The sequence below is a fragment of the Aotus nancymaae genome, unplaced genomic scaffold, assembly GCF_030222135.1.
Source record: "Aotus nancymaae isolate 86718 unplaced genomic scaffold, 86718_ANA_hifiasm-v0.15.2.pri h1tg000036l, whole genome shotgun sequence".
Classification (NCBI taxonomy): domain Eukaryota; kingdom Metazoa; phylum Chordata; class Mammalia; order Primates; family Aotidae; genus Aotus; species Aotus nancymaae.
In genome coordinates this window covers 5,805,057-5,926,952 of record NW_026988450.1, presented here as the reverse complement: position 1 = coordinate 5,926,952, position 121,896 = coordinate 5,805,057, and the positions used below count along the sequence as shown (strand labels likewise).

The 121,896-nt window shown below is 38.7% G+C and overlaps 1 protein-coding gene across 2 annotated transcripts; it reads left to right on the top strand.

Annotated features, from left to right (window-relative positions):
- Window positions 1-3,092: 3,092 nt before the first annotated feature.
- ATP6V1H (ATPase H+ transporting V1 subunit H) lies at window positions 3,093-102,670 on the top strand. Of its 2 annotated transcripts, XM_064384181.1 has the most exons (14): window positions 3,093-3,357; window positions 4,647-4,792; window positions 8,240-8,342; window positions 11,940-12,029; window positions 22,818-22,931; window positions 25,254-25,358; window positions 28,528-28,581; window positions 37,824-37,921; window positions 43,489-43,681; window positions 60,064-60,242; window positions 62,505-62,630; window positions 73,447-73,548; window positions 79,129-79,242; window positions 102,328-102,670. In XM_064384181.1, exons 2-14 carry the CDS (start codon window positions 4,680-4,682, stop codon window positions 102,386-102,388), a joined length of 1,452 nt encoding a protein of 483 aa, XP_064240251.1. In that variant the 5' UTR covers window positions 3,093-3,357; window positions 4,647-4,679; the 3' UTR covers window positions 102,389-102,670. The 2 variants fall into 2 exon arrangements, with proteins under 2 accessions (XP_064240251.1, XP_064240252.1); XM_064384182.1 differs by lacking the exon at window positions 28,528-28,581.
- Window positions 102,671-121,896: the final 19,226 nt, after the last annotated feature.

The window sequence follows — 121,896 nt, the reverse complement described above, 5'->3', positions numbered from 1 at the left end:
ATTAACTTACCTGGGAAATCTGAAGCTTGGCTGCCATAAGAATTCAGGACACTGGTATGGAGTGTAAGTGAAAATCTGTATAATTGATGATAGATGTGCTTTGGCAATACCAAAGCAATTAGAGCACTTTGTGAAGGGGTCATGACATCACTATTTAGTGCTACCGTTAGGCCCAACTAGGCCAGCTTCTTGCAAATGCCTATTGTTCCCAAGGGGACTGCATGAAAGAATGGAAAACCATTCTTCCTTGAAACTAGTAATTTATTCAGTGAGCTATACAAACTTCTCAAAGTCCTTGTGTAACTGAAGGTAGGCTGGTAGCATAATCCTCACTTGGGGGTGGTAAGTTTTCATGACAAATATTTCAGAATAGGATTTTCTTTGACTAGAACTCTTCTATTTCTGTGGGCAAATATAAGTTCAATTTATATTTGGAAAGAAAAGATTGGAAATGTTGAGGTTTACAGCAGTCCATATATTTCAGACTGAAGAAATTCCCTTGAGGAAATAGATTATTACTATTATTTTCTCCTGTCCATATAGATTTATCTAATTTCCCTTATGTCATTTCTCAATAACAAATCTGAAGCTTGCTTTTAAAGAAATTACAAAGTAGCTCAAGGCTACCTTGCCTATGCTATAATGCAACAGGCCCTAACCCTTTGGTACCAGGGACCAATTTCCCAGAAGACAATTTTTCCACAGACAGGGTAGGGGGTGATGGGGCTGATTTCAGGATGAAACTGTTCCACCTCAGATCATCAGGCATTAGATTCTCATAAAGAGTGTGCAACCTGGCTCCCCTGCATGTGCAGTTCACGACAGGGTTCATGCTCCCATGAGAATCTAATGCCCCTGCTGATCTGACAGGAGGCAGGAGGTAGAGCTCAGGTGTTAATGCACGCTTGTCCACTGCTCACCTCCTGTTGTGCAGCCTGGTTCCTAACAGGCCATGGACCCCACCCCAAGGTTTGGGGATCCCTGATAAGATACATTATTGGGCAGTTAACTTCACTGCTATGGTTTTGATGTTTGTGTCTCCTCAAAATTCCTGTGTTGAAATCCTAACTCCCAAGGTGATGGTATTAGAAGGTGGGACCTTTGGGAGACGATCAGGTCATGAGGGTGGAGCTCTCATAATGAAATTAACGTCCTTATGAAAGAGACCCCAGAGAGCTCTCTCACTTTCTCTCCACCATGTGAAGCTACAATGAGAAGTCAGCCGTCTGCAACCTGGGAGAATCCTCCACCAGAACCTGAGCATGCTAGCATGCCAGTTCTGGACTTCCAGCCTCCAGAACTGTGAGAAAATGAATTTCTGTTGTTAATAAGCCACCCAGTCTATGGTACTTGGTTACAGGAGCCTGAATGGACCAAGAAAAGTCTCCAATAGAAGTGTTAAAGAAATAATGTTAAGAGAGATAATACCAGGAGTACCTGCCTCTCCTTTCTCCCTATGCCAGACAAATTGGTAATGCTGTGATGCTCAGAGAACGCCAGCCCAGGTGACCTGTGAAGCAGCCCCCTATCTGCTCACTGCACAGTGCCTGGTTTTGTTCCATATCTTTGTGCCTCCCGGAAAATGGGGGAAGCGGGGAGCCTTCCAAAAGCTCATGAGACTTGCTGTATTGCCAGTCTGTGGCTGAGGTGACACAGAAAGGAAATGCAAAGATCAGGTCTCCTTGCCAGCTTTGCTTAGTTACACAGAAAACACGCTCTGTTTCAGCTTGTAGGAGTTTATTAGTACATGATGAGTGTCTGTTTCTCCTTTATCAAAGTGTTCCCCCTTAGATTTGCTTTCCAAACAACACTCAGACTTTCACTTCTGGCTAAGATAGAATGAGTGACCTAGTACGATCTTCGACGCTGTTATTATATATCTTTATTCGTAATCAATGCATGATTTTGATTATTCTGACTTTAATTTTACTGAAAATTAACATTTTTAGTAAAAATGTGGTTATAGTTATAAATCCCTTTCAATTTTTTTTTCTTTTTTTGAGACAGTCTCACTCTGTTGCCCAGACTTGGAGTGCAGTGGTGCGATCTCAGCTTACTGCAACCTCTAACTCCCGGGTTCGATTCTTCTGCCTCAGCCGCCGGAGTAGCTGAGACTACAGGCACACACCACCATACACGGCTAATTTTTGTATTTTTAGTAGAGATGGAATTTCACTATGTTGGCCAGGCTGGTCTTGAACTCCTGACCTCGTGATCTGCCCGCCTTGGATTCCCAAAGTGCTGGGATGAGGTGTGAGCCACCAGCCCCGGTCCTTTTCAGTGCTTTTTAAGGAAAGCATACTGTCATATATACCTCACCTTCAGGGCAGTACATTCTGATTTTAAGGCAAAGACAGTTGCTGAGGCCTGGATTACGGGAAAATTTGGGCTCCAGATGGGACTGTCGGATAAAATATAGGACGTCCAGTAAATGTGAGTTTTAGATAAACAATGAATAACTTTTTAGTATAAAAGTAAATACTGCAATGGGATTTATTATTTGCTAAATATGCAACCCTAGGTCAAAAGAACTTTTCTGACCCACTTCTCAGCCTTAGTTTTCTATTTGAAATCGGAATAAGAAGGCCTGCTTCATGGAGTTGTTAAATTCAAACGAAAATTAATTTGAAAGCGCTAAATCAAATTTTTTTCTTTATTTTAAAGTTTTTTTTACCCACGGATACCCACCCTAAATACCTATGGTGAGAGACCCATGATCCAATAGGCAGGAATACCTGTGACCAGCAGGAAGCTACAGAATAAATCAAACTTTTCAAAAGAATGACGGTTAAAATAAGAGAGTTTTGGCCTCGCTAGCTGCTTCTGGGTGGGGGGGTCTTCGGCCTCCCCTAGGCGAGGCGCTGGGTCTGGGGGCTGGGGGGGTCCTCGCGTGCCTGCCGCGCTCGCCGCCTCCCACCTGCCCTAGCTGGCTGAGGCCCGAGCCTTGCGTTGCTCCCGGGCCCAAGTTATGGACTCTGGGGCTCCAGCTGCCCGCACGGAACAAGGCCCGTCACAGCGCCCGCCCCTCCTCCGGCTGTTTTGGATTCTCCCGGCTTCCGGCTTCCGCCTTCCGCAGCGGTCACGTGCCTCCGATCACGTGACCGACTCCTCTGTCATCCTACTGCGGTCGCGCTGTTTTCCTTCTACCTGTGCTGCCCTCAACGACTCCTTGGTGCGGGACCCGCTTCACTTTTCCCTCCCGGAGTCTCTCACCGCTGCTTAGACCTCCGGAACTGACAGGAGACGCCGACTTGGCTCCGACTAGGCGCCCCAGCCCGGCTGTGGCCCCGGCGCCCCGGACCGCCGCACCCTCCCTGCCAGCCTTGGGCGCATTGTGGGGTCCCGAGGGTTCGCAAGGTACAGCCACCCTCGGGTTTTTTGTCTCAGGCTCCAGACCCGGTCAGGCGCCCCTGCAGTTTCTCCAGCTTGCTTGCTGCGTGCTGGTGTCTCCCCGCTCGGGCCCCTCCTGCTCTCCTTCGGCCCCCGGTTGTTAGATTGCTTTTCTTCCAGGCCTCAACCAGGTTTACGAAATTCTGGAGGCTTTCTCGCAGGGGGAAGAAACTTGAGGGAGGGTAGGAGAGTGGAGGGAGAGGGGTAAACTTCCCAGGACTGGGCCGTGGCCCTGGCGTGCTGGGGGTGCGAGTTGTTCAGGGACCTGGGTAACTGTCCAGAGACACCTTGAACTCCCCCCGGACTGGCTGCTGGGGCTGAGCCTCCTTGGCTGCAGAGTTCCAGCCGGGCCCGGTTGAAGCCCGTTTTTTCCTTGTCTCGGTTTTTCTGCGCGGCCTCGTTTGTTTAGACAGCAAATCTTCAGATACAGAGATTAAGTTCCAAATTGACTAAGATCACTGGGAACCCGGAGTAGAATTTTTGGTAGGATTTTAGCTTCTTTGTGGCCATGGCCATAAATTTATATTTTGCAGATGGCAACCTGTATTTTGTGTTGTGATAAAATCAGTCGTTTGTATCTGGAAGTTTAGGAGTGAGAATTACCGTAGAATTTCATTATTGTATGTTCTTGTTGTCCGACCAGACCGCCATTGTTGGCTTACCTAAATTGTAATAGGTACTTGTTCTAAAAATTTCTTTCCGAATTGATTTTGCAAATACTATGAATTTTGTTTGCAAAGGAAAGCACTGTCTTCTAAGAAATTATGTTCCCACTTTGTATATTTTGAGTAATTTTAGGAAGGACTTAACAATTTTTAATGTGCCACTTCAAAATGATGCTTAGTAAATGTTTAAAAGGTAGCTAGCCTTATCTGTACTATACATATTGTTTATGAGAAGAGAAAAGTTAACCACAGTTGTATAAATTTACAGTGTTTTCCCATATTTATACCTATTCTATTTAATCATGATTTCTGATTTCAGTATATTAAGTGATTGCTTTAAAAATCTTATGGCAGTGTTAGCGCCAGTAATGAAAAAATGTTGTCTAGAAAAGCAAAAGCCTGAAGAACTCTTTTATGGAGCAGTGGACAAAATTAGAAATATAATGTTACTTTCAGACTTAGGACATTTAATATTTGAGTTGAATGCCTGGGGAGATTAATGTGATCATGATATTAGTAGTTGTAAAAGAAACACCTAGTATTGTTTTTTTTTTTTTTTTTTTTTTTTTTAACCTCTCATCTAAATTGAAGATCTGTTAAAAGACATTCAAGGTTACAGTTTAGATGACCAAAATGGATATCCGAGGTGCCGTGGATGCTGCTGTCCCAACCAACATTATTGCTGCCAAGGCTGCAGAAGTTCGTGCAAACAAAGTGAACTGGCAGTCTTATCTTCAGTAAGTACCGATTTGCTGTGAATCATGGACAGTCATATGCTTTTGCCTCAGACTTTTTCATGGTCATGCTTCTATGAGAGAAATACTGGGAAAATATTGATAAATGTGGAAAAAACACTTCCTCCTCAGAATAATTAGCTGTCTTAGGGAGTTAAGTGTAGTGAGGTGGAAACAGCTTGGTGCTCTAGTGAGAAAACAGAGCTGCTCGTAGTACTTTTGACCTTCCCTGGCTGGCTGGAAGTACTTTTTGAATGAGCAGGAAACATAGGAGGAATGTTTTTGGGCTCCGGAGGGAGGAGGGGATGAGGGGAAAAACCTGCTAGACTGGTCTAATGTGCCCTGGCAATCAGCATGGGGGCAGATGGCCTTTCTAAAGTAGTGCTTACAACGAATAAGAAGCATAGATGTTTGAGTTGAGGGGCTTGGGTTTGAGTTTTGGTTCTTGCTATTAGTTTGGTGATCTTAAGCAAATCATTTAACTTCTCTGAGGTTCAATAAAGTAAAATGTGAAATGGGGAGACATACCCCACAGGCTTGTTGCTGAAATAATGTATTTTAAAGTATTCGCACAGTAGAATACAAGCATTAGTATGTTGAATACAATAAATTTTAGTTCTCCCTTCTTCCTTGTGTGTATTCATATTTAATGTGCTGGTGTTTTAGTATTCTATATTTGTCTGTAAAGTGAGCATTCGTGTATTCTTGACCATATTTTATTGACTTCATATTTATTTTGGTATATTTATAACTGAGTAATTAAAGAATTCAGTTGATTTGCATATGCATTTTGAAAAACAAATTGAGGAATCTGTAGTTTTATATTAGTGTTAATTTTATATTAGTATTAATAGTTTGTGGTGTTGTAGGAGGAATATATAGTATACAAAAACAGTCCTTTCATTTCTGTTAATTTAATCACTCATCAAACATTTATCGATTGCTTACCAAGTTTGAGGCATTTTTCCAGGCTTTGAGGCTACAAAAATTCCATATAGAGTACTATCCCTAAAGCAACTCATACTCTAGTAGGGAAGTCACATGTATTAATAGATTGTTTTAATTCAGTATGCTAACTGTGACAATTAGAATTAGAAGGATGCACATGGTGTGGCAGGTGCACATAAAAAAGACAACTAATTCTACCCTCCGGAAGTTTTCCTGAAGGGGCTGGTCCCTGAACTGAGTGTTCGAGAATGAGGGGTATTTAGCCATGTGGCAAGTAGGAGCAGCTTTGGGAATAGAACAGATAGCATGAGCAAAGTCAGGGAAGCAAAGTCAGCACTCTGGGTGGGAGCTGTACATGTTTTGGAGGCAGGCAGTGCAGAGAGCTGAGGCTAGGGAGGCAGCCAGGGGCTGATCCTGAAGATGCTGTGTGTGGGTGTGTGGTTGGAAGGAGTTTGGACTTGATCCTATCAGTCAGTGCTTTTCAAGCTGATTTTTAAGCTGTGAAACCAATGGTTGATGTGAAGTCAGCATGTAAAACAGATGAAAATGATAGAATGGAGGTGGGAGTGTGTGTCTTAGAGTCCTCTTCTTGAGACCATTCGCCATTTTCCAAGGAGCCGTAGGTGTAATGAATCTTGTAGCTGGGAGTTAGAAGACTAAATCTGTCTCTTGACTGAATGGCTCTACCAGCAGCATAAAAGGTGAGTTTGTGGATGATGAGCCTAGAGGTAGAGAGAGGCTATAGCAGTAATTAAGGTATTGGAATAGACAGAATTGGATACATTTGAGAAAGTTCTTAATGATTGATTTGGTGTGTGAGGGTCAAAGAGAAGTCTTGGATGACTTCTGGATTCCTACTTTAAGGAACTGGGTTATTGTGGGGCCACTGACTGAAGTACAGGAGGAGGGGAGGCTTGCTGATATTTTTTGTTTGTTGGCGTCTATGTAATTGTTTAAATCCCCTGTGAAATTAGGATTCTGAGCTCTGTTTCCTAATTTCTTTCGTCCAGAGTGCATTTAGACTAGAGGACAGGTAGTTTCATGTTTATAAAGCCTGGATCTGTTTATAGCCTACATAGAATAATATTGTTGATCATAAAGCATGGGCGGTCTGGCCAGAGCTCCCCCTAACATTAGTGTTTGGAGTGTTTTTAGTTACATGGAATTTTTAAAATTGCTTTATTTCTGTTCTTCGTTACCCATGGCCTATGATATATGTTATTTTCCTGTTTTCCTGTATATGTCTGTCCTTTGTTCTGCTGTCCATCTCACAAATTTCTTTTATAAAACCCTTCCACTCTGTAGGTGTGTGGGCAAGTGTTCACCAAATGTTAACTATGTGCCTGTTGAGCCTGTTCATGTGTGGGCACTAGTGAGTGTGAAATGTGTCTCTCATAAAAGAGCTTACAGATTGTTGGAGGCTGGATACAACGTGAAGAATCAGTGAATCTTCTATCACATTCTATACTGAGATAATAAGACCTGTGGAAGAGCTCCCTAGTGTCGAGAGCTCAGTATGTTTTTGTCCCTCACAAATTAACATGTTATTAGGAAAATATGGTATTTGAAACATGCATTTATATTTGATTAAGCTTTTTCTTAATAACTAGACAGTACATAAATGAATGGGTAGGGTCTGTATTTAGAGATTAGGATGGGGTTTGTTGTGGGATGTTGGAGTCCCTGAGGAGTGGAGAAGTTGGGAAAGTTGAGCTGTGTGTCTTCTACCTCCTGAGATAGTTTTACCATTTTCAAAGTCAGCATCCTCACCACTGGGGAAGATGACAGTGGTGATGATACTGACTTTGAAAATGGTAAGACTATCTCTGGAGGTAAAAGACAGTGGAGATGATTGAGTGAGAGGGAAGGTGGGAGTCTTGACTGAATCTCTCACAGGAAGTAGTTTGGAAATCAAAAGCAAAATTTCAATGATCGAGTGCTGGGGAGGACCTTGAAGGGTGAAGAGCCAGTGATGAAGCGACCCCTGCAAGATAAGGAGGAAAATAACAGAGTGTGGGGTCAGGATGGGCAGTTGTTCTCCAGAGAGGAGGAAAATCAGCTTTTCCCTCCCTTTTTTTGGTCTGCATGGAAAGAATATTCTAGAGAAAAATGGCCATAGAAATTCATATAAAGTGGCTTTGGATTTGATAAATTAGAAAGTCATGTGAATTGTTTGGCTTGAAAAGGGGACTAAGGGTGGGACTCTGGGTAGTGCTGAGAGGTGACATTTTGCTGAATGCTTCCTATTTGCCAGGTGCTACTCACCACCTTATGTGAATTTAATTACATCCTCAATACAGCCCCTTAGAGGCAATGTGATAATTGTTCGAATTTTGCAGATAAATTAGATCAGGTTGAATTCAGGTCTGTCTGATGCCAGGTCCCTTGCATCAGCCCTTGTGGTTTGCTGCCAAGGAGAGAAGAGAAAGACTGAAAATTCCTCTGTCACTTGCTTACATATTCATCTCTTACTGAACAAAACATCTTATTCTTACTTTCTAGGGGACAGATGATTTCTGCTGAAGATTGTGAGTTTATTCAGAGGTTTGAAATGAAACGAAGTCCTGAAGAGAAGCAAGAGATGCTTCAAACTGAAGGCAGCCAGGTGATCGATAGACATTGTATAATGAACACTCGCCTGTTTCATCCAAAAGTTTAGAAAAATCTTAGTGATTATAAGTGACTTTCAGTTTTCTTGTTAATTTGGAAAAATGTTATATTGAATATGTTTACCTTCATCCTTTGCTGCATTTCTAAATATCTTAGAATATGCTCCTAGAAGACAAATTTCTGGGAAAGAAATTACTGTTTCAGAGTATATTATGTTTTAAAAGTTGCTTAACTTTTTTTAAGATAATTTTTCCACTTGATATTCTTACTAGTAATGTTTGAAATACCTAATATAATTGAAAATATTTGAATTTGCCAAGTTAAAAGGGACATCTTATCACTTTGATGACATGGGATTACATTATTTTCCTGTTGATTCAATAAGTATTTATATCTTCTTTGAAAAATTTTTTTGGGGGCATTCTATTTTTTTTAATCTATAGGGTTTTATTACCTTTTGATATACAGTCTTTTTATATACAAAATCTATTACTGTTTGCCACATTTATAGCAAACTTTACTATTTATCTTTGAAGTGTTGTGGAGTTTTTTCATATGTGGTTTAAAATGTTTAGTTACATATATTGATATTTTACCTTCTTTTGTGATACATTTATTGTAGAAAAATAAAATACTATTAAGCAAAAGAGAAAAGTTAATCGACCTAATATTTCTCTGTTCAAGATGACTTGTTTACCCTTAGTGTATACCTCTCTAAATATTTTTCTGTGCATATAACTTACACACTTATTTCTACAAATGTGAACTTTTTACAAAAGGGGTGATATGTGTATAGCTTTGTTTTCTTCGTTTAACTGTATATTCTTCCCTCCCCTACTATGTTTTTTTTTCTGTGGTGTTTAAAATAATTAATATTATTTTAAAGATATTTCTGTAGTGTTTAAAATAATTAATTATTAGTTTCCATTTATGGAAAGTTCCATTGTGTGATTTTCCATTTAATGGATGAACCATAATGATCTAAACTAATTCTATACTGTTGCATACTTTGGCTACTTCCATTTTTTTCTGTTTTGAGATGAACATTTAGTAATCTCCTCATAATAAATTTTAGGAATGCAATTATCTGGCCTGTAATCCCATCACTTTGGGAGGCTGAGGAGGGCAGATCACTTGAGGTCAGGAGTTTGAGACCAGCCTGGCCAACATGGTGAAACCCCATCTCTGCTAAAAATACAAAAAACAAAAAAATGAAGTGTAATTACTGATTAAACTATTTGAGCATGTGAGAGTTTTTGATATAACGAGAATGCCCTCTTGTTAGATTGTTTGTTAGATTGTACCAGTTTGCAGATCCTGCCAGCAGTATGTGAGAGGGCCCATGCTCCCCTGCTCCAGCACCCACTCTGGGTCTAGCCATTCATCTTTTGATCATTTTGATAGGTGAAAGATAGTATCTTTTTTTTTTTTTTTAAAGACAGGGTTTCACCATGTTGGTCAGACTGGTCTTGAACTCCCGACCTCAGGTGATCTGCCCGCCTTGGCCTCCAAAGTGCTTGGATTACAGGCGTGAGCCACCATGCCCGGCCGAAAGATAGTATCTTAACATAATAGTGTTATGCATTGTCAGATGGTTTTTGGCACCTTTTGTACCCATATCAATTGCTTCTATACTGTCATGCGTTGTCTACATAAACATGTTTTGGTAGGTGTCGGACTGTGTATGCAACGGTGGTCCTATAAGATTATACTACCATGTTTTTACTGTATATTTTCTATGTTTATGTTTAGACACACAAATACTTAGCATTGTGTTACAGTTGCCTGCAGTATTCGGTACAGTTACAGACTGTGCAGGTGTGTAGCCTAGGAGCCGTAGGCCGTACCATAAAGCCTAGGTATGTAGTAGGCGCTACCATCTGGGTTTAAGTACACTCTAGGATGCTCACACAACAAGAAAATTGCCTAATGGTGAATTTCTCAGAACTATCCCAATTGTTAAGTGACACATGGCTGTATGTTTTTTATTTACTTGTCTGTGGAAGTGTTTTTAATCTTATTGATTAGTCAGATTCCTTTATGTTTTAAGTATACCAGCTTTGTGCATGCCATATTTTCCCAGATCGTTTGTTGAATTTTTAACTTGGTTTCTGGGGCTCTTTGGCATATTGAAGTTGAAGTTGTGTGATGAAATCCAGTTCTTTCCTTTCTTTGTGATGTCTGCTGTTGGTGTCATCCTTTGAAAAAACTTCCCCACCCCAGCTGCATGTACAATGGAGCATGTAGCTCATTCACTATTCGTTCAGTACAGGCATACTGAGTCCCTGCCATGTGCCTGGTGACACTGGGGATGTGTGTTAATAAGACTTTTCCCTTAAGTTAGGAGTAAAAACAGCCCTTTCTTTTTTTTTTCCATTTTTTTTTTTAAAACCTGTTTCTTATTAAGTGTGCAAAAACAGTTCTTTCTTAATTGCAGTGTTTGGTGTGATGGGCCTTTTATGGGGCAGATGCCAGGAAACTTTTTATCTAAACAAAATGGCAGTGTATCTGCAAAGAGTTCTGACAGAAATACCATGGGTAGCTTGTATCTTTGTTTTTTTTTTTTTTTTCTTTTGCTTAAAGAGGTTAAAGTGTTACCACTTTAATGTTTTGATTAAAAAACCCAATTATTTGTTACTGTTAACTTTTTGCATTCAGTATGGTGAGTGGACTGTCCATCCATGGAAGATGTGATTCATAGATAAGCATAAGTTCTAGGATGAATATGATTTTGATAAGGTCTCCATTTTTTTATAGCATGGCTTTTATCACATGCTCTTGGTTACATTGGGGATTTATTGAATGAATGGATACTGAGTGAAATACACTTCACTTTATACATCCTTAGGGTGGGGAAGTTTTTCAAAGTATGACTCCAAACCTATTACTGAATGATGTTGCATACTTAAAACCATGTTTTTTGAGGGTGATTTAAGGGATTTTTGTAGAGTGTTTTGATTTGCACCCTATTTGATTTATATGCTGAGTTTAAACCTGCCCCATAATAAGGTCCAATTCTGCTACCTATCAGAGGGGCATGGTTGGCTGAGGGAGCCCCATGTACAAATTGGTCTGATTCTCACAACAGTCCTGGGGAAGTTGCTAGGTAATATATTGTTAGCCCAGTTTGTTGAATTATGGAGAGGTTGTCATATAGCTGATATGCTGTAGAATGGAGGCAGGGCAGGGCCTTCTGATTCCAATCTCCAGGACTCTTGTTGCTCTAGTGTTTTGTTCCCTTTAAGTACAACAAATAAAATACTCAAAACTGATTTTAATTTTGCTGCCTATATAACTTCATGCTGTCATGGGTAATCAAGAGTTATTAGTGGCTAGGTATATCTATTTAAAAATAGTAAACATTCTGAAAATTTTCACTAGAAATGATTACAAGCTGATGCAAGTCATAGTAAGATCCTCCTTAACTTCATCATAATATTTGTAAAAGGTATACGTTTTCCGTAAGTAAAATTTATTGGTTAATAGTATTTGTATTCTAATTTATGGAAGGAGAAACAATGTTTCACTGAAGTTCCATTAAAATGTTGTGTTTGCAAATAAAAACAATAACGTTAATTTCATTTTTTTTTAGTGTGCTAAAACATTTATAAATCTGATGACTCATATCTCCAAAGAACAGACCGTTCAGTATATACTCACGATGGTGGATGATATGCTGCAGGTAGGTGTATCCTTTACTTAACACATTTGGTGACTTCATCTTTTTGTGTACCTCACAGTAGCAACATTTTTGGTGAGATTTCACTTATAACACTGGTACTGTTCTAGAGTGTGATAATATATTTTTCTCATTTATGTGGGTTGTAATTTGCTAATAGAGCTAAAGACAGAGACACCCACACACAGGCTATTTTTGTTTTTCAGAATACCAAGTAATCAATATGTATATTTTCCCGAGATACCTGAGAGTGTTTTGTTGAACGCCAGCAAAGCTTGATGAATCACCTGAGGCTTTCTGGATACGCTGTGTACTTACAGCTGCTATGGCTCCTTCTTGTTCAGTCAACACGTTTCAGTGCTCATATGTTCTAGGCCAGTGCCAGACCCTGGAGGTTCGGTGCTTTCGTTCCTTTTGGGAACAGCTTTGCTTATCATCAGAAACTTTTCCAGTTTTGTACAGTTCCTATTTTATGCTTTACCGTCCCTGAACCCAGTTATAGAGGACTCCTTTATTTATATTTACATATTTTACACTAGAATATAATCTAGGCTTAGATTGTTGGTATGTAGAGCAGTTCTTTTTTTTTTTTTTTAAGATGGAGTTTTGCTCTTGTTACCCAGGCTGGAGTGCAATGGCGCGATCTCGGCTCACCGCAACCTCCGCCTCCTGGGTTCAGGCAATTCTCCTGCCTCAGCCTCCTGAGTAGCTGGGATTACAGGCACGCGCCACCATGCCCAGCTAATTTTTTGTATTTTTAGTAGAGACGGGGTTTCACCATGTTGACCAGGATGGTCTCGATATCTTGACCTCGTGATCCACCTGCCTCGGCCTCCCAAAGTGCTGGGATTACAGGCGTGAACCACCGCGCCCAGCCCCAGAGCCGTTCTTATGAGTTAGGTCTTCCAGCTGCTGAGTGTCTCAAGAGACTTGAAGGAAAGAGTCAGTCTGGGTGTTTAGGGAGGGTGATTCTGTTAACTTACAAGGAAGAAAAAATTTACTGATGGCCTACTTTTCACCAAGCACTGTACTATTATTGGGAATACAAAGGTTGGGCAGAATGGTGCTATCTCCTAGGGGTCATCATGTCCTTTACAGGAATCTAGTGATTTTATAACGTGAGGAAGGATCAATATCAGGCCTGTCTGAGAATGACCTTGGTCTCTCTGAGCACTTTTTCATTTAAAACAGTAAGGTTTAGAAAAAAGTGAATGTTATTATCTGCTGTGGTTATGTTGGTTACTGTATGGGACTGCACCTAGAATGAGGGAGTTGTGAGTCGGCATGCGGACCTTGGTTGCTCATATCCCCAGTGACTGTTCACGTGTTTCTCTCTGTAAATTAACACCATGACATGCTGGTAGCTCCCATTACATGTCAGCTGAGCACCACGGGGTTCTTGTCTCTCTTTTCCATATGTGTTCCTCTTCTGTAACAGTGAGATTGTGAGTTACTCTTACCCTCAGTGTGTTTACTTGTTTGTTCTACACTATAATACACAGCAAATAGTTTCAGAGTTGTGGACTCATGCAACTCAATCACTGAGGAAAGCAGTGTGGTGAGTCTTCAAAGAGCTAAAAACAGGACTACTGTTTGACCCACCAATCCCATTGCTGGGTAGATACCCAAAGGAATATAAATCGTGCAGCCATAAAGACACATGCACATGTATGTTCATTGCAACGCTGTTCACATTAGCAAAGACATGGAGTCAGTCTAAATGTTCATCAGTGGCAGACTGGATAAAGATAACATACGTATACTCCAGGGAATACTATGCAGCCGTAAAACAGAACAAGATCATATCCTTTGCAGGAACATGGATGGAGCTGGAGGTCATTATCCTTGGTAAACTAACACAGGAACTGAAAACCAAATACCCCGTGATCTCAATTGTAAGTGGGAGCTAAATGATGAGAACACATGGACACAAAGCGGGGAACAACAGACACTGGGTCTACTTGAGGGTGGGGGATGGGAGGAGGGAAAGGATTAGAAAAAAATAACTATTGGGTACTAGGCTTAGTACCTGGATTATGAAATAATCTGTACAACATACCCCGTGACATGAGTTTACCTATATAACGCACTGGCACATGTACCCCTGAACCTAAAATAAGAGTTGAAAGAAACATGTACACATAAAAAGCAAGCCTTTTAGCTAGAGTTCAGTATTTGTTTTTAGTTTTTTGTTTTAAACTGAGGGTATGTAGTCAGAGTGTTGTGTTCGAGTTTCTGAGTGGTTATGTTATTTTTCATGAAATACTGTAAGAGTCATTTGTTTCTGTTGTATTCTATTTTAGTTTTTCCCTCATCCTTGTGTATTTTATTATTATTATTATTATTATTTTTATTTATTTTTTTGAGATAGGGTCTTGCTCTGTCGCCCAGGCTGGAATGCAGTGGTGCCATCTCAGCTCACTGCCACCTCTGCCTCCAGGGTTCAAGCAATTCTACTGCCTCAGCCTCTTGAGTAGCTGGGTTACATGCACCTGCCACCACACCTGTCTCATTTTTGTATTTTTTTTTAGTTGAGATGGGGTTTCACCATGTTTGCAAAGGTGGTCTTGAACTCCTGACCTAAAGTGATCTGCCCGCCTCAGCCTCCCAAAGTGCTGGTATTACAGATATGAGCCACTGTGCTCAGCCCAATATAATTTTTTTTTCTGTGAACATAGATAGGCAGACATGTATATTTTCTTATTTCCCCCTCTTATTTCTACAAAACACTTACTAGATACAGTCTCTTATTTTTTGCTTGTTTCACTTAACCAAATATGTCAGAGATCATTACTTGTCAGTTCATAGAGATCTCACCTCCCTGTTCTGTTTTTGACAGCTACATGATACCCCATTAGTGGATGTACCATAGTTTACTCAGCCTCTGATATAATAATGGATGTTGTGGTTGGGTAGAAATCATGAAGCAAAGAATAACCTTGTGCAAATGTATTTTTGTGTTGTTGGGTATGTATTTCATGGTAAATTCTTAAAAATGGGATTGCTGAGTAAGAGGGAACTCCATATGTAGTTTGTTAAGATATTGCCAGATGTTTTATTTTGCATTCTCATCAGCAGTGTGTGAGTGCCTGGTTCCCTGTAACCTTCTCAACAGAGGATATTGTCAAGCTGTTATATTTTTGCCTTTCAGAATGGTATCCAAGGTTGAACATCTTCAGATGATCTTAAAGGTTGCTTTTACATTTTTTCCCTAAATTGTTTGTTCATGTATTTGCCCATTTTATTTTTAAGAGTTCCTTATATATTGGGCATTGTTGAGAAATGCTGAGTGTATGATAAATTATTTTTTTTTGCTGAGAACGATGGCAAGGAAAACCTGGCTGGCCTCCTGCCAAGTGGAAAGCTGCTTGGGGCATTCTGACGTAGCAAAACAGTGTATGTCTATCATACACCAGTTAAAACAAGTCTTTAAGCACGGGGTATGTGACCCTGCCCCTGTGGCTCCTTCGTGGAGAATACTTTTGTTTGTCTGTGATTAGCGGTAAGCAGGCACCAGCTGCCTACCTAGTTTATCTCGGTTCTATGAGAAAACACAGAACACCTGTTTGTTAATAATAATCACCTGTTCAGAGAGAATAACTACATGGGTCAGCGTCTGCTCGAGGCCCTCAGCCTGGAATGCCGTCAGCACCTTGAGGCTCTGAGCTGGAAAGGCTGTTGGCCCCCCTATAGTCCCACTTTGATGTTCTATCTGGGTGTCTGCTTCTTAATGCCTTCAGTGCCGCCTGGGTGGGGGGTCTCTACAGCCGAGCTGGTCTCGGTAGGGCATATATCTCTGTTATAAAGTGCAAATATTTTTTCCCTGTTTGTTATTTACCTTTTGTCTTATAACATTTTTCACAGGGTAAAACAATTTTATTTTTATTTTTTATGTGGTCTAATTTATCAGAATTTTTTTTTAAATCTAGATTTTGAGGAATAGAAAACTTTTCCTTATACCTGAGTTTATAGTGGAATTCACCAAGGTTTTTTTGTAATACTTGTATAGTTTCATGTTTAGTTAGACGTTTGGCCTGCTTAGAGTTGGTTCTTTTCCATGGTGTAAGGCATATGTCTAATTTTATTTCCAAATGGCCATTCAGTTGTCCTAGCACCATTTATTAAAATGTCAGTCTTTGCCATAGTGTTGGAGATGCTGCCTTTAACATTAAACCTCCCTGTATAACTGGGTTTATTTCTGTACCTTTTATACTTTGCTTCTGGAATGCCTGTGTATTCATGTTCCAGCACCACCCAGTTTTAATTAGAGGATCTTATGGTTAGTTTCCTTCACAGTTTTTTTTGCCCCCAGTATTACTTAGGTATTCTTGATTGTTGGTTTTTTTCTTGTATGAAATGAAGTGTCAGCTTTTATATGATCTATGAAAAAGTTTGTTGGTATTATTACCAAGTTGTGTTAAATCTGTAAGTTACTATTAAAAAAAAAATCAAAGCAAGGCCTGGCACTGGCTCAAGCTTGTACACCTAGCACCTTCGGAGGCTGAGGTGGGAGGATTGCTTGAAGGCAGGAGTTTGAAACCGGCCTGGGCAACATAGTGAGACACTGTCTCTATTTAAAAAACTAGTAATAAATTTATAAGTTAACTTAGGGAGAAATGATGTCATTTGTCAGCAATGGTGGATGCCTCTCCCCTTGTACTGAATTTTTCTGTCCAAGGACAAGGTATGCCTTTCTTTTTGTTAGGTGTATGTCTGTCTTTATGTTAGGTATATGTGTTGTAATTTTCACATAATGGTTTTGTAACATTTCTTGTTAAGTTTATGCCTTAGTATTTTATCTTACTATTACTGTTAAAAATAGCATTTCTTTTCCATTTTATCTCTGAACTTTTGTTAATGTATGTTAAAGTCATCTCTGTATATTTTCTGTTTTGGTACCTTAGTGAATTCTTTTATTTGAATTACTTTTGTGATTGAATTTTCCTGTAATTTATAAAGGTACATTCTGCAAAAATAGATTATTTTACTTGTTTTTCAGTTCTTATGGGTCATAAAACAGGTGATTTTGCTTCTTTTTAAATTCTTGTGGGTTATAAGAACTTGTCAGTTCTTATTTTTTGAGTGCTATTATTAAGAATAGGTGTTGAATTTTGTTAGAGGCTATTTTTCTCTGGGCATCTACATAGATAATTGAATGACTTTTTTTCCCTCTCCTTAGGTATATAAATATAGTGAATTATAGTAATGGATTTTTATATACCTAAGGATTTCCCTCTCCTTAGGTATATAAATATACTTAAGGTATATAAATATAGTGAATTATAGTAATGAATTTTCTAATACTGAACCAACCTTGCATTTGAGGTTAAATCCCACTTGGTTATATGTCTTTATTTTCTTGATACGATATCGAATTCTCTTTTCTGTTATTTAGAATTTTTGCCTCAGTGTTCATTTGTGTTATTGGTTTATAATTTCATTTTTTTTTTTTTTTTTGCTTTCTTGATTTGGTTTAGGTATTAGCATTATACTTGCTTTATAAAAAGAATTTGGAGATTTTACTTTGTTTGCTTGTGCTTTGCAATAATTTATGTAGCATTAGGACTACAAAGGCCAAGTTTTGGTAAAATCCTCTTGTGAATACATCTGAACCTATTGTTTTTTGGTTTGTAATTCTTTGATAGCTTTCTCTATGTCTTCTGCAGGAGTTGGTCATTTGAAGCTTTCTATCTCAAATGGTGATAATTTGGTAATCTGTATTTTCTTTGGAAATTATTATATTGAAGCTTTTATTTTCATAGAAGACTGTATGTAATCTAAATGTTATGCTTCAAAATTTTTTTCTCTATTTCCATATTATGTCCCTCACGTCATTTCTTATTTTGTATATTTGTGCTTTCTGCTTTTTTTTCTTGATTAACTAGTGTTTCTCCCACATTTTGTTAATTTTTTTCAGTCAGGATTTTCATAATTGATCTATGTAGTTTTTCTTTTCTCTACCTTAATTTCTGCTTTTGGCTTTATCATATTCCTCCCATACTCTTTTTTGTTGTTTACCTTGTTTTTCTAGCATTTTGAACTGGGAATTTAATTTCCATTCTTTTATTAAGAAGAAATAAATATTGGGTGGGCACGGTGGCTCATGCTTGCAATTCCAGCATTTTGGGAGACCCAGGTGGGTGGATCGTGAGTGCAAGAGTTTGATACCAGCCTGGCCAACATGGTGAAAATACAAATACAGTGTACTAAAAATACAAAATTAGCTGGGTATGGTGATGCACACTTGTAATCCCAAGTACTTGGGAGGCTGAGGCAGGTGAATCACTTGAACCCGGGAATCACTTGAATTGCAAAGGAGGTTGCAGTGAGCTCAGATTGCATCATTACACTCCAGCCTGGCCAAAAAAAAAAAAGAAATAAGTATTTAAAGATATACATTTTCCTTTGATTACTGCTTAAAGTATATCTCTTCAGATCTGACGTGTAGTGATTTAGGATTTTCTTAATTCAGTTTCTATGTTCTCTTTCACAGAGGGTTAATATTTATATTTTAATTTTCAGGTAGAAATGCATTAAAACATTTTGTTATTGATTTCAAGCTTTATCATGTTTTAAAAACATTTCTACTTTATGGAATTTACTGATTTTTTTTTTTTAATTAGTATATGTTCATTTTTGTAAATGTACCAGTGTACTTGAGAAGATGTATTCTTATGGGGTGTAAGTTTGATTTATAAGATCTACTTTATTGATTATGTTAATAATTAGGATACAGGTTTTTTAAACCTTTTTGTCTAGTTCTTTTGTGGTCTTTTTTTTTTGTACTATGAGTGGTATGTTAAAAGTCTCCCCCTTATAAATGCATTTTTTTTTTTTTTTTACTATTTTTTTCTAATATATTTTGTAGTTTTCACTTTATAAAGGTGGATGCTGTATTTGGTGCATATATATACACATTAGTGTTATATCTACAGTAAATTGTGGCATTTATCATTAAAAAGTATCCCACTTAATATATTTTGGCTTAAATTCTACTTTGATACTAGTATAGCAACTCATCCTTCTTATTTCTACTTGTCTGCGTATCTTTCCCTGTCCCTTTTTTAGGTGAATCATTTTGTTTTAGGTAAGTCTTTTGTATACAGTATAGATTTGAGTCTTGCTTTGCAACTTGAAAGCCCTTTTTTTTTTAAATTAAGCCATTCACATTTATGAATATTACTAAGAAATTTGGTCTCAACTGTTACACTGTTGCAATTACTGTATGCATTACTTTTTTATTCTCCATTATGTGTTTTGTTTGCATTTTTATTAAACTTTTTGGTATTTAGGAAGTTTTCTGTTCTATTGGTTATCTTTGTATTTATATCCCTTTAATGCCATTAATCCCGTTTTATTCCTTAATTATTTGGTTTGTCATTTTTAATAGTATTTTTTTGATTTGCAACAATGAACTTGAATTCTACTTTTCCTCTCTAATTTTTTAGTGGCTATTTTTTACTTTGTCAGAACATACAACATTTACATATTATCATTCTACACTTGTTCCCACCTTTGTTTTGTTATATTAAATTTTTACCACTGGTTGTTTTGCTGAAGTTTTCCCAGGGATCTCTTGATTAAGCTTGGCTGATATAGGATCTCTGCTTCACAGTTCTTTGACTTTTGAGTCTGTTCTCTGTTGAACACCCTATAATTTAATTTTAATTTTTGAGACCGTTTTGCTCTTTTCTTTCATTTCTTTCCTGAATTCAATCAGCTGTTTTTAAATTTTCCTTTATTAGGGACAAATTTTCAGTTGTGGTTTTGAATTTCTGAGTCAAGGTGGTATTTTATCTTTCCAGGTGTTGCTTGAGGATATTTAATTCAGTTTGCATTGTTATATTACAGTTTTGTTTTGTGGTTGTATTTTTGGGAGAAGAATTTCATCACCTGAGATCTTTTGATTTGCATCGTTTGGTTTCTTTTTTATGGTAGTTTTGTATCTGCGTGGGGTTCTTTCATCTATTCATGTCATGGATTTGGGTGGTGTACAAAATTTGTCATTTAGGAGTACCATTTTTTTTCTCTTTTTTTTCTTTGAGACAGGATCTCACTTTGTTGCACAGGTTGGAGTGCAGTGGTGCGATCTCAGCTCACTGCAGCCTCCACCTCCCAAGTTCAAGCTGTTCTCGTGCCTCAGCCTCCAGAGTAGTAGCTGGAATTATAGGCGTGTGCTACCGCACCCAGCTAATTTTTGTATTTATAGTAGACATGGGATTTCGCCATGGTGGCCAGTCTAGTCTTGAACTACTGGCCTCAAGAAATCTGCCTGCCAGGCTTGGCCTTCCAGAGTTCTGGGATTCAGGTGTGAGCCATTGCACCCGAGATGGAGTCTCGTTCCATTGTGTAGGCTGGAGTGCAGTGGCATGATCTTGGCTCATTGCAACCTCCACCTTCCGGGTTCAAACGAGTCTCCCGCCTGCCTCCTGAATAGCTGGGACTACAGGCATGTGCCACCACGCCTGGCTAACTTTGTTTTATTTTTAGTAGAGACAGGGTTTCGCCATGTTGGTCAGGCCGATCTAGAACTCCTGACCTCAAATGATCTACCTGACTCGGCCTCCTAAAGTACTGTAATTACAGGTGTGAGCTACTGTGCCTGACTTCTTTTTTTTTTTTCCCCTTGTGATATGCAGTTTGTGTTATTCTCTCTCTCTCCCCCCCCACCCTTCCTTGCTTGCTTTTTTTCCTTTTTAATTGAGATGGAGTTTCACTCTTGTCCAGGCTGGAATGTAATGGCATGATCTTGGCTCACGCAACCTCTGCCTCCTGGACTCAAGGGATCCTCCTGCCTCAGCCTCCTAAGTAGCTGGGATTACAGGTGTGTGCAACCACACCTGGCTAATTTTTATATTTTTAGTAGAGACAACGTTTCACCACATTGGCCAGGCTGATCTTGAACTCCTGACCTCAGGTGATTCGCCTGGCTCGGCCTCCCAAGTGGTAGGATTACAGGCATGAGCCACTGTGCCTGGCCTTTTTTTTTCCCTTTTCCTTTTCTCTTTTCTTTCTTTCTTTTTTCTTTTTTTGAGACAAGATCTCACTCTGTCTCCCAGGCTGGAGTGCAGTGGCGCCATCATAGCTCACTGTAACCTCAAACTCTTGGGCTCAAACAGTCCTCCCACGTCAGCCTCTTGAGTAGCTGGAAATACAGGCACTCACCACCACACCTGACTAATTTTTGAAATTTTTTATTTGTGGAGATAAGGCTCTCACTATATGCCAAGGCTGGCAGTTTCTTTAATAGATGACTTTCTTTTGGTGGGAGGTAGATTGTGTGTACTTGGAGTTTTTTTTTTTTTTTTGGTCTCATTTTGTCTTACAGAACCCTAATTTTCTCTTTTGTTTCTTGTTCTTTTTGCCACCCAATCTTTTAAAGATGCTGCTGCTGCTGCTTCTCCCCGCTCCCCCTTCCTTTCTCCCTCCCTCCCTTTCTCCCTCCCTCCCTTTCTCCCTCCCTCCCTTTCTCCCTCCCTCCCCTTCTCCCTCCCTCCCCTTCTCCCTCCCTCCCCTTCTCCCTCCCTCCCTTTCTCCCCTCCTCCCCTTATCACTTCTGAACAAAATGTTTTTGAACAGAATTGCTTACATTTCCTCACATCTGAGTTTTTAGCACATGATTTTGAGGATTAAATTCTTTTCTATGCCTGGATATCAACAGCAGTTGCTAAGTGTACCTGATTGGAAGGATTTCTTTATCCTTATTCTCTTAAAGCTTTGTAACCTGGGTGCCTCTACCAATGAAGCAATGATGGCTCACCTGAATTTTGGGTTCCTTGATAAAATCATTGTTACAACTATTTCAGTTGTTACTGTAAACAATAATGGCTCATTAACTGAGGAGGCAGTAGGCTATTCCTCGAATAGGTAATTATTAGTGTAGACCAATATTAATCAGTAAAATCCACTAAATTTAAAAGTAATTAAATGTTAATCTGAAAACAGGAATTTTTGTTTAGGCAGTTATTTGTGCTTTTAAAAAAGTATTACTACTCACACACCACTACTAAACAAATTACTCATGCAACCTAATACCACCTGTTCCCCAGTAACCTATGGAAATGAAAAAAAACCAGAAAAAAAAGTATTACTGCTGATATGGTGGTGTATTAAAAATATTTTTTAAAAAGTATTGCTATTTAACAGCTATTAGTCATTTAATGAACCAGAAAGTGGATCTCAGCCAGTGATATGTAGAGAAAATTTAGGTGAGAGGTGAAGTTTTCATGATTGGAACTAAGAATTCCCTCCTATGTCCACCAGCAGCATATGCTGTTTTCTACTGTGTTTATCCCAAATTTTCTACCATGATATGCTAAGAAGTAACCTTGAACATTTGCGATTCATTTAATTCCATTTGCCTTGCCTGTTTGTTAGTAGTTTAAGGTGCATTTTTTTTGGTGCTCTTCTTGCTTCCTTCCTGGTTTTGATTTCCCTCGTGGTAGTCAGGTGCTCACACTAGGGGTGTCGGTGGTGGGTGCAGACCTGCTACATTGGGAGTAGCAGGTCAGAAATGCAGGCCGAGAAGTGTGACTTATAGTCTTATACTTTGTGATTTAAAATAATCATAATCATTAAAGGTGATTTTATTAGTAAAATATTGGTCCGTACCACCATCCCTACCCCCTGCCTGTAATAATAATGACAGAGAGACAAATCACACATACACACACACATTGAAAAAAGAACACAGACTGATGGGAGGTTGAGAAGTGGTGCATAATCGTTACATTCTTTAGCAAAATGTGTTCTGATTGGTGATATCATTTCTTTTTTTTTTTTTTTTTTTAGGAAAATCATCAACGTGTTAGCATTTTCTTTGACTATGCAAGACGTAGCAAGAACACTGCGTGGCCCTACTTTCTGCCAATGTTGAATCGACAGGATCCCTTTACTGTTCATATGGTAAATTTTGAATTCATTGGATTCTTTTCTTTTTAATTTTTTTAAAGAGGGGGCTCTTAGTGTGTTGCCCAGGATGTTCTCAAACTTTTGTGCTCAAGCAATCCACTTGCCTCAGCCTCCCAAAGTGTTGGGATTACAGGTATGAGTCACTGCACCCAGCTAGATTTTTCTTTTTAAATGCAAGAAGAAAGGGATTTCTTTTAAAATTTTTATTTTATTTTATTTTTTAAGTGCCAGATAAAATTGTGATCACATTCTCATTTAGGTAAGAAAGAAACCTGGGCCTTTTATGACTTAGTAACCTGTCTGTTCCCATAGGAGTAAGTACTATGACATTAGCTTTTCAATATTGTGCAGTAGAGACAGGACATTGGTAGTTGGAGGGAGATAGGGTTGCTCTGACACAGTTAAGGTTTTGTAGACTCTAAGGAATGCATCAAAGCCGGTAGAGAATTCTCACGTGTAAATAGCTCTACAGTGTTTGTAGCGGGATTAACCATATTTTACTACATAAATTTTACTTTGAAGCAGCTACTGTGTTTCATTTTTATTTTAAGTAATTACTTGATTGCTTTTCAGTATCTTAAATACACTCCTGTTTTAAACTTAGGCTATGTTTGGAAGTCCTAGTACTGCAGAATCTTTCATGGAGTCTGAAAGCAGGGTTGAGAGAATAAACCTTTGTACAAACAAGCCTCTATTCCCACTGGGGAGTGGGCTGTGGGGATGGGGATGGCAGGAGCTGGTTGGGGGCATGTGGTAGCTCCAGAGGCTCTTGTTTCAGTAGATGTTTTTAAAGTTTTCAAATCAAGGGCCACTGGCGGTGAAACATTTTTGAGCATGTGTGTTGTCTCCCTCCCTCTTCCACATGTATATGTGTTCATACAGTATATTGTATTCATATAGCATATTTGTATGTTGTGTACATTATGAAATACCTAAAAAGAAATTAAGGAGGACTGATGAAATAAACTGTATTTTAAAGAATACTTTTTATTCTTTAATATATTTCAGTAATGTATTTCCCTCTTTAAAATTGTAGAGACTTACCTTCACTGTTTGGTTTAAATGTCCTCCTAATGCTGTAACAAAACTGACAAATACATTAAACAGATACACACTTAGGGAAAGGTTCATTATTACTGTGCAGCCAAATCTATGTTAACTTCTTGATGATTTCATTTACTTTTGGCCAATCTTACACATTCTGAGCGGCAGACTCCCACTGGTTTACCATGTGCTGATAAAGAGCTTATGCTAGGAGTAAATGTCAGATCTCTTGTTTCTTGGTCTCGTGCATGCACTGCTGGTAATATTGTCACCTTGGCCTCCTAACAGTAATTCTTTTAAGTCAGTTGCCTATTTTGTGACAGTAAGATGAGTTTAAACTAGATAATGTATCTATAAATTCATCTAGCTGGGCCTGTGAAAACCCCAGCATGTCACAACTCAATGAGTGACTAAAGGCACCCCGGTTAGTCCCTATGTTTCCCTAGAATTCTAAATACACCAGAACGCTTAAGTGTCTGACATTCTGACCTTGGAAGTGCACCAGTCAGTCTGGTTTGCTGTATTCAAATGTAAGAACAACATGAGTCTACTAGCACAGGAAATTATTTTGAGGTTAGCTAGGGTAGGCTTTCATTTTCTACTGGGATGAATTATTGCTGAATGATTTGGAGTTTTAAGACAGTGATTTGCTCTTAGTACTGATAGAGTATTTATTAAATTGCTTTGTGTGTGGAGAAGTAGTACTTTATATTGCCTATTTAATTAAAAAAAAAATAATGGTTATATAGCATGAAGAAAATGGAGAAATCTTTGAGGAGAAAGGATGTTTATGTTGGGAGAGGTAACTAATACCTAGGATGTATATTATCCCAAGAAATGGATTTTTAAGTATTAGAACTCCCAGGGGGCTTGAATGAGTGTGGGAGAGGTTGGCCATTTGTTGTAGAGTTTGCTTAGAATTCTGGCAAGTGGTTTGGTGACAGTCTGCTTCTAAGAAACATTTCTGTGTTCTTTTTTTTTGGTGGTCATATAATGAATTCCAATTTTACTTTTGAAACTCAAAATAATACAGGGAGTGTCAAGACGTTCCTAAGACCCAGCTAATTTTGGTTCACTTTGATGGAAATATTTAAAAATATATTTTAAATGTTTGTTTCAAAATATATTTTTGAAAATGAAATATAAACTTTTTAGAGGAGTTGAGTGTTAAGAAATTGTGTAGGAAAATGGTTACAAATCCTTTTTTTAAGGTATATAATGTGATTTTTAGAATTAATGTTGCATTCAAATGTGTTTCTTATTTGTTTTCAGGCAGCAAGAATTATTGCCAAGTTAGCAGCTTGGGGAAAAGAACTGATGGAAGGCAGTGACTTAAATTACTATTTCAATTGGATAAAAACTCAGCTGAGTTCACAGGTAAAAGAATTTTTTTTTAAAGTATCTTTGAAAAGAATGGAACATCCATGTTCTTTTAAGCTTTTTATAGTAAATATGTTGAATTACAAAAATGTTTTATTAAAATAACGCCATTTTGAACTTGACAAGTAAGCCAAACTACTCTTAGATATGGTAGTGTGCTTTGCTTTTTCTTTCTTTGACTGGCTTCATTTCAATCCTTTCTGTCTTTTCTGCCACTTGGGGTTTCTTATTCATGCCTTTCAGGGGTCAGGGAGTACCTTTCTTCTAGGTGGCTGCCAAGATGACAGAGGCTGGAGAATTGAAAGGACCCACACAGCTCCAAAGAGCACGCGCGTGTGAGGCTTCGATAAAGGAAAAGAAATGGTGCAGCAGGAGAGAGCGTGCCTCGGGCCGAGAGACTTCCAGGCGCAGCTCCCTCGGCTGCCCCAGGATTGTGAACCACCAAGATTTGTGTGAGAAATCTTGGTTTTGGGAGAGCTCTCTGAAAGTTTCGAGTGAGATCTTTTATGCCCTTTTGATCACATAATCAGGCTAATCTGTCTAACCGAGTATACTAATAAACAAACTGGTCCTGGGTGCCATCAGGGGCATTTCAAACTGCAAACAGTATGCTCTGGATCATTGTTAGCGAATCTGTTTGTCCTTGTCTGGCTGAGTCCCTCCCATGATTCCAGCTGTCCCTGGGCGAGCCTGGAGCTGCCCAGTCCAGCTGTGAAAGGATGCTGTCACACACACTGGCTTGTTCTCACAATTTCACAGTTTCAGGGTGGGATTGGTTAGGCCTAATGAACAACGTGGAGGCTGCCTACTGGTCATCTCAGTTGCTTGTAGGCCTTTCTAGCTCTATGTCTCTATGGAGGAAAATAGCTTGCAGGTGTAGTGACTGGAAAAATGACAAGTTTTCAGTTTTGTCTTCATGTTTCCTCAGAACAGGGCAAAAGACAGGATACGAGTGATGGCTCTGTGGAGTGTTAGCTTCAGGCTTACAGGGATGAAGTGTAGGTATGAAGAGGTCTGATTGGATTGATACTCAGAAGAGGAGAGAACTGAAGGTGGACAGGGAGGAGGATTCTGGAGATGAAAAGGTAGAAGGGAATGAGATTTTGATGTGAGGGTGACCCGTCAGAGGCATGGGACCAGGAGGAACAATATTATTAGCTTGTTAGGTTACAAATAAATATCTATTTGAAATTTTTTGAAAGTTGTCGTTTAGATTTCAGGTGACTTTATTATTTTAATAGATTTTATTTGAGGCGTAAGAAAGACACCGTATTGTGCTTAGGTTACTTTTTGTCTCTTTGTTGCCTGCCTTTTTTGGGGCACCTAATTGCCATTTATATATTTGGATAGAGATACTTTAGAGTTTGTTGAACAAAATTCTTTTTATGTTAATAGCATCAGTTTTAACTGGTTTGGGGCTTGGTTTTTAGAAAGTGTTTTTATAAGAGCCACCAATTTGCAGATTTCATTGAGTTTGTGAGGTATTTAAAAAAACAAGATATTTAAAGCATGTAAGAAACAAGCTTGTGAAAGTGAGATTTAAAATTTCTAAATGTAGCATATCATTTGGGATCAGAATGTTTAGCTATATAGGATATACCTCTCCTTTTTTTCCTACTTTGAAATAATCTCCCCCCTTAAATAGACTTCATTCCAGGCCTGGTGCAATGGCTTAATGCTTGTAATCCCAGCACTTTGGGAGGCCAAGGCAGGCCAATTGTTTGAGCCCAGGAGTTTGAGACCGGCCTGTGCAACATGGCAAAACCCTGTCTTTACAAAAAGTAGAAAAATTAGTTGGGTGTGGTGGTGCACATCTATAGTTCCAGCTACTCGGGAGGCCGAGGCAGGAGGATCACCTGAGCCTGGGGAGGTTGAGGCTGCTCGCACCACTGTACTCCAGCCTGAGTGATAGAGTGAGACTCTTGTCTCAAAAACAAAAACAAAACTTCATTCTGCTGTAATGTTAGCTTTCAGGTATAGTCAGTGTCTAGAATAGTTTTCATTAGAATTGAGTTTTTATAGATCAATGCTCTTCAAGTATATTCTGAATCTCTTTTGTGCACTCTTTTTATCATAGAGTCTTTGGCTTTAAGTTGTGGACTTTAACTTGTGCAACGCCTCTGCTTTGTGGGTCCTTCTGCTGCGGGGGACCTCGTCTGGGTACCCAGGTGCAGCCTGGCCTTGCTTCCTAGTCTGGTTACCGCTTCTGCTTGGCCCTCATTGCACTGTCCCTCTTGCTGCGGACGGGTACTTCTTCATAGCCTTCTATCATGATTAAAATCCAGACTCTTCGTTTTAGACAGTAACAGTCATTTCTGATACTGCTTGCCACTTTGCTCAGTTGTCATGCGATAGTGCTACATCTGGAGTGTCCCTTTTTTCTCTATCACAAGTGTTTTTCTCTCTCACAGAAAGTACCACAATTTCATAGTTTTAATAGGAATAAACTTTCAAAAGTCCAAGTTAGTTGCAAGGTTAGATGTTTTGTTCTTTGGCCTTTGAAGCATTTTTGGGTAGTTTGGAGTGTTGCATTTGGGTTATGGGGACTCATGCCTGTACTTCCTAGATAGTAGTTATTGAATAAAACAAAATAAAAATTTCCTTTCAGAAATTCATTATTGCTTTTCTCTTGCACTTTCTGCCTCTGACTTTCTGCCTTAAATTTTCTTTGGTCGTTTCTATATGACATTTCAGATTTTGATTGTCATTATAATTTGTTAGCTTTGCTGTGAATAGCCAAGTCTCATATTGTACCTTCCTGACATCAGGCACCTATTTTTGAAAGCCTTGCTACAGAATATAGTGTGGATAGTTCAGTTTAAGGCAGTCATCTTATTGGAAAAACAATTCGGTAAATAAATCCTAAGATTTAGAAATTCGCACTAGCTTCACCCATGAAATTTACCTTGAGCTGAGTAGTCAGTTTATTATTGTTCCATTTTTAGCTATTTACTGGTTAATGTATTGTCTCTAGAAGAGTGTAACGAACTTTAGAACATTTTATGTCATCCCCTTGCTTTTTATTGAGTAGGATTAGGAATAAAATTATAGGGGAAAAATTATTACATAGAATTAGGAGAAAATGTGCTTAGCTCCCTTTTGTAAGCCGATAAATTAGGATAAAGTTAAAACAAAACTAAATAATGAGTTATTTATTTTGTAATAGAAACTGCGTGGTAGCGGTGTTGCTGTTGAAACAGGAACAGTCTCTTCAAATGATGTAAGTATATTCCTTCTTAATTCACTGGCCTCCTAAACATTCCAAAAATATTTTGAGTTATAGAACTTAAAATTTTGAAGGTGTTTACTAGTCCCCAACTATCAATCCGTGGTCACCTCCAGCCAGGCGATTGTATTATAAACTACATATAAATATTGGTGGTCTGTGGGGATCATCTTTTTTCTGGTAGTCATTAAGACTTGTTTTTCCCCGTTGCTCTGTTTTCCAGGCCACTTTGTTTCAGACCTGAGAATCAAAGCAAAAATCTGAATTCAGAAGCGCAACTGGAGCAAATAATCATAAAGTTTTTCTCTTTAAACTTCAGTTACCTGATTAAACTGTCTGATATCTGCCTAATCAACAGGTGAACAAAATGTCGGACATTTAAAAGAAATTCAGTTACCTTTTTTTTTTTTTTTTGAGACAGAGTCTTGCTCTGTCCCCCAGGCTGGAGTGCAGTGGAACAATCTCAGCTCACTGCAACCTCTGCTTCCTGGGTTCAAGTGATTCTCCTGTCTCCCGAGTAGCTGGGATTACAAGCATGCGACACCATGCTTGGCTGATTTTTGTATTTTCAGTAGAGATGGAGTTTCATCACTTTGGCCAGGCTGGTCTCAAGAACTCCTGACTTCAAGTGATCTGCCTGCCTTGGCCTCCCAAAGTGCTGGGGTTACAGGTGTGAGCCACTGCACCCAGCCAAGAAATTCAGTTACTTGATGGCACTAAAACTGGCTGCTGCACTGTGAAGCTGAAGGCTTTGTGTGGCACCACACGGTGGCCAAACCCCTTGCCCGACTTTTTTTCTTTTTTGACCAATCTCCACATTTTTGTAGAGCCAAAAGGTTAAAGGTTAAAACTAGTTATGGCTCCCCAAGTTCCTTTCTTGGCTAAAGTTATCATTCCCATTTCGGAATGACTTAACTTTGCTGTGCTCTAGGAATAGCTCAGGAATTGGAAGTAAGATTGGACAAATAACGATGTTCATGATGAGAGTCATTTGAGAGAAAGATAGGGAAAAAGGAGACAGAAACAGAAGTACATCTAGCTTAACTTGTTGGAAATATTGCTAGGAAATTAGGACGCATCTTTAAAGGGTAGTTTCTGTAACCTGCCTGCAGTAGACCTAAATGATCTCTGTAGGAGCCATTTAATATCCATATTGGTTACTGATACTTCCATTATCTGAATGAATGCTACGGGTATGTGTGTTCTAAGATCATAGATGGCAGCAGAATCCATTTTGAAACTGGGCTTCTCTTGGAGCATGTGTTGAAGTGTTTGATGATGACTCATATGTTAGGTCAGAAAATGGCTATTAGCCTTCTGAAATGGAATCAGAATAAGATATAGAACTAGTTGTGTGATCTTGGGGCCTGGTAGGGTTAGAAAATGGTGGGTTGGCGAAATGGTGAGTAGGAAATCTCGTTTCTCAGTCAGAAGCAGATGTTTACATTGACAATCTTTATTTTGCTTAAATTGAAAATCTTTATTTCATGTGACTTGAATTTCTACCAGTTTGAAAAATTATTTATCTTATTTATTTTAGACTTAAACTTATTTAAGTTATTAGAGCTTAAATAAGGAGATATAAACTCTGCTGACATGACATTATTATTTTGCTATTTTCTGTGCAATGCATTAGAAAAACAAAATTAATTGAATTGGTGATGTGTTGGTCTAAAGTGATTTATCTGGTAGATTCTTATACATCCCAAGTGGAATTCACATCAGGAGTGATTGTGAGTGAGGAAAAGATGGCCTTTGGTTTCTTACCTTCTTCCCGTTAGTGCCTCTCAACCCTGAACATATTTTTGGACTCTTCCTGAAGCTCTTACTTTTTTAGATGACTGTCAACTTATAGAGTGTCGGCCCTTCCTTTCATACGTGTATTTCCAAAGGGGAATCTTAATCTAGCAGCCAATATTTATTGAGCACTTACTATGTCCTGAACACTTACTCATTTTACATTCTCATCTCCTTGAATATTTACACTCCCTGTTCAATGTAGGTCATATCATTAGCCACATTTTATGAATGAGTAGTAAGACCGAATAGAAAAACATACCAACATTCCTGAGGTCACACAACTAATGAGTGGCAGAGACTCTGAAGAAGTGAATTGCTTCGAGAATTACTCGTGAGGTAGCTGAGCTGGAATTGGATCTTTAGGCATTCCTCAAGTCACATGGCTTACTCAGACTTTTTAAGGTATCAATATCATATTTTTAAATCCTTTTAGGTTTTCAGAGTGGAAAAAAGCTGTTTGGTAAACTGCATTACAAATTATTGCCACTTGATGTCAGTATAAAACAAGTTTTATACTGCAAAATGTTAAATAAACAGACTTTGGCAGTCTTACCTTTTTAAAATGGCCTCAGAAGCATCATCTTAAGTTATGAGTGGATCATCAAAAACTTTTTTTTTTTTTTTTGAGATGGAGTCTCACTCTGTCATCCAGGTTGGAGTGCAGTGACATGATCTCAGCTTACTGCAACTTCCACTTCCCAGGCTCAAGCAATCCTCCTGCCTCAGCCCAATACCCCCACCAATAGCTGGGACTACAAGCACATGTCACCATGCCCCACTAATTTTTTTTTGTATTTTGGTAGAGACAAGGTCTCACTGTGTTGTCCAGGCTGGTCTCGAGCTCCTGAGCTCAGGCAATCCACCTGCCTTGGCCTTGCCACCGTGCCCAGTGAAACGTTTTTACACAGAAGTGGAATTTCCTTAAAGTGCGTTATGTTGTCTTCTAATTGTGGAAGTAGACATCAGATTATATGTACTTTAGAGTTCTTTACTGATCCTTTAATGTGAATTGTAAGCCTTTTCTTCTGAGGAAGGCGCTAGAGGGAGGAAGTGGATTGTTACACTTATGCCCTGATGAAAGAATACTGTGACTCCTTCACAAACTTTGGAAGGTTTAGAAAGAACCTGGGGATTTGTTTGTTTCTCTGTTTTCCTTTTTCTTCTGCCTAGCTTCATTTGTACAGTATGCATGTGCAGGAGAAGGATACACGAGAGAGCCCACATGTGTCTGTGTCCTGTTCTCTGTGATTTTTGTTGTGGAATCAATCTGGCATGAGTAGTTGCTAGATGAATGCTGTGTCACTGCTAGTGACTTAGGTTGCCAGGCCCTCCTTGTTTGTTTCATCTTGCCTCTTGATTTAACGGAGCAGTCGTGTCCAGTAGAACTTTCTGCGATGGGAGAAAGGTCACTATAGCCGCACTGTCCAGGCAGCCCCTAACCATATGTGGTTCTGGAGCCCTTGGAAGTGTGAGTGAGGAAGTAAACTTTCAATTTTATTTAGTCTTAAAAATAGCTTTATTGAAATATATTTCACATGCCATAAAATGCATCCTCTTCTAGTTCAGTGGTTTTTAATATATTTACAGAATTGTGCAACCATTACCACAGTCTAACTTCCTAACATTTAAACATGTTAGAAAAACAAACCAGCCAACCCTGTACACATTAACAGTCTTGCCCATTCCTGTTCTTGCCTCCAAGCCCTGGCAACCACTAACCTACTTTCTGTCTCGGGATTTGCCTCTTTTGGACATTCCATAGAAATGATATCATACATGGGCTTCTGTGACTGGTTTCTTTCACTTAGCATAATGTTTTCAAGATTCATCTGTGTTTTAGCATGCAGTAACAGTATTTTAGATCGAGAGGAAAAAGGACTTAGTTTTTTTTTTTTTTTTTTTTTTTTAAGTAGAGATGGGAGTTTCGCCATGTTGGCCAGGCTGGTCTCGAACTCCCGATCTCAAGTAATTTTCCCACCTCGGCCTCCCAAAGTGCTGGGATTACAGGTGTGAGCCACTGCGCCCGGCCCAGGACTTAGTTGTTTTTTTTTTTTTGTCTTTTGACCAGATTGCTTATCTTATTTTCTATGGCAGTTCTAATATTCTTGTTAATGGAGGCTAGTTTCACTGCTTTGACTTTGTTTTTAATTTAATGCTGTGCTGTCGTAATACTTGTCACCCCTTCAGAAGAGGTAGAGGACTTCCTTCCTTTAGTTCTTTACTGCTTTGACTATAAGTCCATCAAAAGTGCTGAGTAAGTAGCAGAAATCAGTGGGCCACATCAGTAATTCATGTAGTACAGGCCTGTTCTTAAATTGTAGTCTGCTCTAGCTGGTGAGTTGTGAAGTTTGTGGGGACCTAGAGTAACTCACAGACAATTACAGATAGTCCCTGACCTATGATGGTCCAACTTTTTTCACCTTTACAGTTGTGCGAAAACCATGTACATTTGGTAGGAATAGTGCATCAAGTATCCATACAACCATTATGTTTTTTGCTTTCAGCACAGTATTCAGTAAATTACACGAGCTGTTCAACACTTTATTATAAAATGGGCTTTGTATTGAATTTTGGAAGGATTGCCTGGAGATATATTCTGAAATGCAAAAGAAAATTAACTGGTAAAATATTTAGTTATGACTTCCTTTTACATGTCGTTTTCAAAGTATAGCACTGATAACAAAAATAAGCTAACCTAATACGATGTATTTATTATGTTCTCAGAAGTTGCATACAAAGCAATAATTTATAAAGTAAATCACTGTTTTTTTAGTTAGGCTCACAATTTTTTTCTATAATAAAGATTCCCACTAGTCATGTAATTGAGCACATCAGATTGAAAGTCATACTTTGAAGATTTATAAATTTGTAAACCAGTAGTGAAAAATTTTTTTTTTTTTTTTTTTTTTTTTTTTTTTTGGTAAAACCGTAACTTAATTTAGATATGACTGTTGACTGGAGGATCTCTTTTAATTGCCAACTTCTAGAGAATTGTTGGGGTATATATGTATTTTTGTTCCTGAGTATTGATGATAATAGTACTTTACAATTGTTTAGTGTTTTATAGAAATTGATTTCAGTTTCGTAGCAGTTTTTGCTTTCCTTTTCCCAGTTTGGTAGAGCTGATATTATTTTTCTTTTTCTTTGCTAACAAGAAAACAGTTTTCAGGAAGTTAAGTGATTTGCCCAACATTGTGTGACAAAACTTCTGATTCCTGTTCCAGTGTTCATTCTGTCCTCCTCCTCTCTATTCCTCTTTTCCTTTCTTTTCTCTATTTCTTCTTTTATTATGTCATAACTTATATAAAGGAAAATGCACCAATGTTAAATGTTCAGTGGGATAAATTTATGCCTCATAATTCCTCCTACTGCCTTTACCTCAACTCGCACAAAGGTTGTTATTATGACATCTATTACCATAGAGTCGTGTTGTCTGATCTTCAACTCCATGTAATGGAATCATATACAGTATAAACTCTTAGGTGTTTGAACTCTCTTGCTTGACATCATGTCTCTGAAATTCATTCATTGCCTTTAGCAGTAATTCTTTTTCATTGCAGTGTAGTATTTCATTATATGAATATTACTCATTCTCTTATGAGTATTTGGGTTGCTTCTAGTGTTTTGACTCTTGTGAATAATCTTGCTGTGAACATTCTTGTACATATCTTTTGGCAGATGTATACCTTTATGTCTGTAGCACCTAATTTTAGAATAGAATCGCTGATTAATGGGGTGTATGTAAATTTAATTTTAGTGGGTCTTGCCAGTTTTTTCAGTTTGTTTGCCGTTCAACAAAGTATGAAAGTTCCATTTGTTTCAGTTCTTTATTGACACTTGATATTGTCTTGTATTTTTTTAAGTGTCTGTATAGAAGCAAAACTCACACATACACACATGCATACAATCACCTTTTAGTTTTAAGAGAAAGAGAGTGGTTTAATAGTCATGAAACATTAGTTACTTTTAGAACTTTGGTCAGCATCTTTTCATTTCACGTAAAACTGCTTTCTAGGCCGTGTTTTAGTCAATGATATGTTTGAAAAGTTTATTTCCGTGCTTCACTGATACCAGCGTACTGTGCATTTTCACCATGTCTCTGTGGAACAGATGCCTTTTACTGCAAGCAGACTTGTTTTTTCAATTGCTGACACTTTCAGAATTTAGATGAATACTGTTTTTATCCTTTGTCACTTAGTTTGTACTTACATCCTAGCATTATGAAGATGAATATTGAAAATTTGTCTGTAAACATTTTTATAACATTAGTTTTACTTTGTACACACAGTGTCATTGATATTTTTATGTTTCTTTTATTGCCTACTTATTTTGCAGTTCCTCAGTTACTGAATTTGTAATTCTGTAGTGTATGGATCTCTGAGACACATTCACCAAGAAGATGAATGCTGTAGTTGCTGTTTTCCCTGTGTTGTGACTTTCACTGTAACACAGTAAGAGTTTGCATTTTCAGCAACATTGGATAATTTTTCTAAATCATATTCTCTTTAATGTGTTGAGAAGTGAACATAGTGTTTTTCTCTCGACCATCAAGGTTTGCTGCATAGAAAGTGCATGTTGTGGCAAGTTCTTAGCCCAGAATGCTTGGCACAGTACAAAGAGTACCACCTCAAGCAGGAGGAGAGTTGACTTCTAGTGCCAATCTAAGATTAACTCACTATTTTCTGTTTTTTGAGACACGGTCTCACTCTGTCGCCCAGGCTGGAGTTCAGTAGCACTGTCTCTACTCACTGCAACCTCCGCCTCCTGGGTTCAAGTGATTCTCCTGCCTCAGCCTCTTGAGTAACTGGGACTACAGGTGTATGCCACCACGCCCAGCTATTTTTTGTATTTTTAGTAGAGACAGGGTTTTGCCATGTTGGCCAGGCTGGTCTCAAACTCCTGACCTCAAGTGATCTGGCCGCATCAGCCTCCCAAAGTGCTGGGGTTACAAGTGTGAGCCACTGTGCCAGGTCAACTCAGTATTTTCATTTCAGCAAATTATATCACCTGTTTATGTCTTGGGTTCCTCTTCTGAAAAAATGGGTATCATAATAATGAGTTGTTGGTGTCATAAAAGTGGACATTTTTATTTCCTCTTTAACTTCAGTTTAAGTGAAAAACAAGAAAGTGATGCAGTCTACTTTGTGTAATTGAAGGCAATAATTTAATCATTTACCAGTTACGTTTCTGTCTATACTGTGAAAGTAATCTCTGGAATGGTATGGCTACTGCCTGATTGTGTGCAATGGGAGAGAGTATGTCAGCTTTAGGACCAGCACCTTTTATATGCTCATTTGTAACGGGAATACTGAAGCTAAAATAACAACCAAGAATCCATCCTTATGGTGTGTTAATGTATTTCAACATAGCATGGTGAGTAGCCACAGAAAAGAAAGACTTACCCTGAAACAAAGAATTTTTGTGATGAGAGGAAACTGATGGTAAACGGGAGAGAAGAGGGTGCTCAAGGTTGCCTTTTTATTCATTCGTCTCGAAATCTTGCTTGGTCCTCTCTCTAAACAGGAAAGATGGGATTCATCTTCTTTAGAGAAAGTTTCTACCTGATAATTGGAAAAAAAAGTATTGTTTTCATTATGAAATACTGTTTTAGAGCTGAAAATGCACTATTTCATTGTCATTAATTTTTGCTAATGTTTTGAGTTTTCAGGCGAATTGTATTACTAGATACATTGTGTTTTTGTGGAACTAAATTAACTGCTTTTTAGGTACAACCAAAGATAACCTTTTCTTGATAACGTTTGACTATTCCATCAGATGTACTTATATTGTTGTGTTTTTGTGTTAGAGTGCCTGGAATTTCTCTGAAGTTTTAGGCTTTTATGAACAGTATTTAAATTAGAACAAAGTTTAGTAGCATCATGTGTGTTAGGTTCTGTGAATTTATATAACACTCATGATTTTTTCCTTAAGTTTTTTTGTATGTGTGAAATTAGCATGTTCATCTTAAAGGCTGTTCTCTGAAATTTCTTTTCTTTTCTCTACTTTTATTTATTTTTTTGAGATAGGGTCTCAGTTTGATGTCCAGGCTGGAGTGCAGTGGCATGATCTTGGCTCACTGCAACCTCTGCCTCCCAGGTTCAAGTGATTCTCCTGCCTCAGTCTCCTGAGTAGTTGGGATTACAGGTGCCTGCCACCATGCCCAGATAATTTTTGTATTTTTAGTAGAGGCGGGATTTTACCACGTTGGCCAGGCTGGTTTTGAACTCCTGACCTCAAGTGATCTGCCTTCCCCGGCCTCCTGAGGATTAAAGTGCTGGGATTACGGGTGTGAGCCATCATACTCAGCCTCCTTTCTCTATTTCTTAAAGTTATAGGGCTTACTGTACATATTTAAGGAAAAGTCCTGATCAGATGCTCCTACTAGCTTTGGTAAAATGAAGGGGCTTGCAACTCTCTGGGATTATTGTTACTATTTAAGTTTCAGGTTTAAGCACAATTTCTAAGGGACAGTGTTATTGAACTGATGGTTTTAAAAATCATTGTCTTTTTCAAGTGTTTAATTAGACTTTTTATATGTCATGGATTTTTTATAAAGTTTTAATTTATTGAGTTCCTATGTATGTCTAGCTGTGTTGTGAAATGAATTATTTATTTATTTACTTTTTTTTGAGATGGAGTCTCTTTTGCGCAGGCTGGAATGCAGTCATGTGATCTCGGCTCACTGCAACCTCTGCCTTCTGGATTCAAGCAATTCTTATGCCTCAGCCTCCCAAGTAGCTGGGATTACAGGCCCGTGCCACCATGTCCAGCTAATTTTTTGTAATTTTAGTAGAGATGAGTTTCGCCATGTTGCCCAGGCTGGCTTCGAACTCCTGAGCTCAGGTAGTCCACCTGCCTCAGCCTCCCAAAGTGCTCGGATTACAGGCTTGAACCACTGTGTCCAGCCTGAATTATTTTCCTTAAATCTAACAGTATTCAGGGTGCTTGGCAGTGTTCTCATAAGGATGAAGAAATTGCATATTGAGAAAGTTCAGTAACTTGTCTGAGGTCATTCACATACAGGCCTATCTTGAATTACTTACTTTTCTTTTTGTTAATTTTATTGCTCTTTGGTAGGTCTGTAATTATGTGGAACAGTATTCTCTATACATAGTATCTTTATTCAGGGGTATGTGAAACGTTGTAAGGCAATATGCTTATCAAACTATATCAAATATAAAGTATTTCATTCCTGATTTTCCCGACTGTGTGTTAAGTAGTCCTGACTTGTGTAGATTTAATTCAGGAGACAAAATCGTGTTTATTTCTAAGAGGTAGAGATAAAAGCAAACATGAGAATTAACTTTTGAAAAGAGGTTAGGGAATTTTGGATGCTCGGATACTAATTCCAGTAGGTAATCAGACTTTTCATTTAGAAATGAAAAGTGACTTTAAATGTTTTCCGATTTAAAAACCGTGCACTTCTTCTTGTGCAGAGTTCGCAGTATGTACAGTGCGTGGCTGGGTGTTTGCAGCTGATGCTCCGAGTCAATGAGTACCGCTTTGCTTGGGTGGAAGCAGATGGGGTAAATTGGTGAGTGCCCTTTACTTTTAATGTAAAATAACATTTATAAGCATCTCTCCTTGACATTTTCAAAGAAATATGAAATAATCTAAAAGAGGTATTTTATTTTTTTCATATCTGTTTAACAATTGGCTATGCTAGCCTTCTTGGAAGTGAGTAACTATCGAACCCCTTCCCTTGATCTGTGCTTTTATAAGAGGTTAAGGCCTCTTAAGAACCTAATGCTTAACAGGACAGAATCCAGGTATTCAGAATATAAAAAAATTTTAAAAATATTTTGTGGTGAATGTAGGCAAAAATCAACAAGAAAAGTTCGTACCCAGGAAAGAGTGAATATAAACCTATCTTTCTAATGCCATACAATTTAGCCCAATCTTTGTGGGATCCTAATTTGCAGGTATAGAAACTTTGAGGAGCTGCCTGTTCAGGCTTATGCAGACAAGCAACTGAAAACCTAAACAATGGAAATCTTGTTTTACCATCAGAAAATCAATTTATTTATTCATAATGAGAGCTCTGACTGTTCTTAAATCAAATATTCTTTTCAGTTAGCAAGGCATTGTTTCTCTGTTAGAAAATCTACAGAGAAAGTTAGGTTATCAACAGTAAGTTACTTGGTGGATGAGGATTTCATTGGACTCTTACCTGTATCTCCAGTGTAGGATATACTTGTGGAACGGACCCAAATATTCTAGATCTTCTCAGTCAATATTTGTATGCAATTTCTTAGAATGAGTTACTTCTGCAAATAGGCTTTCTTAGGAATTATATTTGCATTGTCACAACTATTCAATATCCATCAATTTAGCAAGTTGCTAGTTATTTTTCTATTGCTCTATAAAATTTCAACTCGTTCTTATTTATTTAATCCTCAGTTAGGAAAAATAGCCATCACAGTTTGCCATCTGAGTCCAAAAGACCCTTTCAAGTATATTTTTAGTCATTTTGTGAAAAGTTAACTGAACTAAGAATAAAAGAGTGAAAAACAACAATTAGAAATTTCAATAAAAATTAAAATATAGCAAACCTTTTTGTAAACAGTACATTTTGATACACAAATATCATGAAAGATGACAGAAAATCATCACATGTCCTTGAGCGAAATGGTCTAGGTTCTTGCCACAAAATACTGTCTGGAAGTCTTTCATGTTCAGTGGCTAACTAGGTGAGAGTACTTTATTTCTTTTTCGTCCTTAGAAATATATTCCTCACTTATCAGTTCTTGAGTTTGAAAAAATTCACTTATGATATAGCTATCTAGAGACTTACAGTTTTTCACTTATTTGACCGATTTCACCATTATTGTTAGAGAATAGAGCCAGTCTATCTGTTTGTTTTCATCTTCTGAATAACCTGATAAATGTGAAACACTTTCCTCTGTTGGTCATTATTATGGGCAGAAAATAAAAAATTCTGAATTCTCAGCTGTGTTCACACTGTCAGGAGATTAATTAGAAGGACTCACGGACTTAGGATGTAGTTGTATTCACAGATAAGATTTATTACAGAGATGCAGTGAGGATGAACAGCTGTGTCATACGGGACAAAGACACAGGTCGAGTGTGGAGGAATCCATGCGCAGGCTCCCTTATGCTCTCTTTCTCCCAGAGGGGTCACACAGAGTGCATCTTCTCCCAGCATCGAAAGTGCAGCAACATTTGTGTGAGATTTCTGTTCAGGAAACCCATCAGAGACTCAGATCCTAAGATATTATTAGAGGTTAGTTAGGCAGACAGGCTCTACCTAAGACACACCAAAATTTCAAACTCCTGAAACAAAGTAGGTGTCTTAATTGATTTGGGCTGCTGTAACAAAATGCTGGGTGGCTTATAAACAATGGAAACTTAGTTCTTAGATTTCTGGAGGTTAGGAAGTCCAAGATCAAGGCACTAGCAGATTTGGTGTCTGGTGAGGGCCTGTTTCCTCATTCATAGATGGTCATCTTTTCACTGTAAACTCAGATAGCAGAGGGGACGGGGTCTTTCTCAGGACCCTTTTATAAGGGTACTAATCTTATTCATGAGTGCTCTGCCCCCCTGACCTAATCACCTCCCAAAGGCCCCACCACCTAATACCATCACCTTGGGGTTAGTCTTTCAACATACGAATTTTGGAGGGACACAGACATTTAGACCATAGCAGTAGGAATTCAGCATAAACCACGTGTTTGTACAAGTGGTTTAGTTTGATCAGTGTAGGAAACTGTTTACCAGCCAAATTCCCAGTAGCCAGTCAAGGGCCAACCTTGGTAAGCAGGTCTTTCTGAGGCTGGCAACCTCAGGACTTTGCTGTTAACTCTTTTCTGTACAGAAACCTAAAGGTAATGACAAAAATGGTGTTACCAGTCTTTTTACCTTTGTAAAAGATAATGCCGTATTTTGGGCAGTGCAATAGAAAGGGTAATTATTTATTTCACTATTATATCATCTTCCTAGGTCAGTCACTAACTTTTATTAGTTTAGTTTTTCATTTCTTAGTATAATTGGTTATAATCAATGAATAATGATAAAGTAATATATAGGATGATAAAATAGCCTAAGACAACTAAAATTTTGTGGTTTATAAAAGAGCCCAGTAGAATTGTTTGGCAGGATTAAAATTCATTTTATCTTACAATTAGGGTTATTGTATGATAAAATGAATTTTAATCCTGCCAAACAAAAATTAGATTTTTTTTTCCCTCTATGGAGGACCTGTAAGAAAGAATGAAAGTCATGAATTAGCAATCTCTACGAATAGTTATACTGCTTATAAAACAAACTCAAATACCAAAATTTGGTCCCTTTGAACTCTCGTGGTATGCTGAGGTATAACAAATGCTGCTCTTCTAATGACTAGTACATAGTATTTTAGAGAACATTCAGCAATGTTAACTATTCAGCAGCAACAAGATCAGGTATAGATAAGACCTAGGCTATTTCATGTTCAACCAATGTATTTTGATATGCTAATGACTGCTAATAAGATTAGCAGTAATCAGATAAAACTTTAGGTAGAGAAATGGGCATTAATAAAGGTATAATATCTTAATTTGCTGAAAGTATAGCAATTTCAGAAAGTCATTTAATCTTTTCATTCTTTCAGAAATAAAACATGTACTTTCTACTTTTCGAGTTTCTGCTTAGCATTGAATTTGTGTGTGTGTGTGTGTTTCACATTGCAAATAGGAATAACGTGAGGAGAAAAAATTTCAAGTATAGCCCATTTGAAGAGAGGAAGATAACGGAGGTCTTAAAAAAAACCCAGTACATTTTAATCTATATAATTTGCTAACTTTTTTCTTGTTAAAAAGCCTATTATCTACATAATACAACACTATTTCTGAGTATTTATATACCTATATAAGATAAAAAATTCACATTGCATTGTGCTATATAGTGTAGCTTCACAAGAAAGTCTGCAGGTTAACATTGACTTCTTAAATATGGGAGCTGTAAGTGGGCCTTTGCTGGGGGTAATTGCCTCTACTGCCCAAAGTAATTTATAGATTCAGTGCTATTCCCATTAAATTACGATTGACATTCTTTTAACAATTTGATATGAAGAGTTACTAACCAGGTATACATTTGCTAACTGATTTATTTTTGTATTGTTTTGGACATGTTTTTGTATTATTCTGTTCTTTTGATAGAGATGGGGTTTTACCATGTTGTCCAGGCTAGTCTTGAATTCCTGGCCAAGAGATGAGCCCACCCTGGTCTCCCAAAGTGCTAGGATTAGCGGCTTGAGCCACCATACCCAGCCACTGATTTTGTTTAAAATGAAACAACTACAACAAAAAATGACTCTCGAGTGTCAGAAAGGTAGCAAGTGCAGATACCACCCATAAGGCGGGGTAGGGAGGTAAAGAGGGTGGGCAACAGTAAGAGATTGGAATCATTAAAATTTGCATGCTTGGAGGAGGGGTGAGTACAGTTGAAATTTAGACATTTGAGAAGGAGGTTTGCCCAGCTGATGTTGGTGTCTCTGAACTCCTAGGAAGAGCCTCATGGATCTGGAAACCAGGACTCTGGGGAGGGGAAGCCAGTTGGCTAGTGCTGGTGTCTGAGGAAATGTGATGAGGCTTGTTCTGCTAGAACTGGAAAAACTACAAACTGAATTTGGCAGCTGCCATGGAAAAGAACTGGTGCTGCCGGGTTAAAGGAGTGTTCCTGGGGTAATGCTCTCAGGAACAGGAAGGCGACAGGAGGAAAGTCCCTTCTTCCTTCCTTCCTTGAAGTCAGCCTCTAGCTCCTGTTCTTGGCGTAGCCTAACAGGGAGCCAGCTGGTAGAACATAAATAGAGTTTTCAGGGTCTCAGCCACAGCATCACAAAGCCAAGTGGAGAAGGCCTGGCTTCATAACTGGAATAGAGAGCAAGGGAAACCAGGGACTAGGGTGTTTACAGTATAAAATGACATGATTTTACGGCAGCTTATATACTGATACCAATATTAATTAAAAAGCAAGTTTTGTCTAAGAACCAAAAATAGAGGAGACAAGACAGAAGCCATGCGTGAGAAAATTAAAAACAATTAGTGAATGGAGCTATATACAAATCATATAAATGGAGAAATGACACAGATAAAAGCCTTTCAGTAAGTTACAGTAGGTTTAGATTGTAAAAATCAGGCTTAGAATTTTAAACATTTATAATATTAGAGTGGCTTTAGATTTACAGAAAAACAAAGTGCAGAGAGTTCCCATTATATCTTCCCCCTCTTTCCCACAAATTTCCCTTATCATTAACATCTTGCATAGTGTGGTCTGTTTGTTCCAATCGATGAACCAATGCTAATAGGTTTTTATTAATAAGTTCCATAGCTTACATTAGGGCTCACTCTTTGTGTTGTACATTCTGTGGTCTTTGAGCTCTTAACCCCTCTGGTCTTTTTATTTTTCTTTTTAAATGGTAGGCTCTGCTCCAATATGAAGGTCATTTTTTAATGGTCTTATTTGATGATTTCTGGACTGCATTGTTTGAATGTAGGCATTACCCACAGCAATTTCCATAGCTTTTCTTCTGTTGTATTATCTCTCTTGGTGTAACCTACTTCATTTCCATGTCATTTTCCTAGTTTCCTTACTGGTAAAGTAAGAGATAAAACTAGAAGCTTCCCAAGGTTTTTCCTGACCTACAAATTCAGTAACTCACTGTGTCAAATTTGAACCCATCACAGGTTTTCACTAAACTCATCCCTTCTTTTCTCTATTTCCTTTATATTTTAAAGCTATCGGTGGTCTTACTGGTTTCCTAGACTCCAAATCTCCATGTAACATTTGGCTCTGTTTGTCTGATTCTTCTTACCATTCCCGTTGCCATATTGCAAGTGTTTGTTCCCTTTCTTGTTGCCATACCGCAAGAGCTCCTGCTTCCTGAGGTCCTGTGACTTTTGGAGAGAGGGTTAAGTGGAGCTGAACTGGAAGCGGTTCTCTGTGAGTAGCAGTCTAGCTGCTTGTTACTGCTGGCAGAAAAGAACAGGACATAATTCAGAGAGACTTGTTCCATTAGTGCAAAAAGAATAATTACTTATTTCTTCTTTCTTCTGCTGTCATATTAAATGTTTTCTAAATGTGTGTGTATGTTTTTTTTTCCAGCATAATGGGAGTGTTGAGTAACAAGTGTGGCTTTCAGCTCCAGTATCAAATGATTTTTTCAATATGGCTCCTGGCATTCAGTCCTCAAATGTGTGAACACCTGCGGCGCTATAATATCATTCCAGTTCTGTCTGATATCCTTCAAGAATCTGTCAAAGAGAAAGTAACAAGAATCATTCTTGCAGCATTTCGTGTAAGTGTTTTATGTTGGTTTGTGTGTGTGTGAGGCATTTTTCACCATGCAGTACATTTTAAGTTTTTAGCAAGTGGGAAAAAGTTACTACTTTTTCTTCATGTGGTCATGAAACCATAGCGTCTTGATAAACATAAAGAATCACTAATTTGTATTTGTGGTGTGGGCAGTGGGATCGGTGAGGGGAAACCATCTAAGTGAATGAAATGTGTGAGTATGCTTGTAGGAAATGCAGTTGGATTATGTTCAGAATCAAGAAGTCCTTTTCTGCTGCGGTACATTCCAAGAGACTGTTTTGGAAGGAGTTTCCCTGTTACGGAGCATGTATTTTAGTGTGGAGCTGTGCTTCAGATTCTGGATCTATTGACTGCAGTACAATTTTGAGGCAACTATAAAGATCTATAATTATTTAAACAGTAAAGTTATCCTATTAGAATATTAGATTTGTTAGATTTAAGTCAACTTCCTCCTTTGAACAGATGAGGAAGTTGAGGACAAGAGAAACCCTTGCTAGAACTGAAATCCTAGGTTGCCAAGCGGTTTTAATACTCGATATTGCTAATTGGTTATCAAGAGCCAGTGTATGTGCTGTGCCAGTTGTCTACTGATAATTTTGTTGGTCGCTTTAGATGGGCTTCTGTGGATGGCTGGGTTGAAGTAATGTGTCTAAGAATGCTATTCAAGGTTAATTATAGTGGATATGTCTCATGGAGTGCTTACCCTCTGCCACACATTGTTCTAAGCATTTAACTCATTTAATGCTCACCAGAGCCCTATAACATAACAGTTATTGTTGTTACTGTTAGTATACAGGTGTCATTGCTATACATTGGGACTACTGAGGCATGGAGGTCACATTGCTGATAGATAGCAGACATGCAAATCCAGGATGTTGACTGTACAATCTGTGCTTTTAACCATTTTTGTTCTTATACTTTAAAAAAACAAGTGAAAAATAAAAAGTGATACAGGTGTATTGCAGAATGTAAATAATGTAGTTATCACATTTGCCAAATGTAGTTACTGGCATCTTTCAGATGTTTCCAAGCACAGAGATAAATCAATAGATGTGTAATTTTGTTTTGTATTTAAAAATAAAAATGATGTATTAAACTGTTGTATAACTTTATTCTTAATATGTAGGAATATGTTTTCATTTATGTATATGTGGATATTCAGTATTTTTAATGGCTGTTTCCACTGTGTTGGTGTAAAGCTATTTATTTAACCAGTGCTCTATTGATGGCCTTGTGGTGGTGTTTCTGGTTTCTTTTACGTATGTTTGCCCACTTTGATGAATATTTCTTTTGGATTGAGTTCTAGAGATGGAACTGCTGAGTCAAAAGAATGTGTTTTTACACTTTTTTTTTTTTTTTTTTTTTTTTTTTTAAGACAGAGTCTTGCTCTGTTGCCCAGGCTGGAGTACAATCTCAACTTACTGCAACCTCCATCTCCCAGGTTCAAGCGATTCTTGTGCCTTAGCCTCCTGAGTAGCTGGGATCACAGGCATGCACCACCATATCCAACTAATTTTTGTATTTTTAGTAGAGACAGGGTTTTACTATGTTTCCTAGGCTGGTCTCAGACTCCTGACCTCAAGTGATCCACCTGCCTTGGCTTCCCAAAGTGCCATATTTACAGGCATGAGCCACTGCACTCCACCTTTTTTTTTTTTTTTTTGAGACAGGATTTTACTCTCTAGGCTAGGGTAGAGTGATGTGATCATAGCTCACTGCAACCTCAGACTCCTGAGCTTGAGGGATCCTCCTGCCTTAGCCTCCCAAGAAGCTGGCACTGTAGGTGCATGCCACCAAGCCTGGCTAATTTAAAAAATATTTAGTAGAGGTGGGATCTCACTTTGTTGCCCAAGCTGATACTGAACTCCTGGGCTCAAGCGATCCTCCCACCTCAGCTTCCCAAAAATTCTGGGATTACAGGTGTCAGCCACAGCACCTGGCCTACACTTTTGTCATATACTTTTAAAAAATGTGCAAATTTACCTTTCCATCAACTGTATATTGGAAGTGTATATTTTTCTGCTCATTAGCATTTAATATTGCCCTTTTATTTTTTACAAAATCTTGGGTGAAAAATCATTGTTTTAAATTTGCATTCTGTTAATAATGAATGAGGCTGAGCATCTTTTAATATTATTGACCATTTATATTCTTTTTATAAATTGCTTATTCATAGCATTTGTCACCGTCCCAATTTTAAAATTTGATGTGTAGGAACTCTTTTTTTAGATATCTGTAGTTAATAACTAATGTTCATTGAGAGCTTATTCTGTGTCAGGCACTGTTTTAATTTTAAATGTATTACACATATTTGTCCCAGGAACTCCATTTAGTGGTCACTAGGACACGAGAGGTTAAATAATTTGCCAAAATAGCTAAGAAGTGGCAGAGCAGGGATTTAAACTCGGGCAGTATGACGCATGCTTTTAACAATCATGCTAACCTGTCTTTGGTGCAGAGAATAATAATTGTTAAAATTTATTAAGTGATTTTTATGCATTGCCTTATTTAAGCTTCATGATGACCCTGTAAATTCTATTACTATTTTTATTTTATTGATAAGGCACCTAGACTAGGAGATAATTCCTCAGTAAGTGAAAGAATTGGCATTTCAGCGAGATCTGTCCAGCTCCTGAGCTGTCCTCTTAACCACTCTGCCATCTCCTTTTTTTCTTGCCTTGATGCATTTTCTCAGGAACCTTAAGACTGGCATTAAAAGGGTGATAATGTGAAAAGGAAAACCAAATCTAACATCAGGGGAAGATTTCTTAGCTTAAAATACCAGCTGGATGTATTAAGCCCCGTGTATTTCCTGGCTTCCTGGCAAGGGCTGAGTGAGTGAGGGATAGCATGGAGGAGTGGCGCTTAGTGTGGATTCTGGGAGAGACTGGACAGTGAGATTTGAGTGTGTCCTGCTGGGTGTGATAAATGCTGACCAGCTGTTGACCAGGTGTTGGACTGGGCATTAGATTTTCTTTTGATTATATTTATTTATGAAAGTAACACCATTTTTCATGTGAAAATCATTCTGTAGTCCTTGAAGTTCACTCTTGAGAAACAGGCAAATGCTGAGCCTTTTGCTTCCCTCCCTCACCATGGTGGCTCTGCTCTTTGCATTTCCTGTACACTCTGTCCATATGAGTTGTCACGGTGAATTTCAGTCCAGCTAAAATAATAATCAGTTCTTAAATCGGAGTAGGTTGTATTAATGAGGCTTTACTTTGAAGTGTTTTAGTAGGTAAACTGAATGTATTTTTTTCTTCTACTTAAGTACTTCATTATCCATATTCTTATTTAGTAAAAGCAAAAAATTCCAGAAGTGGAGTCTTTTGCAGTCTCTCCTAAATCACAAAACAATTGTGGGTTCCGTGTATGTGCCAGCAGCTATGCTAATTATTAGGGGACACAGATGACCAAGATAGAGCTGGACATTGGAGGTCTTATGGTTTGCTAAAGACAGACAACGTGAATAAGCAGTGCCAGTGCAATGTGGTGATGAGTGATGAAGGGAGGAAAGGCAGTAGAAGGGAGGTGGACAGCCAAAGGAGGCGTGTGAGGATGTGGCTGTGAAGAGAAGAGGGAGCTCAAGGGGCCTTTTGAACCACGCTTAGTTATCTTAGAAGTGCAACGGTGGGGAGAGGTTGAATGTTATAACAGGTGAAGAAAGAATCTTCTGGAATCATCAGTAATTTGTTCTTGTAGGGTTTATTATTCCTCTCTACCACCCAGGGTGAATTCTAAGAGAGTAAATGGAGCACATAAATCTGGCTCTTGAAGATGCAGTCCTGTTACTTGTGGCTGTTGACTTTCTGAAGGCACAGACTTGCTCTGTGAATGGATCTTTTGGCTCTCCCATTCTGGGCGTAGAACTAGGGGGCCAACGTGAATGTTTCAGTCATCATGGTTATCACCTGACACTAACTTGTGTTCACACTCTTGCACATCACTCATCCAAGCATGACACCGTCAAATAAGATCTTTTGTCAGACCTACTTTTAGCACTTTATTTTGTACTTTCCTGCTCTGAGAGAATATGGAATAAGAACTGATTCCTCTTTTAAATTTATTCACTGTGGCAAAATAGATACTGCATCTTTTCAACTCAATAACTTCATGCTCTGAGGGCTTAATGCTCCTTCTGTTCCATTTGCCTTGGTTTTGAGTTTTCTCCCTTGTCTTTCCTTTTTTTAAACTATATTATTGTCACAGGAGCCTTTATTTTGCCAAAATCTTCTGGTGTAAATTAAGCATCTACCTTTTGGAAAAATGGAGCTAGTTTGATCTTTTACTGTTATAAAAATAATATGGTTAAAAAGATATGATAGAAAAATATTAAGTAAAATTATAAATTACCTGCAATATCCCTCCCACATGCGGAGCCCCCTTGATGTTTTAAAACCTGCGGTTTATAATCTCTGTTCCCTTACTACAACTAGGCTTCAACTCTGGATGAATTGCGGTAGGCACTGAATAGCCGAAGGAGTCTTTGAAATCTCCTCTCTACGTGATTTGGGTGAATCATGCTTGGCCTTCCTCACTGCAAAGTATGTGTGCACTCAGGCTGTCAGTGAGTGTGCCAGCATGTGCAGTGGTGGTCAGGTTGGCTGGGCTCTTCCGCTGGCCTCCAGGCTTTTGGCCAAATTGCTTAGCCTCTCTGTGCCTTAGCTTTTTTCATGTGTCCTGTAAGAGTAATATAATCTCTCCTAAATCTATCACTTTGTTGATGCTCACATGATAACAGCCTTTGAAAAATATGTGCTAAATGAACCTTTGGCACCTAATATACCCTCAGTAAAGATCGTAACTGTATAAGGGGCTGGTTGTGGGGTTGCTGTTGGCACCACAGCAGTTGTAGTGAACTTACTTCAGATTGTGTGAACACTGGGTTCATATACTTGTCTCTGTGGGGTTTGTCTTTGGATGTTACCTACACGGAAAGAATAGGAAAAGCCTTTTGGAACAAAAGTGAGCTATTTACGAGGGAATTGTGATCCAATGAAGAAGTTACCTGGAAATAAAGATTGGCCCAGTTACTGAATATTCATATTTTAAAAATTAAGAGAGAAATAAAACATGTTTACTTAATTTGAACATATCACAGAAAGCAAGACTAGAGAGAGAGGGGTCCGTGTTTTCTGTTAGTGCATGGACTTTTGTCTAATTGGGAGCTGTTAATAAACTTGGTACGGAAAGCTTTTTTTCAGAAAAGGAGATATATTTTGTAATTGCCAAACTGTTAGGAAAGATGGTTACCTTTGACATGATGTCTTTGCAATTAGATTATCCTAGAAAGATTAATTATTATTGTTAATTATTATTGTGTGACTTTCACTTATGGGAAATAGAAAGGTCAACAGTTTCCTAAGTAGTTAATGGGGACGTGAATAGTACTATTTTTCCATTTATCTCGACCTGTTCTTTTCTGTATGTTATATATTTTTTGAAATTAAAATACCTATTTTTAAAAATGTTAAAGACTCTAAAAATTTATCATAATTATTTCTTATTATAGGCTTTTGATAATTTGTTGATAACTTGTCTATTTAAGGTAAAATAGAAGTATGAGAAAGAGCTATAATAGAAATCAGGGTCTTATTTTAGCTGTCCTGTTGTTTCAAAGAATATATCTTTACCTTGTATCTTTTCCTCTCAGTTTCAAGAAACAACATGACTTTTAAAGGTATTATTTAGATAATATTTTAAGTGCTGCAAGTTTCTATGAAAAAATCAGGTACTAATAATTTTTTTTATTTTTGAGACAGAGTCTTGCTCTGTCGACCAGGCTAGAGTGCATCACTGCAACCTCCTCCTCCGGGTTCAAGCAGTTCTCCTGCCTCAGCCCTCCAGAGTAGCTGGGGCTACAGGCACGTGCCACCATACCTGGCTAATATTTGTATTTTTGGTAGAGATGGGGTTTTGTCATGTCGGCCAGGCTGGTCTTGAACTCCTGACCTCAAGTGACCCGCCCGCCTCGGCCTCCCAAAGTGCTAGGATTACGGGCATGAGCCACCGTACCTGGCCCAGGTACTAATAATTTTTAATAATGGGCTGAGATTTAATCTAAAGCCCCCAAAAAACTGCTTTAATCATTGTATGATATTCTATTTAAGCTTCCCACATACCCTACTTAATTTTTTGTCCCCACTTAGTTCCTTCTCCCTTCCATTATTTTTCATTTTGAATCATTAGGTAAAATAAAAGGGTTATTGGAAGCAGGTATCTAATACTGTAATGTCACAGAAGAGAGATGTTAGTTGATATTAATTGAATCCTGCCTTTAAGTTCTTCCTTCTCTTTTTCTCTCCTGTTCTTCCTCTTGTAGATTATTTATTCATCTATCAATCAATGCATCAGATATTTATTGAAGACCAAATATGTGCAAGGCAATTCTTTGGTTACTGAGGGTGTGGGAAGACGCATAAGATAGAATACGTTTTCTCAGGACCTTTGTCTTTTGTTTAAGCCTTTGTTTTGATAGAGTAACTTGATGAAGTCACTGTGTTTACGATATACAAAGCTCAAAAAAATCACCGTAAGTGTAGAGCCAGACTGAGATTCTTAGGTTTTTTCTTTTGACCTCATTTGGGGGCTTTCTGAATTAATTATGTACTTTTATGGAAATTTGAGAAGTAGAGTCATGTAGCTCTTTCGTAATGGTGCAGTAGAAGGATAGAGAAGAATATTTCTGGAGTGGATAGACCTAGATGTGAATTCCAGCACTTGATTGTTTAGTGTTGGGAGAGTGGCTTGGACTGGCTTGGACTCCCAGAGCTAGTTTCTTTATGGTGAAAGGTGGTAGATGGTACTTAACTCATTTAAACATTAGGTAAGGAATCCATGAAATAACAGTTGAAGTGTCTGCGATAGTAAATAAACGGTATGTGTTTATTTTCCTGCCTTCTTTCTTCATAAAATCATGGAATAATAGAAGTTTTCCTCTTTATCTCTGTAAGTTGGATTCTTGGTAAGTTAATATTAAGCCCAGGTAAAGATCTAGTGCTGTTTTGTTTGATTTAAGAGAGACAGGGTGAATATGTTACTTTAATATTTAGCAAGACTTAAAAGTCTTATATAAACTATACAATATCAATTTTTTAACCTACAATGGATAGAATTTAATAATTTATGGACTTCTATTGTCTAATTTTGGTTTTCAGAATATTTAAAATAGACCCAGTCCAATGACAGAAATACTAGTTGTTTTTTTTTTTTTTTTAAGATTCTCATATGCTAAATTTGGGTTAATGCAATCATTCCATGAATATGCTGAGAGCAGGAAGTCAGAAGAACATCTTTAGACATCCACAGTTTTGATATGCACAGTGGAACTAAAATTGAGCCATTGTTAAAGACATAGTAAAGCCATTTGATTTATACCATGAAACTGATTTTAACAATGATGATTTTTAAAGTAATTTGAATTCCTGTAGACTTTAAAAATGATTTTACTGATGAGGTTATTTGAAGTTAGTCTAGTCACATCCTAAAACTCGGAGTTTTTTTTTTGTGAGCGGCTTTAGGAAGCTTGCTGAACTGCTGAGCTACTGTGAGATGAACAAATCTAGCAGCTTCTAATTATTATTATTATTTTCCATTTGGCTGGATGAATTTTAATTTTGAGAATATCAGTCCTCACTTACTTGTAGTACGTGCTGAACTCCAGGTCTCTGCAAATATTACTGCTGTTGGTTAAATTGATTTGTCAATCTTTAAGTCCTTAAATAAAGTAGGATGTTTTGGGCTGTGACTGATAAAGACATTGAAGATTATCTTTGTTGCCTAGAGTTTTACATCTGTTTGTTGTGCATTTGATTTCTTTTTTGGCTTGGCTTAATCAAAAGTCTACGTTATCTGTCATATAAAGTGAATTGTATTTTTTTTTTTACAACGATATGCTTTTCATCAGAAAGCCTTAATAATTACGGCCAAATTGAGTTGTTCTTTTTATTAGATAAATTAATGATGATGATTGCTTCACATATACACATGTTTACTCACCAGACATAAACATGCACATGCATGTCCATGCATTTTCCCATGTAGACAGTTCATAGTCATAACTCTTTCAAAGAGGCTAGCTCTAGTCTGAGTGTATGGGACTGTTTTGATCACTGCTATGGCATGGAGGTATTGCCATGAAGAAGTTTTATTCTGGAGTCTAGCCCCTTATTCCCTATTTAAGGAATTGTGCCTCAACCTCTTTGCCTAACCTTTATCTTGCTTAGTAGATACCAGGTTTATATGAGGTCTAGCAAGACAGACTTTTTAGATTTTGGGGTGAGTTATTTAATACAGCAGTTTTTAAAACGTGGTCCACATTATCAGTGCAGTGCAGTGAACTGTTTGTTAGTAACCTGCAATGGATAAGTACAGAAAGTGAAAGTCAGCATTTAGAAACTTGTAGGAATTTGACAGAATCATGGTTTATTGAATTTTATAATATGAAATTTGAGCTTGTATTTTACATGTCTTAAAATTCATTCTTACTGTGTTTTATAAAAGTATTTGCTCATGACTGATTGAAAGTCAAAAAACAAGCAAAACTGGTCTTCACCACCAATGGTTTTTGAAGCACTGCTTTTCACATATACTTGACAAGACCAGCAGTTCAGTTTTGCTGACAGAAAGATATGAATTGTCACCTGATTCCACCTTGTTTTTGGATATGTCAACAACCCTCTACACCATTAATTTGCCAAAGGTGAAAAGGATGTTTATACCAGATTAGTCACTTCTGATTTTGTTGAGGTGAAGATACCATTTACTTTTAGAGAAAGAATAACATATTTCAAAGAATATATTGCTGCCAGATTAAGTAGATTGTTTCTGGCAGATTCAGTTTCTTAACTACTTTTTATAACTCATTCATTCCTTCTTTTCAATTTTTATAGTAAGATGAAGCAGTGAAATGAGAACATCTATGTAAGGAAGAATAGATAAGGCTTAATGATTGATTTGGCGCAGTTGAAGAAAAAGAATAAAAAATGACTAATCTTTGAAATGCCATTATCTTGGACAACTGAGAGGGAAGTTGGTTTTAGAATACCATAGGGCTGTTCTGTATTAGTTATTGAATGTATTGAAGTAATAGTTGAAGTCATTAGTTATGATAGTATCTTTTTTTTTTTTTTTTTTTTGAGATGGAGTCTCACTCTGTCGCCAAGGCTGCAGTGCAGTGGTGTGATCTCAGCTCACTGCAGCCTCTACCTCCTATGTTCAAGCGATTCTCCTGCCTCAGCCTCCTGAGTAGCTGGGATTACAGGCATGTGCCACTGTGCCTGGCTAATTTTTGTATTTTTAGTAGAGATGGGGTTTTACCATGTTGGCCAGGCTGTCCTAGAACCCCAGACCTCAGGTGATCTGCCTGCCTTGGCCTCTCAAAGTGCTGGGATTACAGGCATGAGCCACAGCACCTGGCCAATAATATCATAAATATGGAGTTTAATTCTCTGGGCAACAATATATGAAATTAACCAAAAAACCATGTAAACAAAAGAGCTTTGATGTATTTTTAAAATTAGAAGAGAGGGTAATAGGAAAAGTAACTGGAAAAGACCATAGAAAGTTTAGTAGAAAAGTAAAATCTCACAAAAGGAAAGGAAGAGGGGAAGAGTTTTATAAGAGGAAGAGGTTAACAGATTTATGCCTTCCCATGGTTGAAGGACTCAGAAAATAATTGGTTTAGAAAGAAATAACAGGTGTTCTGAAAGAGAATAGTTTGTAGAAGTAGTCATACAAGGAACTGGGGATCTAGTATGTCGTGTTTGCTAGGATCTCACATTTTAGTGAAGGAGACAAGCATGTAAATGGTATTAGTGTCATACATCATGATTTCTTCCTTGACTGTGGATTACATAGGAATGCATTGTGAAATTTCCAAATAGAAATTAGAAAGCTACTGGTCTTTAGCTTAATTACATTATGGTTAAGAACATATTCTGTAAGATTTCAATCCTTTGAAATTTGAGACTCATTTTATGGCTTGTCTTACTGTCTATCATAGTGGTTGTACCAAGTGCACTTTAAAAGAATGTATATTTTGCAGGTGGAGTAGTATTCTGTGCCATTTAGGTCAGGGTGGTTGATAGTGTTATTTAGATCTTCTGTGTGCTGATTTTTTTTGTTTAGTGGTTCTATCAATTGCTGAGAGAGCTGTTAAAATCTCTAGCTATTATTGTGGATTTGTCTGTTTCTCCCTTCAGTTTTGTCGGTTTTTGCTTCATGAATTTTGAAGCTCTGTAATTAAAACACTTATAAATGTTACATTTTCCTGATGAACTGGTCTTTGTATTACTGTGAAATATCCTTCTTTATCACTGGCAATGCTCTTGGTTTACTTTATTTGAAGTTAATATCACACTCCAGCTTTCTTATGCTTATGGTTGCATGCTGTATCTTTTTCCTTCTCAGTTTCAACTTACCTGTGTCATATTTAGTTTGTCTCTTTTAGGCAACACATTCTTGGGTCTTGAATTTTTATTTATTCAAATAATTTCTGCCTCTTAACTGGAGTGTTTGGTTCACTGGCATTTAAAAAACTGTTGGTATGACTAGATTTAGGCCTGCCATTTTACTCTTTGTTTTCTGTTTGCTCATCTGTTTTTTTGTTCTTTTGTCTTCCATTTTTGCTTTCTCTTGGGTTAAGTGCATCCTATAAAAACCTTCATTTTACTTAACATAATGACCTCCAGTTCTGTCCGTGTTGCTGCAGATGACAGGATTTCATTCTTTTCTATGGCTGAATAATCTTCGGCTATCAGAAGCTGAGAAAGGTACCATGGTAGGACGGGATGAAGTGAGATTGGTTAATGGGTACAAAATACAGTTATATAGAAGAACGACCTAACGTGCAATTCAGTAGGTTGATAGTAAACAGTAATCTATTGTATATTTCAGAATAGTTAGAATAATTCCAATGTTCCCAAGATAAATATTTAAAGTGGTGGATATCTCAATTACCTTGATTTCATAATTATAACTTATATGTGATTCTATTAAAATATCATATGTACTCCCCAAATAGGTACATCTGTTATATATTAATAAATTTAAAAAAATATTGTAACATTTCTTTGGGGTCTTTAACTGTTTTTTTTTCTTCTTTTTTTGCACTATTTTATTTCTTAGAGGTGATCTTGGAGTCACAATACACATCCTCTCTATGGTACTATCTTATGTGAAATGTAAGCAGTTGTAATCTTTTATGCTACAGTTGTCATATTACTGTATTTACGTTATAAGCCATACAATACAGGGTTTTAACTTGTGCTTTAAGCACTCTCATGTATATTATGAAGTAAAGAGGGAAAAACCATGTTTTATATTTATCCAGCTACATATTAATATGATATCTGCAGTTCTTCTTTCTTTTCTGGACACTCAGCTTTCCACTTGTGGTATCACTTTCCTTTAGCTGCAGAATTTTCTTTAGCCCAGGGATCAGCAAACTATGGAAGCCTGTGGGCCAGATGTGGCCTACCTGTTTTTATAAAGCTTTATTGGAACGCTGCTTTGCTCATTTGTTTGTTTTTTAATGACTGCTTTTACACCATAATAGTAGAATTGTGCAGTTGTGACAGAGACTGCAAAGCCTAAAATATTTACTCTTTGGCCTTTTACAGAAAAAGGCAGCCAATCCCTGCTTTTTTATATCTTCCAGTGCATGTCTGCTGGTGACTGATGATCTCAGTTTTGTTTTATAAAAATGATATTTTACTTTTATTGTAGAAGGATATTTTTGCTGGATGTGGTTCTTTTTTTTTCTTTCAGTACTTTCAAGATACCGTTCCACTTTCTGCTAACCTCTCTCCTTTGCCTTCCTCTCTTTTTTTAATGCTCTCTCTCAGCAGAATCCTCTCCATTGTTTCTGATGAGAAGTCAGCTTTCCTTTGTATTTTTGTTTCCTTGTATATAATGTGTTATCTTTTTCTGGCTGCTTTGAACATCTTACTATATATTTGGTTTTCTGAAGATTGACTGTGGTGTGTTTGGATTTAGTTTTATTTATAACTACGTTTCCTAGTATTTACGGAACTTACATATTTGTAGAGTTACGTCTTTCACTAAAGATGGAAACTTTTGGCTATTATATTTTCAGGTATACATTTGCACCTTTTTACTTCTCCTTGCCTTCTGGCATTCTGATTCCACTTATGTTAGACCTTTTGATATTGCACTGCAAGTCATGGAGCCTTTGTTCATTTTGTTTGTGGGAAGGAATAAAGAGCGTTTTTCCTATCTGTCTCTGAAATTGAATAATTTCTATTGGTCTGTCTTCATGGTCACGGACTCCTTTGTCATTTCCAGTCCCCTTTTGAGCTCATTTGTAAATTTTATTTTTATTTCTAGGATTTCCATTTGGGAATTTAGTGTGTGTGTCTCCACTGAACTTCCTTCTTCTTCTTTTTTTTTTTCTTTTTACCATGTTCAGATGAACTTTTCTTTTTTTGCTTTTTTATTGGCACCATCTTTTTCTTTGGGCATAGTCAGAATGTGTACCTTAAATCTTTTTCTGCTAATTGCAACATCTAATTCATCTCAGGGTTGGTCTTCCTTGATTGACTTTTCTCTTGAGTGTTGGTTACATTTTCCTGTTTCTTCATATGCTTATTAATTTGGGAGTGTATTCTGAATGTTGTAAGTAATACACCCTAGAACTGGTTTCTGTGATGTTTCTCCATAGGACATTGAGGTTGTTTAGCAGGCAGTTAGCTTGGCTGGGCTCTAACTTCAAGCTCTGTCTTCCTGTGGTGAGCAGCAGCTTAAATCTTTTTCAGTTCTTTTAGACATAGCTGGGCTGCTGGCATTCTGTCCTTACATTGTATAAGTCAGTGGTCAGCTAGAGATTTGGGCAGAGTTCATATGCAGAATTTGGGGCTCCTTTATGTTTTTCTCTGATTTCTCCTCTCACTTCTAGCTGCTATGGTCACTCTGAACTGTCCTCTGTCTCCTCAGGTCAATGAGGTTGTGGGTTCTGAGTTTTACCTGAATTTTTCTGAGTGGGGCCTGTCCTTGGGAGGAGAGCCATATATAAAACTAGAAATTTTCCTAGTGCCATTCCTTTTTTTTTTTTTTCTCATATCTAGACTACATTCTAGTTTCTGCTGCCTTTTGTTCTTTCAGATAATCTTTTATATGTCATCTAGATTTTATAGTTGCTTTCTATGGAAGGGTTGATCCAATAGAAGCCATTTTACCATTACTGGAAATGGAATATATGTAAAATTTAACCAGTAAATAAATACACTTTGTTCACAATTGAAAGGATAAAACAGAGTAACACAAGAGAAATTCAGAAGTGCTGGGACTGTTCCTAATGTGTGTGATAAATTATATTGTTTACTGAGAACGACAGCAAGGGAAACTGAGCCGGCCCCCAAGTGGAACACTGTTCAGGGAGTTCTGAAGTGGTAAACAGTATATGTATATTATACACCAGTTAAACTAGTTCTTTAAGCGTGGGATGTGTGACCCTGCCCCCATTGATTTCTCTTGGAGAATGCTTTCTAGTTTGTCTTTTATCAGTGGTGGGCAGGCACCACTGCCTGCCTAGTTTATCTTTGTTCTGTGAGAAAGCAGAGAACACCTCCTTGTTAATAATAATCACCTTTTCAGAAAGAATAAATGCGTGGGTCAGAGTCTACTTGAGGCTCTCAGCTGGTGAGGCTGTCAGCCCTCTGTGGCTCTCAGCTTGGAAGACTGTTAGCCCTCTGATAGTCCCACTTTGCACTCTGTCTCTGTGTCTGTTTCTTAATATCTTCAGCACTGCATGGATGGGGGGGGTCTCCACGACTGAGCTGGTCTCGGTAGAAGTAACCTGATGAAAAATACCACAAAATTGTAGTTTTGTTTTTCTGACTTAAGATAACAGTTCACTCTGAACTGTCCTCTGTCTCTGAAATGAATACTTCCTGCTTTAAGTAGATGGAAGCTTTGCTGACTTTAATAGTCTCAAAGAATTTACCAGGGTCACTTTGGTTCTTATGTTTTAGTTTTGTATTTTTGTCTATGAATTATAAATTCAGAATTCTGTATGCAACAAAAATATTCTTCAAACTTTTTGTCGGCTTGACAGTGCTATGCCTTTGCTTGTGCTTGCTGTTCATTGGACATCTTGTGTCTGAAAATTTCTCTGACATTGAATGGAAAACTTTCAGCCATTATTTCTTCAAATAAAATTTCAGCTCCATTCTCTTTCTCCTCTCCTTTTGGTATTCCAATTGCACATATGTTGGACCGTTAGATAATACGTAACAGGACCTGGGCCTGTATTCATTTCCTAAAAGACCTTTTACCTCTATTCTTCTCCTTGGATAATTTTAACCTATTTTCAAGTTCACTTACTCTTTTTCTGTTTTATCTCTACTTGGTTCTTAAGTCTATCAGCTGATTTTCTATTTCAGAAATTGTAGTTTTACTTCTAGGATTTCTGTTTCTTTTTAAATAATTTATGGATTTTTTTGTATTAAATTTTTCATATATTGAAAGCACTTTATTTCATTGAGGATTTTTATAATAATTGCTTTGAAGTCTTTTTCTGTTAGTTCCAGTATCTGATTCATCCGGGAGCTGTATTCAGATAGGATTTGGGTCCCCTTTCTTGCTCTTTGTTTTCTGGGGCTTCCTGAGTCTTACCCACTTCAGCGTTCATGGTTTTCCAGCTTTGCTTTTCTGGTTCCCCAGGCCAGAAAGACTATTTTCAGCTTTTCAGTGGGTTCTCTGCCACTGTGCCTTAGTTTCAAGATAAAAATTGGAGTGACAGGAACGTACTTGTATTGTTCCTGACTTCCCTACTGTAGGTGAGTATACTTCATACCAGACTCTGTCTGCTTCTATTTTCTGTTCTTTTAAGTAGTTGCCTTTTCAGTCTGTTCAGGTTTTTTTTTTTGTTTGTTTGTTTTTTTTTTTTGGTGACAGTCTTGCTCTGTTGCTCAGGCTGGAGTGCAGTAGCACCATCTCAGCTCACCACAATCTCCACCTCCTGCAGTCGAGCGATTCTCTTGCCTTAGCCTCCCGAGTGGCTGTGGCTGGGACTACAGGCACGTGCTACCACGCCTGGCTAATTTTTTTGGTATTTGTAGTAGAGATGGGGTTTCACTGTGTCAGCCAGGATGGTCTTGATCTCTTGACCTCGTGATCTGCCCGCCTTGGCCTTCTAAGGTGAATAGTTGTTTTCTGCCAGAGAGAGGTTGGTTCAGTAGGTTCTTAAATCCATCATACCTGTGTGGAAGTTCATGTTTTAGTTTTGAAGTAATTCTAAAAGCAAATTAATTTATACTTTTGCTGCTACTCTACTCATCATTATCTGTTTATAATAAGGAGGATTGCAAGCAATTTGTGATATCTATAGATGTCAGCACTGAGGAGGAATATTAGGTTCACAAATATTTTATTATTGAGTATCATCTCTGAGCCAAGCACTTGTGACAGAAAAATAAGACAAACTACTCTCAAGGTACTTAAAATCTGGTAGAAAACTAAAGGGAAGATTGGTGGGCATTGATCTCACTGACTTCCACATGCTAAGCTAAATCACTTTTTGCATTTGTTCAACTTCATTATTAGGGATAGAACTTCCTTGTGAAAAAAAGAAAAGAAATTTCAAATTTTGTTACAGTTAATTTGGAGTTAATTGTTACTGCCTTTTTTTTTTTTCATTTGACAGCCTTTTTAAACTAGCTTGGTGAAAGTAGCTTTTTGAAAACAGAGGCCTTTCTTGTTGCTTCTTGTTCCAAGAGCTTAGCCTGGTCCTTACTCAGAAACATTGGTTAATTCCATGACAGTTTATGGTATAAATTTGTGGGTTCTTTTGCTGTTTTGTTAAGTACTCTTAAAAATAGAAAATCATAGAAGAGAACCAGGGAATTTGCCTGAATGTTGCAAAACTTTTCTGATAATTGTTCAAACAAGGGAGTTTTAAAAATTGTTGTCCCTTGTGCACTTACGGGTTGATAAGAGGGGAGAAAATTGTGACAGACTGGAGAACTTGACTGTGAACTTGAAGAAACACTGTTTCTTAGTATGCTCTAGGTGAGCAACAACCGAGAGCTCACAGCCAGAGGAAGTCCGTTAGAAAGGATTGTGGTGGATTTCATTGTAAATGTTTTCAGTGTTGTAGGGCCCGTCTGGGTCAAGAATTCAAGATATTTAGCAATCTAGGAAATACAAAAGTGATCAGAAGTAGGCTTCTGATATGGGACAGACATTCAGGAGCAAAGTAAGGATTTGAGATAGAGTCATCTACTTAAAGGTGAAAGTTAAACTTGAGAATAGGAGGAGGAGAGAGACTATAAAAGAATGTGCAAAGGTCTACGAACATCACATGACAAATTATATAGTTTCTCACTATCACTTTGTCTAACCCAGAACTTTTTAGAAAAATCAACTGAAAGAGAAACTCGCCAAGAATATGCTCTGGCTATGATTCAGTGCAAAGTTCTGAAACAGTTGGAGAACTTGGAACAGCAGAAGTATGATGATGAAGATATCAGCGAAGATATCAAATTTCTTTTGGAAAAACTTGGAGAGAGTGTCCAGGACCTTAGGTGTGTTATTCTTTTTAATTCTCATATGCTGAATGTATTGGACTTTGTTTGACTAGCAAGAAAATTCAAGAAAACCTGAATTTGTTGCCACCTATATAAATCAAGAGTTCACTAGAATATGTTAATGTCTCCTGTGAAGACATCATTCTCACATGGCCACAGTTGGTCAGAGCTGTGTGTTATCTTTTCTTATAGGGAGATTTCCACTGTTTTCTGCTGTCTAAAATCTGACCGGCTTTACTCCCTTAGGATGTGACTCCACCCTGGAATTCCTCGAGAGTCTTCTGTTAGAGGCTTTTTAAGCAATAAAGGTGATTTGTTAATTAATGAAGGAGGTTTGCCTGTATGTGGAGAAAGTATTTGTTTTCCTGCTTTTTGAAGGCCTGTTGGCTCAGTTTTTATATTAAAAATAATGTAAATAATGTATATACAGTAAAGAATTAGCCCATATGGAAGGGACTGCATGCCACTCCCACCATCTTCCCTGCCTCACCTCACTCTGTTCTGGTGTCTTGTGTTTGCTTCCAAAAAGCCTTCTAGCCCTCTTTGCCTGCCCCCAACAACCCACAAATGGGGCTCTGCATATTCTTTTGGATCTTGTTCTTTTTCTGTTTTATACATAATATCTTGATGATCTTTCCCATTAACACTCATATTCTTTGTTTTTACGCCATTGGCACGTTTTTAAAAGAGTTACTCTCTGAAAATAGATGCTTCTCTTAGATGGATTGGGGTTTGGAGCCAGGCTGATTCTTGGAATTGTTTGGCTTTTTTTTTTCCATGTGTGGCCTCACACAAGCTTCTTGACTTTTTCAAGTCTGTTTTCCTTTTGGTAAAATAGTAATAAAAATGCTAACCTTGCAGGATTTATTGTGAGGTTCCATCTGCCCTGCAGGCACCTTCAGCATAGTATGTGCTCAAGAAATGTATTTACCAGATGATTCAATGCAGCCATAATCCCAAGGCTCGAAGAGTTCCCAGAGGTGGGAGGTGTTACTTGTATCACTGGTTTGTAATAGATTTTGCAGAGGAAGAAAAATGATTTTTATGGTTCTATAATTACAAATATTTAAAATATGGATACATTAATTCTAATAGGCAGACCAGGAATAGGCTTTACAGCTGTATATTCTGTTACTATGTTTATTAAAAACTTATGACTGGTTCTCTGTAATAATCATTTAAGGCCTGTTTTTGTAAAAACTAAGATTAGTGATAGCTTTTACATGGTTTAATCCATTTTAGCTAATTATTGATTTTTCACCTTGAATTTGGTAATTTGAAAAATACCACTTACATAAAGCTAATAGGGTGATGGGTGCAGCTAAAAGAGACTTGGCTTTGTTTTTGCTATTATAGGATTAGGATATGAATATTAAAAATACTGTTATACTTCTTATACTAACTGGCCCTACATTAAAGTGTTTTACTACTTTGTTCAAATGGGACTCTCTGATCAACTTACCTAGTATACCTTGGTTATACTGAATTACTAGTAAAATTTGAATGGTTACATCCGTTTTTAAATTTTACTTGAGAGAAAGTGCAAGTATGTTCTGACAATGTGTTTGTCCACTGGCTAACCACATTAAAAATTTTCATACTTTAAAGCTTGGAATAATCAAGTTACTCTCCAGTGGATGGTTTTTAAATTAAGGTGAATTGCAGTTTGTTATATGTCCAGAGGCTTTTGTCTTTGGTCTATAATGGATTAATTCAATTAATTACATCTACACTCTTGGTAATCACATTGTAAAATATCGTGCCAATGCATGTGATTTTGTTTTTGTGGTGTATTTTTATAGTTTATGATATTTATACTATAATAGTACGAGTTTATTGTTTTATGTTAAAGTACTATGCTTTTATGTAATATATTATTTTACATTAATATGCCTATTGGTCTGGGAAATCCAGTATTTCAAGTGTCATGGTAGAAATTCTGATTTTCAGTTTTTTTACTTATACACATTCGTGTATATATTGGAGTAAGGATTTTGGAAGCAAGTGCTGAGTTTTATGTTTCATACCCAGCATTCAAATTTGACAGGAGGGTTGGACCTTACTATACTGAATAAAATTTCACATGATTTATTAAAGATTATTTAAACTGTGTAAACTTCGCTTAGTGGTAGTTTGTTAATGTACAAAGGATGGTCATTCCTTTGTAATTAAATAATCAGTGAAGACATTTTATTTTGCTTAATTTTGGAGTAATTGTCAGATTCTTATAAATCTTGAATTCTTTACACATTTTTATAGTTCATTTGATGAATACAGTTCGGAACTTAAATCTGGAAGGTTGGAATGGAGTCCTGTACACAAATCTGAGAAATTTTGGAGAGAGAATGCTGTGAGATTAAATGAGAAGAATTATGAACTCTTGAAGTAAGTTTTTTGTTTCGCTTTACACTCTTAATACGCGTTATCTCAAATCCTCAACAACACTTGTTATTGTCACTCTAAGATATTCTGTGGTTTTAATTTGTGTTTTCTTGCTGACTGACGTGGTTGAATACCTTTTCCTATCCTTTTGACCATCTGGACATCTTTTCTTGGAGAAGGCCCTGTTCGAGTCTGTTTTCTTTCATTCTACAGGAGTTCTATATGTATTCTGAACTTGAGTTTGTTGTCTCATATATATAAACACATCACAACCATTTTGTCCTCACTCTGTTGCGTGCCATTTTACTTTCTAATGGTGTCTTGATAAAGAGATGCTCTAAATTTTGATACAGCTCAGTTCATCAATCTTTCCCTGTATGACTAGTGCTTTTCTGTGTCTTGGTTAAGAAGTTTTTGCCTACCCAAGGTCATGAAGATGTCTTTATATCTCCTAGAAGCTTTATTGTTTAACTTTTTACATTTACATATCCAGTCCATCTGGAATTGATTTTTGGGTAAGGCATAAAGTAGGGAACAGGATTTATTTTTTTTTTTTACATAAATATTTAATTGAACCAGCTCCATTTATTGAAAACATTTCCCTCAGTACTCTCCAGGTTTACCTTTGTGATAATAAGATGACTAATATGTGTAGGTTTCTTTCTTCTTTAGTGAGATATAATTACAGCATACAGTTTATTTGTTTAAACTGTAAAATGCATTAGATTTTAGTGTATTCGGATATTTGTACTCATCAGCAAAGTCAGTTTTAGAACATTTTCGTTGCTTCAAAATGGAGCCCCATATCCTTTGGCCGCCACCTCTTTATCCACCCATGTATCTAACCCTAAGCAGCCACCAATACCTGGATTTGCCTGTTACAGAAATTTCATGTAAATGGAATCATGTAATACATATTTTTTTGTGGCTGGCTTCTTTCACGTACTGTAATGTGTTCAGGGTTCATCCACGTTGTGGAATTTATCACTACTTCCTTCCTTTTTTATGGTTGAATGATTTTCCATTATGTGGATAAGACCACATTTTATTTATTCACTGATCAGTTCATGGACTTCTGGGTTGTTTCTACCTTTTGGTTATTATGAATATTGCCAGTAATACTTATGGTACAAGTTGTTGTGTGGATATATGTTTTCATTTGTCTTGCTGTTAGATACTTGGTGTGAAGTTGCTGAGTCATGTGTTAACTCTGTGATTAACCATTTGAGGAACTACGAGACTGTTTTCCAAAGTGGCTGCACAATTTCCTATTCTCACCAATGGTGAATGAGGGTTTTGATTTCTCTGCGTCTTTGCCAACATTTGTTACAACCTGATCTTTTGATTCTAGCCACCTGAGTGTGCAGTGAAACCTCATTGTGGTATCTATTTGTATTTCCTGATGACTAATAATGTCAAGCATTTTTTCATGTGCTTATTGGTCATTTGTATATCTTCTTTGGAGAAATGTCTGTTCAGATACTTGGCTCATTTTTTAATTGGGTTACCTTTTTATTACTTAGTTGTAAGGGTTCTTTATATATTCTGGATACAGGTCCCAGATCAGATAGGTGATTTGGAAATATTTTTAGTAGATACGGGCTTTCACCGTGTTAGCCAGGATGGTCTCCATCTGACCTCAAGATCTGCCCTCCTCAGCCTCCCAAAGTGTTGAGATTACAGGCATGAGCCACTGTGCCTGGCTTTTTACCCCTAAAAGAGGCAGGATCTAGCTCTGTTACCCAGGCTGGAGTGAAGTGATGTGATCATAGCTAACTGTAACATCAAACTCCTGGGCTCAAGAGATCCTCCCATCTCAGCCTCCTGACAGCTAGGTCTAGAGGCACACATCACCGTGCACCAGCTATTTTTTTTTTTTTAATTTTTGTGGCGATGGGATGTCACTCTGTTGCCTAGGTTGGTGTCAAACTCTTGGCCTCAAAGCAGTCCTCCCATCTCTGCCTTCCAAAATGCTAGTCGGCATGAGCCACCGTGCTTGGCTTAGTCCTGTGTTTGTAATTTGAAATTCCAATTGTTCATGGATAGCGTATGAGAAAGCAGTTGACTCATATTTACCTTGTATCCTGTGACTTCGCTGTAATTATTTCTTTTATTTCCTTTTTTGTCTTATTACACTTAATATACTTCCAGTGTGATAGTGAATAGAGTGATGAGAGGGTACATCCTTGCCTTGCTCCTGATCTTAGGGAGGAAAGCATCTAATTTCTCATTGTTCAATATGATGTTAACTGTAGATTTCTTTTTTTCTTTTTTTTTTTTTTGCACATCGTCTTTATCAAGTTGAGAATGTTTCCCTGTATTCCTAATTTGCTGAGAGTTTTTTTTTTTTTTTTTTTTTTTTTTTTGAGACGGAGTCTCGCTCTTGTTACCCAGGCTGGAGTGCAATGGCGCGATCTCGGCTCACCGCAACCTCCGCCTCCTGGGTTCAGGCAATTCTCCTGCCTCAGCCTCCTGAGTAGCTGGGATTACAGGCACGCGCCACCGTGCCCAGCTAATTTTTTTGTATTAATAGAGACGGGGTTTCACCATGTTGACCAGGATGGTCTCGATCTCTCGACCTCGTGATCCACCCGCCTCGGCCTCCCAAAGTGCTGGGATTACAGGCTTGAGCCACCGCGCCCGGCCTTGCTGAGAGTTTTTATCATGAATGGATGTTGAATTTGTCAAATAATTTTCCTGCATCTATTGATGTGATTTTTTTTCTTTAGCCTGTTGATGTGATGGGTTACATTTCTCAAATATTACACTAGCCTTGCATTCCTGGACTCAATCCTGTTTGGTTCTAGTTTATAATTTGTCTTACATGTTATTAGATTTGATTTGCCATTATTTTTGTTGAGGATTTTTGCATTTGTGTTCATGACAGATAGTGCTCTGTAATTATCCTTTCTTGTGATGTCTTTTTCTGATTTTGTGATTATGGTAATGTTGGTCTCATGAATGAGTTAAAGGGTGTTCCCTCTGCTTCTATTTTCTGGAAGAGACTATAAAGAATTAGTGTTGTTTCCTTCTTAAATATTTGACATAGTTTACCAGTGAGAACATTTGGGCCTGTTGCTTTCTGTTTTGTACGGTTATTAATTACTCATTTCTTTAATAGATGTAGGCCTATTCAGAGTATCCATTTCTCCTTAGGTGAGCACTGTGAAGGCCACCTACCTCCTGTAAGATTGGACTCCTTGAGATTTTTATTTCACTAGCTAGTCCTTGTTCAATCTTTAGCAATTAGTCTGTTACCCTTTAAGTGTTTCTACCAGTTGATAGATCCATCAATAGTTTCTGCTCCCAATAAGCTTTGATTCTCTGTCTCCCATTTCTCTAGCTTCCAGGGAGGTGGTTTGTCCTGGGACCTCAGTTCTGTCATGGATCTAAGAAGAATTTTGTTCAGCTTTTTGTTTTTCCTGTTGTGAGGATTGGAGTGAAGACTTCCAAGCTCTTTACATGTTGTACCAGAAACTGGAAGTCTGCTGTTTTTTTTCCAAGATGATTTTGGCTATTCTGGGTTTCTTAACATTTCATATGAATTTTAGAATCATCTCGTTAAAATCTACAAAGAAGCCAGTCTGGACTCTAATAGGGATTCTGTTGAAGCTGTAAATCAGTTTGGGGATTAATTTAGTATTCAGATCCATGAACTTGGGATGTTTTCTGATTTGTTTAGATCATATTTAATTTCTTTCAACAGTGTTTTATAGATTTCAGAATGCAAGTTTTGCCTGTCTTTTGTTAAATTTATTTCTAAACATTTTGTCCTTTTGATGCTGTTGTAAATGAAGTTATTCTTTTCATTTTCAATTATTTATTGCAAGTTAATAGAAAAACAATTGTTTTGTAGCTTGACCTTATAGTCTTTGATCTTTCTAAGCTCTTTTTATTACTTTTAATACGTTTTTCTCTATTGGATTCCTTTGCATTTTCTGTCTCCTGTTGGCCTTTGAACAACGCAGGAATTAGGGGTGCTGACCCTCCTCCCCCACAGTCAGAAAGCCATGTATAACTTTTGGCTTCTCCAAAAGTTATAACTTCCTACTAATAACTTCCTATAATTTCCTACTAATAACTTCCTGTTGACTAGAAGCCTCACTGGTAACAAACAATTGATGAACACACGTTTTGAAAGTTACATGTATTATATACTATATTCTTACAATAAAGTAAACTAGAGAAAAAATGTTATTAAGAAAATCATAAGGAAGAGAAGATGTATTTACTGTTCATTAAGTGGAAGTGGATCATGGTAAAGGTATTCTTCCTCCTCGTCGTCAGTTGAGTGGGCTGAGAAAGAGAAGATGTTGCTGTTGCTGTCTCAGGGGTGGCAAAGGTGTAAGAAAATCCACGTATAAGTGTACCTGTGCAGTTCAGACCTGTGCTGTTCAATGGTCAACTGTACAAGATTATGATCTCTGTGAATAGAGACTTTTACTTCTCACTTTTTCAAGCTGGGTGTCTTTTATTTTTGTTTTTTGCCCAGTTGCCCTGGCTAGAACCTCTCCCATGCAAATGTCTATATGAATTATTAGTTGTATTCCATCATCTATTTGTCTGTTCTTACTCCAATACTATGTTACATTAATTGCCGTTCATTATTTTCAGTCTTGGTGTCTGATAGTATCAGCATTCCTGTTCTTCCAAGGTGTCTTGGTGTGTTTCGGACTCCTGCGTTTCTGTATGCATTTTAGAATCAGCTTGTCAAGCAAACAGTTTGAGCGGTATTTTGGTTGCGATTGAAGCCATAGGAATTGATATTTTTTTCATTTGGAAGCGGGTCCTCCAATCCATGAACATAGTGGTATATCCCTTCATTTCTGTAGGATTTCCTTTGGTTAATGTTATGCTCTTGTCCGTCTTAATTTTATTCCTATGTGTGTGATTTTTTTTTTTTTTTTTTTTTTTAGTTTTCCTATAGATCATCCGTTACAGTTTTTCACCTTCTACTTCAGTTTCAGTGAAACTTTTTGTGATGATAGAAGTGGTTTATATCTGTGCTGCTCAGTACAATAGTGTATCATTAAAGAGCACTTGAAATGTTGGTAACTGAGAAACTAAATTTTAAATTTAAATTTTAATCAGTTTAACTTAAAAAATACACATATGGCTAGCGGTTGTCATATCAGGCAGCTCAGTTTGAGTCTGGTATCTAAAAATACTGGTATGAACAGTTCTGTGTTGTAAATTAGGTTGCTTCTTGGCTTACCTTTCTGCAGCTTGGTGTTTGGTTTTCTCATGTTTAACATTTGTTCTGACTTCCCACTTCAATATTTCATTGTTTTTGTTTCATTTCCCATTTTGTTCTTCCTTAGAGATTTATACTTTTAAGAAATTCTCTTACTGTCATTTAAATGAGGCATCCAGATGTAGCATTTTTAGGTCTGCCTATCATCTCTGTTGTTTAGACTCCATTTTCTGTGTATTACCAAAAACAGTACATTATTCTCGTTTAAACAAAGTGTGGCAAATTAAAGTGAGTGGTTTATAGATGTCAGCAGAACTGACAGAATAGGAAGTGGGCAAGAGTGCATTAGTTTTTCATTGTTACCTTTTGACTTTGAGTTTTAACAAAAAGAGCTTGGATAATTTTTAAATCTAGTTTTTAGAAAACTTGAATATAATGTAGGGGAATGTTTTACAAATTATTACAAAAGTATTATGTATATATTTATTATGATACACTTAAGCCTTTTTAAAAAGGCACATTCTATTTTCTGGTGTTAGGTTTTCATTTTTATGACTTCTTTAGATTACTCCCTTTGCCTTTGTGTGACACTGTGATTTTCTGAATAACAAGAAACAATGGTATAGGTATTTTTCTTTTATGTTTATATAATGATGAGAAATTCGAAATTATTGTTTGTCTTTAGTTTTTTTTTTTTTCTTCTTTCTTTCTTTTTTTTGAGACAGAGTCTTGCTCTGTCACCCAGGCTGGAATGCAGTGGTGTGTGTGATCTTGGCTCACTGCAACCTCCGCCTTCTGGGTTCAAGCAATTCTCCTGCTTCAGCCTCCCCAGCAGCTGGGACTACAGGCACATGTCACCATACCCAGCTAATTTTTTGTATTTTTAGTAAAAATGGGGTTTCATCATAATGGCCAGGCTAGTCTCAAACTCCTGACCTTGTGATCTGTCTGCCTTGGCCTTCCAAGTGCTGGGATTACAAGTGTGAGCCACCGTGTCCAGCCTTGTCTTTCGTTTTTATTCTTGTTAATGGAAAAATCAAACTCTATAAAATATCTTTAAAAGGTTTCTTCTGAGCCAATATGAGTAACCACCATCTTGGGAAAAACAGTCTTAAGGAGGCCTGAGAAAGGGTACTTGATTTCTGTTTTATACTAATGGTGGCCAGTTGTGCCTGAACTCCAAAAGAGAAGTCACAACTGGCCACCATTAGTATAAAATGAGTTGTGTCTGACCCCTCTTCCCATCATAGCCTGAAACCCAGTTTGAGGTTTCTCTGGGGTCCCGTTGGCCAAGAAGGAAGTCTGTTCTGTCAGCGGGGGTGTTATCAGTGGTGAGCCTGTATGGATCGCTGGCAACTCAATCCTCGCCTCCTTGGAGGAAATAATTCTGCTGAGGGGCAGAAGTAGATTTAAGGCAGAGTGAGAGACCAAAGCAAGTTTGAGAGCAGGAGTGAAACCTTATTAAAAATAAGAGCAGGAATGAAAGGAAGGAAGGTACACTTGGAAGAGGGCCAAGTGGGTGACTTGGGAGATCCAAGGGCCCTGTTCTGTCCTTGACTTGGGGTTTTGTACATTGGCATGGTTCCGGGGTTTCCATTTCTCCTCCCTAGATTTTTCCCTTGGGCTGAGCTGTCTGCATGTTCAGTGGCTTGCCAGCACTTTGGAGGGGCCATATGCACAGTATGTTTACTGAAGTTGTGTACATGCTCACTTGAGGCATTTTTCCCTTTCCAGTTGAGCATTCCTAGAGGAAAGTCATATACCGGTTAAACTCTGCCATTTTGCACCTTAGTGCACATGCTTTAGGCGGCCCACCCCACTCCTGAGATACTATTGGGAAGCTGCTGATCACCAGCTTCAGGTGTTTTCTGTTTGTTGGGAGACGTCGTTCCCTGGCGCCAGCTGTAATCAATTATTATTTTAGAGAGGCAGTTTAACAACCCCCGACCTGATGGTCACCTGACATTCTTTAGTTTACGTTCTTATAAATTATCTGCATGAGATGAATGATAGAAAGGTACTAGTACTAGTGCTGCCCAGTAAGATAGATCTGGATGAACTCTTTATTTGATTTTGCTGTTTAAAAAGCACCATGCATGCTGGTCTTCTTTTTATTTGTGGATAACTGCACTTAAGTCAGGTAATTCCAGACTCAGCAAGTATATAAGTTAATGTTTCCCTCTGTCACTTTTGAAGTATACAGAAAATAACTTGTAGTTTGTATGTTAGTAGTTTTGAAATAAATAGATATTTTGAATAAGGAAATATTCTGAAATATAAGAAGCCATGGAGATAGAAAAAAATCAAAAGCCGAGAGATCAAACTAAGTTTCTAAAACTGAGGGAAAACATTGTGAAAGAGGATGAACATATTTGTTGAGTGATCAATTAGGATAATTTGATTTGAACAGATGCTTTTCAAGATGACATTTCTAGTAAATGTCAAGGCAGAATTCACATTTGGTCTAACTACGTAGCTGTGGTGTGTTGCTGCCTGGATCCATTGGACTATTTGGTAGAATCACGGCTTGTGGTTAATTGTTGACTTAACTGTATTCAGAGACATTTAGGAGGGAACTCTCTCATTGCATACCATAAATCTCTTTTTCTGAACCTGTTCTTTTGAACATTTTTGTTGCTGATTTGATGCAGAAATAGCATGCTCATCAGGTTTACAGATAATAATACAATGATGTTTTCATTGTTGCTAAAGATATTCAGTGGACTTAATTAATGGTCCTGAAGGGTAACAATTAAAATCCACATTTTGTAGATTTGACTACGAAGTCTCTGTGATTCCTTTCAGTTCAAACATTTGACTCTAAGGCTGTGCTTCTCAAATGTTGATGGAGATCTTGTTAAACTGCAGATTGTAACTCAGTCCTAGATTAGGGTCTGTGATCAGCAATTCTAAGTGACCAGGTGATGCCCATGCTGCTGGCGTGTACAAGGTATTTTGGGTGTGGGATCTCAGCCATATGGAGAACGGCTTAAATCACTGAGAATGGTTTAAGGCAGGGATTGACAAGGTGAGTCGGTAAGGGCCCAGGAAATAAATATTTTAGACTTTTTGAACCATTTTGTTTCTGTCCCAAATTGCTTGACTTTGCCATTGCACTGCCAGCTATGGACAACAAGTAAACTAATGAGCCTGTGTTCCAGTAAAGCATTTGCAGAAACAGGTGGCATCCAGGTTTGGACTTGAGCTGTTATTTCCTGACTTCTGGTTTGATGTATTCAGAATGTCAGTCTTAAATAACGAAATTCAGAGAATAAAATTAAATACAGAGATTGTTCGAGCTCAAAGCTTGAGGATGGCTTCCTGGGAGCGTAGATTCAGGTTGCCTTGAGTATACATACACTCCGGTTAGTCGCAGTTACAAGTGGGCTTTTAAGGGAAAAAGAGGCAGTTCCTAAGTCGTCTGCCAAGAATTTACATTAAAATGACATGTCCAACAGCTGTTGGATAGCTGTACATTGTTCTTTGTATCACAAATTCCAGAAACATGAGAGTAATGAGTGGGATAGTCAGGGACAAATGCCTTTAAATAATTGCCCTTGGACCCACACTCTTGTCTCTGGGTGTGATAAGTTTTATATATTTCACATAGCTCTGATGGCTCTGAGCTATTTTCTTTTTTTGAGAACAAATGTTGTATTTTAAAGAATTTTTATTAATATTTCATAAAAATTCTTAAATTATCAAAATAAAAACATAGAAGTAATTTTTTTGAAACTCAAAATGTTTCAGTTGAATTAAATTTAAATTAATTTTAGAATAATTTGCAAGTTGTCCTTTTAAAAACATACATAGTTTGAAATGTTAAAAAAAATACAGATACATACATGAAAAACTGAATGTATGTCTTGTTTCATCTTGAAGGCAGAGAGAACTAAAGTAGAAAGGTTTCTTCACTGCCGTTCAATCTCAGACTCCTCCCAAGAAGGAATAGGGTCAGCAGGCCATAGTCTCTGGTGTTCTTTCAGTGCCCAGACATACGTTACCTACATCTTCATATACCATTACTTGCACATGTCATCAGACTAAATGTATTAGTTTGTGACCTATTTTTACTTCCTATGGCTTGAAGTCATTTAACATGGCTGTCTTAATATATATTAAAATGACAGGTGGTGATTAGTACTATGAAGAAAAGTGGAGTAGGAAAAGAATGATGGGAAAGATACTGCCTTAGGGTAATCCTGGGCTCTTATGCAAGAGATGACATTTGAGCTGAAAACTGAATATTGTCTCTCAGTGTACTAGTGGGTTCAGTTTGCTAATCTGTTAAGGTTTTCATGTGTCTTTTTGAGTTACTGGACTATTAGAAAGAGTTGTTTGGTCTTCTACCAGGCCATTTAAAAAATATTCATTCTGACTGGTTATCACAGTTATGCTCTGCTTTTAGAATGAATTGAGAAGTTTTCCATCTATTTCTAGGACCTTGAGTATTAAAACAACAGAGGAACAACCTATTCCTTGAATGATCTCTGCTTGCATGCATGAGGAAGGTAGTCCTTTCCAAGCTCCTTGGATTCTGAGCAGTGCTGTCTCTCTTCCCTTTCACTTCCAAGGGCACACGCACATCTCGGGTAGCTGCATCCACTCCCTGGTGGTCCTTGAGAAGGGCGGCAGAAGCCAGGGCAAGGGGAGCCTTCTTTGCTACTGGTTCCTGGCTCCTTTTCTCAGAAGTACCCATCAGGCTCCAATTCTATGTGGTTGCATTGGAGAAAGTACCAGAAGGTCAAGGTTACAGGATGGTGGTTTTGGGCTGCCATCTTCTAAGAAACATTCCCTTGCTGTTATGGGCTTTATTATTTAGAAAGTATATGTTCCAGTCTTCTGTTAGAGCTGGGGCAAGAGAGGGGGGAAGATATGTGTGCTTAGTGCCTAGTCCACCCTCTTATCATCGAGCACCAAAAGTCACGTGTCACTTGTCCCAGTACTGCCATTAGGTCCTCGGGTTTACAAATGGCTTATTAAAAATATATAATTAGCAAAGATCTATTGTAGTTTTGTATTTTAACTTTTATTCATGTTCTAGTTTTTTTTGAGGGGCAAAAACTATTTTTTAGATAAAAAATAGTTTTTTATCCCTGATATTTTGGAAATTGTCCATGGTCTACATTGTGAATGTGAAAGAAATTTGTTATATATGTATAAAGGTTTGAAAACTGCAAACTAGGGCCAGTTGTAGTGGCTCACACCTGTAATCCCAGCACTTTGGGAGGCTGAGGTGGTCAAGAGATTGAGACCATCCTGGGTAACACGGTGAAACCCTACAAAAAAAAAAATTAGCTGGGCATGGTTGCATGTGCCTGTAGTCCCAGCTACTCAGGAGGCTGAGGAGAATCGCTTGAACCTGGGAGGCGAAGTTGCAGTGAGCTGAGATTGTGCCACTGCACTCCAGCCTGGGCAACAGACTGAGACTCTGTCTCACAGAAAGAAAAAAAAAAAAAAAGAAAAGAAAACTGCAAACTTATGTGTAATAGTGAAATCCTTAGAAGAATATTAATATATTAATAAATGTCTATGTTTGGGAAGATATCGACATTATACCTGTGCTCTCTTGTGCTCTATAGAAAAGTTAGAACTTGATCTCTCTTTGGATAAAATTTATTTCAGAATCTTGACAAAACTTTTGGAGGTGTCGGATGATCCCCAAGTCTTAGCTGTTGCTGCTCATGATGTTGGAGAATATGTGCGACATTATCCACGAGGCAAACGGTAAGAGAAAGCCATTCATTTTGTCTGGTTTCTTGAAACCTTCAATGTAGAGTCCTAAATAATGTACTTATCCAAAATGGAGTAGGTTAGCAAAGGAGCTAACAGACACCAATGCAGAGTCATGCAGTGGGTAAGTGCCCAGACTGAACTTGCCTGCTTGGTCTTCCATCTAGTACCTGTGAGATTGGGCAAGTCCCTTAACCTCTCTGTTCCTTGGTTTCCTCCTCTGTGAATATGAGGAGTGAGTGAGTTAATACTCATTAATAATAACGTAAAACACTTAAAGTCATGCTCGCCACATAGTAAGCACTCTTTAAGTGTTTGTTGAAGCAGGTAAATCAGTAGTAGTTCAACTGTCAAGTAAAGTTGTCTGCTCCTTCAAGCAGTAGCAGTTGTTCTGCGCTTTTTGATATCATGGGATTTTTTCACCTTGAATTTTGCTTCTCTAAGAACATTATGTTTGTTACTAACTTCGTGGTGGACTTTTTTTCTTTTTACAAATTTCTCAGGAATGAAGTGTCAAAATGTTGTCTCTGGCAGAGTTTCGACCTTTTCTCCATCTCAAACAACATTTGTCAGTTGACAGAATTTTATAACAGAAATATTCTGGAGACTACAAGTAAATGTTTTGCTGGTCCATTGATATATTTTTAGATACAGTAAGTACTCTCTTAACATCTTCCATAGGTTCTTGGAAACTGAGACTTTAAGTGACAGCAGATTCTCGAGAAATGTCCTTTGCTTGTTTTATGTCATTTCACTTGAAGTCAGTTTCCAAGAACCTATTGATGTTAAGTGAGGATTTACTGTATGGAAATATCGTATTTCCTATCCGTGCTTTTCTTTGATCACTATCAGGGGCGTCTCAATATGCAGGTTTACATCTACTTCTTAATGTGGAGCCCTTTTCACTCTTGTTTTACATGTGTGTTATTTTTATGACGGTTTTTGTAGTTCAAAGAAACACTTTTGATCCAATTACTTGTTTTTGTAAGTTTGGTTGCAGAGCATAACATGACAGTTAATTGTCCCCCAGTTACAAATTTAATAATTACTATCAATAAATGCAAATAACACAAAAATAAATGACCTTACGTTATCAACTGTACTGGCCAATTGAGTTCTTTTAACAGACTTGTAACCTTTAAGATGGTAGCATTCTGAGAATCAAACACAGTTGAGCATTAATCTTACTTTTCAAATATACGCGATGTACGGGAACACCACTGTTCCACTGCTTTTTCTTCAGGAGGCACAAACCACCTGTGGTCCCTGATAGAAGGCGAGAAGTCACACCATGATGATTAATGCCCAGCATTCATCCTTAGGGAATGTGCCCCCTTTGCATGTATGATTAAATAGCACAAGACTGGTGTAGTGAACATTGTTTCAACAATTAAAACACTGTGACATTGAGACAGCTGTATCAAACTCTCTTACAGGGCTTGTACAGCTACGCTTTTTCTTTTTTTAAAGGAGTTTGGCATCTAAACCACCTTCCTGTGTTCCAGGAATTCCCCATTTTACAAGGCATGTGATCTCTCCTGTTATAGAAGATTAAAATGACAGAAATTCACTCTGCTATCCTCTCTTACATTGAGCCACATGCCCATGGCCTAAAAGCTCAGTTGTAAGCCAATATAGCTACCCCAGATCTCCAGCAGGAACGAGAGATAGAGAGGGGAAGTGGGGATAGCCAGCTGCACAAGGAGGGGAAGAGGTGGCAGCTCCGGGTAGCTGGGTGTGAACAAAGTAAGCTGCGGGGTCAGGGGCCGAGCTGAAACAGCACCCTCACTGGATACATGATTTTGATGGTGATTCAGACTGGCCAGCATTCAAGTACAATTGTCCAGCCTTCCAAGCCATATACAGTTAATCTTTCAATAAACTATTTTGCTGCAGAATTATCAGGCAGGGCAAAGTTTTTGTTACTTGTAACCTAACACGTTGACTGATATTCTGTGTTTAATCTGACAAACCACTGTATTGCCTTTGAATCCGAATACAAATGTCCAATTTTCTGGGCTCCCACAGGATTCTGAATATATTAATGCTTCTATTATATAATGTTTTTCATTTTGTACAATGACAATATGATGATGTCTCTTTCACCTCACTAGACTCTGAACTTCTCAGAAGAGCCACCTGTATTTGCCTAGACAGTGTTCACCACACAGTAAGGTATATTTGTTGAGGGAAAAAACTACCAAAAGAATTATGCATGTTCTCTTAAAATACAGACTTTTCTATCTGGTAAATATCTCTATGTTGCTTTGTACAAAGCCTAGCACAGCACATGCAAATACAAATTAAATTGTTTGATAGTGGCACAAACATTTTATGGATTAATTTTTATTTTTTAATTTATAGTCATCATGAAAAGTAACAAACGCTCATTGTAGAAAACTTGAAAAATACAGAAAAGAATAATGAAGAAAAAGTACACCCTTAATACTACAAAGTATGAGATAAAAATCATTTTTTAGCTTTTTCCCGTGCATATATAGTATGTGTTTTTTCTTCAGAAACTGATATGTGACATCTCCTATTTTATTTCCTGCATTTCCTCATTTATCATGGATATTTTCCATCTATAAAGTTTTAAAAATATGGTTTAATGCTATGTATAGGTACACATGTTCTAGTTTACTCAAATCTTACTACTGGGCATGTAATTTGTTTCTAAATTTTCATTATTATAAAAACTGACTTACCATCTGTATAAACATTTCTGGTTATTTTCTTTGCTGGCCCCTTCAAATAGATTTAGTGAGATGATATGAGTACTTTTGAGCCAGAAAGATTCTTTCCACATCTTTTTTCAAGCATTCGTGATATTGGGCATTTGTATTATCTGAAAACAATTGGTACTTCAAGTGCATCTGAAATTGAGAAGATGAGAAATGTTTGTTTATTTCAATAGCAGTGTGAGTTTCAGTGGGGTGAGATCATCCACTTGGTATGAGACCTGCCGGGCTCTGGTGTGGAGAGCAATAAAATGTAGTTTACTAAATGCTTAATAAATAAATATAATAATATCCATCATTAAAAGCTCTTCAGAATTGTATTGGCTGGTGGTAATAAGGAACAAGGGTTTAGAATGTCAAAAACACTGCTTTTGCTAAGCAGTGTATTTGTTGTGAGAATTATATGAGATGAAAAATACGAACGTTCAGCACAGTGCCCAGCGTGGGGGAAAGTGCTCACATTTGATATTACTGTAAATGGTGTGTGAGCTCTGTTTTTAATCAGTCCTATTTTGTTCGCCACATGGCAGTTGTCTGAGACTGTATTTTGATCCTGATTATTCACAGATTCCAGATTTGTAAACTTTCCCACCTAAAAAGGTTTATTTTCAACACCTGTATCAATAGTGGAGGTGCTTTTGCAGTTATCCACAAAGTGGTGAATTATTGGAGTCACTAATGGACACATTTCCAGCTGTGGGGGAACAAGGCAGCATGCTAGCGTCCTGTGTTCTCTCTTATGCTAGAAACAAGCATCCTTTACGCGGTCTGTGTAGTGCCACTTTTTTTTTGTTTTCATTTTTGTGGTGGTTTGTGTGCATGTACGGTGATTTTGCTGTTTAAAATGGCCCGCAAACCTACTGCTGGAGTGCTGTAATGTTTCTAAGTGCCAGAAGGCTGTTATATGCCTATGGAGAAAACTCATGTGTCAGAGAAGCTTCCTTCAGGTAGGAGCTGTGGTGCTGTTGGCTGCTAGCTGAGGCCTCAGAGGCAGTCCAGAGAACAAGCGGCCTGTGACCGTGCTCTGTGAAGCTCAGTGGGGTTCCAAAGCCAACTGTGAAAGGATCTTGTTAGCTATTTTAAGGATTTGGGTCCTTTTGTTTTATTTATATTTATATTTTTTAGAAACAGGCTCACCCTGTTGGTCCAGCTGGAGTGCAGTGGTGCGATCATAGCTCACTGTATCCTTGAACTGGGCTCAAGTGATCCTCCTGTCGTAGCCTCTCGAGTAGCTGGGGTTCTACAGGTGCACGTCACCATGGCTGGCTAATTTTTTATTTTAATTTTTTTGTGGAAACAGCATCTCACTGTGTTGCCCAGGCTGGTCTCAAACTCCTGGACTCAAGCAGTTGTCCCAGCTTGGTCTCCCAAAGTACTAGGATTTACAGGCATGAGCCACCGTGCCTGGCCTGAGTCTTTTTGTTAAGAGAAGTAGAAGCTGCTGAATTGTTTTAAGTAGTAAAAATGAGATGCAGAGTTTTTTGCCAAGATCCCTTTGACTACAGTGAGAGTAGGAGGCAGGAGAGCAGCCCTGTATCTGTATCATCATCATCATCATCATCATTGCAGCAGAGCTGGGCTCAATGTCCTGCAGGGACGTAGGCTTTATGGCCTTCAATCATCACAGCAGTGCTGTAAAGATGTCCTTCTTCTCATTATTTGTCAGGGAGGAATTTACCAGGTAAATGACTTGTCTAATTAACATGTTTGAGAAATGGCTGAGCTGATATGTTAGATAATGTTTTAAAGGACAGTGCCTGGCATGCAGTAAGCACTCGGTTAATGTTTGATTTTACTTACATTATATTCTTTTTTTTTTCCCCTCAGTTCAATATATTTTTAAAAAAACCAGGCTTTAAAGAATAAAATATGAAAAGGTATGCAGGTAAAAGCTTCCCTCTCACTCTGACCCCTATCTACTTAGTTCTTCCTAACCCAGAAACCTTATTGATCTGTTAGATTGTCTTAAACCACCAACCACCATATTGGATTAAGGCATCACTTGCCACGGACTACGTAGTAGGTATCCTCCACTAGACAGGACTGGTGGCTGAAGAATGGGCAGGGCAGTCCACACTGTTGTGTGGGAGTTGAGACTCCACAGCTCTGTAACCACACCCTTGCAGAGGAACAGAGGACCTGTTTCTGTGCATGAAGAAAATAGCCCTTTTCACTTTCTTTATGTATGTAATAAGTTAATTTTCAGGGTGTCGGAAACGTGGTGCTAGAAAGCAGTGTTGGTTGTCAGTCATCTCGGTGCCCTGGAAGATAGGCGTGTCCTCCTCTGTCTCATGCCCAGGTCACGTGGCATATCGCATTGTTGTGATAAAGGGGTGGATATCTTAAAATCAGTGGTCTTTTCCAGGAAATTAGCATGGGTGCTCTTTAACCCTCTGTTCCCTGCTGTCTACATGTAAGCCCGTATGTGTCACACAGTACCGTCACTGGTAGGCTTGATATTGATTGTATGTTGTTATAAAAATTAGATGGTATTCAATACTGATATTAAGCAAGCAAGAAATACTAATAATAAAGATGTTAATACTCAACCAGTTAGAAAACCACAATCTAAAATACTAGTGACTGGGTGGGGTCTAGGCAGATGATACTTTTCTGAATTAGAGATGAGAAATGAGAACAACTGTTGGATTTATGGTTAGGAATTCAAAAGAGAAAATATTTGAATACTGTAAATCTGTGGCTCAGAAAGACATGTCTGGTTTATTTACGTAGATTGTTACTTTCCTTTGCAGCGTTTTGGCATTTGAGCTGCCTGCTTACAGACTGAATTTGAGAGTAATTGCATCTCTCACCACGTCTCTGTTGTTTGCAGAGTCATCGAGCAGCTCGGTGGGAAGCAGCTGGTCATGAACCACATGCATCACGAAGACCAGCAGGTCCGGTATAACGCTCTGCTGGCCGTGCAGAAGCTCATGGTGCACAACTGGTATGCCCTGGCTTTTTCTCACACTTGTACATTAGTCTGAAGACTCTCACTCGCCATTCTAAAAGTTCTTATGTAAAAATCAGTGATTTTGATGAAAAATTTAGAAATATATTTTAGTAATTCAGAGCAATGACACAATAGTTTTAAAAAGACAAACTGCACTAAAGGTCTCAAGGCATGTATATTCAAAATAATAATTTCAAAAACAACTCCAGAAGTAACTAAAAGGACCCTGTGAAATACGTCAGTCAGTCCTTTTTGGAGTTGAATGCAATTGTACTGCTTATTCCTTTAGAAATGCCACAATTTTGCAAGGCTTAACTATTTAGCATATGGTAACCTGAGTGAATTTTACCAATTCACATAAAAACATTAAAAGCTAATTTAATCAACTCAGATTCAGCTCTCACATTTCATTCACTATAGTTTTTGCTTTTGAAGTAACTAAACTTGTGCTTCTTTGTTGTCTGTTTTTATTTTTAAAATAAAAATTATTGACTTTTGTACCCACTTCACACAAGATGAAGTGTAACTACTTAGACATAATGGCGAGCCCTTTGTGTACACAAAGAAGAGGTGAAGACTCCCCTTGGCATAGCTGCTTTTAGCTGTAGGTCGGGTGTTCACTGCCTTCAGCACTATCCTAAACAGTTCAGATGCCTCTCCATTCCCCACCCTCTGGAAGGATGCTCTGTTTTGGACTGTTTTTGTTAAGGCATCAGGAACAAATATACATTGCTTGTAACTTACATAATGCTACCAGCACTTCCAAAGGAGAGGATTAATGATTCACTAGCATGGGTGTGTTTGAAGTTGCAGACAAATGCAGTGTAGGAGAATATCCAGGAGTGCTGCTGTGGTATCATGTGTTAAATATTATGTTCCTGCCACTTAAGCACTTTTCTTATAAATACTGACATCTATGTAAATTCTTACAACTGCTTTTGGAGCACTTGCTTTGTACCCTGATAAGTCAAGTGTACAGTTTTGTACCCTGATAAGTTAAATGATACGTTAGGTATGATGGAAGTGGGTGCAACTTTACATAGGATGATTAGAGAAGGCCTCCCTGAGTAGGTCATACAGCTAAGTTGACAATTATGATAAGGAACCAGCCATACAGCTCAGTTACTGGGGTGAATAAACATTTGAGGTAGAGGGAATGAGAGATGAAAAGGCCATGAAGCACTAACGAACTTGGCTTGTTTAAAGCAGTGTACAGGGACTTATGTGGTTGTGACACTCAGGGATGGAGGTGTCTGATTGTGGAGGGGATCTGATTGTGTAGGGCCTTGTAGGCTATCGTTTGACTCCTGTAAGATGAGTTGAAGACCATTGCAAGGATATTAAATAGGGGAATGACAGGATGTGGTTAATGTTTTAAAATGGTCACTTAGGCTACTCCCTGGAGAATGGATTGTTGGTTCAAGGGTACGTGAGAAAACATGAAGAGCATTTTAGCTGGTTCTCATGGTAGTCTAGGGCTGAGATAGTTAGTGGCTTGGCCTAGATGATAAACATTGAGATAAGAAGTAGATGGACTTGGGGTAGATTCAGAGCTAGTGCTGTCAGCACTTGATGGGCTGAAAATGTTTTTACTTTTTTCTGTAACTTCAGTACAAGAAGAATGGGATCAAATCAGAAGGTAAAAACCCCAGAATGGTTTTAGCAGGAGGAAAAACTTCAAGTCTGTCAGTAAAACATAGAATATACCACTGGATTTCTCTCTTTACCTCGCTTTACCCTGAGCTAGATTTTTCAACATAAATCAATTATTTAGTCATTTCCTGTCTTATGGTTTGTTTATATCTCTTTCAGGAAATTAAAGGATCTTGGCATTTAATAGAATTTGAGGCCATTGCAACCAATGAGCTTATAGTTGCCAGATGTTTTTATAAAGTTTCTGTGAAAGCCATTGTGTTGAAATTAGGGATATTGAAATATAATTATTTATCAGTTTATTTCTCTTGAAGTCTTTCTTGTTGGGTTTAGTGGTTTTCTTGTTGTTGTTTTTTATTTAAAAAAATGTATATTCCTAATATGAAAGGCAAGATGGATATGAAATAGGATGTTGCCCTTTTCCCTTTCCCAGTGGAGGAAATTTTTTGGTTGAGAATTTTTGTTGTTCAGATCATCATGCATTGAAGATGAAATATTTAAAATTTGACTTTTTTCTTGAATTTATGAACTTGAGTTAGTCTCATAGTACATTTCTCCATGTAGAAGAGGATTCTGTATACTGTCTTTACAGGGAAATACTGGTTTATTTGCTCTTTATCATTGACTAACTGATGACAGAATTTTTTTTTCCTCTTTCTTTCTAATTATATGCCAAATTTTAAAATTTTTAATGTTTTAACTATGATAAAGCTCCTTTGCATTTAATGGAGAGACTTAGTGTTAGTATTTTCTTACACTTCCTTCATAGAGAAATTTTCATATGAAGGAAGATTAAAATTCACGTGTGATCTCAGTATTTGGTTGTGACTTATAAATTTCTGTGGCTCCCTGTGCCAGAGAATGAAATTTGCTCAAGTAATAACAATTTATTACATTACCAGTTTAATATGATACTAAATAGAATACCATTTGGAAAATAATCTTTTGCAAAGTATATTCCAAAATGTAAAAGAGGTTTGGATCAATACCTTTTTTCAGGTAACCTAGTTGTCTATACTAAACTATACTCATAAAGGCTACCTTTCTACTTACCTAAAATAGGGGCTTTTTAACCTGAAATATGCTGCTGGTGTTCTAAAGATGTTTATTGATTGAATCTTAGACATTTCTCTAAATTGTTTTCTCTCATACCAAGTGAAAACCAATACAGTAGAGTTTTTGTTTTAACATGGCTTGATTTAAATGGAAATGAGTTATTATAAATGGTGTGCTTCAGCTCTCCATAGTGAAGTAATTATTTGAACATGATTAAGATGCAAGCACTGATGGAAGAAGCATGCAGGTCTGTGTGACAGGCAGCAGCAGCAGCACTTTGCCTGCATCCCTGGGCTTTTCTGCCTTAAAAGATTTTTAGGTTTTTGGTGTTGCATTATTGCTGAAGTTTTTGTTTATCAGCTTAAATTATAACTTTGGATACAATAAAGTTAACATTTGTTACTTTCTGCTGTGAATTAAAAAAATTTTAAGTATAATTTCAAAATTACATTTTAAATGTAATTTATGTTACTTATGAAATTGTGGAACTGGGTCAGATACGGATTTTGATTTTGAATCTGTTATAAGGAGTTAATAAGTTTCTTGATAATGTAGAGATAAATTTGAGTTTATATCACATGGAGTATATAGTGTTATATAATTGGAAAATACTTAATTATTTTTATGATTGATTTCAAAACCATTTCCTTGAATTGTAGGTCTTAGAATACCAGTGTTTCTCCCCTTCCACATCACATCTGTATTTTCATGCAATAATGGATTATGAGTAACCCTGACTGACAGTGGGTGAGGAATGATGGGGAGGAATAGAGTTGCTGGGGAAGGAGAGGACAATGGCACCCACTGGGTCCCCTCACCTGGGAGGCCTGAACAGGCCAGTCCTACTCGTGGGCCTCCCTGCCAGTGACAGGTGTGGGTCTCATCTTTTTGTGCCCACCATGGCATTCCTGGTGCGTCCCTTGTTCTTTTGTGGAGTGCTAGATTTTTATATTCATAAACTTGGCAGAATATATAAACAGTGACAACTTAGAGAACTTGTGTATATACACCTGGTTAATCCATTTAACATCATAAAATATCATCGTTTTTCTCCCACAGAAATTTTTAAATGTAATGAGCCTCTAATTCAGAAGCAACAATATGTGTGTATGGACAGCTCAGGACTTCAGGAAAGAAACACTGACTTTTGTAGGTAGAGGATCTCGTGTAGAATTTTCTATGTGTGTCTCTAGATTCTTATTCAACCCTTTCTTAAGCAGAATAATAAGTTTTAAGAGTGTTACCATCTCTAGTTTTTTTTTTTTTTTTTTGCTGAAATAAATTAATAATAATAGAAAAACTCAGAGGCCAAGGATGTGGATGATACTGCTTAGTTCTCTGGTGTTTTTATCTGCTTCGGATGTTCTAGTTATTCTGTAAGTGCAGAGCCATAAATACAGTGACTAAAAGTAACTAGTTCATAAGTAAGAAAAAAAAACCTCTTACGTGTTTTAGCTAACTTTTAGGGTAATAATCAAGTTACCAAACATTCCAATTGATTTTCAATAAACATAACATTTCTAGATTTAACATTTTCCAGAATTAATTTAGAAATTAATTTCTCATTTCTAAATTAGAATTCTGATTTCTAAATTAATTTTCCTTCTGGGTCTCTGGAATTTTCTGTGTGCCTGAAATTTTCTGGGTACCTGGTCTCTTTCTGGGTACGTGGAATTCTCCACATTATTATGACGTTCTTAGTGTAGGAACATTTGAAAATGTCTCTAATGTCATATGTTTTGTGTATTTGAAAAAAACAAATATAACTGGATTTAAAAAAATATGAAAACCAATTCCAGGTAAAGAGGAATTCTTTACAGCTATTATCTCACTATCAACTGAGTAATTCAGTCTCCCAATCGAAGGTTGTTTGCTGCTGCTTTGTAAGTTAGAAATGTTTCCTAAGACTGCATTAACTAACTTTTCTGGACACTGTGTACCACTGAATTACCGTTGATTTGGAATGCCAGCATAATATAAATCTCATATTGTTGCAGAGTATCAGCGTAAATAAAAATTCGGAAGAGCTGGAAAATGAGCATTTTGACAATAAAGAAAATAAAACCCCTGATGGATAATATAGTCTATGCACTTTGTAATTAAGCAAAAAATCAATTACAGGTTTCACACATAGGTGCACATGACTAAGTGTGGGGATCTGTGGATCCAGTTCATGTTTTGGTTTTGTTTGATTGTGATTGGCTTCTTAGACAAACAGGTACTTGAAGTGGGATTTAAAGGATCAATAAAGCATAGATGAAAGAAAAAACTGGTCTATTAAGGAGAGGTAGAGAAAAAGGAATTAACTTGCTTTGTTTTCATTGCTTTGTCTTCCTTCTGTGGGTGAGGCAGTTACATTTGTGGTCACTTGGCATATTTCGTTTCATGGGCTTTGTGTATGTGTGCACGCGCACGCATCATTTAAATCCAATAAACCTCAATAGAATGGTTGGCAGAATATACTAAAAATTTAGTGATAATTAAGCAAACCTTATAGTCACTCTCAAAGAGATTTAAGTTTTTGAATTATTTTCTGTTTCCCTTCATATATGTCGCCCAGATGTTATGTCTTGGTGGGGGAAAAATGTTTCGTAGGTAATGGAAATGAATTTATTAAATTTAAATTTTAAAAGAATTGTGCAGCAGTATGGCAGTTACATTTTAAAATCTAAATCCTCTTAGATGAATTAGATGAAGTTTATCATCTGTTTTTACTTAACATTTGAAATACTTATATTTATATTTTATCATCTGTTTTTACTTACATTTTAAAAAAGGAGTTCAGCATAAAGGTGCCAGAGTGTTAGTACAAGGGCCAGAGGTTTTCCTAAAAGACCGCGTCTCCTACCACGCTGTATAAGAGCTCCACCTCATTCTCTTGGAGGCACCTCTCACCCTAGTAGGAGCTGTGCTCTGTGCTCTTCTTGCCTTATTTTCCTTAAGAGCCAGGCATTTGTAGAAGCCTGAAATGAAAACAGCTTCTTGGATGAGTTTTTCCTGCCTTGCTAAATATCCCAGAAATGTATTCGGAGAAAACATTTCAGTGGTTTGAACATTATGCTGTTCCATTTGTATCCAGCTCTTTTCTCAGTGAAGAGAGTTATGGGAGTCTTTACTTTTATCTCTGTAATTGTCTCTAATTTAGTTATGAACAGGAATAGTTGTTAGAAAATTAAATTTGTGCTAAAGTAGAGAAATACAAAGTTGGAAATAAAGACAGCACACATTTTCAGTGCAGTGTGGTGAGAGCTGTGACAGTGTACGTCAGTGTCGCAGGATCTTGGGAAAAGCCAGGAGCAGGCAGTGCTAGAGGTGTTAAGGGTGAAGGAGTGAGTTGGTGGGGATGTGGCTGGGGTGCCGGGAGGACTTCAGGCAAAGGCTCCCTGTGAGCACACTGTGTGTGTGGAGTCACAGCAGTGTTGTCAGAAGCAGAACTGGGAGACTAGCAGTAGCGGAACTAACACCAAAAGGCATCCTTTGAAGTTGTGTGAAGGCTTAATAAAATCATAGTCATCTGAATGCCATTTTACTTCTTTTTGGATTTTAATAAGTAAGGGGTTTATCTTTCTCATGTCACGTGGACTGTGCATGTTGGTGAGTTCAGAGCCCGACAGAGTCACGAAAGAGCCAGGGTCCCTCACCCTACTGCTCCCTTCCCTGCAGTGTGGCACGTTCGTCCTCCTGGTTGAGGTGGAAGAGGGAAGTGTGGAAGGAAAAATGTTCTCATGAGTCTTTGTCTGTTTTTGACTTTAATTGGAAAAAGTTTTAACTACTGAAAAGCTGCTTTCGTCTGTAGTCGCCAGCTTTGACATTATGCTGCATTTGTGTGTGTTCTTTCTCATTTTCTGAGCTGCTCGAGAGTAAGTGGCAGACACTATGGCCTTGCAGCCCTGAATGCGTGGGCATGGATCTCCTCAGAAGTGGGATGTTCTCTTACGTAACTGAGGTCCATCGATGCAATATATAGTGTGTACTCAGACTCATGGTTTTGGTAAAAATTGATTTTTTAAATGATAATCTAAAAAAACATTGCAACGTTTTAATAAATTCAAGAAACTATAAGAAATAATGTAAGTGATCAAATTATAGAAACAAGTTAGCCACTAGAAGGTCCATCAGAACAAAACAGGAATGTAATTGATTCTGCTAGTGAGACTACCTTAGTTAAACTGAGTCTAAGCATGTTTTTCTTGTTCTTCTCCAAGAATAGTTTGTTTACGAGAAATAAATGCCTACTCAAGTTAGCTTAAATATAAGGAGATATGTGACAAGGATATCGGGTAGCTCACAGAATCTAAGTTAAGTGAAGTCACACAGTCCACTGAAACTGGAGACCAGAAAGCTGGCAGGCAGCGAGGCAGGCGGCGGTGTTTTCTACCCCCCATTCTTGCATGGTTTTTCACAGTCATAGCCAGGCTGTTCACTTCTTCTCTAGCCTGCTTTTCCTGCCCAAGACCCTGTCATCATTGCTCTAGAGGAGCAGGCTGAGCTGTGTCATCATGATGTTCTAACCCAGCTTTCCACATCCCGTCGGCATGGTTTGGGTGTGCCCTTCCAAATTCCTGGCTGCAGGAAGCTCCCTTGCTCCCGCCTGGCCTGTTGATTGCCTGGTTGTCTCTCCTTTACCTGCTGAGTGAAGCCAGAGTGGAGGATGGCCAAGACTAGTACAGTGCCTGAGGCCCACTCCTCAGAGGGCTTTGAAGGACTTCCGAAGAGCTGAGACTAGACTTTCTGCCCTCTCTAGGACAGTTCTGGTGGCCTTGGACAGACCCAATTCTCTCCCCTTTCTCACTTGTTATTGTTATTCTCACAAGAATAACTGTAAATATGCTGGGAATTTAATATCCTGAGGTAGGGGAGGACTGCCTGGAACAGCCCAGGCTCTGTTCTGCAATCCCTTCCTTCCCCTGCAACAGGGTGAGCTTTAGCATATTAGCCAGGAGCATCATGTGGCCCCCAGGGCATAAAACTCAGGGTGGGCTGCTTCCTGAGGTCCTTCAACTGCCATGCAAGCAAGGCATGCTCAGATGAGACTTCATCTACCCCGGCTGCTTTCTTGCACCTGGGGGACTGGCTTGCCATGGATCCCAAGCCTCTGTTGTCCCTTGCTGCCTATCTGTAAATCTGCTTCATGTAGCCTCTTGTGTGTGGGTGTTCTGTTTCTCCAGATGCAGCCAGATTGGTAACCAGTGCACAGTGAACCTGTTTCAGACTTTCTTCTTCCTCTCTTCCAAAGTATCAACTTTTTTCTGGTCTGGTTGTCCTAATTTTAAAGACACAAAGTCTAACTTAAAAAAAAAAAAACAACTGTTCTGGCCAAAAAAACCCAAAAAAACGTGGTGCTAGTTGTTTATGTTTGGTGTGGGGAGGTTTGAGGAGGGCAGCTGCTCTGGCCCAAAGGTTTTCAGCCACTGCCCTCTTATCGCCAGCTGTCAGTCATTAGCCAAGAGCCGAACTGGAACCACAAGGCTGATTATATTTGTTATTAATTTGTTCATTAAAGGTTTGTTGAGCACTTGATTTGTGTCAGGCCCTGTTCTAGGCTGTGGTGATGTACGTTTCTGCCCTCATGGAGCTAGCGACTGTTGGTGGCAGAACCGACACGTACAGAAAATGACGGCACAGTGTGTTGCATGCTTAGCTAGGACCGAGCTCTGCATCCCTTGGGGAAGGATGAGTAAGCATTTATCTTGGTCCTGGTGAAATCAGGACCGTATTCCTTGGAGGCTGGAGGCCTATGCTGAGGCCTTAAGCAGGAGCTGACCCAGGTGACAACGGGCGGAGAGCGGGGCCTTGCACTTTGCTGGCCCTCTGTTAGCTCACATTTGGTGCCCAGGATAGCAAATACTGTTGATAGCAAATGCACGTTTGGTCAGGATAGCAAATACTGTTGAGTGGATGGTGTTGCCAGAAGGGGCAGAGCAGGGCACTGGCCTGGAATTGTGTTGCCTGGAGGAGCACGGCCCAGTGAAAATGTAATGGGAGCCGCGCAGGAGAAATGTAAAAATTTCAAGTAGCCATATTTTTAAAAGTTAAAAGTGAAGTTAATTTAAAAAATGTATGTATTTCACCCAATAGATCTACATTATTATTTCACCGAATAATACATGTAAAAGTTTCTAATGGGATATTTTCCATTTTTTTCACCCTGAGTCTGAAAAATCTGGCAAGTGTTTCACACTCAGCCCAGCTCAGTCTGCACGTGCCCCGTTCCTGGAGCCACCCATGCCGAGTGGCTCTTGGCCCCTGTGAGGCTGAGGATGGACGCTGAAGGGGCAAGTTGGGAGAGATGTGGCTGCTGAGGTAGGGGAGCCTTCCTTTCACGTTAAGGAGTGTGGACATTTTCCTGGAATTATGGAAGCAATTGGAGGACTACCGTGAGAAGGCTCGTGTTTGACGTAGCAGGGACTGCTATGAGGAGGCTTGTGTTTGACGTTACCCTTCCTACTGTGTGGCAAGTTTAGAGGCAAGGAAACCAGGTGGGAAGTGTTAGATCACTCTAGAGATGAGGCAGTTATTCCCTAGGTAATAATGGTGACAGCAAGGACAGAGGAAACAAGACCAGTTTTTTCAGTTATTAAAAATATGGAAGTGACAGGACTTAATGATTGCATGGAGCTGGTGACAAATGAGTCACATCAAGACTGACAGGCTTCCAACCTGCAGCTGGATGTGTCCCATTGACTCACAGAGGAATGTAGATGGAGGAACAGGATTAGGGTGACACTGAGGAGTTCAGTTTTTAGAAACATTGAATTTGATGTTTCTGCATTCTAGCCAAGGAGAAATTCAAAAGCTGGAAATACAGGCTCGGGGTTCAGGAGCAAGATGTAAGCTAGAGTGAGAGATTTAAAATAATGGAGTGAGAGTGGAAGTCATGGAAGAGGATAAGATTACCTGCAGAAGTGTGTGTAGAACAGGGGCTCTTCACTGGGGAGGTTTTGGATTAACTCCCTAAATTGTACGCAGTAGGAGAAGCGTCCAAGCTTTCCACGGGAATGTCAAAGAGCGGTGTGATCCAAGAAAGGCTAAGAATCACTTGCTGCTATGGACTCTGACAAAGCATGGACTAGGCTGACGGAAGAAGAGTAGTTTTTGCATAGGGTAAGTGGGGTGGTAGCAGTTAAGACCTTAACTGCTTAACCCTAAGGAGAACTGGCTGGAAAATAAGGTGAAAACCAGGAACATGTGCTGTTAGGGAAGCAAAGGAAAACAAGTGTATTTCAGGAAGGATGGAGTAATAGTGAGCAAATAAGCCGAGAGGATGAGGAAGGGGAGGACTGAAAAGTGTGCAATGGGTGTGGCAGCGAGCATGCCATTGGCCACCTGGGCTAGATAATTGATGGAGGCAAGGCCCTGAGGAGCCAGGATGGATGGTTACTTAGGGAAGGTAACCAGGTGGGACTGTCTACCATTAAAAGTGTAGAAAACTTTCATGCCGGATATGCCTTCTGCTAGTGAGACCAAAGCATCTGTCTAGACTAGCTCACATTGACTAACTTAGCAAGTACGTATTTATTGAAAGGAACTGCTAATTCAGGGTTGGGGTGAGGTGTCCAATACACGCTGAATAAATGTTTTCCTCATAGCTAAAGATTTACTTGTATGGTGTAAACTTGTGATTTGGGAGTGGAAGCAGGGCTAGAGAGTGGGGAGGAAGCAGAACCATTTTTTAAATATGGTCAGAGCATTCCCCGGTCTTTCTCCGTGATCATGTCTGTCACAGGTAGCCGGGGAGTGGAGGGAGCCAGTCCTTTTCCAGGTGATGGGAGCAGAGACAATTAGCGTTATTGAGGCACTAAGGAGGCATTAACAGGGAAGTTATCTTTTGAATCTTTACACATCTCTACAGTAGATGGGTAGATGTTCTCCTGTTTAGAGATAGGAAGTCCAGGGGAGAAGGGGGCTAAATAATTGCTCAGATTCTTTTCCTTATGGGAGTTACATTTGAGCCCAGGTCTGTGTAGCCCCCAATTCCAAATTTGTTCTTTAATCCTGCTCTTCAGTAAGGCATATTTGGAGCTGAATGGGCGTACAGCTGCTCATACCCACTCTTGGAGACAGTTCTTCCTAACAAGATGTGTATCCTTGCCCCCAGCCCTTGCCATTTCTATCTTGATTGCAGCTACCATGTCTGCAGTTGGGGGAATGATTTCTTTTTTTTTTGGAGGCTTGGGGGTCTCATCTTTCCTTTTGTTCCCCCGACAACCCTGAGTTTTGTGAGAAAAGCTGACTGTGTGCAGGTCTTGTCCAGCAATTGGAGGCTCCTGTCCCACGGTCTGAGACTAATACATGGGCCCCAGTAGGTTGATTGCCTGGCTGTCCCTTCCTTTTCATCATGTAGTCACTGTCTGCCTCTCCTGGCTCTTTGTTATGGAAAGAGATACCTTTCTTCCTCCATTTCCCAACTTCACTTTAGGTTCAGGGCAATGATTCTGTTGCCACTGAAATAGAAAGTGACTTATATCCAAAGGATTATAAATCGTTCTACTATAAGGACACATGCACACGAATGTTCATAGCAGCACAGTTTACAATAGCAAAGACCTGGAACCAACCCAAATGCCCATCGATGATAGACTGGACAGGAAAAATGTGGCACATATACACCATGGAATATTATGCAGCCATTAAAAACGAGGAGTTCGCGTCCTTTGTAGGGACATGGATGAACCTGGAAACCATCATTCTCAGCAAACTGACACAAGAACACAAAACCAAACACCACATGTTCTCACTCATAGGTGGGTGTTGAACAAGGAGAACACGTGGACACAGTGAGGGGAGCACTATACACGGGGGTCTGTTGTGGGGGAGTGGGGGGGACAGCGGGGGGGTGGGGAGTTGGGGGAGGGATAGCATGGGGAGAAATGCCAGATATGGGTGAAGGGGAGGAAGGCAGCAAATCACACTGCCACGTATGCACCTATGCAACAACCTTGCATGTTTTCCACATGTACCCCAAAACCTAAAATGCAATTAAAAAAAAAATAAATAAATAAATTAAAAAAAAAAAAAAAAAAGTGACTTACCTCCTGGGTGTTAAGAAAATGACTTCTAAGGGCAACTGAATTCTGCCTGACTCCTAAGCCCTAAGTTCAGCATCTTCCCAAGCCTTCCTAGGTGTAGACAGAATATGAGATATAAGCATTTTTATCAGATAAGTATAGCTGTCAGGATAGCCTTCAAATTTTACAGATCAAGTTAATACTCTTTGTTCCTTTTTCTGATATATCTTGGCTTTGCAAGTCATGAGTTACATTTAATTACTTTATTATGCCCATTTGTAGAGTCAAGAAAATGAATTAAATAACATATTAGTCATTTAAAATATTTTAAAACCGCTATTAAATCTATATTAGAAATACCATTTAAGAATTTTTTTTGCAAGTAGTCATTTGTAACCTGTCAATTTTGAAACCTGTTTTCTCTTCCCCCAAGTAATTGTATTTGGAATTATTTGTATTATATATCATCATACGTTTAAAAAAATACCTTTTTACCATTTGTAGTCTCTTTGAAAATAGTGTTTCTCATACTTCTCTTTTTTATGCCTTAGGGTTTCAAATAAACAGAAGTAATTGGCCGGTGATAGAATGTTTTTATTGTTTGAATCTCTGTTCTTTAAATCATATTCTGAAGCTCCTCTGGGTAGCAGGGTAGAGTAGGATCTGTTCAGAACTTGGTAGTCATGATTTACTTTAATCTTGTTGAAATCTCTGTCAAAATAAAAAATTTTAAGTATCTTTGATTTCAAATGTTATATACTTTAAAAAGTTGTTACTGTATAAGAATAGTCTTTTTATATGGTGGCAACTAAGGAACAGATAGTTTCCTGAAATAAATTTTTTTTTTTTTTTTTTTTTTGAGACGGAGTTTCGCTCTTGTTACCCAGGCTGGAGTGCAATGGCGCGATCTCGGCTCACCGCAACCTCCGCCTCCTGGGTTTAGGCAATTCTCCTGCCTCAGCCTCCCGAGTAGCTGGGATTACAGGCACGCGCCACCATGCCCAGCTAATTTTTTGTATCTTTAGTAGGGACCGGGTTTCACCATGTTGACCAGTTTGGTCTCGATCTCTTGACCTCGTGATCCACCCGCCTCGGCCTCCCAAAGTGCTGGGATTACAGGCGTGAGCCACCGCGCCTGGCCTCCTGAAATAAATTTTTAATTTGAAGCTCTAAGGGAGAAAAGCTTCCAAGTTGGAAAATTTTGTTAGAAATTATTTTACCCTTATATCAATGTTAAATGAGAGCAAATATAATATATGAATATATAAGCAAGATTGACTATCAAATATAAAAGTAAATGTATAGGGTTGTCTGTACAACAGATGATTTACTGTTGTTGAAAGTGTTCTTATTTGCAGCATAGCACTAGAAAGAGTAACAGGTTAACTATTAGAGTGGCTTGTATTAATGTTTCTTAATTGAATAATCTGTGGATAGTTTTGAGTATCAGTTGTGTTCTAAAATGTTTAAAACAGAGTTTTGATTTATTTTATATTTTGCTGATTAAAAATTTTGCCTAGCTTTTTCTCACTAGATGATTTCTTGTCAATGGTCAGTGCCCTTCAGATCAAATTGTTCATATATTATGCTTTTAGAAACATCATGCACATGCAATTTGAAACTTAGAGCTCTTTCTAAAGGGTAACGTGAAAGCAAGTCCCCATACTTCGGCATTTTTCCCTCAGCTGCTTTTGTCTGTCTTCCACTCCTTTCTTTTTTCTCTGTTTAAATTGTGCGAGTCTCCCAGTTGGGGTAGGTGATAGTTTTATATGGTCCTAATGTATTTTAACCTTGCTATCTTTTTGGGTACACAAGATTTTCTCTGTCATATGTTGTTAAACTTTATTTTTTTGGTTCTGGCCTGATACCAGAATCCGCCTTTCCGCTCTTCTCTGTGTATGGGCATTAGACGGGGCCCATAGACGACAGATGGGCTGTCAGGTGGAAATTGTTTCAAGACTGCTACGTGCTGAGACAGACCACTGAGCAAAGTGTCTTTGTCCATTTCCTGATGCTTGTAATGGAATACCTGAAACTGGGTAATGTCTAAAGAAATGGAATTTATTTCTTACGGTTATGGAGTTTGAGAAGTCAAGGTTGCGGGGCTGCGTCTGTTGCGGCCCTTCTTGTTGGTGAGGTCTCTGCAGAGTCCTGAAGTGGCGCAGGCGTCACATCTCTGGAGGCTGGGTGCCTGCTCATGCTAGCTCAGGTCTCTCTCTCTCTTATAAAACCTCAGTCCTACTCTTGTGATAACCCGTTAATCTATTAATTGATGAATGGATTAATCCGTTCATGAGGGCAGAGCTCTCAAGATCCAGTCACCTCTTTCAGGCCCCTCCTCTCAATACTGCCATCCTGGGGATTAAATTTCAACATGAGTTTAGAAGGGGACAGATATTGAAACCATAGAAGAAAGTTTCAGAATTCCAATATTTGGGGAAAAAAAAATTAGTTCTATTGTCCTGTGTCTAGATTTATTTAAGTTTGTAATAAGCTGTTACCTAAATATATTTTAAATCTCGTTGACTGATCTAGTCACATATACTTGCATTAAAGCCAGTGTATGTCTAGTATAGGTGCTGCTGTTGATTTTTTCCAGCCAAGGTTTTGTCTCAAGGATAGTTATTAATGCTCAAGAGAACAGTAATCAGAAGGATAGGTTCATGTAATGATGTAACAGAACCCCAAATACCATGACTTCAATAAGAGAGACATTTGTTTTATCTAACATCCAGGGGTGGGCTGGGCAGACCAGAACTAGGCGAGCACAGGGATCCAGGCTTCTTCAGCTCAGCGCGCTGCCATCCCAGGGGCATGGCCTTGTCCTCTTGGCTGTGGGGGTTGGGAAGATGTTCCAGGCCTTGGGGAGGCTCCTGGAAGTTGCCCCTCAGCACTTCCACCTTATACCCTGTTGGTCGTTACCCAGTCTTCTGGCCGCATAGCTGCAAAGGAACTGGGAAATGAGATCTTTTCCTCTGTTAGGCTTTGTGGCCTACTAAGATGAAAGGGTTCTGTTACTGAGGAAGAAGGAGAGAAAGAGGATATTGGGGGACATTAGCAGTCTCTTTCCCTGGAGTTAGAAATCTATACTTGTCTGTATTAAATTATAAATAACTGCTTTGATTTTAATTCTTAGGTTTTGTGGGGTCATATGATCCACCTCCACTGGCAGATAATTCAGAACGCTGTGGGTGTGCTTGGGTTTCGGGACCTTTTAATGCCCTTCTTCCTTTTGGAGATTGAGAAAAGTCTTGTAATCCCTTGTTAGTAGGTTTTTGAAAGTTAATATTTGGTAATTCTAATGGCATAGGCATTGCCAAGAATTTTTGTTTGCTTGTTTGAAATGTTTAAGAAATTAAAACCACCGAAGTAGTTGTACTACTTCTGTTGGCTTATTAACTTAGAAAAATAGTGAATTGTAGATTACATTTAAATGAGATTTTTAAATTATTATTATTATTTTTTGAGATGGAGTCTTGCTCTGTTGCCAGGCTGGAGTGCAGTGGCATGATCTCGGCTCACTGCAACCTCTGCCTCCCAGGTTCAAGCGATTCTCCTGCCTCAGCCTCTCGAGTAGCTGGGACTACAGGCGCACACCACCACACCCAGCTAATTTTTGGATTTTTAGTAGAGACAGGGTTTCACCACGTTGGCCAGGATGGTCTCAATCTCTTGACCTCTGTAATCCACCCACCTCGACCACGTGACCATGTTGAGCTCAGGCTTAAGCCCAGGAGGGTTCTGGGCAGAGAGGAGTTGGGGACTGTGAACAGAAGGAGGAAGTGGGGGAGAGAGCTGTGCATGCAAACACATTCAGGTAGAGAGATCCCCACCCAGCTGGGGAATTACCAGACAGCTGGAGTCTGTTATGAAGCCAAAATAAAGTTGGAGACATATGCGTAGTGGCCACATGACAGCAAACCATCTCTGCTTTGATGTTCTGAATTCCTTCCTGGAGGCTGTGGAAAACCACTGGGGGGTAAAATAACAGTGTCATTTCAGCAAGACCATTTTAGAGACAGTGGTTGGAGGGAGGGTACTGAATTTTGAATTGTAAAAGACTAGAGGAAAAAGACCAGCAAGGAGGCTGCAAATCGAATCCAGCCATGGCGAGAGGCGGTACCAGGGTGAGGAGGATGGGAGAGATTCAGTATATGGAGGAGAGAGGAGCTGTGAGACGTGGATACCGGTTGGATGTGGAGGAGAAATCAGAAGGAGGAGGCCAGTGACTTCCCAGTTTTATCTTTGGCATTCTTAGTTACTAAACAAAATCACACACACAAATCAAAAACATCTGTTACCTTCTATGTAGTGTGCCAGAGTTGCATAATCTGCTTTATTCTTTAAATAACTCTGAGACTCATTTCAGGTGATTATAATTCATATTGAAGAAACATCTGGCCCACGTGTTTTGGTTTATTTTAGTTTCTGCATATCTTGTGGAAAAATTGATCCTCTAAAGAATATTATATAATTTTGTAGGCTAGGAGATCCTTCAAGTATAATTATAAAGCTGATTTAAGTCACTTTCTACTACATATCATTAAAACACTGAACTGGTCTTCTAAGATACTGTTTCTGTAATGTGGATTTAGCTGAGCTTGCTTATACGCAGATTCTAATTAAAAATAATTTTAAATTTTGTTTGAGCAGTTCTGCAGTTAGTAGCTTTAACTGCTGAAGACTTTGTCTCTACTGGTGTTGCAGCACATTTTCCTTTAGGAGAAAGATGCGTCCTTTTCCAGGTCTAACTCTCCTGTAGGACTCTTCAGCTACGTTTTATTCAACAGTCATTGATCTCTTAGTTTATACTAGGGACTGATTTGAAAACTGGAAGACAATGAATGGGACACCGTCTCCACCCTCCTATGCTCTCAGTCTTACATTCTAAATAAAATGCAAGAAAAAAGGAGTCTGCAACAAGCCTTAAATGTGGACTTTGCTTACATGCTATCTTTGTAATCAATAGAAAACAAACGTTCTTATTCGAAGTTCTTGTAACTGCATAGGCGTTTCTCCCACACTGCGCGTCGCGTAACTGGGTTCGTATGTCGTGTGCTTGGCTAGGGGCGTGCACTGTGTTGTGCAGGTTGCTTTTGGTTGTAACTACTTGCTGATCAGGAACCAGTATTTAAAAGGTTAAGGAGTGTGTGCTGCCAGCTCTAGTGCTTTGAGTGGCTGAGTGCGTTGCCTGCCCATCAGAATCACACTCGTTAGAGAAGTGATGAAGCACGGAAGATACGCTGATCTGTGACAGAGCTGGCAGAAGCAGGTGAAGAGGACAGCTCCTGAGCATAGCCAGAGATAAACGCAGGCTTTGTTTAGTGGCATTTAGATTTTATAGCTGGTTAAAAGCATATTTTTGATTAGTGGAATTCCTGTAGGAAAAATAACTTTGTTATTGCAAGTTTTACATAAATTGCTTTTAGAATGCACTTTTTAATGGAATTTCTTTTAAAATGTACATTTTTATTTCTTAGGGCTACAACTCCTATAAATAGACTCTAGTATAGACTTTCGGAATCACTGACCTCTTTTTTTTTTTCCCTTTTTAATTTCATGGATCACCTCTTTAGGGAGACTGCTAATCTATTGGTCTTTGAATTTAGATGCTGTTAGAAAGTGAAGTGTCTAGTGGTTATGAAAATATGTTTGAGAAAATAAATTGAGGATTTGTACTGTGATGTTCTTAATCTTTTTTATTCTCACAGCTATACAATAATATGTCCCCAGCCAGTGAGAGGTAGAATAATGTACCGTGAGGCAATGCTATTAGTCATTAAAACTGAATTTTGAAATCACACTTGGTACAAATACACTCCCGTACACTAAACTAGTTGTCCTAACCTTACAGCATGTCAGTTACCACTGCTAAACTCGAGTTATGCATCTATAAATGGGGCTCATCTGTACCTTTCTGGGTATTCTTGTGAAGAGTACATTAAAAAGTATCTGTCAAGCAGTTAGTGCAGTGCTTAGTGACTAGCGGGCACTAGAGAATGATATGTGTTGTGATGTTAAATACTATTTTTCCTAGGCTGAAATCAAAATACCCTAGAGAGAGTTGAAGTATATCGTATTTACTCTTAGAATTTAAATGTTTTTGTAAATTAGATGCAGGTGAGAGAGCACTGTGGTTTTTATGTGTTTCGGTTGTTACATAGGAAAAACAATTTGTTTTTTTTTTTTAGTTCGTAAAAACGAAGTTTGCTTTATGTTCAAAATTATGATAAAAGCCAGAGGAATCGCTAAATTTATAACTAAACTATAGTGAGTTAGCATTAAAGAAAGTAGAGCTATATAAAATTATTGATGGTTTATTCTTCCCCTTTACCGGCTATAAATCTGTATTATAAACAACTATAAAGTTTACAATTTCTAAGATAAATTTTGTTTCTATATTTAGAAAAAAATCGTTTGTTAATGATTTATATTATACTGGCTTGTTTTCTGAAACAGGATAGGTAAAGATTAAGAACATGTAATTATGACTTGGTTATAGTTTTAATGATCATTATGACACACAGAAAGAAGTAGACTATAGAATTCCAACAACATTATGACTAGTTATGAAAATTTTGCACACCATAGGAAGACCAGAGAAAACGGTACGAAAGTGCTACTGACAATGGGTTTTCTACTTGGCTTTGTGGGCAGGCAAGGCCAAAAAAGGAAAATAGAGAGACTTAGTAGTTTTCACTGATTAATATATTTGTCAGTAGAAAAGTCTATGTTTTTCCTGTCACTAGATTACACAGCTGAAGTTACCATGTGTTTCAAGTTATATAGGTGAAGTTAGCGTTTTGAAATACTATTATAGTCAGTGTCTTCAATTACAGTTTTAAAGAAAGACACATTTGTAATGTTTGAGTCTTTAAGTAACTAAATATACTGTGAAGGTAAGACATTTGATTAGGATGGTAATGTTCTTCCTGTTGTTTGAAGAGTTCCTATAGCCTAAGTAAGTGCTTCCCGGTGCCCTGTCTCCTAACAGAATACAACCTAGATAGACAGTCCCCGTAAGAATGCCACTGTCAAGCCTCAGCCGGCTCGGTGGTACCTTGTGGGAAGTGGAAGCTAGTTTTTCAGTGTTTCTTCATCAGATGTGAACTCTTTTGCAGCAGTCTGATCTCTTTTGTGAGCTGTTTATGTACTTGGGTTTTTAAAAGGGGGAGTAGGTTTTCAGACTGCCCTTTTTTCAGTTTCAGAGATGTTGAGATCCCAGGAGATTTCAGGTATGGATGAATTTAAAGAGAAGAAAAATATTGCACTTCATAAATTTTGTATCTTAGGTAACAGAAGCAAAGATTTAATGTCAAATTCCTATAGATTGCTTGTGCAAGTCAGGCACCTTTTGAGTGATAATTATAAGTTGAAATTTTATTGTATTGATCTTCATGTATAGAGAGAAAGACTGACTCAATACTCGGATTAATTCACAGAAGAGCTCCTGGCATCCTTCGTTGTAGATTATTATTATTATTATCCCCTGAGGTAAAATCTACACTGGTTTTTCCTTTTGCCTGACAGTAGTGTAACTTCAACCTGAAGAAATTTTCACACCCTCTTGTTTTCTAATGTATAAAGATAGGAAGTGTCTGCTGTCTGTACCTTTCCAGGCCCTTATTGGAAGCCAGGCAGCCCCACAGTAGAATAGAACCAGAACCCTGAGCAGGCGCTTTGCTCACTTTGCCCTCGGGCAAGTTAATGAAGTTTTCTGAGGCCCTGTTTCCTCTTTTATGAAATGGGGAAGATATTAATAATACTCGGCTCACAGGGTGCTCTGAAATGAGAGGGGAGAATGTGTGGGCTTACCTGTGATAAAAGCTTCCATGGTGGCTCGGAGCACAGTGCAGATGGAAACAGCCATCCTATGTTCCCAGCTTTAGGCCCTTGATGCCAGGACCCCCTGTGCCTGGCACAGAGGATTCAGAGGCAGGCTCGTGTCCCCCAGTCTTGGGAATGTTTTCATCGACTACAATAAGGTCATTTGACATTCAGGGGTGCAAGCTATAATACTTTATAAGCCAAGTTTAAAGGAGTAGGTTTTCCCTGAAGTTCGAATAGGTGAGGTCCTTTTCTGTAGTACAATACTCTTTTCCATTTCGCCACAGTTCCGTTCCTCCCGATAGGTTAACAAGTCACCTAACACCCCACATGCCATAACAAACAGCAATTTCAAGAAAGCTTGAGGACGAAATTGCATTCTTTCCATGAGTCCTGTCTGGGTTCTTCTCTTGCTGGGCTTTTGCCATTCTGACCTACATTATTCAAGCCAGGCTCACAAAGTTCCACCTGGGGCCCCTGGTGTGCAGGTTCTTAGTTGGACCCCTTTTCAGCTATATGAGTCCTTGTTCATTCTTCCCCCAAATCCAGATTACATAAACCTTCAATAGCAGACAGAGGAGGAATGGAGGTGAAAGGAGATGCTGATTGTTCTTTTTTTTTTTGAGTTGGAGTCTCACTCTGGTGCCAGGCTGGAGTGCAGTGGCGCGATCTCGGCTCACCGCAACCTCCACCTCGCAGGCGATTCTTCTGCCGCAGTAGCTGGGATTACAGTCACACAGCACCATGCCCAGCTAATTTTTGTATTTTTAGTAGAGATGGGGTTTCACCATGTTTGCGAGGATGGTCTTCGTCTTTGGACCTCGTGATCCGCCTGCCTTAGCCCCTAAAGTGCTGGGATTACAGGCATGAGCTGCCATGCCCTGCCGAGGTGCGGATTTTTCTATGTGTCACATACGTAGGTCATGAAGAAGTGGATGCCTCCGGGCAAAATGAGAGTGAAAGCCTGCCTGGGCTCGGTGGCTCATGCCTGTAACCCCAGCACTTTAGGGGCTAAGGCAGGCATATTGCTAAAGCCCAGGAGTTCACGACCAGGCTGGGCAACATGGCAAAACCCTGTCTCTACAAAAATCAGCCAGGCGCGCACCTGTAGTCCCACCTACTTAAGAGGCTGGGGTGGGAGGATGACTTGAACCCAGGAGGTCAAGGCTGAAGTGAGCTGTGATTACACCATTGTACCAGCCTGGGCAACAGAGCAAAACACTGTCTACCTCCCCACCCCTCCCCCCAAAAAATGTGTAGGAGAAGATGTTACCTGTAATGTATCTCTTTGACCAGGAAAACAAAAACAAGTGGGACATGGTGGGGAGGAAGCCGTGGCTGCATGTGTCTTTACGTTCTCTGCTGGAGCAGCTCACCTGTGCCCTGTTTTACTCTCCTACTTTGGCCCTACTTCAAGACCGTTTCTTTTGTGAAGAAATCGATTATTGTCACCACTTGTTGTCTGCTAAATATTAGTAAAGTCTGGCATGGGGAATGAACTACCCTCAGGCCTCTGGAAGGGATGGGGTGGGTGGGAGCCTGACTGTGACCAGCTGCACAGGACCCTTTGGTGGTGACTTACAGTTCCCTGCCTGAGCTCCTGGAGGCCGAGCACTCTTACTAGTCGTTTTGGAAACTGACATTTAGAACTTGGTCCTTGACCTCAGTCCTTTAGGGAGAGAACCACATCTTACTGTAATTGAAGAGTGGCACAGTGTCTTTGAGTATACTTTTAAAATGTTTTCTAAGGCTCCACACTAAATAGTCTAAAATTGAAATATTTCAAGACCTCCTTAAAATGAAGCATATCTAACTTCAGGCTTAATTTCTCAGATATATGTAGGAAAAAATATATTTATAAAATCTGGAAATTTGCCATAAATATTGTTACTCCCCACCCCCACCCTGCCACCCAAACAAACTGTGTGACCACCAGTGCCCCCAAGTTGCAGGCATTCTCAGAATAGCAGCATTAATAGTGACTGTATATTCTTGTTTCCTGTCTAACAAAGTTAATCGGACGGCTTCCCTTTCAGCCTTTGCATGAAATAGACATGACTATTTACTTAACTCCTGGTTGGAAATAAGAGCCCATTGTCTAAATTATGTCAGCACATATTCTTGTTCCTGGTGGCACAAGAATATTAAACACCTTAATGTGACATCCAACATTAATGAGTCAGTTATAGGGAACTTTCCTAGAAGGATGGAAAAGATCACAACCCATTTTCATGTCTTGGGAGGCTTCATTCAATCTCACGGTATTTGAAAGTGAACAGCCTTCGCGGGGGCGGGGGGTGACACTTTACATGTGCTGGGCCACCAGTTCCTCCTCCCTGCTCCTCCACTACTGCGTGACCTTTCCTCCTCTCCTCATTCCCGGTGCTTCTGTCGTAAAATCTTTGCTGCTTTGTAGTAGCAGGGGGAGAGCAGGGCAGGTGAAATGCCTGCCTTCTTCTGGAACTCTGTGGAGACAGGCGGAGTCACATTTACCTGTGGACGGTGGTGGCCCCCAAAGGTGGTTGGATGGCATTGACAATGTGCCTGCCGCTTGCATCCCCACCAGGGCGTCCACACTCAGTGCCTCCTAAAGTCCCCGGGAATATCCGGGAGGTGATGGAGCTGGGACGTAAACCCACGTCTCTATTCCAAAACTCATGCCTTTTTTTTCTTTTTAGAAGAGGAAAACTTTTAGTTTTTTTTTTAAGTCTCTTTCTTCTTCCTAATTGGTTGTAAAACAGAAGTTTGGGCAAGTGCTTCACAGGAAAATAGGGACAAGATTGTTTTCTGTCCTGGAATTCACAGTGGTGCCTGTGTGTACTTCAGAGCTGAGCATGCACATACTGTGGGCACACACTTATTTTCTGAAGGAGGTGATCTAAAGGGACTGGGGACTACTGCTCTGAGCCCCAGTTGCCTGATCTGTGGAGTGAGTGCTGCTACTCCGCTCCTGGGATGTTCTGTGGCTCTGGCCTGTCAGTCTCTATGCAGGTGTTAGACCGTGCTGATGCAGACCGGTAGCTCCTGTCGGTGTGGGGAATCCCGATGCTGCTTCCAGTGATTTATTTTCACGTGCTCTTGTGTCATCCCAGGGTGTAGATATGCGCATTCTCTAACAGCAGGACATTTGTTTTTCATTTATGAGGTCATTCATTCCAAATGAACAGTAGTTGAGGTGATTTTGAACTTCTTAGATTGCAGAAGTGGCAGTAACAGTAAACAAGACCTTTATTTGAACACGAAAGTAGCCTTTTCCCCAGGAAGGAATTATACTTCTTGTAATCACCTGTTTGGGTAATTGCAAATAGCTTTATAAGTTATTAATAAAAGTACAAGAATGACTTTTTGTCATGACTTGTTTGTGTATGATACATGAAGTAGAATTCATACAATACAAGCACTTTCGAAATTTAAATTTTTCAGGATTTAAAAATTTTAAACGTTTAAGTATATATGACAGTACATAGTGTGTTTCAATTTTGGAAGTGATTCGTTGCTATTGAAATTCTAATCCTCCTTATTTCATTCTTTTTAGGGAATACCTTGGCAAGCAGCTCCAATCTGAGCAGCCGCAGACCGCTGCCGCCCGAAGCTGAACCTGCCCTTTGGCCTTGCCCTCACCTCCGCCTCCGTGCAGCACCAGGAGTGGGAGCACCGGTGTTTAGAGTCACGAGTGAATAGTTTGATTTTGCTTGTAATTTCCTCTGTTACGTGGCTTTCCCCAGTGCTAATTTCCCGCAAACAAACAAAAAAGTGTTTGCCTGTTAAGTTGTATAAAAGTAGGTGATTCTGTATCTAAGGAAAATATTACTGTTACATATACTGCTTACAATTTCTGTATTTATTGTTCTCTGGAAATAAAAATAGTTATTAAAGGATTCTCACTCCAAACATGGCGTCTCTTTTTACTTGGACTTTGAACAAAAGTCAGTCACCTGTTGTGTCTTTTCAAACCAAATTGGGAGAATTGTTGCGAAGTAGTGAATGGCAAATAAATGTTTTGAAATCTATCAATCTATCAATCTATGTCTCTCTCATCCATTATTCTGTTCATCTATCTATATATCATCATGTCTCTATCATCTGTCCCTCTGTTCATCTATATATCATCTCTGTCTACACACACACACTCTGCCACTATTACTTAGTGGTAGCAGAGCTTTAAAATCTTAGTTTTTAACATGACACTATGGTTCAAAAGATTTGCTTTTGCAGTTCAGTGAAAAGTTTTATTATTAGATTCGTTTATTTTCAATACTTTTATCCTTGGTTTTTAGTGCCTTAAGTTTGTTTCGTCTTAATACATTTTGGTTTAAGCATTGCCAATACATATTTTATTCTCTTCCCTTTTATTTCTAGAACCACAGCCCTTTAGCGGGACATACGAGGCATGCAGGCTCCCTGTGAGACTTTTGTTTTTTAACCCCATCAGCTGATCTCTCATTTTTCATTCATTTTCATGTTATTTTCCCTTCTTATTTCTAGCAGTTCTATGAATATTGAGTAAATGTGGTAAGGCTAATAAAACATTTATTCTAGTAAATTTTTTCTCCTATGGAATGACACTCATAGAATCCATCTCCCGTTTAAGAATCAAAGATTGTTTCATTTTCAACATAGAAATCCTGTGGGAGAAGTTAGTTAAAATGATTGATAAATTAGTCTGTGGTTCATATGACTCGAATGATTTTCCTTAAAGGGATTCATATTTGCCAGAATAGAGGTAGTCTGGTGAAACCAGTTTTTTCTTTTACTAAAAGTTTAAAATTTTAAAAATTGCTTATACATAGTTCTTTTTACTTTTGGAAACACGGAAAATCATTAAATAGAGCTTTTCTCATAATAATTACAGATCCTACATTAGCAAAAGATCAGTTTTCATGTTGATATATTAACGCTCTGTAAAATTATTAGGATTTTAAGGTATTCAATTTCTAGAAGTCCTAGTAACCACAGACACAGCCATCTTCCGAATTTCCTAAGAATGCATTGATGGTTTGGTGTCATAGTTTCCGATTTAAGTTTCATTTTGCACAACCCTATAGTTCTAAAGTAGAAATCAGTGACAGACATTCTTGTGGAAATTATTAGAGCTTTAGTTCCTAAGAAATGCTTTTATACATGAGAAGTAATACTCCCATGTAATCACGCTTTGATTATCTTATATATTAACTACCTCAAGGCACCTTTGTTCCTCCTTAAACCTTTACACTCAGCTTATAGAGCGTATAACAATTATGAAAACAGTCACTCATTTTTCCCTATCGATGCTTTGATTAATACTCAATGTTTAAGCCCTCCTTAAACTGTAATACCACCTACATGTTCAATTAAACCGCAAACCCCTAATGGAGTAGACTTACAACAAACCAAATTTTAGAAATTGCTTATAAATCTAATACAGGTAACTCTTACCTAGGGATATAGGTAGTAAAAATACTGTTAAGCATTTTTTTTTTTTTTGAGACAGTTTTCTCTTGTCACCCAGGCTGCAGTGCAGTGGCACGATCTCAGCTCACTGCAACCTCCGCCTCCCGGGTTCAGGCGATTCTCCTGCCTCAGCCTCCTGAGTACTTGGGACTACAGGCGCGTGCCACTATGCCCAGCTAATTTTTGTATTTTTTAGTAGAGACCAACAGGGTTTCACCATGTTGGCCAGGGTGGTCTTGATCTCTTGACCTTGTGATCCACCCGCCTTGGCCTCCCAAAGTGCTAGGATTACAGGCGTGAGCCACCATGCCCCGACTGTTAAGTATTTTTAAGCATCCTTAAAACAACCTAAACAAAGAGCCCAGTTATTACAAAATGTGTCATTACACCCGTATAAGCACAGTTTACACAATGTGATCAGTATGATAGGATTGTTGAGTTTTATTTTCTCTGTACTTGTGTTTACATTTTCCTTGGTCTCTTAAGTCCTCACCTAAGCAAGACCAGGACTGGACATTTCAGGCCAGCCACAGTTAATGGAGTAGAACTGTTACGGATCACAGAACTGTGGGTGACACTGGTGACCATGTGAGGCTGCCACAGGGGCTAAACCTTGAGACTAGCAGTCTTAGGACTTGTGTGTGGCAGTCGGGATGCTGGCGGGGTACATTTCTTTTTGTGCTCAGTCTCCACCCCCACCCCCCGTTTTTTTGTCAGTTGAGTTTTTAAAATCCATGCTCTTCAACTGGGTTCGGGTCTGTTACCTACATGTCTCTTTTTTGCAACCCAGTGTATGAGGGGCTTTCTAAGCTTTTGGATATAGCTCATGTCAATGATACATACAACACTGAGTTAAGTGTTGTATGCCTCCTCCAATAGGAGGCAATTTCTCCCCTTTCTAGCTTCAAATCCTGTTGTGTCTTGTTGACCCTCCGAGGTCTGTTGTCAATTTGTCAGGAATAATTTCACTGAAAGTCAAAACACACCGAGAAAAAGAACTTAGCCTAGAGTTGTGTTGTTTCATTGGAATTTTTGTTGACCTCATAATAGGTTATACAAAATTTAACAGAAACCAAACCAATTGCTAAAATATCCAATCTGAGCAGGTATACATAGTAATTATATATATATATATATTTGTTGTATTTGTACATGTACAGATCATGCAGGATTGTTGCATAGGTACATACATGGCAATGTGGTTTGCTGCCTCCATCCCCCTGTCACCTACATCTGGCATTTCTCCCCATGTTATCCCTCCCCAACCTCCCTACCCCCACTGTCCGTTCCCTAGTCCCCTCCAACAAACCCCACTGTGTGATGCTCCTCTCCCTGTGGCCATGTGTTCTCATTGTTCAACACCTGCCTATGAGTGAGAACATGTGTTGTTTGATTTTCTCTTCTTGTGTCAGTTTCCTGAGAATGGTGGTTTCCAGATTCATCCATGTCCCTACAAAGGACAGGAACTCATCGTTTTTGATGGCTGCATAGTATTCCATGGTATATGTGCCACATTTTCCTTGTCCAGTCTATCATTGATGGACATTTGGGTTGGTTCCAGGTCTTTGCTACTGTAAACAGTGCTGCAATGAACATATGTGTGCATGTGTCTTTATAATAGAACAATTTATAATCCTTTGGATATATACTCAGTAATGGGATTGCTGGGTCAAATGGTATTTCTGTTTCTAGGTCCTTGAGGAATCGCCACACTGTCTTCCACAATTGTTGAACTAATTTACACTCCCACCAACAGTGTAAAAGTGTTCCTATTTCTCCACATCCTCTCCAGCATCTGTCTCCAGATTTTTTAATGAACGCCATTCTCACTGGCGTGAGATGGTATCTCAATGTGGATTTGATTTGCATTTCTTTAATGACCAGTGATGAGGAGCATTTTTTCCTATGTTTGTTGGCCTCATATATGTCTTCTTTTGTAAAGTATCTGTTCATATCCTTCGCCCACTTTTGAATGGGTCTCATAAAATGATTTGGGAAGGATTCCCTCTTTTTGGATTGTTTGGAATAGTTTCAGAAGGAGTGGTACCAGCTCCTCTTTGTATGTCTGGTAGAATTCGGCTGTGAACCCATCTGGACCTGGGCTTTTTTTGGTTGTTATGTTATTAATTGCTACCTCAACTTCAGCCCTTGTTATTGGTCTGTTCAAGGTTTCAACTTCTTCCTGGTTTAGGCTTAGGAGCGTGTAAGTGTCCAGGAATTTATCCGTTTCTTCTAGGTTTACTGGTTTATGTGCAGAGAGTTCTGTGTAGTAATCTCTGATGGTAGTCTGTATTTCTGTGGAATCTGTGGTGATACCCCCTTTATCATTTTTCATTGCATCTATTTGATTCTTCTCTCTTTTCTTTTTTATTAATCTGGCTAGCAGCCTGTCTATTTTGTTGATCTTTTCAAAAAACCAGCTCCTGGATTTATTGATTTTTTGAAGGTTTTTTTGTGTCTCTATCTCCTTCAGTTCTGCTCTGATCTTAGTTATTTCTTGTCTTCTGGTAGCTTTTGAGTTTTTTTGATCTTGCTCCTCTAGCTCTTTCAATTTTTATGATAGGGTGTCAATTTTACATCTTTCCTCGCTTCTCATGTGGGTATTTATTGCTATAAATTTTCCTCTAGACACTGCTTTAAATGTGTCCCAGAGATTCTGGTACATTGTGTAATTGTTCTTGTTGGTTTCAAAGAACATCTTTATTTCTGCCTTCATTTCATTGTTTATCCAGTCAACGTTCAAGAGCCAGTTGTTCAGTTTCCACGAAGTTGTGCAGTTCTGAGTTGGTTTCTTAATCCTGAGTTCTAATTTGATTGCACCGTGGTCTGAGAGACTGTTTGTTATGATTTCTGTTCTTTTGCATTTGCTGAGGAGTGATTTACTTCCAATTATGTGGTCAATTTTAGAGTAGGTGTGATGTAGCACTGAGAAGAATGTATATTCTGTGGATTTGGGGTGGAGATTTCTGTAGATGTCTATTAGGTTTGCTTGGTCCAGGTCTGAGTTCAAGTCCTGGATATCCTTGTTAATTTTCTGTCTCATTGATCTGTCTAATATTGACAATGGTGTGTTGAAGTCTCCCACTATTATTGTGTGGGAGTCTAGGTCTCTTTGTAAGTCTTTAAGAACTTGCCTTATGTATCTGGGTGCTCCTGTATTGGGTGCATGTATATTTAGGATCGTTAGCTCTTCTTGTTGCATTGATCCTTTTACCATTATGTAATGTCCTTCTTTGTCTCTTTTGATCTTTGTTGGTTTATAAAAATCCTAGTCTATTTTATCAGAGACTAGGATTGCAACTCCTGCTTTTTTTTTTTGCTATTTTCTTGGTAAATCTTCCTCCATCCCTTTATTTTGAGCTTATGTGTGTCCTTGCATGTGAGATGGGTTTCCTGAATACAGCACACTGATGGGTTTTGACTTTTTGTTCAATTTGCCAGTCTGTGTCTTTTGATTGGGGCATTTAGCCCATTTATATTTAGGGTTAATATTGTTATGTGTGAATTTGATCCTGCCATTTTGATGCTGGCTGGTTGTTTTGCCTGTTAGTTGACACAGTTTCTTCATTGTGTCGATGGTCTTTACCATTTGGTATGTTTTTGGAGTGGCTGGTACTGGTTGTTCCTTTCTATGTTTAGTGCTTCTTTCAGGAGCTCTTGTAAGGCAGATCTGGTGGTGACAAATCTCTCAGCAATTGCTTGTTCATAAAGGATTTTATTTCTCCTTCGCTTATGAAACGTAGTTTGGCTGGATATGAAATTCTGGGTTGAAAGTTCTTTTCTTTAAGGATGGTGAATATTGGCCCCCACTTTCTTCTGGCTTGTAGGGTTTCTGTGGAGAGATCCACTGTGAGTCTGATGGGCTTCCCTTTGTGGGTAACCTGACTTTTCTCTCTGGATGCCGTTAGCATTTTTTCCTTCATTTAAACTCTGGTGAATCTGACAATTATGTGCCTTGGGGTTGCTCTTCTTGAGGAATATCTTTGTGGTGTTCTCTGTATTTCCTGGACTTAAATATTGGCCTGCCTTGCTAGGTTGGGGAAGTTCTACTGGATGATATCCTGAGGAGTGTTTTCCAGCTTGGATTCATTCTCTGTCACATTCAGGTGCACCTATCAAACATAGATTAGGTCTTTTCACATAATCCCATAGTTCTTGGAGGCTTTGTTCATTTCTTTTCACTCTTTTTTCTCTAATCTTGCCTTCTCATTTTATTTCATTGAGTTGGCCTTCCACCTCTGATATCCTTTCTTCTGCTTGGTCAATTTGGCTGTTGAAGCTTCTGTATGCTTCGTGGAGTTCTCCTGTTGTGTTTTTCAGCTCCATCAGGCCATTTATATTCTTCTGTAAGCTGTTTATTCTTGTTAGCATTTCATCTAACCTTTTTTCAAGGTTCTTAGTTTCTTTGCATTGGTTTAGAACATGTTCTTTTAACTCAGAGAAGTTTGTTATTACTCACCTTCTGAAGCCTGTTTCTGTCAATTCATCAGACTCATTCTCCATCCACTTTGTTCCCTTGCTGGTGAGGGGTTGTGATCATTTGGAGGAGGAGAGGTATTCTGGTTTTTGGTGTTTTCATCCTTTTTGCACTGGTTTCTTCTCATCTTTGTGGATTTATCTACCTGTGGTCTTTGACATTGGTGACTTTTGAATGGGGTCTCTGAGTGGACATCCTTTTTGTTCATGCTGAAATTATTTCTTTCCATTTTTTAGTTTTCCTTCTAACCACCAGGCCCCTCTGCTGTAGGACTGCTGGAGGTCCTCTCCAGACACTGCTCACCTGGGGATCACCCATGGGGACTGCAGAACAGTAAGGATTGCTGCTGGTTTCTTCTACTGTTATCTTTGTCCCAGAAGGGTACCTGCCAGATGTCAGCCTGAGTGCTCCTTTATGAGGTGTCTCTTTGGATATACGGGGGTCGGGGAGCTGCTTGAGGAAACAGTGTGTCCTTTGTAGGAGCTCAAGTGCTGAGCTGGGAGCTCCGTTGTTCTGTTCAGAGCTTCTGGGCAGGTATGTTTAAGCCTGCTGCAGCAGAACTCATACACACCTTTTTCCCCAGGTGCTCTGTCCTGGGAAGGTGGGGCTTTATTTATAAGTTCCTGACATGCTGTTGCCTTTTTTCAGAGATGCCCTGCCCAGCAAAGTGGTAGTCTAGCCACAGTCTGCCAGCAGAGGCATTACTGAGCTGCTGTGGGCTCTGCCCAGCTGCTGTGTGAACTTCCTGTTAGAACTGCCTCGGTAATGGCAGACACCCTTCCCCCTACCAAGCTGGACTGTCCCAGGTCCAGCTGCACTTGCTGTGAAACTCTCAGTCCAGAGTGTTTCAGATTGCTGGTCTTTGTGGGGGGTGGGACCCGCTGAGCCAGATCACCTGGCTCCCTGTTTCAGCCCCCTTTTTTTCAGTTGAATGGGTGATTCTGTATCCCAGGTGTTCTGGGCACCTGTTGAAATGACCACCCAGATTTGTGCAAGTTTTTGTGTGGAGACCCGCAGTGCCAGCTGAAACAGTCGTCTGGAAACTTGTGGCACTTTTCAGCCTGGGAATCTCCTGGTCTGTGGGCAGTAAAAACTCATTTGGAAATGTGGTGATCCCTCGCTGCACTCCAGAGCTGTTCCTATTTGTCTATCTTAGATCTCTCTGCATAGTAATTTTTAAAAAAACTTCTGACTTTCAGATTTTGAGAAGCATACAGATATTAAAGGGAGAACCAAATTAATTACATGTTGTTTTCTTACAAAACTCTTATATTGGGTTTTGTTGCATGGAATTTTTAAAAGGATGCATGTTTTAAAAAGATGCACCTCCCGTTGGCAGACGCAGCTCATCCCCACCCATTGTTCTAGCCAAGCACAGATATTAAATTTACAGAATGTCTCCAGTTAAAATGTGCTTGTTTTTATTTTGCTGTATCAGAGTAATTTGGGTTAATTTTCATATAATTAAAATTTAAATAATTTCTAATGTCTAGCTCTTAAATCTTGGAAACCATAGACCCAAGATTTATCTGAAAATTACTTTAAAAGTTCTTTGTTCTCATTCTTTGTAAATAAGAATATTTTGGACTAAATTTGAAACCACTCAAAGTTGGTAGGTGGCAAAGTTACTTCCCAAATATGAACCTTGTGATGAAATCTCTTTTTAGTTTGAAATTTCTCTCTTGTTTTTCTGTACAAAATGTTCTGTTCTGGTTAAGAGATGTGCCTTCTTTAACTTTCTGAACAAATTTCCAATGAAAAAGTCAGTTGGAAAGAAGAAGCTATAAATAATTTTAAATTCCTTCACCATTGTATGCAAATCTGACACAAGTTCCCTTCTCTTTTAGTTCTTAAAAAAAAGTGTTGATTACTCTTCCAAAAATAGGATAAAAGTGGAAGAAACACCTCCCTGATTGAATGAATATCAGCCAGAGACACTTTTACCTTTCAGCACTGTGTAGGCCCATGTCTTTTCCCTTTTACAGAGGAAGAAAAAAATATATCTAGGAAGTTGGTTGAAAGAACCAGTCTTCAAAGAACACCAAGTAATAATGTTTGTAACATGTAGAAATAAAATATTTGAAACGATAGCACAAAGATTGCATGGGGAGGAAATGAACTTTTCCTGTAAGGTTCTTACATTAGCTTTGAAGTGATATCTCACATTAGATATGAGATGATATCTCACATTAGATATGAGGTAGACTGATGAGTTAAGGATACTTGTTTAATTCCCTAGAGCAACCACTGAAACAACAAACTGAAATTACAAGGTATGTAGCTAGCTAAAGAGCCATTGGTGGAGATAAAATTGAATATAAAAAATACTTGATTACCCAAAAAGAGTGCAGGAGAAGAACATGGGAGAGAGAAAACACATAGAAAATGAGTAGCGAGGAGGCTGGGTGCGGTGGCTCATGTCTGTAATCCCAGCACTGTGGGAGACCGAGGCGGGTGGGTCACCTGAGGTCAGGAGTTCGAGACCGGCCTGGCCAATATGGTGAAACCCCATCTCTCCTAAAAATACAAAATTTAGCCAGATGTGGTGGCACGTGCCTGTAATCCCAGCTACTCGGGAGGCTGAGGCAGGAGAATTGCTTGAACCTGGGAGTGGAGGTTGCAGTCAGCCAAGATCATGCCACTGCACTCCAGCCTGGGTAACAGAATGAGACTCAGTCTCAAAAAAAAAAGAAAAGAAAATAAGAGTAGCAAGGAAGTAGACTTTAAGTCCACAAATAACAATAGCTACAGTAACAGGCAAGGATCCGGGACTCCTGCCCTTACCCATCCAGAATTTTAAGTGTTTCAGCATGGCCACCTCCAGGAAACCCATTGCTTCTAGGTCTCAGATTTGTGGAGGGGCTATTTTCTGGCATGCTACGTGACTTATTTCTGTCACCACTCCCAAACCCTCACCTCTTTGCGGGCTGCTAATAGAGTGGACAATTAGAAACCTAAGTTATCATTTGTCCACCAACTCTCCTGCTACCAAAGTGTTCCTGACAGCATTTGCTGTCATCTCTTTGTTTTCTTTGTCCTCATGGGCTTATTCCTTTCACTTCCTTTTGTTCATCCCCCTCCCACTCACCTTTTTTTAAATCCCTTCTAGCCTTTCAAGTGAGGTTGCAAAGGAAGCAGAAATGAGTACGTGTGTTTAGTTCATCATATTTATACTGAAGTCCCAAATGTGGTATTTTTTCTTTGCTGTTTTTGTTTTTGAGATGGAGTTTTGCTCTTTCTACCCAGCCTGGAGTGCAGTGGCGTGACCTCGGCTGAGTGCAACCTCTATCTCCCAGGTTCAAGTGATTATCCCGGCTCGGCCTCTTGAGTAGCTGGGATTTCAAGTGCCCACCACCATGCCCAGCTAATTTTTGTATTTCTAGTAGAGATGGGGTTTTGCCATGTTGTCCAGGCTGGTCTCGAACTCCTGATCTCAGGTGATCCATTCGCCTCGGCCTCCCAAAGTGCTGGAATTACAGGTGTGAGTCACCGTGCCCAGCCCCAAAGGTGGTATTTTTAATCACTGTTGATGTATAAGGTCCATATTAGAATAAGCATAGATTAAATTTGGGAATAAGAAGGGGCAGATGTATCAGAGTATATGGACTCACAGTTGAAAAGATTATAAAGGTCATTCATTCTAACAATGCTTAGCATCTACAGTTGTGAGAATTAAAATTAATATGAGTTGAAGATTACAAACAAATTATAACCATTACATGTAATTTAATATGATTATTTCATGTAGCAGGTGAATATCCTGCTTCTATTTGATTGATGCCAGTGACAGGCAACCTGTCCGGTTAGAATATTTCTCATTTTGAACCAGCATCACTTTCTTGTAATTTTCAGTATTTGAGCCAAATTCTATCTTTGGAATATAGAACAAGGATAAAACTTAAGAGTCTGCTTTAAAAAAATGTTTCTTCTAAAACAATAATTGTTTATCTTTGTCATTTAAAATGTTTCTATTTCAATGTTTCTGTCTTTGTCATTTAAAATGTTTCTATTTCAATGCTAAACATTTTAGGTCACATTTTAGGTTAAGGCTGCATATTATCTACAGCAAACACTAAACAATAAACTGAAATTACAAGGTATAGCTAGAGAGCCATTTAGTGGAGATAAAACTGAATATGCCTTATTTTGGCATAAGGAGGTGAGGCAAATGTGTGTCATAGGATGTCAATCAGACTGTATGGCCATGACCTGCCTCCTGAAATGTTTGGAGAAACGATCGCCCAAGTAAGGTTTTGAGTTGGCTGGTTGCTGCAAAACCATCATACAACACAACATCTGTGTGCACCGGACTTGACCCTCTGAGGGCCAGCCCTCTGGGGGGCAGCCATGCTCTTCATTGCCCTTGAAGATGTGGGCTTGGCTGGGCTTTGCATGGCGATGTCACCCGGGTTGCTCTGTGACTCTTTGCACTGGCCCTGCTGGCTGGATCTGGGTCAGCGCCTGACCCACAGGCAGCAAACAGGAGATGCTGACCATTGTCTCGGGTGGCCTGCTGAAAGATACACGGGGAGTGCCTTTTGTTTGGAGTTAATTCCCACTGGCAGAGGAGGTGCTGCGGTGAAGCTTGCATGATGAAAGAAGAGACAAGCTTGTCTGGGAAAAAACATTTCTGTTACTTGCAAATGGAAGAGTCGGGACAGCTATGAAGGAGCGTGAACTATGCAAGGTCAGAGGAGAAAGAGATCCAAATCCTTCCTGGCCGTCCAGGTGGGTTTATTCCTTATCAATCCACCTTTCTGTTTACAGAACCATCTGCCCGTCCATCTGTCCGGTCACTCATCCTTCCCTTGCATCATCTGTCACAGTTCTGTTTTATTGCTACTGAGACCTCAGTGCTTCAGAGACATGTCGGTGATTGTGAAGATGAACTTGGCCTCCAGTCTTCTTAGCCTGATTCAAAGGTGGACTTTCTGACCTAACTCCTGAATACAGTGCTTTATCCTAGCGAGTTTCCAATCAGCCTTGCCTGGTCGAATGAATGCGGGAATGGACTCCCAGGTTTCTCTCTCCAGGAGCCCTCCCCAACTGAGACAGGAACCTTGGCCTCCCAGGGCCTGCCACCATCCCCAGAGGTGATCGGGCCCCAGTGGACTCTCTTCCAGGGACTTGGAATTGAGATCCATTCAAAAATATAAGTCTCTGTGGTGTAATATAGCAGTCCCCAACCTTTTTGGCAGCAGGGACTGGTTTCCTGGAAGACAGATTTTCCATGGACTGGCCAGGAAGGGATGGTTTCAGGATGATTCAAGCACATTACACTTATTGTGTACTTTATTTCTATTATGATTATATTGTAATAAATAATAAAATAATTATACAGATCACCATAATGTAGAATCAGTGGGAGCCCTGAGCTTGTTTTCCTGCAACTAGATGGTCTCATCTGGGGCTGATGGGAGACAGTGACAGATCATCAGGCATTAGGTTCTCATAAGGAGCAAGCATGCCACATGACCCCTCACATACACAGTTCACAATAGGGTTCACGATCCTGTGAGAATCTAATGCCTGAGCTGACAGGAGGCGAGGCTCAGGCAGTCACGTGAGCAATGGGAAGTGGTTGTAAATACAGATGAAGCTTTGCTCACTCACTGCCCGCCTCCTGCGGGGCAGCCTGGTTCCTAACAGGCCACGGTCCGTGGCCGGGGGGTTGGGAACTCCTGGTGTAATAGACTCAGGTGCTGTAGGTGGCCATATTGATTTTAATACAATGTCACACTTTATTTTGATGTAATTTCACACATACAGGAAAGTAGCAAGAAGAGGAAGAAGAGCTCCCGTGCGCCTCTGCCTGGGTCCATCTGGCCTCATTGCTGATGTTTTATGATTCCTCGGAAGATCTGGTAGGCCCAGCTCTGAAAACTGTTTTACCCTTAACCCTTTTTAGAATTATTTTTTGTCAGTTCCTTTTCCAAGATGAGATTCAAATCATTTTTTTCAGGTCTTAAAAGATTCCGTTGAGATTTTGATGTGATTTATTTTAATCTGTACATTAATTTGGGAAGACTTTTACAGTACTAACTTTTCCCATTCCCAAAAACTGAATGTCTCTCCCTTTAGTCAATGTGTCTGAAGTTATTGGAGTTTCAACATATAAATTCCATAAATTGTTGTTAAAGCAATTTCTACTTGTATTTTAATTTTGTTGTTGTTGTAAAAGGAGTTTCCATGATATTTTCTAACCACTATTGCTAGCATATAGGAACATTATTTATAATTAGCAGTAAATAGTTATCCTGTATCTAGTCACTTTACCATATTATTATTAACTTTAACAGTTTTTAGTCTTTTTTTTCTGGGCATATAATTACGTATTCCATAAGTAATGACAGTTTTAATTTCCTTTCCGATAGGAATGCAATTCACTTCAGTTTTATGTCAGTAACAGAGAGATCTAGGCTCAGTACGCTTTGCCTTATACTGTGAATTCGATATTATGAGATTTGTTTAGGCTTCAGCTTTGTTGCCTGTAAAATAGAAAAATGACAGTACCTGTGTCATAGAGTTGTGAAGTTTAAAGAACACTGTACATAAATAACAAGCACTTAAAATGCTCCTTATTAGTTATCGTATTGGTCTGAATTCACAGGACATTGCTGCTTAGTGGGCCATCTTCACTGGGGCTTAATTTTAAGGGTGATGCCCGTGGGGTTTCAGTCTTATGCAAGATATGGCTGTCGATCTGCGATATTTATGTGAAGGAGGGATATACCTGCTCCTGGTCTATTTTGAGTTTTCTCCCCATCAGTGACAGATGTTGAATTCTCTCCATTCCCTTGTGGCAGCTATTGAAATCATCCCGTAGATGTTCATATTTGACTTAGTGATGTAATCTCCTAAGGTGACCTTCAAATTAGTCTGTGAATTTCCCAATACTAAGATAGCTTTACAGTAGTAGAATAAATCACATTTGCTCATGGAAAATTATTATTATAATATACAAATAAATTCTATTCATATTTTCAAATCCTTAATCTATGATTGGTTTATTAGCCATGTCTCTCAGCTTTGGCCACTTGCCCATTTATTTTATTTTATTTCCCTTTTGAGACATGGTCTTGCTCTGTTGCCAAGGCTGGAGTACAGTGGCACAATTAGAGCTCACTGCAGTTTCAAACTCCTGGGCTCACCCAATCCTCCTGCCTCAGCTTTCTGAGTAGCTAGGATTACAGGTGCGTGCCACCATGCCTGGCTATTTTTTAAAAATTTTGTTGTAGAAATGAGGTCTTGCTGTATTGCCCAGGCTGGTCAAACTCCTGGTTTCAGGCTGTCCTCCTTCCACAGCCTCCCAAAGCACTGGGGTTACAGGCGTGAGTCACTGCACCTGGCCAATCTGCATTGCATTTAATAACTATAACGTTTACGTCCTTATCCAAGTGGTTGATTAAAATACTGACCAGACCATGAACATATAAATAGATGAAAGGAACTCAAACATTCAGGTTAGAACTTCAGTTCTATGATTCATCTAACTTTTTATTGTACAATTCCTTATTGGGAAGGCTACAGTAAACAGAATTGGAATTTTGAGTTTGTTACAATAGCTTTGCTGTGCAGAGTATTTAGTGATGCATGATGAGGCCTAACCCTCTAAGTCTTACATAAGTGTATCCTTTAAGATACTTTTGGTGCAAGCAGTAGGAAACGTGACTGAAATGAACTTATAGACAATAACTGAGTCCCCTACAAGAAGCTCAGGTATGTCAGTCTCTGGACTCTCAGCTGGGCCCACAGCCCTGTGACTGCACGCTCAGCCGACTCCCCTCTGGCCCATACAGCAGGCCTCAGCTCTCTCAGTGTCTTTCATCTACAGGTGCCTACAGCCACCCACTTGCTTCTCATGGGTTGAAAACAGTGCATGGTTAATGGCAGGGCAGTGAGGTTAAACAGGGTGGCCTTGCCTGCTTTTACAGTTGGTGGATTTGTCCGTTTTGTGTTACCGTAAAGGAATATCTAAGGCTGGGTAATTTATAAAGAGAAGAGTTTTATTTGGCTCTGAGTTCTGCAGGCTGTACAGGCAAGTTCTGCAGGCACCAGCATCTGCTCAGCTTTTGGTGAGGCCTCAGAAAGCTTTTACTCCTGGTGGAAGGCGAACGGGGAGCAGGTGTGTCACATGGCAAGACAGTGAGCAAGAGGGAGAGGAGGAGGTGCCAGGCTCCTTCTAACAGTCAGCTCCTGCGGTAACTAATAGAGCACGAGCTCACTTGTTACCAAGAGGTTAGCACCAACTCATTCATGAGGGACCCACTCCCCCAACCAGACACCTCCCACTGGGCCCACCTCCAACATTGGGGATCACATTTCAACATGAGATTTCAGAGGGACACACATTCAAACCGTATAAGTCAGGATCTGGCCAAGCACCACCTTCCCTGAAGCAGGTGGAGGAGCAGAGGTACCTGAAGGTAGCAGGGTTCCACTGGCAAAGAAGCCCAAGGCAGCAGAGCTGGATCCAGAAGCCCCTCTGACTCTGGGATAGTGCAAAGCGCGACTTCCCAGAGACCCTGGAGGACTGGAAGGAAGGAAGGCCTGAATTGTGATGTACACCTTTGCCAATGTAAGAAAAGCACCAAAATGGCCAGGTGCGGTGGCTCACACCTGTACTCCCAGCACTTTGGGAGGTCGAGGCAGGTGGATCACAAGGTCAAGAGATAGAGACCATCCTGGCCAAAATGGTTAAACTCTGTCTCTACTAAAAAAAATACAAAAATTAGCCAGGCACAGTAGCACGCACCTGTAGTCCCAGCTTCTCAGGAGGGTGAGGCGGAAGTCATTTGAATCGGGAGGCGGTTGTTGCAGTGAGCCGAGATAGCGCCACTGCACCCCAGCCTGGTGTCAGAGCGAGACTCCGTCTCAAAAAAAAAAAGAAAAAAAAAAGCAGTACCAAAATAATCCTTACTTAAAGGGAATGCTAATGAACTCCCCAACAAGGCTATGCTGGCAGCAAGTCAGAGGAAATCGCTATTCTGCAGTGATGCTTATAATCACTCAGTACGCTCTGTACTCATCTCGGGCGAGAAATCCCATGAGATTTTCAGTGTGAGTCTGCCGGCTTGGGTCTGTTGGGCTCCGCTAAAGTACTTGCTCCTCGGTTTCTCTGTCAGGATGGCTTCTGGGGGAGCCAGGGGTTAGGAGAGTGAAGTGTGGGTGTGCAGGAGGAAAGGGCTCTGGAAGGGGAGCCCTGCAATGGGTGGGCATGGGTCCAGCACATCAGCTCACCCTGAGGATGGCTGCACTCGTCCCGGGCCTTGGAAGACTGAGTTCCCTCATGAGCACAGTCAGAAGCTGATGCTGGTGTCCTAGAAGCAGAATACACAGGCGCTGCCTGCTTTTCCTAAGCCTGTCACCAACAGGCGGCCCCAAGAAGGGTGCTCCCTGAATGCCCCTGCCGGGCAGGGGCTGTGTGTCCCCAGGCTGGAGGCTTTGTTTTTTAAAATACTGGTCTGAAATTTTGAAGTATTTTACAAAGTGCACTTATACTGAGGAAAATCAATTCCCAGCTTTCTGGGAAGCTACTCAGTGGTAGGGGAATATAACCCATCAATGTTAAACGTTTCACTGGACTGGGCTCTCAATATCCTTTTAGCAAAGAGGACATATATTGTCCTTGGCAGGTACGACTCTGATGGCTTCCTCGAGGACGATCTCCACTTCACTGGCCTGGATTCCATTCTGAAATACTTGTTTTGCACCACTGTGAGCACAACCTGGGGAAGGAGAGTATGGCAGATGGAGGTGAATATTATTAGAGATGAAGAGAGAGATAGATCTTGGTACAATAATAGCTGGAGACTTCAACACCTCACTTTCAGCATTAGACAGATTGTCTATAGAGAAAATCGACAAAGAAACATCAGCTTCTTAATATGCAATATTAGGTCCATTTGGTCTATAGTGCAGATGAAAATACATCAGATGCTGTTTCTTCATCTGCACTATAGACCAAATGGACCTAATAGATCTTTACAGAACATTTCCTCTAATAACTGCAGAATACACATTATTTTACTGAGCATATGGACCATTCTCAATGCTAGACCACATGTCAGGCCACAAAACAAGTCTTAAAAAAACGGAACTTTATATCAAGTATCTTCTCTGACTGCAATGGAATAAAAGTAGAAACCGTAAAAAAAGAAACTTGGAAAACTACACAAACACATTGAAATTTAACAATATGCTCCTGAATGACTGAAGGATCAATAAAGAAATTAAGAAGGAAATTGAAAAAGTTCTTAAACATATGAAAATGGAAACACGATATACCAAAACCTATGGGATACAGCAAAAGCAGTACTAAGAGGAAATTTTATAGCAATAAGTGCCTACAACAGAAAGCAGAAAAACTTAAACAACCTAACAATGCATCTTAAAGAACTAGAAAAGCAGGAGCAAATTGAACCCCAAATTAGCATAAGAAAGGAAATAATAAAGATCAGAATAGAAATAAATGAAATTGAAATGAAATAAACCCAAAAGATGAATAAAATGAAAAGTTGGTTTTTTGAAAAGATAAACAAAATTGACAAACCTTTAGGCAGACTAAGAAAGGAGAGAAGAATCAAATAAATAAAATCGGATATGAAAAATGAGACATTATAATGGATGCCACAGAAATTCAAAGGATCATTAGAAACGAGTATGAGCAACTATATGCCAATAAACTGGAAAACCTGGAAAAATGGATAAACTCCTAGACACAAATAATCTTCAAGATTGAATCAACAAGAAATTCAAAACCTGAACAGACCAATAACAAGTAATGAGATTGGAGCTATAATAAAAAGTCTCCCAGCAAAGAAAGGCCTGGGACCTGATGGCTTCACTGCCAAATTTTACCAAACATTTAAAGAAGGACTAATACCAATTCTACTCAAACTATTCCAAAAAACAGAGGGGGAGAGAATGCCTCTAAACTCACTCTCTGAGGCCAGTATTACATTGATAACAAAACCAGACAAAGACATTCAAAAAACAAAAACAACAACAAAAAACAAATAACAAAACAAAACAAAACAGAAAAGGAATTACAGGCTAATATTCCTAGTGAATATTGATATAAAAATCCTCAACAAAATCCTAGCAGACTGAACCAACAGAACATTAAAAGATCATTCATAATGACCATGTGGAATTTATCCCAGGAATGCAGAAATGGTTTAACATACACAAATCAATTGATGCAATACATTGTATTAAAAGGATGAAGGACAAAAACCATATAATCATTTCAATTGATGCTGAAAAAGCATTTGATAAAACTCAACATCCCTTCATTATAAACACCCTTAAAAAAACTGAGTTTAAAAGGAACATATCTCAACATAATAAAAGCCATATTTGACAGACACACAGTTAATGTCATACTGAATGGGGAAAAACTGAAAGACTTTCCTTTAAGATTTGGAAGAAGACAAGGAGGCCCACTTTCACTGCTGTTACTCAACATAGTACTAGAAGGCCTATCTAAAGCAGTCAGACAAGAGAAAGAAATAAAGACATACAAATTGGAAAAGAAGAAGTCAAATTACCCTTATTTGCAGATGATATGATCTTATATTTGAAAAAAGCCTAAAGACTCCACAAGAAACCTATTAGAATTGATAAACAAATTCAGTAAAGTTGTAGGATACAAAATCAATATACGAAAATCAGTAGCATTTCTTTTTCTTTTTTCCAGTACATGTTCTCATCTAAAAAAATCAGTTGCATTTCTATGTGCCAACAGCAAACAATCTGAAAACCAAATCAAGACAGTAATCCCATTTACAATAGCTTCAAATAAAATAAGATACCTAGGAATAAACTTAACCAAATAAGTGAATGATATCTACAATGAAAGCCATAAAACATTGATGAAAGAAATTGAAGAGGACACAAAAACAATGAAAAGATATCCCATGTTCATGGATTGGAAGAATCATAGTGTTAAAATGTCCATGCTACCCCGCACAATCTACAGATTCAATGGTATCCCTACCAAAATACCAATGACTTTCATTCTTCTCAGAAATAGAAAAAATAATTCTAAAATTTATATGGAATCAAAAAAGACCAAGAATAGCCAAAGATATCTGAGAAAAAACAAAACTGGAGGAATCACATTATCTAACTTTAAATTAGATAACTTTAAATAAATACTGTAGAGCTATAGTAACCCAAACAACATGGTGCTGGCATAAAAACACATGCATAGACCAATGGAACAGAATGGAGAACCCGAAAATAAATCTATATGTCTACAGTGAACTCATTTTTGACAAAGGTGCCAAGAACATACATTGGTGAAAGGACAGTCTCTTCAATAAATGGTGCTGGGAAAGCTGGATATCTATATGCAGAAGAATAAAACTAGACCCCTATTTCTCATCATGTAAAAAACCAGATCAAAGTGGACTAAAAACTTAAATCTAAGACCTCAAACTATGAAATTACCCCAAGACAACTCTGGAGAAACTCTCCAGGACATTGATCTGGGCAAAATTTCTTGAGTAATAATACCCTACAAGCGTAGGCAACCAAAGCAAAATGGATAAATGGGATCACAATCAATTAAAAAGTTTCTGCGCAGCAAAGGAAATGATCAACGAAGTGAAGAGACAACCCACAAAGTGTGAGAAAATATTTGCAAACTATCCATCTGACAAAGGATTAATAACAGAATATATAAGGAGCTCAAACAACTCATTAGGAAAACATCTAATGATTCGATTAAAAAACAGACAAAAAGGTTGAATAGATAGAGGCTGGGAAGGGTAGTTGTGAGGGGTGTTGGGGGAGAAGTGGGATGGTTAATGGGCACAAAATAACAAGTAGAATGGATAAGGTCTAGTATTTGATAGCACAACTGGGTGACTACAGTCAACAATAACTTATTATACTTTATAGTAACTAAAATAGTATAACTGAAATATTTGTAATACAAAGAAATGTTAAATACTTGAGGTAATGGATACCTCATTTACCCTGATGTAGTTATTAGGCATTGTTTGCCTGTACTGAAATATCTCATGTACTCCATAAATATATACACCTACTATGTACCCATAAAAATTAAAAATAAAAAAAATTGAAAAGGAAAATTAAACTAAAACAGGTATTTATATGTATGCAATGGAATATTAATCAGCCATAAAAATAAAATCTTGTGTTTCTCAGAAACAGGGATGAGGCTGG

Bases quoted from the DNA above. Each gene is read 5' to 3' on its own strand.
- ATP6V1H (XM_064384181.1), top strand. From the start codon at position 4,680: ATGACCAAAATGGATATCCGAGGTGCCGTGGATGCTGCTGTCCCAACC. The intron at 37,922-43,488 runs GTGAGTGCCCTT...TTTTTTTTCCAG, and splicing joins GAAGCAGATGGGGTAAATTG to CATAATGGGAGTGTTGAGTA. The intron at 79,243-102,327 runs GTATGCCCTGGC...CATTCTTTTTAG, and splicing joins AAGCTCATGGTGCACAACTG to GGAATACCTTGGCAAGCAGC.